The sequence below is a fragment of the Botryllus schlosseri genome, chromosome 7 (genome assembly GCF_051294905.1).
Source record: "Botryllus schlosseri isolate E-star chromosome 7, Bs_hap1, whole genome shotgun sequence".
NCBI lineage: Eukaryota > Metazoa > Chordata > Ascidiacea > Stolidobranchia > Styelidae > Botryllus > Botryllus schlosseri.
In genome coordinates this window covers 8,222,066-8,366,244 of record NC_137242.1, presented here as the reverse complement: position 1 = coordinate 8,366,244, position 144,179 = coordinate 8,222,066, and the positions used below count along the sequence as shown (strand labels likewise).

At 40.8% G+C, this 144,179-nt stretch overlaps 1 protein-coding gene and 1 long non-coding RNA gene across 3 annotated transcripts; one reads left to right on the top strand and one right to left on the bottom strand.

The window, feature by feature from the left end:
- Positions 1–72,126: 72,126 nt before the first annotated feature.
- On the bottom strand, positions 72,127–126,973 carry LOC145443405 (uncharacterized). The gene is made up of 7 exons (XM_080321374.1): positions 126,923–126,973; positions 115,691–115,838; positions 115,511–115,543; positions 112,416–112,544; positions 108,694–108,849; positions 73,848–74,083; positions 72,127–72,318 (listed from the first exon to the last, which is right to left on the bottom strand). The coding sequence occupies exons 2-7, from the start codon at positions 115,797–115,799 to the stop codon at positions 72,127–72,129; spliced, it is 855 nt and encodes a 284-aa protein (XP_080177500.1). The 5' UTR covers positions 115,800–115,838; positions 126,923–126,973.
- On the top strand, positions 93,529–94,687 carry LOC145443152 (uncharacterized). Of its 2 annotated transcripts, XR_013916310.1 has the most exons (4): positions 93,529–93,828; positions 93,899–93,964; positions 94,023–94,112; positions 94,324–94,687. It is a non-coding gene; the product is annotated as an uncharacterized LOC145443152 (long non-coding RNA). The 2 variants fall into 2 exon arrangements; XR_013916309.1 differs by having other exon boundaries at positions 93,529–93,964.
- Positions 126,974–144,179: the final 17,206 nt, after the last annotated feature.

Below are 144,179 nucleotides of genomic sequence, written 5' to 3'. Positions count from 1 at the left end.
CATGCAATGGAACTGTAGAGGGATATATCGGAAAATCCACGAATTGAAATATTACTTGGAAAATCTTGACAAAATGCCCGACATCATTGCCCTGCAGGAAACGCATCTGATCGATAAGTACACGCCCAGAATTGCGAATTACAAACTTATTAGAAAAGATCGCGACCAGCACGGAGGTGGTATCTGTATCTTTGCCAGACAAGACCTGTCTTTCTTCGAAGTCCCCGTAGACAACATTTACCCTATAGAGGCCCAGATTATCAAATTGCACGATTTGAAAATAATGAACGTGTACATCCCACCGAATCGAGCAATTTCACACGCTCTCTTCGAGCGATGCTTTGCGCAGTGCAACTCGAGAACGATCCTGTTGGGTGACTTCAATTCTCACCATCCAATATGGAGCAGTGGCGCCATCAATACGAATGGTCGTCATCTTCACTCAATAATAGACGATAATGACTTGGTTGTTATCAATACAACAACGCCAACTCGTATTGATATTTCCGTATCGAGTACCACACGGACTTCACTTTTAGACCTATGCATTGCATCCAGAGATATCGCCCCGAAGGTTGAGACCTCGGTGACGGACGAACTATTGGGGAGCGACCATTTTGTTGTTATGAACGACTTGCAGTTATCCAGTCACGGGGACGATTTCCATTACCGGTCTTGGTCTTTCAAGAAAGCCAACTGGAACGTCTTTCAAACGCTATGTTCGCAATACTTCAAAAATCTAGACGAGATAACTATAGAAAAGATCAGCAACTCGATAATCAAAGCCGCGACCGAAAGCATACCCCTCACAAAACATATCAAAGGAAAGAGTTCCGTCCCATGGTGGAACGAGAGTTGCTCCAGGGCGGTTCGCCGGAAACGGGCGGCCTTCTGCAAATTGAAGCGATCATTCAGAATGGCAATTCCTACATCGGCGAACTTTAATGGAAACCAATCTTTCGTTGGCCCCTGTTGAAAATAATACCCAAACACTCGGAGTAAACGCTCCATTCAATATGGTAGAAATGAAACGTGCAATAAATAATCGCAAAAGCACTTCTCCGGGAGCGGATAGAATCTGCTATCAGATGCTGCAGCACCTGGACGAGGAAAGTCAGTTGGTCATGCTAACAGCCATCAACAACATTTGGGCAGTTGGTTCTTGTCCCGAATCGTGGCAGCATTCAATTGTTGTGCCCATACTTAAGCTAGGTAAAGATGAAACCAAGACATCCTCCTATCGTCCTATCTCACTCACCAGCAACTTGTGTAAAACAATGGAGCGGATGGTTGCAAATCGTTTAGAATGGTGGCTCACTAAAAACAATTTGTTGAACCACCATCAGAGTGGGTTTCGTCGACATAGGTCCACGAACGACTGTATTCTCGCGTTACATGACCATGTATATAAAGCTATTTGGACCAAGCGGTATGCCATAGCAGTTTTCTTGGATATAGAAAAGGCATACGACATGGTATGGAGAAACGGAGTCATTCTCAAGCTTCAGCGTCTCGGTCTTGGAGGTAATATTCTCCATTGGTTACACTCTTTCATGGCACATCGGACGTTCCAAGTTCGCATTGGCAACACATTATCGGACGTGCATGAACTTGAGAATGGAATCGTACAGGGCAGTGTTATTAGTCCTCTGCTTTTCTCAATAATGATGAACGACCTTCCTGACGAAATTACAACGAACATCAATTTATTTGCCGACGATGTCTGCATATGGGACTCTAGTTTGGTCTTGAACAATGTACAAAAAGATATCCAGGATTCTCTCGAGACAATCAGTAAATGGTCCGAGCAATGGGGTTTCAAAATCAATATATCCAAATCTGCAGCCATAGTTTTTACTAGGCGCCGCAAAGTCCCCACGATTCGTCTTAGCCTAGGCAATTCCATTTTGCCAGTCGTAAAGGAATTCAAGTACCTGGGAATCCTATTCGATTATCGATTGAACTATCGGAGTCACGCTCGCGCAGTGACTGCGAGATGTAGTAAACGGATGAACCTGTTACGTCTTCTATCAGGGACATCCTGGGGCGCCTCGAAATCGAGCTTATTGACGCTATACAGATCTACCATACGTTCAATAATCGATTATGGTTCCGAAGCATACCTACTGTCCCCAAAATACGTCATTGATAAAATACAGAAAATTCAGAATAAAGCGCTTCGAATTTGTTGCGGAGGTATGAGGAGTACGCCCATACACGCATTGCAACATTCGAGTGGGGAGCCTCCAATATGGTTGCGACACTTGCAACTCTGTCTTAACTTCCGTTTCAGGATAATGGCAAATGTGAACCACCCCCACAAAGACTTGATAGCCGGTTCATGGCACGAAATTTTTCCTGGCAACGACTCATTCCGAACCTTCAACATGGTAACAGGATCAGACATGTTTGAAGAGCCAATCGCCCAAAATTACGAACAGGCTCCGTTGCCACCGTGGTCACAGCCCAAGATCGGCGTAGACTTACGCCTAGCTACGTTAATATCTAGAGATGTCCATCCCACTTTTGCAAAACAAATCACCGAAGAATACATACACGAGCATTATGCGGGGAACACCAGAATCTATACTGATGGCTCGAAAAACGCATCGGGCTGTGGTTCATGTTTCTTCGTTGAGAATAGAGACGAATGTTACAGCTACACCCTCGACGGTCACTTATCCGTCCTCTCGACAGAATTGAACGCCATTCAAAATAGTTTAGAATGGGTCAAACGCAATGGTACGCCTGAAAGTCGTGTGGCTATTTTGTCGGACAGTCAGAGCAGTCTAGTGGCGATTCGAAATTGCTCTCCGGACAATCAACTCGTCGCCGATATCCTCCTCCTAGGATCGGATTTACATGCATTAGGGATCGAAATTGTTTTGGCCTGGATCCCTGGCCATAAAGGAATCCGTGGCAACGAAAAAGCCGACGAAATCGCACGAAAAGCAGCACTGATGCCACTCGTGCGAGATCCAAACCTTCGGCAAAAAATTACTATGAAGGAAATGAAATCCCACATTGCCGATATATGTCGGAAAAAGTGGATCGACCACATAAATGCCCATGACGACGACTCGCAATATAGGAAAATTATTGGAGATATCAGGGACATTAACCCAATTATCGATTTGTCACGCAGGGAGTCAGGAATCCTAATTAGACTGCAGACTGGTCACTCTAGGCTGAACGGTCATCTACACAGAATTAAATGTCATCACAATGGCCTTTGTGACGCATGCGGGATCAAAGAAACTGTCGAGCATTTCCTCCTCCATTGCCCCAAATATGACCGTGCCAGGGTCAATCTAATTCAGACTGCTGATCAAAACAGAGTACCCCTAACGCACGAGTCTCTACTCACAGACGCGCACACGATATGGCCGGTCATCGAATTCACAATTTTAAGTGGCAGAGATATATAAAGAATTGTAATTCCTCCAGATAGTACGGGAGTACTTATCACCAGATATCGTCCTGGGGCAAAAAGCCGAGTAGCTAAGCCCCACTATCCCCCTCATACCTACCTACCTACATATGAAGTCAGACGCCATGTAACATGCGACTCCGAGAAGTATGCCAGAACGATCAGCAGCGATAAGACCTGGGCCGAAAAGGAATGCCCTTGTGCTGACCGAAAACTTCGATAGATATATGTTTAATTGTCCATAGGCACCTCAATGACTGGCGCCAAATGTTCCTGTCCTGGCGACCTTAACCCTACAGGACAAATGCCATCCCGCAAGGAAAAAATTATTTGCCAGTAAAGAAATATTAATTTGAAATCATGTGCGTCTTTTAGTTTGGTACGTTTTGACGATTTCCATATCTTCTGACATAGCAGATATAGGAGGTCACGAAAGAGTATCATGTAACGAAGTCATTATAGCAACGATTCCGCCCGAAGATGTTAAATTATTATTTAGGGGTCCTACCTTTTCCAACACACACCACACTCAGCTCTACCGGAAAATCTGATTACGTGAGGATATTTAATTGATAGCAATATTATGCAATTCCCGATCATATTGACCGATTCACACATGAATTATATAAATTTGTCGTGCTTCGCGCGTTTAGGCGAAATACGGTGATTACCACCAAACAGTACATGAAGTAGGGTATAGCCGATATGAAGCAACAAAAAGCCCACTGGCTGAGGGGGGCTGGTTTATCACCCTATGGGGCCAAAGACCAACGTTTTTGGGGGCCTGACGAAGTGCTGTTTGTATTTGTATTTGGGGGGCGATGATCGGTGCGGAGCTTCAAAAGGGGGCGATGAGTCAAAAAGGTTGGGAACCACTGGCCTAAGCAGTCTAAGCTGTGATACATCAGTGGCTTACAGCAGTGGTTCTCAACCTTTTTCACGTCGCGGACCGGTAAAATTTCAAAAAATGTCTGGCGGACCGGTGAACTTTCAAATTTGAAATAAAGCTAAAATGTATAGTATGAAACCGTTTTTTGCAGTGATATGGTGCTAGCGAGTGGCATTTAGCGGGTTGTGATCGTAATTATCTTCATGATGTCATCTATGTGATTTTATGGTATAGTCAGTCTGCTGAGTCGACGTAAAATTGCCTTGTCCAGATAAACGCCCTACAGCCGAGAGTCGTTTACAGTCTTTCGCGCCGAATGCCGTGGGTTTAACCGACCATGCACGCCAACTCGAATAATATTCTTCTCTTTGACAATATCGAATAAATTAGCGTTTCGTAGTCGAACCAATCACCTTGTCGTGCTACCTTGCTCATGGCCCACTGCCACCTGACGCATAGGCTAGCCTACTCTGGCAACTACGAATACAATGCATGGCGCAAGAAAACACATAAGCAACTATACCGGCCATCCGCCAATCCGTGCCGAAAAACCACTTCGTCATCCCTCCCCAAAAACGTTGGTCTTGGGCCCCACGGAGCGACAATACAAACTTCCAGGCGCTTCGCCCACAGACCCTACAGTGGGGCGGATGTTTTCACCTGTACTTGTCAGCACATTCATTCTGCTCAGTGCAAGCAGAGAGTTTAGGTAGCCCATAGCGTAATCGCGCCAATAGCGAAAATCGTCGATCATTCATGACTGAATCGGTTTTCTCGCTGCCGAATTTTTAGCACACTTTTCGGAGTCCCACGTTAGCCTTAACTTCATTATGTGTTGGTAAGTCGTGGCATGGTAATGGCTGATGCCGAAATGCCTTTTTACATAAATCATGCTTATTTCTCGGAGAAGGGCACCTAATAAACAAGACATTTAGTGACACTAAATTCACGCAAAACGCGTAAAGAAATTGGAAAATGTTGTGAAAAGTTTCATAAGAATACGCTATAATCTATGTTAATTTGCAAAATAAAGTTGGGCTCTTTTCAATCTCGGTCCCTGTCCAATTTGGCAGTCTGGGGTGCCCCAGTTACGTTCCTGCACAAATTGAGTGAATAGAGAACGAATGATTGCGCAAACTGCGCTGTTTCGCGATGAGTCAGCTCGTACCTGTTATGTACTTGTCGCTCGCATGTTGTCTCGCTCGCATGTTGTCAAATGGAACTTCAAGTCAAAACGAACATGTTACCAGACCTAATGTTACCTCACAAAGTTCTGAATCAGTTTAAAATTTGATGTTTTATTTATCTTATCAATGGACAAGCCTTCAACATTGCATCTTGAATTTAGGTATAGATTATAGAATTGTAATGTACCTGGCGGACCGGCAGGAATGTCGTCGCGGACCGGCGGTTGAGAACCACTGGCTTACAGTCAGGGAAGCCCAGTGCCTCACCTATCGTCAGGATGAGCGAACGTAAATTGTTGAACCTTCAATTACTATTGATATTTTCTCTTGATGTTCATGAATCTCTAGATTTTGAACATTTTTCTCCCAATTTCACACAAGTTGCATTTTTATTGTTCGAATATAAAGCGCGAAACGAGAGGTAAGGCACAGACGGGTCAAGCCTCACCATTGATAACGCAATTCATCGTAAATACATTAAAATTTATTATGACTGATATTAATTGAATATAACTGTCACACTGATTCCAAAAATCGAAATGCTGATCGACTTCTCAATTCTTAAACAACAACATATAACGTTGTCCTACATGCCTACATTTTATCGCCTGTACTACAGAGCTACCTACCAATCACGAATCTGGATACCAATGGCCTTGTTTGTAATTCGAGTTTGCAATTGTGAATGCCACGTCCACGGCAGCTCAATTCACGCCGTAAATCAAGAAGACAATGTGTATTTGAATACTGCGATGTGATATAGGCGTCGTCATGTCAACTCTCTTTTATTACATGTTTATACTGCCACGAGAATAATTATTCAGGTCGTGATGAGAATTTACTAACAATTCGGGCAATATTGGTCATTTCACTATAAAAATGAATATTTGGCAAAGAGCCATATCCCAAAAGAGTCATATATGCTTCGCGAGCAATAGGTTCGCAGCCAATAATATGTATTGACAAGCATTGTTTCGTGCACATGCTACTTCATTGCAATATGCTTATTTCACGCTTGGCTAGTTATACTTTTCATATAAATTACTCTTGATTTATTTCTTGTCATGTATTACTTAAAAATATCAAGTAAATCTTGGTTGCTTTCACACCTTATTTTACGTCCAATTGCAAAGTAATAATTATATATATCACACGAGCTTTTGGAGCGCCACTCCTTCATCCGGTGTTAAAGTGAAAACAACGCAAAAAAAAATTGAATCCAAACTAGGGTTACCATATTTTTGTAACACAAATTCCTGACGCTTTTAGCGCCCACTAGCGGATTTCAAAATGAGGTATGAGCACATTATCGATCAATGTGACGTCACCCTAGCAAAGATTTCTCTACCGACTAGAGGTGGTCACGACCCGGTTCAGGATTACGTGGTTGTGTGTTGTAAGTTGTAACCAGGGTCGAAGCCACATTTTCCCAGCCCCTTCCGGCCAAAATAAACACTGATCTTGGGCCCACCGTAAGGTAATCGATGCAACTTCTGGGGGCTTACTATATATGCATCTGGTTTCTATATGCATCTGGTCGTTAAATGATTAGAATGAATTATGTCTATAATATTGGAACTTCCATATATTACTATATAATTTGATCCTCTCTCCGGCCACATGATCAGATTTAGCGGTGGAACAGGTGAAGGATGACTACGAAAATGAAAGGAGCATAATTGTACATCGTTTAGTCATGTTCATATCACACCGATAAGATTATTCATCATCGTAATACCTGCGAGCACTGCACCACTGAGCTATATAAACACCTCACATCCGGTAGTTTCCAACCATTTATGGTCGCGACTCCATTTCCAATTTGAAAATGTTCCGTGGCCCAGCTCAAAATTTGACAAGCTGAATACTAATTAAGGGTCGACACATTTGCCTTGACTTACCCACGGCCTATTTTGGAAGCTGATTACATTCAACTTTGTCGGCAAACTACCCCCAGGTTTAGAACCACTCTTTTCGAATAATGCATCCAAACGGCCCAAACCGATTCTATGAATATACCGTTATCTTGTAATTGCGATTACAATTAGACTTATTTCTGTAAGTGTAAATTTTTTATCAATTTTTGATCGCAGTTTTTGCGAGGGCGGTAGTCCCCATATTAAAACCAACATATGTGATACTAAATCGCGCGTGACACGAAGAAAAATTTCATGTAGCATAAATCTGCCCAAAATTAATATTGTTTATGTTGATTTAGGAAAAAATTATGAGCTTACTTACAAATTCCGGACATTTAGGCATATTTTAGAAATTCCTCCCGGACGCAGTTTTAACAGTGAAATTCGGGACATGTCCGGAAAATTCCGGACGTATGGCAACCCTAATCCAAACAAATACAAATCTTGAGACATCATAGAGAAGAGTACTTTCAGATCCGTAAAATGTGTACATTTATGACGTCATACACAGTAAAATCGAAGCTCGTATTTGAAACGGCTACAGAAAGTTGTGGCACTGAAAATGAGATTTGATAGAATATATACTAGGATGGTGTGAACGTGAGGTTCACGTTCGCGTTCTGTGTGTGAACCAAGTTATACGTTGGTTTAGGCCGAGCATATACTCTACTAATACGTTTGCATGCATTGTTGCACTGGGGTTTGAACATGTGTACAACGCAACCAAATGACATTCAAGAAGCATCTCGTCGCGGGATGAAATACTTCAACATTTTTCTGACGCGGAATAATTTAAATAAATGGGAAAGGAAATTCAAGTGCAGAGGCTCCCTAACTTTGTAGTTGCGACGCAATTATAAAAATAACGTGTTTGACTTACGACGCATCACTGATCGTAGTATTTACAATAATTTTGTCTCGCACCAGCCGTAGTGAATTATTATTTGCGCACCATAATTAATACGTATTGAAAAGTCTGGTTCGAAAGCAGGTGTAGTGGCAGGCATACAGTGCATCAGCAAGCCAGCCAGCAGGCTGTTTTCGTTCAACAATCATAATACGTTCGTACTAACGATTCGATTATCACGAGGCACGAAGTTAGTTGTAAATACCAACATTATGGACTCGATTTAGAAATTTCTGTGACGCAAATTTTTCTCCTTTAATGGTCCCAAAGCATGGTCGCCAAGGGTATCATTTTGTGTCGCCACGGCACCAGGGCGATGTGCGCACATATCTGCGATAATTGTTGAATTACTTAGCGTGATTTCCTGTGGATAGATTTTACATATTCAAGGGCACTGTCTAATATCCGATAAGCAAGATAAGCGGAAAATATGGCTTGATCATGAAAATGTGCCGACCGTTGTATCGCACAAACCGGTTTGAATTCGTGATAAGATTTGTCCGGTTGTCTCAGGCAAACACCTTCGAAGAGGGTTGGGATGCTTTAGTATAGGGGTGTGCAACGAGCGGGTGCGGGCCTATGAGACATATTCATTTCGAGGCCAACCCCATCTGCGTTGGGAATTTTAGCAAAATTTGATATTGGTATATTTGAAATTTGAAAGTGTTCCATACCGAGATGGATGACGAAATTCGGTACGGTATATCTTAGTTTTGTTATCCAACATCGCAGTAGGTTTTAGGATTGTCACTCAATGATTAGCTTGGTAATTCCGTTATCGAAGTTGGCAATATATCGGTGCGCGCTGATCTACCACGGACTCGACTTCGACTGCGAAATTACTGCGCTAATCATCGAGTCACAGCATTAAAACTTGATACAGTGCAAGATGACATAATCAAAATATACGATACTAAATCCTATCACCTAACTCGACATGGAACATAGTGAAAATCAGCAAAGACCAAAAGCGACTTTGCCTTTAATTACTGTTGCAGACGGTTCGACAATAACAAAGTCGCCAAAGGTATCTGGGCGTGACAATCACGTGACTTTCCGAGTGTCCACTAGGGTGGAATGAAAAATGAAAATTTTTGAATTTCCAAAAAGGGTCTTGATATGCGTATTTTCAATTTTTGTGCTTTCATTCAGGAGCTTTGTGACAAATATGATACAAACCCCACGACAGCATTTTGGTAAGAAATCTCATGAGGGTCGTTGTTATAAACTTACCGATATCGTGACGCTGCACTACCAATGGACGCTGTTTTAAATACAGTTTTAGCAGTCTCTATTCGATGCCCGAGCCCTATTTATGCTTGGAGGGGGTTTCATTTGTTTGAGCAAGTTTTGAAAAGTGGTTCGAATTGATGGGGTATGTTGCTCAGTCATAAGATCAATCACTACACGCTTTTGACATCCTACCCACTGCTTCAGTGTTTAATTTTACCTATAAAATCAGAAATTTGCTTGTAACTTTTTATCTGTTCATTTTTAAGAGTAAGTTCTATGGAAGTGAGATAGAAACATGTTGCTTCTGCATCTTTTAAGCCCAAAACTGATTTTCTAGTGTAAGTGATGATCAAGATATGTTGGAATTAGCCGTTTTTGGCTCGTTCGGTGAAATTGCACGACCACTAGAGGGTGCACGAACCCAAAATTTTGAACGAATTTATTTGTTAACTATTTGGCACCACATATCAAGACCCCTTTTGGAAATTAAAAAATTTTCATTTTTCACTCCACCCTAGTTTCCACACCACCTCTGAGTACACACTGCTATAACGATATAATAAATGTATGTGCTATATTCGGGATCAAATCAAGGCTGTTATAACAACCATTGTGTGGGCCTACGGGCTCTTGGTTCGAGCTAGATCTACACATCCCAAATTAACCATTGCGATTGGCAATGCGGGGAAGTTAATTGTACTGGGTTTTGTTTTATTGCTTTTTGTGACTACTAAAACACCTAAAAGTGGGCCGTGCTACAGGTCGACAGTTATGGAATCAAAATAAAGGAAATCCGTCTGGTGTAAATTGTAAATCATTGTCGTCGACAAATACCATGAATACCACAAACAACAAATCATCTGGGAATGTGGTAGAAATCTTTGCTCTTAACTTTACCACATGGTTGCAACCAAGTCACAAGACTCCGAGTCACAAGTCAGTCTCACTTTTATAGTTTTGACCCGAATCAAGTCGAGTCGTTTTCAATTCACCACCGAGTCAATTCCGAGTCCACGTCAGCGAACAACGGGCCGGGTCCGAGTCATGGTAATATGACTCGAGTCGAAATCCAAGTGATTGTGTGGACTGCTCAGTTTCAAGTTAAAGTCTTCTTAAACCCACCTTTTACAAGTCTGTTTGGTGATATCTAATGGTTCGCATTTATAATATACTAATTTTCCACACTTTTAGCAGATTCTGGTCGCATTTTAAAGCACCAGTACCAATAGACGAAATGACAATAGTGTGGTTACTTTACTATTCTTCGAAATTACACTGAAATGTCGGTCTTGGCCGTCTGAGTCTCGAGTCATATGACTCGGTTCGAGTCATGCGCAATGACTCGAGTCTAAGTCTAGTCAATACACAGATTGACTCGAGTCGAGTCGAGTCATTTCCACATTTTGAGAAAATGACTCGAGTCAAGTCAAGTCACCAGAAAATCGGGACTCGAGTCGGACCTGAATCGAGTAATGACTCGAGTCATTACAACCCTGCTTCACCATAAACGTTTACAAAATACAACAATCCATAACATATGGGTTCTCAAAGTATGAACTGCAACCCAACATGTTTCATTGAGCTGCTGTCTGCTCGTTCTCTATGTTCGTAAAGGTAGGGCATAGTAATATTAGAAATGCGAGGCTTGGGTCGCGAGATGCCGCTAAAAGTCATGCTTGAGTCGCGGTCAAAATCGTTTAGGAACCACTGTTAGCCTATATAACGTTCTTGTGTGTTGTGTGGGTCACAACACTAAACATTTCGAGATTTGACAGATTTTGTCAAATGCGAGGCAATTTTTCTTCAACGCCCCTATACCGCCCCCCTGAGCCCAGCGCCGCCCATATCGCCCCCTGAGCGTTTCCGCCCCCTTCAAAATCCAAATCGCCCCCTGGGGGTGCTAGAGACAAGGTTAAGAACCACTGGCCCATATCATTGTACACGATACCTAGCGACGACTCGGGCCACATAATGCCACAATGCTGAAGTACATATTGACGTTTTAAACGTCGCTAAATGTATCAACAAGGGCAATCAAATGATATAGTAATCCCATAAAATCAATATCATTCGTCGCTTTGCCAACAATTTCGACGATGTCTTGCAAGGAAATATAAGCTTGCGCCTTGACTGTCTAGCCCAGACTTGACAATATATTCGGCGTCTGAGTATCATCTGAGTAGGCCTACATCAGACAACGATATAAATTTCATTGATTGATTGATTGAAGGAGCATCATTTGCTGACTACATGTGGTGTATTTTGCTGTTGATGTTGTGTGGTTGCGGGTCCATCTCACAGCAGAGAGTCAATAAATATTCATAAACGGAACGCTGGATATTTCGAGCCTACTTTTGTAACAAAGCAAGTAAAATTTTGATTGTCAAGGTGCATGCTCGTTTGGTCTTGATTTTTTTATGCTACCATCGCCATGCATAGAGTGGCCCGCAGTTGAATTGCAATAAATTCCATACAAAGATGTTTTCAATGAAGTTACAATTGTAATATATGAAAAAAGTTCACAGTGCACTGTGCAGAACCTACCAAGGTTCGTTTGTGAACGTGAACCTCTAAATTTCTGGTGTTCACACACAGAACGCGAACGTGAACCTTACGTTCACACAACCCTGGTCAAATGAACCATGATCAATCACTGCGTACGCGGGGGACTAATGACATAGTTTTGCGGATGGTGAACCACTAGATGCTGCAAAAGATTCGTGAATAGCTGAATACCATCAACGACTTTCGTCGTTAGCAGGTCAAGTCATAAGTGATGTTCCGGTAGACGACGCTGCTACAACGACGATAAACCTGAAAATATATTGTTATGAGAGAGAGAGAACTATTTATTGATTTGTCTAACCCAAAGGTTCTCAACCTTCTAAAGGCCGTGGCCCATTTTCGGCTTTGAAAATGTTCTGTGGCCCACCTCTTATCCTAGCTAGAGTCATAGTCCTGTTCAATGTGTGCTAATCGCTGCCACCGATATGCCTAATCCTCTCAAATATGCATACTAATCACAGTAGGTGTGTAGAGACATTAATATTAGATTCTTTTTTCAAAGTAGAAGTGGTTAATACACACATAATCCGGGAAGCAACCTGCCCCCAAAGGAAAATGGTGAGATAGGAGTAAATTTTCGAAATTTCAGTAATACAGTCAAATTGTTATTCCTATGCAATGCATGGAGAAGTCAGATTATAGAACTGCAGTGGACGAAGAATTGGCAAGAGTTACAGACAATGTTCCCTCTAAGCTGCGCACGTGTGCAAATGCTCAGTGCTAAAACGGTGTCTGCGCACAGAAAATATAAGCTTGGCACAAAAAATCCGAAGTGATGTATTTTTAGTCGTTGCGCACTGTTGTCCAATGGACCATGCAGGTGCGCAGACTCGTGAATAATTGGAGGGAACATTGCCAGGGGCAACTAGTGTTATCACTTAAGTCTGAAACCGACGTACCAGTGTGGCCCGCAAAGGTAAATATCGCGCTCCGTGCAGAAATCAGAGTTTGCAATCACGTGCACCTCACGAAAGAGATTTTTTTAGTACGGTCTCGTACGCGTGAGCGATACTGATATCATTTCAATAGTGCATTATTTTCTTGGAATGGCGAAATAATATGGTTTAACAAAGTTATAAATACCAATGGGCTCGCACGAAGTTAATCTGCGAGGAACTAACGAAGAGACTCCTTCGCGTGGCATCTTCGCGTTGCGTAAGATTGACTCTGGCTCGTAACTGCAGTCGCACCAAATCCCCAATTGGAGGGGCCGAGCTCTAAAGGGGCCCCAAATTATTTCATGAATTAACATAAATCATGGTGTATTTTTTGATAATTTGTAAAAAATAATTTTCGCCCTATGCGCGATTTAATATTGCCAAATATCTTGATTATTGGGTACCTTTTCCCAACAAAAAATACGCATCATTTATAGAAATCGTCACTTGGGCGTCGGCCATTACCGCATCACGACGCGCCAATACATATGAAGTTATAGGCTATGTAACATGCGACTCCGAGAAGTGCGCCAGAACGATCAGCAGCGAGAAAACCTTGGCCGAAAAGGACTGCCCTTGTGCTTACCGAAAACTTCGATATATATGCATATAGGCTATGTTTAATTGTCCATAGACGCCTAAATTGCTGGCGACGAATGTTCCTATCCTGGCGATCCGAGTCCAACAACAAGACAAATGCCATATCGAGGGAACATTATTTGCCAGTAACAAAATACCAATTTGAAATCGAGTGCGTCTTTTAGTTTAGTACGTGGATGAATAATACCGGGGGAGCGTAGAGCCGGAGGGGAGTCTGGAGGGCGGAGCCCTCAAGAAGTTCGTTTACTTCCTTATGGGGGGCCTGGTTGCGCACTGTTGTATAAGGATCTGCGCAGTTCGTTGGCATGTTTGCGCCAACATTGGTTACAGAGCAGAGATAGAGATGATTGAAAAAGAAGAATCGATATTACAGAGATTATGGCGTGATTCACAAGTGTAATTTTATTCCAGTGGTGCATTCAAGGTCTTCCGAAGAATATGCACAGTGCCCAATAACGTGATCTTTTGGATCATGTCGAATCGAACGTTATCCGGAATATGTTGGATATGTCTCATGAGTTTTTTGCTTACGACCCTTGTAGCGCCAATGACTATCGGTATAATGTTTATTTTGAATCGTCACATTTTCTCGCATTCCATTTTGAGGTCTGCGTATTTCGGTTGTTTTTCTGATTCTTTTTGCAGTATATTGTGATCAGCTGCGACAGCCAGTTCGATGAAGAAGCATTCTCTTGCCTTTTTTAGTTTGATTATCATATCTGGGCGGTTGCTCCAGATTTCGCGGTCAGTTATAACTGGTAGGCTACATCCCACAGAATTTTTACTTGGTCGTTTTCTGTCACTGGTGTTCGGCTGTGACCATACAAATTTTTGTCGAAGTGTTGATGCTAAAATGTTTGCATAATTCAAGATGAATGTAGTGACTAATTCTGTTGTGTCTCCATGTGTATTCGGTAGCTGCAAGTGAACCACAGCCAGACATGACATGAGCTACAGTTTTATTTTGGTTGTGGCACATTCTGCATTTGCCGTCCGTGTTTTGCTTCAGAATTCTTTTGCGGTAGTATTTTGTGGGAAGCGATTGGTCTTGCGCTGCGAAAATGAATCATTCGCTTGTCGGTTTCACGCCAGAGCTGGATAGCCAAGACAGGTAATTTTGTGGTTTGAGTTTTGTTTCATCATTCGAAAAAATTGGCCAGGTTTGCGAGCATATAACCAGTTTTGGCGATATTGTGTTTCTCGTTTTTTATATCGTTTCAATCGTTGTGCTTTGGCGCATATTTTCATTTTTAGTTCGTCTTGCAACATTGTCACTTTTTCTATTGACTGCAGTTTGGTTTGATGCTCCAGTTCTATTCGTTTTACTTTATTTTTGATTTTGCGGGAAACGTTTCCTTTTTTTATCGCAACATCACACCTTAGTTTTGCGATTTTGTTTTCAATTCTACGTTGCCAAGCTGGCGTATGGCCTCCCCTTTTTTATTGGCAGGTCTTGGTATTTTGCAGTGCCTTTCTGAGATAACTGCTGCAGTGATATTATTATATTCTTTATTCACAGTAAGAAAGTGGTCAATACACACATAATCCGGAGAGCAACCTGCACCCAAAGGAAAAGGGCAAGATTGGAGTAATTTTTTTTAAATTTCAGTAATGCAGTCAAATTGTTATTCCTATACAATACATGGAGTCTAATAAGTCAGCTTACAGAATTGCAGTAGATGAAGAATTGACAAGGGTTATTGAGCAGAGGTGGAGATGATTAAAAATGAAGAAGCGAAATTACAGAAATGATGCTGTGATTCACTAGTATAATTTTAGTCCAGTGGTGCATTCAAGGCTTTCCGAAGAATATACACAGTGCCCAATAACGTGATCTTTTGGATCGTGTCGAATCGAACGTTACCTGGAATGTGTCGGATATGTCTCATGAGTTTTTTGCTTACGACCCCTGTAGCGCCAATGAATATCGGTACAATATTTATTTTGCATCGGCACATTTTCTCACATTCCATTTTGAGCTCCGCGTATTTGGACTGCTTCTCTGATTCTTTTTGTTGTATATTGTGATCAGCTGGGACAGCCAGTTATTAATGGCACATTTACAGTGGCGCTTATCGCCTTATTCGGGCTTTGTGCGCCACTACACGAATATTTGTAATGTTCATAATTCTTTGCCTTTTCGTATTGTTGAGGACGACTTTCACTCTTTCTTTCACTCAGCCGGTCTCTCTCGCTCCCATCATCATCATCATTGGTTTATTAGTAATTTTATCAGTTCAATACACCACAAAAAATGCGATACAATGAATAGACAGGAAGATGTCGAAGCGACTTGGATTTGTCAATGGAATCGGACACCCACCTTGGCCTAGGCGTAGTAAAGAGGAGGCATGCACACTGAATGAAAGTAAAGAATACAGTATAGAAAAAGAAATCGACAAGAAAATAGGGCGGCATGTCATGGGAAGCGAGATCGATAGGTCAGTCGTGGTCCGGTAATCTTGAGGATGGACTGTATTTATTTAGTAGTAATTGCTTGTATTTCGACTTGAATGTGGACATGCTCGTCGACTGTCGGATGGCCGGCGGGATACTGTTCCTCCCATGCGTCTCCATCGTTGTCTTTGCTGCCGACTTCTAGCTCGGCTCACTTTCAATCTGGGCTTTTCAATGCACTGCAACTGCAGTGAGGTCGGCGATGAGGAGCCCAGAGAAACCTCCGACACACAGAAGTTGTTCCGAACCGGGATTCGAACCACTGCCATTGGTGTCGTGACGCTGGTGCTGCCGCAGTGCTGTAAATGAGATTGTTGATTGTTGTTAAGGGACATTGTGGCCTCTCTCCTTGTTTTTTCATTTAGAATTGGAGGTAGTACGGTTTCTGACAAAATTTTGTTCGCTACTGCAATTCAGTTTTCAGTTTCTTTGTAATTTGTAGGTCAGGTACATTCACTCTGTCATTTATATCCGATGCGAAGTTCATTCGGTTGATTATTTGATTTTTGATCTCCAATTATAATTGCGTGTCCATATCATCATCGTTAGGTGTTGTTGGTTCATTCGGGTGCCCGATGGTATTTTGTAATTCTACTTCTGCAATGTTCGGGTCGTCAATTGATTGTTGCAGAATGTCGTCAGAACGTTTTCGCTCCTGAAATATCGTACAGTCAATTATTCTTTAGGAGTTTTATTATGTCCGGTCATAGGCACAAGACATACATTAAAGTAGGCCAACATCCGACAATGAAAGAAAGTACATCAATGGTTGCGCTGCAGTCTTATTACAATACACAAATTTAAGTGCTAACATCCGTATTGAAATAATGCGTACCAGGGTTTACAACGGATCGACCACCGAGAATAGGCTATACGTCTGGGGTTAGAGGAACCACTCGTTCGTACAATTGTCCTTAGTCTCAGTGGTTTTAGCTCACGGAGAATGCGTTCTTGCTCACAATTCCAACATGACTTTCGGACTTCGTTTCTGTTGTGTATTCTGACAATGACTCGATTCGAATGATAGCAATAAATAACCGATTCGGATACGAATACTTGAATCATCATGACCCGCCATAATGACCAAACACATCCTGATTGAATCGATTTAATGTATTAATTAACTTAAAATAAAGTGGTTGGGGGCGAGAACCGGATCCGGTACAGATATCGTCATCAAAGCCTCAAACTCTAACTATAGATAACTGGCCTATAGTCCAACATCCAAGAACTGAACAAGGGGTGTGCGAATCACAGGTGGTTGAATAGCAAATCATTCTCAGTACGCGTTAAAGTATCACTATACCAAAATTGCATTACTTGTGAATGAGTTAACATCAAACTCGCGGTCTTGGTATTGTTCGCCGGGCTCACCAGATAAACAGTAGCATAGAGGATGGGCCAAAACCAGGATGTTGTCTGAAATGGAAAATGTTTTGAAAATCAAGGGCAAACAGAATTTGCAATGTAACTATCAAGCCATTTAGGGTCAGAACTTCAGAATAACGCGAAACAATAACTTCATATTTTAATTTATTCGCTAAAACCTTTTCGACTGACTCTCATCAGTAGCGAACGTCAGTAATAGGGTGAAACAAATTCGAAATGTAGGAATTAATTTGTCTGTATGACGTAATAATAACATAAACAAACAGCTAGTAGACAGGCAAGATACGGTAGTAACGATACAAAACAAACGTTAACGAGTAGCCTACGTATTCGGTTATAAATATCACTATCACTGTCACTATCAGATATAGATTACTTTGTAAATTGTAGGAATGGGATTATAATTGTTAACGATAACATCATTTCAATATACTCACTTTCTAATTGTTGGTTGTTTGCAACGATATCTGACGTCGGAAGGGTCACAGGATTACCTGCAATGCAACTATATTAGGCGGCATTGTATAGACGTCGCCTCATGTAAATGAAATTCACGTGTTTCAGTACGATTGAAATGAGTCCTTATTATCTTCTTTCATATATTTACCATATGCCACAAAAGTTGATTTTTTACAAAAGTATCACACCCTTCATTTCGTACGATACACGCAGTGGCGATGTTATAGAACAGTGGTCGGGAACCTATGGCTCGCGAGCCATATATGGATCTTTTAGGTATAAGATATGGCTCTTTGACATATTTTTAATTTTGTACTTAGTTTTATCGATATTGCAGCAAATTCTTAGCAAATTTTCTTGCCGGCCAGAATAACAATTCTCGTGGCCGCATAAACATGTATTTGAGAGGTCAAGGCAGTGGCCTATCGATGGCTAAGGGCTCCGACCCATTTACAAAATCCTCAGATTTAAGTTGCTGTAGCGCCAGCGACCAATATCCCTCGGGAATCCGATGTACCAGGAATCGCACGCAGCGTAATCTTGGATTGCACCATAAATTAGTTGATCAAGAGAATAGCAGACATGGGGACGCCTTTATGCTAGTTTTCAAATACACATTGTCTGCCTGATCTACGCCGAGAAATGAACTGCCTTGGAAGTGACATTTCAATTATAAATCCAAATTACAAACAACGCTACTCCTTCCACGTCCAAATTGATAAGTAGCTTATTTCTTGTACTGCCGTCAAATATAGGAGTGTAGTGCAACGTTTATGTTACCGCCGAATTGAGAAGTCGATCACCATTTAGATTTTCGGAATCAGTGCTACAGTTATATTAGAAATTCTAATATTTCTAATTCTAATTCTAATTCTAATTCTAATTCTAATAATTAGATTAATATCACTTATTATAAATTTCGAGCTATTTACGATGAATTGCGCTATCGCAGGATGACTATAGTAGCCTACGAGTTTTTACAGAGAAAATATGGCGCCCACGACGAATCACATTAAGTGAGCTCGAATTAGTACTACCCATGACGTCACTCATTTTCAATTGTGACGTAGCAATTGATTGACATGTATGGATCTTTTGGAGTTAGAATGGAATATATAGGGCTATTATGGCTCTTCAGACAAAAAAAGTTCCCGACCACTATTATTGAACTTTTTCAATAACTTCTTGAAAATTACCCCGCTAACTTCCACGTGCTGCGCAAAGATAATCCACCTAGTTTTACTTTGGTAAAATCATTGGTTCGTTCCATTGACTCGAACATTATAATAAATAACATGCACACTGCAGGAGCTCACCTACGGCTCCTTCATTGCTCACATCCAGTTGACGATCATCCGACGTTGGGTGGTCGATATGAGCTGTATTATCTAAAATGATACGTCCATTGTAACTAATCGGAAACATAAAATCTGGTAAAATATCTCTCTCCTGACATTAGAGCAACGTTATTGATCGATAAATTCGTAATCGTCAATCGTCAATCGTAATCGTCAACCATTTAACCAGACAAGGTGATTTCAAAACACCAAAATAAGCCTGTGAATAAATGTATACACTCCCACAATACCAGATTTACTCACAAGGGCAACATCCACATCCGTCCTCCTACCAGTAACGCGAGTAACCTCACAAAGATATAATTCGACTATGCTGGTCCTGTTATTTGGAATTCTATGCCTACATCCATACGGGACCTTCCTTATGACTCCTTTAAAAATTATTTAGTCACCTCATCTCCTATTAATGACTCCACTTGTCCCACTCCAATTTTTTTTCATATTAATAGTAACTATTTTACTATGTCATGCTGAATTTAATTATTACCAACCAATTGCAACCAAATTTATAAATAACAACTGTAATTTTTCAATGCAGGCTTTGATCAGACCAGTTGACCCTACTCGGGTTTAAATCGATCCCACCCTGCCCTACACCATTTAATTTATTTTTAATATTTCATTCGGCAATGTTTTTTTTTCTTCTTTTCAGTTAGACAAATCAGTAAATATTTCTCTCTCTCATAGCAATATATTTTTAGGTTTATCGACTTTATAGCAGCGTCATATACTGAACATCACTTATGACTGGAAGTGGCAACGACGCAAGTCGATGATGGTATTCAGTTCTCGAATCTCTTGCATCATCTACTAGTTCACCCTCCACAAAGCTATGTCATTACTCCCCCGCGTACGCAGTGATTGATCATGGTTCATTTGACCACCATGCAGTATTAACTATTCAACAAATAGGCCACAAATGACCATATTGCAGCTAGCCTATAAGCTCTGCGGTAATTTTACCGAGGTATGCTAATCAAATTGCAGTGAACGGTCCTTTTTAGGTTTTCGTTTCCCTATATAGACAACTACCACTGGTCATGCAGTTTATTATTAATTACAAACATTGCCCTCCGCTCTATGACGGGTACGATTTAATTCTACTTGTAGACATGATTTTGATATCAGGAAGATTGATTCGAACAGTTTGAATACGTATCCATCCTGCGGTCACGAAGTATATACTCTGTCAGCTACTATACAGGCAAAATCAGGCAGCAGTCCATATGATGGTGCGTGATAAAAACGTGAAGGCTACATTCGCCCAACATGGATACGCCAATGCTGATAGCAATTTATGATGTAGTGCAGTGGTTCTTAACCTTGCCACCAGCGCCCCCCAAGGGGCTCTGGCGATTTTGAAGGGGGCGCTGACGCTCAGGGGGCTATATGGGGGGCGCTGGGCTCAAGGGGGCGATATAGGGGGCGCTGATGAAATATGGCTTCGCAGTAGATGATGTGGTAGTAGGACATACACTTAATGAGTATTCAGAGCATATTAACGTTCCAAAGAACATGTCAAATCCCGAAATATTTGGCGACGATGTTTGCTACATATGTTTTCATGAATGTAGTCGGTTATTGTCATTCCTGTAGAACGAATTGCGCGTACTTTTAGATCGCCAATTTCCCGTTAAAACACTGCCATCCCGCTTTCTAGGGTTATTTTCAACAAAATGTTTCGAATTATATTATATTATATCCTATTATATCCTGCAGCGCACATCGTGTGAAAATCAAAGAAGGGGGCCCTGTATATCAGTTTTGAGGGTAGGAGCTTCCTTGTACATGAAATAAGTTATGATGCTTTGTGCACTAAATGAATAACGAAATGCATATGTATTTGAGAGATACAAAATTAAATCGTCAGAATATTTCTTCATCGTATCATAAAGGATGACACTATCTTTTGTTGTGGTTCACAACCTCACACGAACGTTAGAATATATAATATGAGTGCTTTGTTTGGAATACATTCACGTGAAAATTAATAACCGGGTACAGTACTAACTTCAATGTGAGCAGATATATGCATCCGATTCTCAGTTGATCTACTTATAGTTACACAAAGCACTAAGACAAAATCAAATACCATTAATTTTACCGTATTGCCAATCGCAAATGTTAATTTGGGATGGTTCGAACCACAGGGTATGAGATCGTTCCCGAACCCCGAATGTTGTTATAACAACCTTGATTTGACCCTGAATATACCACACACTAATATGATACGGTTTATTAGAGTCGAATGGTCCTCGATCACGACTAAAGCGCGAAATATTTCCAATACCAAAGTCCCGAAAAGACCATCTGGACTTTGACCTCTTACCAGGACCGAAACTGCTGCAACCCAAACCACCAATCGCTGAGCTCGAAGGATGCCCTAAATTATTTCGCTCATTAAACATAAATTAGACATCATGTTTTGACGACTTCCCCACGGAAGAATACGCATAATTAGCGAGATAGTGTAATGGTTATGCGTCCGGCTTCTCGCTTAAATCGCTGATGCCGAATTATCATGTCGTCGCAATCTGCACCCCACAGGACAAAAACATCCATCGGAGAAAATTATTTGCCAGTGTAGAAATACCAATTTTGAATCGTGTGCTTACTTTAATTTATACGTTTATGCGTTTCAATATCTTTTGACTATATATAACGGACAGGAGGTAATAAAATAACAAGATGTAATGAATTGATATTACCAATGGGCACGCCCGAATATGTTCAATTATTAATTAAATGGCTTTCATTTTCCAATACAACAGCTCACTCAGCGCGACTGGTAAATTTGATTACGTGGGCTGAGCGGATGTAAACCTTTATAGCGACATATAAATGCAATTACCACCTATTCCTTCGTGCATTATAGAAAATTGTGGCGCCTAGGGCGGCCAGGCCAGACAAACTTTGCTGACAATCGAAATAAGGCAACGGGGATCTTGGGGGCGAAGCCCTCCAAAGTTTGGTTTATAACGCTATGGGTGCGGAAGACGATCGTGTTTAGGGTGCTCTACAATATGAGGTGGGGGAGCTGGAGCACGAAATTTTCCAAAGGGGGTGCTGGAGGGAAAAAGGTTAAGAACCACTGATGTAGTGGTTGTCGAAAGTGAGAAAAAGCGAATGATGTTGTGTGATAAAAATATGAAGGCTACTTTCGCCCAACTTGGATACGCCTACGTCAATAGCAATTTATGATGTATTGGTGGTACAAAGTATCAAAAACGAGGGATTTTGCACCGATAAACGTATAGCTGAAACCAATTGCTAACAATTGTCAACTATTATATCTAGCCTGCTGATACTTCATTTTTATTATGTCACACTATCTGAAATATTTCCGTGGTGACAACATTGAATAATCGTGCTCACACTACACATACCGCAAATAGGTCGCCATATTAAACAATTCATTCCATTAAATCAAATGAATGCCCACATTTTCGAATTTGTCTTATGTTGATGTAAATGATATTACCCTAAATTTTCAATCTGTGTGGGGCTTATGTAAAAGCCGGAAATGGCCAATCCGATTGCTGAAAATGGAAAATAATGAACTCATTGAAATAAAACCGTATCTTGCCAGAAAAAAATTATCCGCACAAACCAACCGAAAAATGTTGCACAAAAAGAAAATGAAGATCTGTTGTTTATCAGGTGTATAACAAGTAGGCTCCCGTTTTAGTCTATCAAGTGTCTTAATAAAGAAAAATATTCCTCTTTTTGATTTCAACCCTTTTCGGCGAAATAAGTTGTTGGGTTTGGTACAGGAACTTCTAGGGCTTGGATGGCCAAGTTTGTGTAAGAACCCTCCGACACTTCTATCCAAAAGATAGCGAGTTTTTGCGAGTAACAAATGCTTTTTGGCAGAAATGGTTTTTATCAGAATGACGGAGGCTCCAGTTCGTCGAAGGGATGCAAAACTCACATGTCTATTGTATTGCTTCTGCCCGATGACCTGGAACATATGCTCCAAAACTGTGAAGAATAGTATAGGCATAAGAGATGGTACTTTATGATACGCGCCCAACTTGTGTTCTTTTTTATTTCAATTCACTGCCGACTTTTCCGATGAGCGAGCACATGATTATCGAAAATTTTGGTCAACCAGTGACAGTGGTTTTGTCGCCGTTGATCATAATCGGCAACGCATTTTCCCGGCGGTTGGCTAAAACTTGACGTCTTCATATGTCCCGACGCAGAAGGAGTTAGCCTCGAAATGAATATGTCTCATAGGCCTGCACCCGCTCGCAGCACACCCCTATTCAGAAACATCCCAGCCCTGTTAGGTGGTGTTTGCCAGAGGAAACAGAAGAAATCTATCACGAATTCAAACCGATTGGTTCAATATAACGGTCGGCACATTTTCATGATCAAGCCATATTTTCCGCGTATCTTGCTTATTGGCTATTATTAGACAGTGCCCTTGGATATGTAAAATCTATCCACATGAAATCACGCGAAGGGCGAAAATATTTTTCTGCTAGTAATTCCACAATCCTTACAGAAATACTTGCTACCGATATTACCCCATTAACAAGCTATAAAGCAGTAGCCAACACCCCAATCGAATGGATATGGTTTTTATGATACAATAAATGTATGAAATCAAGTTTGGCCACATATGCCTGCTAGATTATTTACATCAGACAATAACATAACTTTTATTGATTGTTTGTATAAGCATCATTCGCTGTCTTAGATGTAGTATTTCGCTCTTGATGTTGTGTCATTGCGGGTCAAGCTCACAGCCGAGAGTCACTAAATATTCACAAACGGAAAGATGGATATTTCGAGCAAACTTTTGTAAAATAGCAAGTAAAGTTTTTGGGATTGTCAAGGTGCATGTTCGTTTAGTGTTGCTTTTTTATGCTGTCAGCGTCATTGATAGAGTGGCCCGCTGTTGAAATGCAATAAATTTCGACTAAAGATGTTATAATGAAGTGAAAATTGTAATATATAAAAAAGGTTCACAATGTAGAACTTACCAAGGTTCGTTTGTGAACGTGAACCTTTAAATTTCCGAGGTTCACACACAAAACGCGAACTACTAACTCCGTGCCTCGTGCTAATCGAATCGTTATGACGAACGTATGATGATTGTTCCGAGAACAAAAACAGCTAGCTGGCTGGCTAAAGCACTGTATACCTGCCACTACACCCGCTTTGGAACCAGAATTTTCAGACGTAATAATTATAGTGCGGAAATAATAATTCACTACAGCTGGTGTGAGACAAGATTATTGCAAATTCTACGATCAGTGAAGTGTCGTAAGTCAAACACATTTTTTATAATCGCGTCACCACTTCAAAGTTATGGAGCCACTGCACTTGAATTTCCTACCAAGTTTGTTTAAATTATTCCGCGTCAAAATTTTTTTAGAGTGTTTCATTCCGCGACGAGATGCTTCTTCAATGTGATTTGGTTGCGTTGTACACACGTTCTAACCCCAGTGCAACAATGAACGTAAAACGTATTAGTTGACTATGCTCGGCCTAATCCAACGTAAAACGTATTAGTTGACTATGCTCGGCCTAATCCAACGTATAACGTGGTAATATAATATAATGCCAGCGGTTCAATCAGTGAATGATAACATAGGAGAGGTTTTATTGAGAAGATATCCTTTGCCACGAGATTTGTCAAGGTTGCGATAACATGAATACATAAAATAAGCCCTAGCACAGAAACGATCCGTTGATGAAATTTTGTAGGAAATGCAAGATTTACAATAACAAAACTTACCTCCATTGTAGCTGTCGCCGCAGATGGTGTACGACATGTTTTTATATTCCTATATTTAAAATACTACGATCTGTAATCTGTATTCATGTAAAAAATTATCACCAACAATTTCAAATCCAGAGAAGTGTTGGATTATTGTGGGAATTTACAAGTTGAACCAGTATGATGCAGTTCAAATATATAGAGTGACATATCCTTGCATATCTGTGCCGAGCGGAATTGCACGCTACATACTACATAGGTTGTCTCGATTTCCTAATTGGTAGCTTAATCAGTCGTCTGCCAAGAGGCATCGAAGTGTAGTTGGTAAAGACAGTGCCAAGAGCTCAGATTGTTCCCAGCGGAGTCAGTCTGTCTGTCTGCCGAGCGCTTCTCACCTGACCCGCTAATCATATAGCTGGTGAATGACCCTGCCAATGCCGCGTCTCGTTCCTCACCCGAGCCGTTTGAATAATCCCTGTCACGTAACACTGAAGACCAATAATGTCTCCTTGAACCTCCCACATTGTCACAATTACTTTTGCTATCAAGCTGCTGCGACCCGGGCCTCTCAAAGTAGAATAAATAATATCGGCCGTGGTGTGGGTACATCGTCGTATTTCACCGCTATATATATAATAACTTCGAGCTGTGAATATTTTCTCCTTGTGTGTGTACACAATGTACATACTCACGTTTACTTTTACGTTTACGCACTGTAACACTGTAATTACACACTGTCATTTTCGTCTACTCACCTTACGCACCGTAATCTTCTCTCCTATCTAATCAACCCTGTCAGGCTGTGCAGTCCAGTGTTGCCAATTTAGCGATTTTCACGCTAGATCTAGCGATTTTTCATCCGGTTTAGCGCCAAAAATATGGATCTAGCGCCTAGCGATAAATCTAGCGATTTTTGAAAATGTATTTAGCGTGAATTTAGCGCTTTTTTACCGAAAATAACTAATAAAGATGGCCGACGACTGCCTTGCATGGCTACACCGGTCACCAGAGTGCAGACTCCGATAGATATATAATTCCAGCACAGTGTTCTAAGAAGACTATGATGATTATAGAATACTAACCTACGGAGAGATACGCAACTCCTGGCGGTTACGTATGGGCGAACGGTGTCTCCTCTTGCTGAGTAATCTAAATGTATCATAATTGACAGTGTTACATATGGCGGCCTGAGCGCTGATATTTAATGTAATTGGCCTCGATCGAAAGCTAGTGTCGCAGTAATTTCGAAAATACAAAATAGTATTTCGTCAGGACAATGCATGCACCCCGAAATAGCCCTCAAAAATCGGAAAACCGGCAATCCTCCAACAATGTCACCGCCACTTTCGTCCTGTTGTTCTGATAAATGCCGATTTTCAGACTTTGAGGCTGTTTTGAGGTTGTTTCATTATCTTGACAAGAATTTAATTCGTATTGTCGGAATCATTGTGATCCTCGGTCGGTGTTAGCCTCGGATTATTTTCTTGAGATCTCTACTTTTAGTGGCTGGCAAACCCGCTTCAAGTCGTGTTGTATCGGGGCAAGTCGCATGTCATGTATAAATATGTCAAAAGTCGCATGTCGTGTTCAAGTACACGCAGACAGTTTAGAGAAGTCAAGCGTATTTCCACGGTACATCGCATCAGGTATTCACGGACACATCAAGCAAGGCACTCTTATATAGTGAGCGGTTATGCCTGCAAACCTGGTCAGAGGCCTGTGTGGAATCGGTGTCCTGTGCTCACACTATGTTTCATTTTTAAATTATGTTTTATTAAATTACTTTAATTTGGAAAATCATCACTGCTCACCTGATATATCAGGCAAAAGGCCAGTAATTCCAATCAGGGTCAGAGGTCACGTATAGCGATCATTGGGCAATGCAATCTGCTTTATCGAAATGCACTGCACGTTTTGTCCCGCTCAGAGATGACTATTACGTATTATGAACTAGAAATATGATAAGCGGCTTTGGCCCCAGACGAGTAAAATATAGCTGAGAAGAATGTATTGATATTATGGTTCAATTTAACACCTTTAGCAATTAATGCCGATTTAGCGCTATTTTTTAGCACTTTTTTTCGATATTTAGCGACATTCAACACCAGTTTTAGCGATTTTTTTCCATCAGGAGTTGGCAACACTGCTGGTCGTACCATGATCCTGACCGTCCTTGCTTGATGTCCTCGCCATGTACTGCTTACCTGCTATCACTAGCCTCGTGGAAGACCACGCAGATAACACAGGTTTACGGGTTTCGAACCTATGATCGTCCTAACGTACATCCACTGGAAGTGTCGCCGACTGATCCATCCGGCCAACACCGAAGTTGCAAGCAAGCGATTTTTTTACTCCCTTGACTTTCTTTACTGATCGGCATCACACGGGATAACCATGTATGAATAGGATTGGCATGTGAATGCATACTATGGATAATTAGTCCTCTTGTTCACCCACTCTTCTCGAACATTAATGGCGTTAGCATATTACTCCGTTTATCACAACGTTGGCACGAATACGTCCAGTGTCTATATATAAGACGGAATCCAAATATCATTTCAAAACTTGAATTTCTTATTTCGAAAAAAGTGGGCTATTGCCGGGATTATTAATGTTGTGATATCGGTTATAACTAATTATTTTAATCCATCCATTTTCCATCCATGGTATAGAACAGTGGTTCTCAACCTTTTTGTCTTCGCGGACCCCTTTCGGACCGTCACCGACGCCGCGGACGCCCAAGAAGTTTTTGTTCAAATTTAGCTCAATTATCATACAATCGTCACCTGTCTTGTTCAAATGATAACTGTATAGGCTTAGTGATAAACAGCTACGAAATGACTTTGCTTGAAAATAAGATCATACTATATAGTAATTTGGTTGACATCTATTATTTCAAAGCGAATTCTGCAACTGCATTTCTTGAAATACGTGGTCGTGTCTTGAAAACCCGTGCCTCACTTTGATATGTACAAGTGCCGAAAACCCATTTCCACAACGATAGGTGTCGACGAATGTAATAATACCGCGTTACGCTTCCGACGACACATTTGGTTATGATCGCAACAAATATGGCACCAAAATTGACTAACAATTTTTTTAAATGAACATATTACGTCAAGCCTGGTCATTTCTTTCTAGCACAGGGGCGGCCAACCAGTGGACCACGGGTCAGTTATCGAAACTAGTTCTATAATCAATAATAAATTACCCAATTAATTTGTTGTGAATTTGCAAGGTCAACCAAAATTAGATTAGCCTGACCTCAAAATTTGGGGTGTTGATGACTAAAATATCAGTACTGACGTATTGGCGTATCCCGAGGCCAGTCACATTTTCGTAGATCCTCGTATATGACTATATAAAGTAGAATATTCCGCGTATTCGCTGAATTATTTGATATTGAAAAGTACAAGTGCCGAATAATCGTTGAATTGCCAAATAATTCCAACGGTAGGCAGAGGCGAGCCACAATTCATGCAAGTAACTTATTATTGACCGAATTCATTCATTGACATTGAAAAATTTTCTCGCTGCGCGTGTCTAGGTCATGGATGCACACTGAGTCTTCACGTCATAATTTGTATTGATTTTAATGCGTATTATTACAATTATCGTTTTCATCAGTACCCAATAGGGTGAAGGTCATCGGCATTCAAGTGGCCCACGCAATGGTTCGTAAATCTCAAGTGGCCCTTTGACCGAAAAGGTTGGCGATTCAATTACGATTATAGCAAAATCAGGAAGTAGTCGATTACGATTACGATTACGATTACATTGGAAAATAAAATCACGATTACATTTATCACGCGTATATAGGAAGACAAGGATTGCGATGAGAAGGCCTAATGTGATAATACGTTTCTTTATAGATACGCCATTTGCCTGTTACGTGATAATGTGTCCATTGTCCAACTTAAAGAATGGTTTTTCGCACCCACCGATTTGCATTTTTGCCTCGTCCGTAACTGCTGCACACCAAACTCCCCAATTAGGTAGTGAGCGAGCTCAACAAGATTTGGTGAATCAACATAAATTATTGAGTATTTTTTGAGAGATTTAATTAACTTCAAAATTTTCTTCGAGCTTCGCAATTTAATGTCTCTAGTTAGCTTGATATCGAAATGCATACGTTTCCCCCTCAAGATAAAAACATGCCTGATCTATAGGAATAGGCATTTCGGTGCCGGTCATTGCCGCGCCACGACACACCAAAAGACATATGCAGTTTCGACCAGCATGCGATTTCACGAAGTGTGCTACCAATTAAAGACCCAGGCCGAAATTTCGGTATGTGTCCATTGTCAATATCCATACGCAGGATGGGCGTGACGGATAGTCCTGTCCTTCCAATCGGAGCCCCACAATACAAATGGCATCTGGGGCATCCACAGAGAAATGAAGACATGACAATTTGCGTGTACGTCTCAGACATGGGGTAATCGCGATTAGTAATCGTAATCGATTACGACGATTACAGCATTTTGAAGTAATCGTAATCGCAATCGATTACATTCGAAAAAAATCCGAAGTAATCGTAATCGTAATCGACTACTTCCCATATCTAATCGATTTGTTTGTGAAAGAACGATTACTTTTTGTTTATACAAGGACTATGACTAGGGTTAGTTCGGATATCAATAATTTTCACTATCCGGATAACGGATATATCCGGATATTTTGGAATTTATCTAACCGGTTAACCGGATAATAACTGCTAAGTGAGACAATCGTTTTCATTAGGTCTGCATGTAAAACGGATCGCAAAATCATTACACAGTGTTATTGTAGAGTACCTACTTACGCGCGCAGTATGAGCGAATACGAGAAAAACCACGCAAATTTAATGTTCACTGCTTCTGCAATGCCCTCTTTTTAAAGCACAGATGCATCAATTGTGGGTTCCTGTAGCCGGGACCGGAATTTTGTAACACCTGTAGCCGGGACCGGAATTTTGTAACAAAGAGTCCACGTTCATTGAATGCTTTTTCAGCTTCCACAGAAGTGGGCTGAATAGAAAGCAGCGCTTCGTAGAGAGTCAAAAGGTTGGCAGGTCGTACGCCGGAAACTTCAACGGCCTTACATCCTTTTGACCATCCTGATGTTTAGGTTTGGAGTACTAGAAGGACGACTAGCTGATACTGGAATTGATGCCGACATGATACCTCGCTCTAATTCACGTGATCAGGCACGCAGCCAGCCGAAAATGTAGGGGGACTGAAATAAAATCTGGGGGTTTCGATTTTTTTTTTCGAATTAATCATCAGCGGAAATCAATTACGCTTGCACGCACGCACATTTTTGCGAACATTCGATGTCATTCAGTTTCGCGGTGTCACTCTCAGAATCACTAATTAGAATACACTTAACGGCATATCGTCAACAAGCCATCGAGAGATAGGAGCCAATGCATGCTGGGTCCGAGATGGTTAGGCCAGCGATTATATCGTACCTAGGCCTATTGCAGATGCGATTGTGTAGGTCAACGACAATATCGTGAGCACCAAGCCAATGAAGATGCGATTGTGCAGGCCAGCGGATGGAATAGTGTGTACACTGCACATTAGGGCTGTTCAAAAATAACTTTTTTTTCCCGATTCAAGCCGGTCACCTCTTAAATCGTCAGGTTGCAGTAGAAAACCTTGCTCACCAAATTTCACTCGATTCCAACCAGTAAAGGCCTCCGCAGATCCAATTAAAATTTTTAATTTATTATGGAAAATTAAAAAAAAAAATTCCAAATTTTTCTGCCAACCCCATGAAATTGTTGAGCTGTCTTCAAAGACGTTGCAAAACAAATTTGAGTCAATTCCGACCAGTAGAAGCGGAGTTATGTGAGTTTTTCGATGATATTTCTCGGATTATCCTTGATTGGATCTGCGGAGGCCTTTACTGGTTGGAATCGAGTGAAATTTGGTGAGCAAGGTTTTCTACTGCAACCTGACGATTTAAGAGGTGACCGGCTTGAATCGGGAAAAAAAGTTATTTTTGAACAGCCCTACTGCACATGGCCTATTGCCGATGCGATTCTTCAATCCAGTGGAACTATCGGCTTGTTGAAGACGCGATAAATCAGGCCAGAGACGATAGCCGAGCGCACGGCAATCAATGACCTAATTTAACGATCTTCTCAGCAGGAGATCGCGTAACATTACATTGTGCAATGTGTACAGACGCATCTCGCTAATTGGCAACACGCTTCTCGTTAATCGGCCGCGCCAACACTGAATACGACTTATTGAAGCTTACTAACACGTGTAAAATGCATTAGCAACGATTCTTTTTTATCCGGTTAACCGGCAGAAAAATATCCGGATATCAGATAGTGAAAATACCTGCGGTTAACCGGTTAACCGTTATCCGGATAATCCAACCCTAACTATGACATAAACTGAATATTCGTGAACAAGAATGAGATAATATACCACGTTAGCGTTAGCACAAACGTCTGTTTTCAAACGCCACTGACTCATTATTACGTCAGAAGTATTAGCGCCGCTCGTCATTGCGTAACAAGTATCCACACATAGTAAACAGACATGCGATGGACATTGTAGTGTGATTGTAAGAACACCTCCCGTGGTGTATATCAGGTTATCAATACACTACAGAAGCCGCTACCTCGCAGCAGGATATTGATCACCACTCTGCCTGTAGTTTCAAATACTAACTTATGTATTAATGTTTGGTTGTGCTTAGTTAAACGCAGTTTACCATTGCTGCTTGGCGAGCAGGAGGCCTACATACGCACGTGCACCTGACGAAGATTCGGAATTTTGTACTCGTCGAATAAGACATTGCAGTTTCCACAACGAAACATTACAAACAAACAGCTGCTGATATATCTCATAACCGAGCCAAGCTTAGCCGTTTCTCGTAACAGCAGCTCGCTGTATATGTATTAAGTTGAAGGCAGAATTTTTATGTTAACCATATCTTATTCTCATAACTACTTGAAACGGGCGTCAATCGTTATTTCACAGTTCGTTACTTAGCATTTGGACCTGCCGCCATAACCATCCGCTTATATAGCCTGACATGTTAGCGTGGGTTGTAGCTAGAATCAGCAATTCAGCCAAAACAGCAATTCCCCTGTCCAACCGTTGGTCAATTTTCAAAAGTGAATATTTCGTCAATAATATTGGTAATTGGATTATATTACTATTCATTTATAACCTCTCTGAGCCCCGAGTGTCAGATTTACCTGTAAAGCTGGGGCACGTAATTCATATTCATAGCATCTGGTATGTTGTTATAATTACTGTATGTTGTTAATTCGCGACCTCCATTCCGTTGTATAATCACAAGATATTGTACTCGCCAAAACGTAGCAGACTAAAAGAATATCTTTTGTGAGACGCACACACAAATTGTCATCGCTTTATGCTTTTGTGGATGCGCCGGGTGACATTTGCATTGCGGGCCCAGATTGGAAGGACAGGAGTTATTAGTCCCGCCCACTCAGCGCGGCTATTGACAATGGACGAATACCCTAAGTTTCGGCCAAGGTATTTCTTTGGTATCACATCCCGTGGAGTTGCGTGTTGGCCGAAACTGCATATGTGTTTTGGTGTGTTGTGGGATCGTGGCGCGGTAATGACCGGCTACGAAATGCCTGTTCCCATAAAATATAGCCTATGTATGTTTTTTCTTGAGGGGAAGGAGGTATGCATTTCAAACCCAGCTATCTACTGGAGCAGGGGTCCTCAACTGTTTTGAAACAAAAAACTACATCTTGTGTAGTGTGTACTGATTATTGCGACGACCGACGGGTTACCTCGTACTCCCATCGTTTATCCATGTTCAGTTGGATTTCTTCACTTAGAGTAAGACAATCAGAGCACTGGGCCGGGTTGCCGCCCCTTACCAAGAAAAAAAAACGCTCACTCGCAGGGACTCACACCAGCTCCTCCAAGCTCAGTTGCGTTGCTGCAGTGCGCGCAGAAGCGCCGATCTCCGCGTCTAGACTCGGGAATATTAACTATATAGATTCCCGTTGAGCCGCCGCGTGGGCGAAGACAAGCAATGCCCCGAGCGACTGCGTTCGTATGTTCCTTGGCGTCGGCCGACCCATGTTCAACTGCTGCTCATATGAAACGAGCTTCAACTATCAAATCTCTCATTTGGATATTTGCTACGGCGCAGTGGTGGTCATACGAACGGGGTGGGGTGGGGGGTGGAGTGGGGGGTGGGGGGATGGGCGAGACTTACCGGGGGCCCCCTATAAGAATCTCTCCGTAACTTATGGGGGGCTTCGCCCCCCAGACCCCTCTTTCGCATCTGTTATTATTATCTATCTATCAAGGTTTGGCCAGGTGCTGGATTCAGCTATGTCTATTTTTTCATGTGTGCAAAGATACACGACATTAAAACTAAGTAATTCTACCGCATGCAGAGACGTGATGATTATCGGGATATGGTACTTTTCTAACAAATGCAAGATTTGATGATGATTGACACATCTATACGGAATCCTATTCTTGCCTTACACGGATTTCCATGTTTATTCGTTATTATCCTTGAAAAAAGCGCATAACTCAAATAGGGGAGCACTTCGGCCAGCCCCCCTGGCGACCGCCCACCTTGCCCACCCCAAAAGCCCCCACTACTACAGCGACCGCGGGCGACTCATTTGGTCCGCGTTGGTGACCCCTGTACTAGAGATATTTGAATCGCAAAGCTCGAAAAACATTTACAAGAATTAATTAAATTCTCGAAAATGCTCTATAATATATGTTGGTTTACGAAATACTATTGAGTCCCCTTCGAGCACGCACCCACTCTATTAAGGAATTTTGGGCGCGGCATGTAAAGACCTGGCAACAATGCAAATCGTTGGATGCGATAAATCATCCACTATAAAGTTGAGCAATTGATATATTATGACGTAATAAACAAATGACGAATGATGAAGAAAGTTGATATCTCATTAAGCCTTTTCATCGCAGTCCTTGTATTGTCTTCCCATATATCATTTAAGATTATAGTCCTAAGCTAAACAAATGTAATCGTGAGTAATCGTGATTACTTTTTCAATGTAATCGTAATCGTAATCGACTACTTCCTGATTTTGCTGTAATCGTAATCGTAATCGTAATCGCGTGATTCCGAAGTAATCGTAATCGCAATCGATTACATTCATAAAGTAATCACCCCATGTCTGGTACGTCTCACGAAAGTTTTAGTCCGATACGTTTGGGCGACTATACAATATCTGGGATTTTTAAGTCACTACAACTACAGTGAGGTCGGCGATGAGGAGACCATATAACCTCCGACCCGTGGAAGTTAGTCCGAGCCGGGATTCGAAACATTACCATCGGTCATATGGAGACGAAATCGCGCGAAGTGCGACGAAATTTTCCAAGTTGAATAAATCTACTCCAACAAACAACCGACGATTTAATTTTGGGCCCCTTCGAGATCCCCCATGTGAGGTTTTTGGGGGCGACAGACTCAAGTCGCGAAACCTAATCATCCAATCCCCGAATTATTTACTGTGTGATTGCGGTTATAGCTCCACTATGGTGGAGAATAAAATAACCATTCTGGGCCCGCTTCAAACGATTCTTTGGGGAATGGGATAATACAAAGAAGTGGAGAACGAATTTCTGAATATGGTAGCTGTACATTATGCAATGTACATAGTATGTCTTGTTCCTATTGAAGTTGCGATGTCAGAACATTAAATCCAATGAAACAATCAATTCATGTTACTTTGGCATTATGTATACAATGACTTCTAGGCTGGACATTTCTAGACCGACTCTATAGATAAATGTGCTGCGCTTAATCCTAAATGCATTACGATTCGTTGCGGTGGTGACGTAATGGTGATGAAGTTGATAATTACTGATGATAATAAATTGTAATTGTGGCTATTTTTATGTTACAACAATACGACCTCCCGAAGTACCGAAAATCTGTTGTCTTGTGATCGCAGTAGCGAGTCGCTTAACCGCCGAACGCACAAGACAAAGAAAACAAAGAAGTAAAGAATAACGTACAGTCACTATAATGTGACGTTGTATGTAAGTAGTGGGGGATTGCGGCAGACTCGATATGACAAGGTCTTCAAAGCCGAGCCACCCAGGACAGGAGAAATGCAATGCGAACCCATGAAAGGTTCTGGTTCGCGTGGACAGAAACTTGAACAGTAACCTATTACGTCAAGGGTGCGATATTGCTAATTTCAGAAACTACGTTTTCGTAAAGTTATAAATGCGTACAGTACGTATGCAATAATTAAAGCGCATTGTAGTTTTCCATAACGGTTTAACGTCGGATTACCATAGTGTCGTTCGAAAATATGATGATGTCACATTAACTTGTGTGTACAAAGTACTTACATAACAATATTACTCCATATTTGGTTAGTTATATTGATGGAAATGAGAAGTGTTACGTGATAATATTCTCATTGATTTACATGAACAAATATAGAAATGGTTTGTTCTAAAAATGACATTGATTTCAGACATTCCAGTTCGCATTCCGCACTCGATTCAATTCAGACTACGGCATGTGCGACAGTAAAACAACAAACGTAGTAGTGTCTATATGACATTGGTTATCTACCGGTGGTGAACATGATAAAGGGCGCAACTTAAAAACACGAACCAGACATTTATTTACTTACTTCTGCACGCAGGGTTTCCTTATACACGTAAATTAAGTGCGGCGTGAATTACCAGACAAGTTAAATATTTACTCAACATGGTATCATCTCAATATACTTCCTAATACGGCAATCACCGTCGAGCACAGGGGTCCCCAACTTTACACAGATGGGTAAAGGACCACGTATCCAATTTTCTAGGCATTGCGAGACATATTAATGCAGTATAGTACTATTAATACTATTTAGCAAAGGTTACGTGATACTGCGTCACCCAAAACAACGCTTTGCTCCCTTACGCAAGGTTTTAGAGATATTTTCTAGGGATGATGTGAACGTGAGGTTCAAGTTCGCGTACGGTATACGTGAGCTTTAAAAACTTGAAGGCTCGCGTTCGTTAACGAACATTGGTAGGTTCTGCACCTGGAACTTTTTTCGTGTATTTTACTTTTTCACGTTTCAGTTGTGTTCAAATTCTTTCCATTAAGACTTCGAACCACTCTCTTCATAACACTAACGAGTATTCACATTGTCCTTTTTAAATGTTTTTGCTTTGTAAGAAAGTTTTTCTCTACATTTTCATCTTTACGTTTGAGAATATACAGTAACTCTCTGTTGTGAGCTTGGCCTGCAATAACAATTATTTTCGATGATTGATATCAACGACAGTGATATGAAGAATGCATCATTTTCTAATGTGAAAAATAAAGCAGGCGTACGCGACATATCTTGATTTGATATGTTTATTGCATTATAAAAAAGAAATCCACCCGGTTGGCGTGATGGCTTCTATATAACTTAATTTTTGGTAATATTTGTCACAAGTATATGAACCAGCATTTCGCTCTGATCAATATCAATATAGCAATAGTATGACGCCTTAAAAAATACATTTTCCGGTCTAGCTTGGACCGCTAAGGCATAAGCCTCCCTGCAATGCCTCGTCGCAATTGTTGGTGAAGCGACAGAAAATTTTGAGTTCATATAGATGTGAATATTGCTCGAAAGGGGCCAGTGTCTCAGTAACATTGAAACTCATTGCACGTCCCTAATATCGATTTGGAGTGCGGTGCCGACGACGGTCTCTTGGTAGACGAACTCTACAAAGCAAGTCACAATCTTCGTTGCACAATTGCAATTTTCGTCGATACAAAGAAAGCCTACGACACTGTATGTCCACAGCAGGTCATCCTTACGTTATTCATATTGGACGTCAGAGGTTAAGATCTTGAACTGTTGTAGCCTGCTCGTCACCCACAGATCGTTTCTAGTACTGTTAGCTGCAATGTTATCATATTCGTATAGAGCAGCCTTTTCCAAACTTTTTTGAGCTACCGCCACCTGGACAACGACTAAAGCACCAGCTTCCCCCTAACAAATCTAAATGATAAATCGAAAGTTGTTCTGCATATATTACAATTAAAAATAAGACATATGACGTTGTTGCACACGTCATCATCCCCATCATTATATTGGGTTTGATATTTTATAAGAAGAATATTAAATCTGTACGTCCGGCTATGTGAAGAAGTTTTCTGAGTCAGAAGATTTGTCATCGCACTGAAAGCACGTTCTAACAAATATAAGCCCGGAGGGTAATGAGGAAAAATTTGACCTGACTCCAAGGAGAGTATTTCTATATGATTCAATTGTGCATCCAGAACGATTGATAGTAAGAGATATCGAACTTTGGTGTGAGTGTAAAATTGTTCTGCAATGTAGACGGCTCCTAAATCATTTCATGATCGGAAATTCCACGGAATGTGGTGATTATCCAGTAACGAACTTCTGACTGAAATATCTCCTAAAATCAAATTACCATATCCTTGTGCGGTTTTTTCGAGATGATTGCTGTATGCTGCTACGTCATAATTAGACAGGCCTATGCATTGCGAATATGCTATATTTTTTGCTTGCAAATGTGTTATATTATGTGATAAGTTTCATATTACAACCATCCTTTCAGGCTGTAGCTGACTTGATGATCTCCCGACCCCTTCGCTACAGCCTGGCTCTGAATTATATATACTTTGCTATGTATTTATCTATCTGTGTATTATCAATGTTCATGGACCGAATAAATTCTCTCTCTCTCTATGCGAGCAGGACCGTTATCAATACCAGACATGCTTGAGAATTGGATAAGTTCACGTCCTAGTAAAACTCTCTGAACTATCACGGGCATATTACTGAATCGTCATTTTCACCTTGATACGATTCATCATTACCAAAAAGGATAAATTCGACTCATAAAACTTTATGAACATACTATATCCATCATTTATAAGCGGTATCTTTTCTCGCAACCAAAACTATAGTGGGACAGGGTCGCATCGGCGTGAACATTTCACGACCGTTAAAAACAGAGAGTAAATCGCGGAAGGCAGTTTCCCTCAAAGCCATCGCACCAAATTTTGCATCAATATGAGTGTTCGAATACATCGTAGTTCTCAGCACACAATATACCACGCTTTCTGTTGATTCTGCCGACTGTCAAATCAGTCCATTTATGGTCAGGATATATATTGTTAAGTCACACTAGGATTTTCCAGTACTGCCGCTTGAACGGACCATAAATTGCCCTGACAGATCCGACTTTGCAGTTTTTACTGTATATTTTGCTGTTTTATTCATCAGTCAACACTACGCAGCAGTATCCCTCTAAACCTCCACTGCCCCTATTTGCGCTCCCTTGCGATCCCTTACCACCCAATTTGTAGACAGCCCCCCCCCCAATCGCCAATTTCGTGGCCAGTGCCCCCCTCATGCTCTCCAACGTCCTCAAGCGTCGCTGGCGCCCACTTTGGGAACCACTGAATTAGAGCGAAATGCCCGAAATCCAATTCTAATCTAATTTGTGAAATTTTTTTATACTCTTATTTTAATTCTGATATAACTTCTGGCTTTCCTGTAAACGTTACAGAACTCAATAGTGGGAAACGAGCCAAGCTTGCTATGCAGACATTTTCTATATTCTCATGCTCCCAAGACTGAACTATGATTTGATCTGAATTGAACATGATTCAATGTCCAAGTTTTCGCGAATTCAGTTATTCTAATTCTAATATAATTTGGAAAAAACTGTTTGTGTATAATTTTATTCTACTACATTATACTTTGAAAAAGAGTGTAGTTACAATTCTAATTCTATTTTAAGTTGAATATGGTGAGTTACGACGACCCCAGAAAAGGTTAACCCGACCTATAGATTGCCGACCACTGCTTAATAGCATATAGTGGCTTGAATATCTCAGCATTCTCAGAATTTCAATGTATACATTGGATTAATATAAACCACCCGACTCAACGTGCTGTTGTTTTCAGCGATCGCCTTAAAGCACCTCGGTACATAATCAAACAAACGGGCATTTCATTATAAATCAAATCAAATCAAGTGCTCAACAGATTGGCTAACGAGAGATCACTACGCTTCTTGCATGGATACCGGGCCAAGCACGGATTGTCGGAAATGAAGTTGCCGATTGTCTAGCCAAAGATGCGGAATCCTCGCGAGATACCATCACAGTCCACCACATACCAGTCCAGGATGCAGAAAAGAGCGCTTTATAGAAATGAAAAATTATTTGGAAATTGGAATATCTCAATACGGAAGCTGGAAGCCATTACGAAATTTTTCATCCGAACCCGAAAGTGAAACTACCATGAGTCTAAACACGTACCGGTAACTGCAGTCTAAATTGGCGAACAGGTTCGAATCATATCGATATCCAAATGTACAAATGATGTCTCCCCACATTTATATGCCACAGGGTAAACGGTCAAACGGTAAACTATAGTACCATTGACGGTTTGCGGACAAGGCAGCGATGCCGCAGTACGTGGATACAATCGTGAAAAAGCATCACAGGAGTATACCATGTTTTGATAGGAAGGAGTACCAGAAAAGGCATACTGCACGCTAAAATGCAAGTAATAAGGTGGGATTCGTGAGATGGATTCGCATCGTAGGCGAAAAATACAATTACTGCGTATGAGCGTCCCGCACAGGCGCTATTCAAGACGCAGCACATTTTGACGTATTAAATAAATATGTTTTATCATTGCTTTTGCAAACAAATGCAGGTATTTTACCAGACCGCGCCGGCCTGCGTCACGCAGAACGTATGGGTGATTCCCGCTGTAGACTGGCGATGTGAAGAACGAAAATCGGAGAAGTTTGAGGCCGAGGCAGGCTTGAGATGATTATGCGCTTCGATTTCTGCTGCATCAGATTGCTGCAATTTGAAAATACCTTGCTATAATCGGCAAGAGTATATTCGATTTGAGATCGCCAAATATCTGATTACTTCGAAAGTTATTTGCGAAATGTGTCACGGGAATTCAGATCTCAATTATTTAAATATTAAATTAAAACATGACGAAGCCCATCTCCGACAACAGTTGTGACGAAGGTAAGTCGGGATTACGGAAAATATAACATTTTCTAACATGTGCAATTCCAGGGCATCATATGATATATAAATCTCATATTAGTGTCATATTTAGTCAAGCCTAATCAATGATCATCCACGGGAGTTACTATGTACCAATTGAACCATTAGCGTGATATTTTATTAGCGACTTATATGCGTGTGATTGCGCCGTAGATACTCAATTCATTTATTGAAAATAGTTTTACGAGAGACGTTGAAATTGAACGCAGAGAAGACGCGATAAAATGATATTTGCGGGGCATCTTGGCCCAATATTCCTTGCTATCTTGTCTAAATACAGAAAAGCGATGAGAAAACAGAGATTTGTCATTGTGACAATTGCAAAATCGTTGACTGCTAGAGCACTCTCACCGTTGGAATTGGCTTGCCGCAAAACGTAGGAGTCGAGAAAAAACGTGAGCAGTCTGCATCATAAACGTCACAATCTGCGATATTCGACTCTACAAAACAGAAATTTTCCACACAGTTTCTAGCTGGAATATTCAGCTTCATGAACTATTCCTGATATTCTACTTCACTATAAAGGAGAGTGGAAGGAATCCAACTTCGTTGGCTTTTCATGTCATTTTTTTGTTCCGTAGGTCTTACTCGTGAGAACATACCAAGCGAAATAAGACAGCTGCCCTATTTAACGCATATATATCGAGTGTTCAGCAGGGAAACTAAACGCGAAGGTAGTGAACACTACTCGCCGTTATATATGAATGTAACTGAGGCTTGAGTTCTGTTTCATGAGCATTCTGTTGATGTGGTAACTAGATTTATTTAATATACACTGTTTGTCGTTGACTGACATGTCACACTGTCTCCTTTCGAATATGTAATTCGATGCCGAACGGCTACTTTGACTTCAATTTGCTCGGCCTGTTACTCGCTGGGAATTACCATCCGGGTCATGTTTCCGGAAAGTCAAATTGCACCAATCAAACCATACTGACTTGAACATAAATGTACCCGTGATATTATCCACAGCGGTTCAGTGACGTTTGTGCAGCATTTAACAGACAAGCTATAGCATGTACACTTGTGGTTTTGTTGTCGTCGGACCAAAACCACAAACCACAAACTAGCGTATTTCAATTTGCCTTGTCGCCAAAGATGACAATAGTCATACTGCATACCGTCGACCGCGCCGCACTGTCAGTCGTCGGTCAATATCACCCTATTCTGAGATAGCCGACATTAGCGCTTTGATTGCGAAGCGTCGTGCAGCATCTCGAAATACGAGAGTTCAAAGCGTCCTTGCGTGCGCTGGCCTAATGCTTTGAAGTACCAGTATTGACACAACGCAGTTATCGCATTCGAGAGAGCTCATTACTAGGGCAAGTTTTTGCAGGTTTTGTAACTTTTTTACAGCTTCCAACAGCTTCCTAGATCCTCAGAATCTATGTACAATGATGTTTTAAGCTGTTTGGTGGGATTTTATAGTGCAACTTTTTGCAACTTTTCTCTATTTTTCATGTCAACTTTTACTGCAACTTTTATCAAATATTGCATCAAAATGTAAAGGAATGATTTAAAAACAAGCTATGAACTATTTCTAGTATGGTTCTATTCTCTTTGATTTGCATAACAAAGAGTTATATGATGCGTTAGCTGCATATCACTGTGTTATCTATGGCTTGCAAGCATGAAGTTTAACCATCCGTGCCAAGCACGATCGTTTCTGAACAATATGTAAATAGATCGCTTCAGTATTTCTGTCATTTAAATTTGAGATAGTTTCCCATTTCACGGACGCCCAGGCGAGACTGCCGAAAATTATATTTTCACTGGGTCACCTTATTCAGGCTATTGATTTTGTTACAATCGACAAGAATGAGTTTTTCCGCAACACCTTGGGTCAAGTTTGCAGACCTAGGGGGTTTGGGGTGAGTTATTGACTTGTTTTGGGCCCAATGTCATACAATAGATTCTATTATGTGCAGGTCTGATGATAAAACATTCCAGTACTAAGTAAAGTTATGTTATTGGAAGTTACCATTTCGGAACAACTTGAATGGCGCGACCAGCAAGCGATCAAAAGGCTCTCAGCCGGTCCATCAGCTACTAAAGTTGAGTTCCACACCCCTTAACTAGCTCTTCAAAAATAACTCATTTCTCGCTTCAATAGAATTTTGACAACGTAATTTGATATACACAGAAGACGAATATGTTTTTACATTTACCGACTAACATAGCGTCCTTTCCTAGTCACACAAATCAGATTTCTTCAAATCGTATATTCGATTACAATGTACTACTTCATTTTAGATGATAGCGCGTACGTCGATCACCCTACCTCGGATATTCGAGTAGAAGCGTTAAACGGCAGGATCTACGGTAGGTATATGCATTTTTCTTATGTGCTTACATTCGGATTTGTAGAACCAGGCTATCTGAAACTACATGTAGTAGAAGTAAAACTGCATGGGTATGTGGGAATTCGCCGAGCTAATAACATTGAAACGTATTTTAGCAAGAGTGTATTTATCCGCCCTTTTATCTTATGACTGCGAGGGCTAGTTGTGATTGAATTATAGTCGAATACCCAGCAGCGACTCAAGACGTCTAGATCGGAAAATTAATTTCGTCGATAATATTGTTTTTTTCATATATTCCTGTCAAATACTTATCCATTCTCAGACCACGTGATCACAGTAACCGAGAAAGCTGATGGAGGGTGGGGTGTCTTCGAAAATTTTGGGCGCAAAATTAATGATGAGTCATCTTCCGGCGTTTATTAATGACTTTGTTGGCATATAGTCGAAGTATATATTATAATCAACCAAACGTATATAAAAACACCTTCATTCGTATGACGTACAAGGTTCCGACTTGGTATTCTTTTATGGGGTGCATCATTTTCCTCTGCGGTTCGCAGTTGTGCGGTGGGACTCGGATTATACTATTACATTAAAAACGAAAATTCCAAGTCACCCTGAATCGCGCCAAGCGTGAATAAAAGCTTCAAGTTTATAATCTCTCAAAGATTAGGGAACCAATTAATTAATTTAAATTGCATAATGCATATAGACGGTCGCCAACACACACTAATTTATTATGTGTTAAGGGCCGCATAATTATTGTTTAACCACGGCTGCATGCAGCGTCTGCGGGTTGGCCTCCTCTGGCCTGTTGAAATAAGGATGAACAAGGCTGCAACGTAGGCCTATTTGTTATGTTAAATACCAATCAGGGCTCGAGATTGCCGGACCACCATCTAGCACAGTGGATTTCAAACTCCACGCCGCCAAGATACCTTGGTTACGCCCCTGCAATTATGTACACTGTATTATTTATAAGAATCTCGCAGGAAGTACCAATTCAATTCTCGCGGCAGTTTCCTCGTGAGTCATTATAGACAGACATCGCAAGATTAACATATGCCAACTCAATCCTGTTTCACTCCAAAAGGAACCAATAGGTCCATTTTAAAATCAGGGGTCACTAATACGCGGCCGGCCAGCTCATATTTTGCGGCCCACGAACTGATATGAGATTTCGGAAGAACGCTCTTAGTTAAGCATTTTTAATGCTGAAATTGATTTGAGGTTCAAAATATTGTCGTTGTTTCAAAATAAGCCGATCGCTTGTATCCAACATCATTATTCCTCATTAGCTGAAACGGTTTCGGTTATGGCAGCATCATTCGATCTAAGAAGAATCAGCTGAAATGAATAAACATATATTGTCCAGACATTGCCAAGACCGAGGCGCTGGGAAAGCGGCTTAGTGCTTCCCCTCATGATAAATCTCTAGGACGGTGTTTCCCGACCGGAGGTACGCCAAGCATTTTCCGGGGGTAGGCCAAGTATCCAAATTTGCAAAATGGTAGGTGATAACCTAATTTGTATTTTTAGTTAGAAAAGCTACGAGGACGTTTGGCTTCATAACTATATACTAAAAGTTCATAAACAGAATGGCCATATGAGAAGGAACATTCTTCCGTGCAAAGTCATTTTAAGTTCTAAAGTGCCAATAGCCTACTGATATAAGCATAGTTCTGCGTATTTAAAGAAATGTAGCTAAAGAATTCGCTTCGAAGTAATAAAAGTCATCCCAATTTCTGCATAGAAAGTATGATGCATTCACAAGAAAACAACATTTTGTTGCTGTTTTTCTCTGCCTATAACAGTATATATTTGCAGAAGACAGATGACAGTTCCACGATTACTGAGCTAAATTTGAACTAAATCTCGGACGGGTGTCCGCGGGGGTTCGTGGCGGTCCAAAGGGGGTTCGCGAAGACAAAAACGTTGAGAACCGCTGCTCTAGCTGGAGGCAGTCTTTTAACCAGTAACATGTTCCGCTAGCCCAATATCGATTCTCTCGTCGCCGATAAGCCCTGTCAGGTATCGTACGCAGCTAATAGTTATGATAAAATGAATTTATTATTCACGATATTTCTCGGTCCATTTGTACTTCTTTAATAATATATTCCTTTTTTGCGCTAATCATGCCCATCGCTCGTGTATAAGAGAACACAGCGTTGTACCGACGTAAAGTTTTTAAAACGTGTCTGCTCAACTGTGTGACTTGTGTTGACTCGATAATGCATTCTTTTGGCCCGCGGCCTCTACGAAATTTGAAAAGTGACCCGCGACCCATTATGAGTTGTCGACCTCTGGTTTAAATGACGAGGAAAAGCATTTGCTTATGACATCACAAAAAGAATGTAAGTCACAAGCTACGTACATCTGATATGAAGATTATGAAATACTGCACACAATGTCAACATATGTTGATGGATAAACTTGCCTGTTTATTGTGATAGCTAGTCATTGGTATATTTTAATGCGGCTCTGGTACACCTCAGTATACGCCATTGGAGTGGTACACCCCTTTACAATTTTGGTACACCCCAGGGTGTACGATACACCCGGTTGAAAAGCACTGGTCTGATGGAATGGCGATAAAACTTGGAATGTATTGATATAAATGTTAATTGAGCACTATTCTTTTTCAATAGTATCTCAAAAACGAATCTCGTGTATGATTGTTAGCATCGTTAAATGATAATAAGTTTTAATGGCTACAGAAATAAGCTACGATTTCGAATTGAACCGCCAATAACGATGCGTCAAAGTCAGGAAAGATCCTTTTTCATAAATGCTCACATTTTGGATTTCATACAATGGAGCATTTCGCTATAATGCCACGTATACATATCTCCACACGCGTGACCTTTTACCAGAAGTTACCGATGGAATAATTCGAGGTGAGCGTCCGCATGTTGCTCATATTAACATTCGGGTCAATGAAAGGAGCCACCAACTCTATTAAAGCAGAATAATATGGAATGATTTTTTTCACGTACGATGGCTGATAAACAGGTTAATGAAACAACATTATCACTGTGCTTGTCATACCAAATATGGCACATGAACAACATCTTTCAATAGAATCAAACCATTATTGTATAAGACTCGGAAGGGCGATATCGAAAAGTTCTTGCTATCACAATCCAATCTGTGATTATATGGTATCGAATTTAACGACAAATAGCGTCGTTGACTAGACACGGAATATCTAATTTTATAAATGTTAAAATCGTAGTATAATATTCTTTATTTACTGTAAAACCCTGATACCGCACAATCTGGGAAGCAACCTATCCCCCTATGGAAATGCCAAGATTGAAGTAAACATCTGAAGTATTCCGTTGAAAAGCCAAAGTTTTATTCCTATGGCAATACTTGAAGAAGAGGTTATATTGCCGTATTGCGGTAGACGGTGAATCGGCAAGGGTTTTACAGGTAGATATTATAGATTTAATATTAATATTATTAATTCTATGGAGAATTGGGTTGATGCTTATTGCCATTTATGGCCCAAGGGCCACTGTCTCGGCGGAATTCAAACCAGCTGGTCACAACAAATAAAGTTATTGTAACTTAATACATCCTATTACTCGTCAACAGTGGACGGTTTGGTTATCAAAAGTAATTTGCGCAAGGTGAACTGGATATGTAATTCATTGCAATAAGTCATTAAAACGATATATGTGATTCATATTTAATGCCTGACGTGAGTAGTATAGTAGATCGCTCGCATGACGCCATTGGGTTCTTATGGGCCCGCTGGTGACCCCACCCTTTTGACCCCCCCTTCCGCTGGTGACCTGCCATGTGTTCTTATGGGATCTCTGGTGACCCCACCCTTTCAGGTATAGGGCTCGCTCATGACCTGCCGTGAAAACTCGTGTTGGTGACTCCACCCTTTTCGAGTCCCTATCGCTGATGACCTGCCGTATCGTCGGTGATACCACTCTTTCAGGTATACGTTGTGTCGATGACCTGTCTGATAACGTTACGGGTATAGGGATCTCTGGTGACACCACCCTTTCGGGTATACGCCGCGGCGATGACCTGCCATGGATTGTTTGGTAGTGAACTAACGTTGTGGATATAGGCTGTGGCGGTGATTCGCCTGTCATGCATTCTTACGTGTTCTCTGGTGATTCGCTATGTGTTCTTATGGGTGCGGTCATGAATCGCCCTTTCGGGTATATGCATCTCTCGACCGGTGTTGAAGAAGTATCAGGTATGGTAAATAGTCACGTGATTGGTTCTTAGTTAATGTATCTGTCGCAAATTATTATATATGACCAATTTGAAGTAATCCCAACGTTTACGGTGAATGCGACTTTAATATATCGTTATTCTTATGGGTGCGGCGACACGGTAACGTAGCTGATATAGACGCGACATGATAACGTTACAGTATAGGGATCGCGGTGCTACATGAAGACGTCGTAGTTTAGTCGTGACAAATGACCGATCGTCTCAAGTCTCTTCGCGCTGTGCCTATTGATTTCTACGTAACCTGAATAGTACTTTCAGATCGGATTATTCGCACCTTCCGTACCGCTGTTTCGCACCTACAGAATAGTCTGCTGTTCACAGTCGCAACAAGAATCACAAGTATACACATTATACATTCGTTGAATTTATTACTCTGAAATCAAACTCTTCACAAAAGCACGCACAATCGTATCATTCACTTTTTTATCATCCCCAAAATTATTCAAGTATTCCTTGGCTGAAAATCCTTGTGCTCTTTTTATCAAGAATGCAATAGCATGATCTCCACACACATCCGAAGTTTTACTCTGTAGCTGTTTCCCAGTCACGGAAAATTCATCCGGCTCCAGGAATTCGATTATCTGAAGTTTTAGTGGTCCGAAACCTAGTGAATCATGAAAATGAGTATCGTCATCTCTGTATATACACACCCAGTGAGACCCAGGCAAACTCGATTCGTCGTAATTAATGGTAAGACTTCGTGTATCAGGGTGGTTATAGAGAATATCATTGATCTCGCTTATTCAAAAAGGTGTGAAATAATTTTAAAATCCTACGACCGCTCACAGGGTAATGCTCCAGACATAGCGATCGCTCATGATTTGGTGTTACAGACATACCGATCGACAACAAGGTAATATTTCCGTAATTAGTTTGTCACAGAGTCGTCGCAGACGGTGATTCGTAAACCAACAATTTGACACTTTCTGGTGGTCGCTATATGTTTGACACTTCGGAACGTGGTTAACTTTAGTTGTATGATAAGAATCATGTGAAAATACAAGTAATGTGTCAATTTGTCAACTTGAAATGAAACTTACTACACAGCTCAAGTTGATTCGTATCTGAATGTATTAATTCGGTACAATTCTAATTATTTCGAGAAATCTTTTTAACGTGATCTTTTGATTCGACTGTAACCTGAATATTACTGACGCCGACTTTCAGCCACATTGAATTATTCGCACATTCCGCGCCGCTGTTTTCACACCTATAGAATCAATACCAACTATAACTCTACAAGAATCAAGAATCACAAGTATGTGCATTATACAGTTATTGTCTTCATCAACATGAAATCAAACTCTTAACAAAACACGCAACTAATCATTTGCCAACTCAACCATTACCAAAAAATTCAGGTATTGTTAATTGAAAATCCTTGAGTCCTTATTATCAAAAATGTTATAGTGCCGCATCCGAATCCATTTGCAGGATGTACTAAAGGTAAATCAAGATAATCAAAAATGAAATATTTGGACTTTGACATAGTCTGAATTGAAATAGATTGACAAACATGACTTAACAACTTTCAACCCAGTCATAGTTAGAGGTTATACGCACATTGATTCGAAACAAGTAATGAAACATTACAACTCTATTCGCGACCTGTCTTTACGTTTGTCAAAGAGAGTTTCATAAATATTATCACTATGACATCTCAACATTTTAACATCTTGCCATCAGCAAAAGAGTAAAATACAAAAACCTTGTCAAGTCAATCCGTTTGTAACTCACCGAACCAAAGCAAAAAGTATCCATACGAAAAGTAGACAAGACTACGCAAGTAATCACTACAACCCACAAACATATCAAGTTCGGTTTTAGGCATATACCACCAACTCGTCTTTTTTGTTCAACTGTAAAAGTCGTTACTATGCCGCAAGACCAAGAAATTACTATGCGGTATATTTTGTAAGACAAAAGTAATTACTTCTCGGCGTCGGCGACTTTAGATTAACATAATATATTTGAGTATACGACATTTGAAAGTATGACCATCGTAGTTTCTTACAATCGAACGCAGGTGTTATATCGAAAATTATCGTGATGTAAACATAAGGATTGTCCCATCGATTTAACATATGAGATTTTGTAATGGTCTATCATGACTTGATTATTAAATTATTCGCGTTAATTAGACCCGGCGTTGTGGTAAAGGTTATTATGACAGCAACAAACTTTTCAGTACCGTTGTTATTAACATATTGAGTTTCTGAGTGTCTGAAATGTTCTTGAATGGAAAATTATTCCACCTTGGTACATATCACCCTGCGTATCGCGGATATCAGAAGATATTTTACAAATGTAATTGTCTTCACTAACCAAGACTAAAGATGAAACAACAATTTCCTTTGTTAAACAATAACCGGTACAATACTTTATCATCGTAATCAACAGTGAGAATTGAAACACTTTCGCACATTATCCGGTGTCAAGATATCACACTAGGTGAATTGACATACCGCCGCTTGATTAATACCTAATCCATTCGCACCATTTCACATACTTTGATCATTACAAAAGTAAATTGGAATATGTTTGCTAGACGCATTCAATTCAGTTAGAAATGTCTGGTACACAACAATCGTAATATCAAGGAAGTACTTGCTACGCTGTAATTCACTTAACGTGTTTTGTATTGTTGTTCATTTGTAGTATTGATTGTTTTTGAACCCCCAAATATTAATTCCCGACATGAAACCAAACCGCCGAAAGTCGTTACCATCACAACGAAACAATTTGTACGATGTTTGCCAAATGTATCCTATAGTTAGGTGTACTAGAATTATTTGTCTAACACATACACCGACAATGCAACCGAAAATTTTTCCGTTATCATTCGCTAAAGTAAATGTCATCACAATACTCATCAAGCTGTCATCTGTAAATCAAGATTACATCCAACTTGTAACTGTATCGTTTAACTACCGGGCTGCATCAGTTTGCTATTTTTGTCATTTAGTGACTGCTGAACATACCAAACGATACACATTCACTTACGAAATACTGTGTTGATCGTAATTTCCATCATCGTGATAATCGAAGTACATTTGTTTCGAGTTCATAACAACCGACTACTTCTCTATGACATGACGAATTTTTGAAAAGTTATGCTTAGAAGATTGGTACATCTCGCGAAAAATAATATACCACTCATATTGATACTGTTACTCCATTGACCGGTATTTTCAAATGAGTCGGTTTTCAACCGAGCAAAATTTATTACTTGAGTTGTCCCGCTTACTATATTTGAATGTAAACTCACCCGTCTTTCAACAACAAACAATGATAAAAAGTACACAAGCAAACACAACAAGTTTTACTTTTGTTGGACACTACTTATTATTCCACACATCTCATTTCATACTAAGTGTATATGAAAGATATTCACGGCACACGAAAATATTCGATATTCCAGGCTACGAACATACGCAATGATTGGTGACGCTTTCGCACTATTTCGATTTAGTGTAACAAAAACAACAACAACAATTTTCACTCTCTTGACTTATGAAAACAACAGACGAACCTTCATTCAATATTTTGTTTTTGTCAACTAGTTACTTTTTCATGAGACCCCCACAACTGTTACAAAAGTACGAAAGATATTTACATCGATACAAAGTAATCAACTTTACTCGATATTCTCACATTACGAAACTAAAGAATGGTTGGTTTGACTCTACAAACTGTTTCGTTACCTCAAGAACTTTATTGTCTGAATGGTTGTTCATGTGTCTTAAGAACCGAATAGTTCAACACAGCACTAGTACCAACAGAAACACCTGAGTTGTTAACACAAAAGTTTGCATGTGCGCAGTATGCGAATACCGCGTGTAAGTCCAGCGCAATTGCAGTATCCAACCGAGATTAGTTAACACCAATTTATTACAACGGAGCCACGTAAACTTTCGTGAATGTAAGGCATACTCACTTCTCGAGATTCTGTCAATGTCATAGCAATGAACCAGCTACTCCAACAACAGAGTACATACGTTTTCTAGTGACGACTCTCGAATCTTGCACACAGATCAATCTACTTTGCTAACGAAAAGTGCTGAGTCATCACATGACTATCCTCACAACAACCAGTAGATGGAGCTGTATTAAAATGTTCCTAACCCTCTGCACACCAGTGACAAATTGTTTTGTGAATCGAGTTGTTGTTCCACGTCAAGTCTCCGTGCTGAAGCGTACATTAAACAGCACAATCCAATTAAAACCATGAATCTATTTTCATTTCCTCACAAACTGTCACATACAAAAAAATAAATTTTATTCCGCCAAAAACATACTTGTAACCGATCGCTTTCATTAAACACACAACACCATAAAAGTATTTACTTTCTACAACACAGACATTCCGATGTAATCAAGAAATATTTTTCATTAATCATCGACTTCTATTTACGGTGTTGGTGTGTGCATGGCATACATGTGGGGCCCGTATTGAAATGGACACGACACGACTGAATGTAAGGAGATAGAAGTCTATCGCATAGATTTACATGTGGTCTTCGTTACGGTTTCAAAAACGAGTCATCTCTTTTGCATTGATCGAGACCGAACAAGTTAGTTACATGTATTCGCGGTCATGATTGTGTTTGTCATATGCGAATGATAGGGTTACTGTCAAATCTACATACAGCAACCTCCTGACACTCATAATAGTGTTTTCATTCTCTCCCTTCTTAATTGTAGATTCACGACAAGTATATTGTACAACTGGACAACTACGTTTAACAAGACCAACGACACTGAGCACACGCCTCTTACCCTAGTAACAATATCGTTTTCGTTTGGAAATATATTTTTCCCTGGAGTAACAAACCCTTTTTTACTTGGAAATATATTTTTTCTCTGGGTAACAAACCTTTTTCACTTGGAAATATATTTTTTCCCTGAGCAACAAACCATTTTCACTTGACGATTCACCGTTTACCTGAGTTAAAATATCATTTTCTTTTTGAGATCCGGCGTTTACCCAGTGTAACAAACCATTTTCACTTGGAAAAATACTTTTACCTAGAGTAACTAATCATTTTCTTTTGGAAATATATTTTCTCCTGGGTAACAAACCCTTTTCGTCTTGAAAACTATCATTTACCTGAGTACCAATACCGTTTTCACTTGGAAATCTATCTTTTCCCTAGGTAATAATACCATTTTCGTTTTGAAAACTGACACACACACACCGGACAATTTGATATTTTTGTATATTTTTACAACAGACGGCGACAAAATATACACCAACAACGACTCCATACATTTGTGTAATCAAATATTCAGTTGCTCTGATGCATCCCATCAAAATCATTGGTTACTCGCATGCAATAGCAATGTGCTGTTGTACATCGACATGTATGTTTCTGGAATTGGCGAATAAAGGGGTTTCCGATATGTCCGTGATGTCCGGGTTCGTGCTTTTGATTTTCCAGAGTCAAAATATCTGAATAAAACACCTCCTCGACTTTGGTAATTGGTTGGTACACGGATAATGGCGTTCGGAAAACGGATGAATTTATATTCCCCATCGCGCTAACAACTCCGGGTTATTTGCGAGTTTCTTCAGGTCTGTTTACTATATTGTGTATTTACTGGTCAATACATGTCGCTCCAGTCAGCTGCAACCGGATCACTAATATGAGAAAGTGTGTGGGCCTGATCCGGATATTCACGCATGAACCAACGACCAATATTCAAGTAAACATGTTACAGACCGTGTTTTGTCTCCATGAAAAATACCAATGCATACACCATCACATCAAGTACGTCACGATTGTTCACAAGTATCCGCGTAAACGAGGTGTACATACAATGTGTCGGTGTATAAACATCATGGAAAACAAATTCATGTTCTCAAGTATCACCATGCGCCGACTCTGTACATTCAATGTGGGCATAGATGACTTGGAGACAGGCAAGCAGCCATATTTGGACGTAACATGGTCTTAGTATGAACCGCCTCAACCCAACTTGTGAAAAATGAATCTCACACGAGTACAACCCTTTCACCGGTTCACACCTTGATTTTGCAAGATTGTCCGGATTTTCAAGTAGACTTGTATCGTGATCCAGACTTCGACATAATCGGTTTGCGTAACTCGCTCGATCCCTGCGTACCTGCTAACTTTTTCGCCGAGACCACAGTGTTTCACCTGGTTTTATGTATTTGGCGATCACCATCGTTATCAATCTTTCAGGTGATGAATATGTCGGATGTTGCTACTCCCACATAACGACTCCAGCTAAACATCGTGAGCAGTGACTCCGGATTGAAATCGTAAACATGGACTCTCTGTGTGTGTGTGAATCTCGAGTTCGATTACGATTTGATAATGTAATCCAAGGTGTATCTCTGTGGGTCGAAGACTGATTTCGTGTTAATCACACCACAAGAGGGTGCTATCTCGTAATTCTACAGGTCAACATAAACCGCGGTTGGAAACTTTTGGTCTAGTCCAGTGGTTCCCAACCTTTTTCATCTCGTGCCTCCCTTGGCCGAAATTTAAGCCAAAATTCCCCCCTTAGGATAAATCTGCCCGATGATTAAAAAAGATCATTTTTACTGCGCAAACACCTGTTGACTGAGAGAATAAGACGGGCTGTAGGCCTACCGAGTGTTTGTTTCTAGCAGTGCTGTAATAACACTTTGCAGACCACCAAAAACAATGGTCTTGGTTCCGATCAAACAAATTCTGGAAGGCTTGACTCGACAGACCCCCACGGCCCACACTTCCATTTGTGTTTTCGGCTTACCATGCACCAATCGCTAATATAACTGCTGTGAAAAATCGGTATGCATATAAGTTTACTGGTCTCGCGATTTTTTTCTCAAGCTTCCGTATGCATTTGGCCAATAATATTGGTACTTTCACATATGGCAGGGTTGACCAGACTCGAGTCTGACTCGAGTCACCATTTTCTGATGACTCGAGTCATTTTCTCGAAATACGGATACGACTCTACTTGCAAAACCGGAGTAGAATTCTCAAATTCCCACTTTGTGACAGGTTGACTAAAAAAAATGTCATCTTTCCGCTCAGAACTCAAAATACCGTTTTTCTTTCCGCATTGCTAGGTGGACGACTAAAAAAAAGGTCATCTTTTCGCTCAGAGCTACATTCACCGTGTTTCACTCCGAAATACCCGCCTACCCGCCGGAGCGTCACTTCTGTTCTAATTTACGCCATATCAGTCGCAACTTCCTCTAAATCTGACCTAAATTTTCAAAAAAGAGGACAAAATCTCAAAAAAGAGGACAAAAAGGCGTCCTCCGAGGACACTTTCAAAAAAGTCATAAAAAGAGGACAAATCCTCTTGAAAGGGGACGTATGGTAACCCTATAATACCATGACTCGGACTCTACCCTGTGCTCGGTGACTTGGACTCGGACTTGACTCAATGGTGAATTGAAAGTGATTCGAATTGACTCGAGTCAAAATTATGAAAGTGAGATTGATTTGTGACTCGGAGCCTCGAGACTTGGTTACAGCATTGATACATAACGTACACGTGATCAGATTCCCTTCTGGAGCTCATTGAAATTTAGGACATCCATTACATTTCGGCAACATTGCACCGAGTTTAACATGTCTTTTTTCGATCAGGTTGCTGTTCACTAAAAATAAAGCAAGGCTAGCGATCTCTTTGACTTGAATCGGAGACGTTGGAATATTTTGTCACTGTCTGAAAATGTTGACTTGAAAATATAAAATATATATTTTCACTAGAGGCCTTGTTGTGATAGATTCGGCACAACATTTGCTCGATTAGGATACATTTGATTGGGAGGCCGTCGCTGACCTACAAAATTGCAGAAAATATGAACTAGTTTAAAAAAGGGGGGATTTGTATGTGAAAAAGAGATTTCAAATAGCATTTGAACATACTTTCAGCAAAAAAAAACAGGCATAAGGAGCATACGTTCGAATATAACTGGTTGACTACATGACAGTTCGGACATGAACAATTTGGGAAATCCGTTACAATTCTAAAGTGGAATTCCTCCCTAAAAACTGCAAAATTCCCCCCAAGGGGGGAATTCCTCCCCCGTTGGGAACCACTGGTCTAGTCAATCCAGCTACGTATTGAAACGGTGTACCCACACAGACAATTGAGAAAACGTTGTCGTTGCCTGACCATATCCACGAGTAAATATGGGACTACGCGTAACGTTTCATAGATTCCTCTGGCCCCACACCGTGGTTTTACGACACAGACAAGATGCAGCGGTGGAAATATTGAAAATGAAAAACGATACCTTGGTGACATTTGATTTGGATTTTACACCTGATGAACCATACACTCGATTGGTACATTGGGATGACAACTCTATCGTGGAGGTCGAGGGAAAAGAAATGTACAGATTTGTTGGTGTTGTGGATATCCAGCGAAAATCAGGGTATATGGTTGTGTATGGTTCGCATATTTGACTGAGAATATATCGGTATGCATAATACCCTGTTCATTGTATCATACCATGTGTCATCTATGCCCACATTGAATGTACAGAGTCGGCGCATGATGATACTTGAGAACATGAATTTGTTTTCCATGATGTTTATACACCGACACATTGTATGTACACCTCGTTTACGCGAATACTTGTGAACAATCGTGACGTACTTGATGTGATGGTGTATGCATTGGTATTTTTCATGGAGACATAACACGGTCTGTAACATGTTTACTTGAATATTGGTCGTTGGTTCATGAGTGAATATCCGGATCAGGTCCACACACTTTCTCATATTAGTGATCCGGTTGCAGCTGACTGGAGCGACATGTATTGACCAGTAAAGACACAATATAGTAAACAGACCGGAAGAAACTCGCAAATAACCCGGAGTTGTTAGCGCGATGGGGAACATAAATTCATCCGTTTTCCGAACGCCATTATCCGTGTACCAACCAGTTACCAAAGTCGAGGAGGTGTTTTATTCAGATATTTTGACTCTGGAAAATCTAAAGCACGAACCCGGACATCACGGACATATCGGAAACCCCTTTATTCGCCAATTCCGGAAACATACATGTCGATGTACAACAGCACATTGCTATTGCATGCGAGTAACCAATGATTTTGATGGGATGCATCAGAGCAACTGAATATTTGATTACACAAATGTATGGAGTCGTTGTTGGTGTATATTTTGTCGCCGTCTGTTGTAACAATATACAAAAATATCAAATTGTCCGGTGTGTGTGTGTCAGTTTTCAAAACGAAAATGGTATTATTACCTAGGGAAAAGATAGATTTCCAAGTGAAAACGGTATTGGTACTCAGGTAAATGATAGTTTTCCAGACGAAAAGGGTTTGTTACCCAGGAGAAAATATATTTCCAAAAGAAAATGATTAGTTACTCTAGGTAAAAGTATTTTTCCAAGTGAAAATGGTTTGTTACACTGGGTAAACGCCGGATCTCAAAAAGAAAATGATATTTTTACTCAGGTAAACGGTGGATCGTCAAGTGAAAATGGTTTGTTGCTCAGGGAAAAAATATATTTCCAAGTGAAAAAGGTTTGTTACCCAGAGAAAAAATATATTTCCAAGTAAAAAAGGGTTTGTTACTCAAGGGAAAAATATATTTCCAAACGAAAACGATATTGTTACTAGGGTAAGAGGCGTGTGCTCAGTGTCGTTGGTCTTGTTAAACGTAGTTGTCCAGTTGTACAATATACTTGTCGTGAATCTACAATTAAGAAGGGAGAGAATGAAAACACTATTATGAGTGTCAGGAGGTTGCTGTATGTAGATTTGACAGTAACCCTATCATTCGCATATGACAAACACAATCATGACCGCGAATACATGTAACTAACTTGTTCGGTCTCGATCAATGCAAAAGAGATGACTCGTTTTTGAAACCGTAACGAAGACCACATGTAAATCTATGCGATAGACTTCTATCTCCTTACATTCAGTCGTGTCGTGTCCATTTCAATACGGGCCCCACATGTATGCCATGCACACACCAACACCGTAAACAGAAGTCGATGATTAATGAAAAATATTTCTTGATTACATCGGAATGTCTGTGTTGTAGAAAGTAAATACTTTTATGGTGTTGTGTGTTTAATGAAAGCGATCGGTTACAAGTATGTTTTCGGCGGAATAAAATTTATTTTTCTGTATGTGACAGTTTGTGAGGAAATGAAAATAGATTCATGGTTTTAATTGGATTGTGCTGTTTAATGTACGCTTCAGCACGGAGACTTGACGTGGAACAACAACTCGATTCACAAAACAATTTGTCACTGGTGTGCAGAGGGTTAGGAACATTTTAATACAGCTCCATCTACTGGTTGTTGTGAGGATAATCATGTGATGACTCAGCACTTTTCGTTAGCAAAGTAGATTGATCTGTGTGCAAGATTCGAGAGTCGTCACTAGAAAACGTATGTACTCTGTTGTTGGAGTAGCTGGTTCATTGCTATGACATTGACAGAATCTCGAGAAGTGAGTATGCCTTACATTCACGAAAGTTTACGTGGCTCCGTTGTAATAAATTGGTGTTAACTAATCTCGGTTGGATACTGCAATTGTGCTGGACTTACACGCGGTATTCGCATACTGCGCACATGCAAACTTTTGTGTTAACAACTCTGGTGTTTCTGTTGGTACTAGTGCTGTGTTGAACTATTTGGTTCTTAAGACACATGAACAACCATTCAGACAATAAAGTTCTTGAGGTAACGAAACAGTTTGTAGAGTCAAACCAACCATTCTTTAGTTTCGTAATGTGAGAATATCGAGTAAAGTTGATTACTTTGTATCGATGTAAATATCTTTCGTACTTTTGTAACAGTTGTGGGGGTCTCATGAAAAAGTAACTAGTTGACAAAAACAAAATATTGAATGAAGGTTCGTCTGTTGTTTTCATAAGTCAAGAGAGTGAAAATTGTTGTTGTTGTTTTTGTTACACTAAATCGAAATAGTGTGAAAGCGTCACCAATCATTGCGTATGTTCGTAGCCTGGAATATCGAATATTTTCGTGTGCCGTGAATATCTTTCATATACACTTAGTATGAAATGAGATGTGTGGAATAATAAGTAGTGTCCAACAAAAGTAAAACTTGTTGTGTTTGCTTGTGTACTTTTTATCATTGTTTGTTGTTGAAAGACGGGTGAGTTTACATTTAAATATAGTGAGCGGGACAACTCAAGTAATAAATTTTGCTCGGTTGAAAATCGACTCGTTTGAAAATACCGGTCAATGGAGTAACAGTATCAATATGAGTGGTATATTATTTTTCGCGAGATGTACCAATCTTCTAAGCCAGTGCTTTTCAACCTTTTTGAGCTCCGTTCGCACTTTTTTTGTAAAATAAATTTCATTCGCACCTACTAATCGAAAATTGTTATACAAAAAGAAGATGATGATAGGCCTACTTAACAAATTTTTTTTCAGATGTGAAACAAATTGGCTACTATGTAGCTCAAGCTAACAAGTGTCTCATTGAAAAGGCAACTTTTTTCGCTCGTTTTGCTTTCAATTATTTCACTAAAACACTTCTCGGCCCAACAATTTTGTTGGGAATTCGTACAAGAATATGTACTACTGCTTGGATGGCCAGGTCCTAAAAACTGTTTTGCACTGCTATCCAAAATACAGCGTATTTTTCGCAAGTGAAAAATACTTGTTGGCAGAAATCATTTTGAGAGCTGACATAAAGGTCCCGCGAGGCTGTAGTTTGTCGAAAGGATGAAAAACCCATATGTTTGTGTTGAGGCTTTTGCCTTTAACCTTTGTAATATAAGGTGCAAAACGATCAAGAAGAGTAGGCACATTAGAGCTCGTTACCTGATAATACGTTTCTCCAACTTCTGTATTTGTGAGAAGAGCAAAACAGCTCACGATACTGCGTGTTTTACTCTTTAGCTCAATCTTACTTGAGAATTACAGAGCTAAAGAATGACAGTTTAATAACGGTAAAGCAGCTTTTAGACTACCACAAAAATCCGAGTTTTGTGGCATCTCGCGACCCGAAAAGGAATTTATGAAAAGGAATTCACCCACCCATGAAAAGGAATTTATTTTTTACATTACAGTTGTATGCTACGATTTTACGGGCATGTATGACATACATAACCCGCACACCACAATTCTACCCAACACAGCTCCACAAACACGATTTCACGCGATTTCAAATTAGGGCGAATCAAATTCCTCTGCGTATCGCAGTTTACTACTATCTACTCAGATTGCAAGAACCGGACTATTTATTCCGTGCCGACGACGGAGCATATCCAATCCATCTCGAAAGGTTTGGCCGTCCAGCATCGGTAATTTTTAGACCAAGGTTTTTTCGCCGCTTATGTTTTCGGCACCGCATTTTTTCAGCAGTTTGTTCGCGAAAACATTTATCTTCATGTGCCCCGACGCAGAAGGGGTTGGCCTCGAAATGAATGAGTCTCATAGACCTGAGCTCGCTCATTACACACCCCTAGCTCATCCCAACGGTCTTCGACCATGTTTTCCAGAAAAAGCAGTGTCGGACAAATCTTTTCATGAATTCTTTTGATAAAGCCATATTAAATGCGTGTCTCGCTTATTGGCTACAGTACCCAACACAGTCATCTTGGATATGTAAAGACGATCGCAGGATTTTTTCCAATAACTTCAATAAATATTACGTACATATTAACAGATAGCTCTAGTACCGTGTCGACCCAAAATTTACCTTCAAGGGTAAAAATCAGCGTTACAGTAACTTGCAACTGTCAGTCTGTAATGATGGTATTTACTACTATCATCGTGCCTCGAAAATATGAAAATATGATGATTGTTTAGCGAAAGAAAGTCAATTTGACGTCATTTTTCCAGCCTGTCGCAGGTGGCTCAGATGGGCTGATATACTGTATGTCTGCTACTATAGAGATTGTAGAGATCTCTATACTGCCACTACACCAGCTTCCAAACCAGGCTTCTGGTTACGTAATAATTATAGTGCAGGAATTGTGAGAGCTACGATTAGTGGTGTGTCGTATTAAGTTTTTACAATTGCGTCGCAACTACAAATGTTACACTGATCTTGAATTTCCTATTAGGTTTATTTGAATTATTCTACGTCAGAAAAGTAAACAATTAATAATGATTTTCATTCGCCCTTGATCCGGATTTTCATTCGCACCGTTCGCACCATCTCCGTCATTCGCACTTGATCCGGATTTTCATTCGCATTATTCGCACCACCTTCGTCATTCGCACTGAATTTTTTTTCATTCGCACAAGTGCGAACCGTCACACAGGTTGAAAAGCACTGGTCTAACACATACACCGACAATGCAACCGAAAATTTTTCCGTTATCATTCGCTAAAGTAAATGTCATCACAATACTCATCAAGCTGTCATCTGTAAATCAAGATTACATCCAACTTGTAACTGTATCGTTTAACTACCGGGTTGCATCAGTTTGCTATTTTTGTCATTTAGTGACTGCTGAACATACCAAACGATACACATTCACTTACGAAATACTGTGTTGATCGTAATTTCCATCATCGTGATAATCGAAGTACATTTGTTTCGAGCTCATAACAACCGACTACTTCTCTATGACATGACGAATTTTTGAAAAGTTATGCTTAGAACAGTGCTTTTCAACCTGTGTGACGGTTCGCACTAGTGCGAATGAAATAAATTGTAGTGCGAATGACGAAGGTGGTGCGAATAGTGCGAATGAAAATCCGGATCAAGTGCGAATGACAATCGTGATTAATTGTTAACTTTTCTGACGTGAAATAATTCAAATAAACCTAATAGTAAATTTAGGATCAGTCTAACTTTTGTAGTCGCGACGCAATTGTAAAAACTTGATAGGACGCACCACTAATCGTAGCTCTCACAAGCCTTGGTAATTAATATTCCCGCACTCTAATTATTACGTAACCAAAAGCCTGGTTTGGAAGCTGGTGTAGTGGCAGTATAGAGATCTCTACAATGGCAGACATACAGCAGGTAGTGGCAGACATACAGTATATCCCTATCATTGAGTATATCAGCCCGTCTGAGCCTGCGACAGGCTGGGGAAATGACGTCAAATTGACTTTTTGCTTTCTTTCGCTGAACAATCATCATATTTTCGTAATAACTGTCCGATTTGCGCGATGCGCAAGGATGGTAGTATATACCATCATTACAGACTCACATTCGCAAGTTACTGTAACGCAAATTTTACCCTTTCAAGGGTTATTAAAGTATGGACCGCAAAGGGTGTAATTTTGGGTCGACACGGCGCCAGAGCTATTTGTTAATACGTATGTAATAGTGCAAAAAATCTTGCGATCGTTTTTACATATCCAAGATCACTGTGTTGGGTACTGTAGCCAATAAGCGAGACACGCATTAAATATGGCGTTATCATGAAAATTAATGATAAGATTTGTCCGACTGTAATTTTCTGGAAAACATGGTCGAAGACCGTTGGGATGAACTAGTGTAGGGGTGTGCAACGAGCGAGTTCAGGCCTATGAGACCCGTTCATTTCGAGGCCAACCCCTTCTGCGTCGGGGCACATGAAGACGTAAAGTTTTGGCGAACAAACTGCTCATAAATTGCGGTGCCTAAAACATAAGCGGCGACAAAACCTCGGTCTAAAAAATGACCGAGGCTGGATGGCCAAACCTTTCGAGATGGATTGTATATGCTCCGCTGTCGGCACATAATAGTCCCGTTCTTGCGATCTGAGTAGATAGTAGTAGGGGAGACCGAAGACAAATTTAACTAGGGGCAAATGTAACAATCGACCTCACCGCTAGTAGGATGGAAAAATCAGCTTGATAATTTAAGTGCGCATGCAGTAGTTATCTCTCCTATTATACCTGGAGTTACGTTGAGCAACGACGCGAAACCCCGGAATAATTAGAAAAAAAAACGAACTTTTTTACCCTTGAGTAAAGCTTTTCGGGTCTGCAATAATTTGTTTAGACCAGTGGTTCCCAACGTGGGCGATATCGCCTCCCAGGTGGCGATTCGTCAGTCCAGGGGGGCGAAAATAACCAAGGGGGCGGATACGGACGAAGGGGCGATAGGGGGCGATGGCGCGTTGAAATGGCTATATTGGCGTCCATGACCGTAACTGCCACATCCAAACCCCCAATTGGTATGGGGGCCCGAGTTCAAAGAGGGCCCACAATTTTTTCGTGAATTAAAAATAATTATATAGTATTATTTTAACTATTTAGGCAACCTTTTCAAAAATTTCGCACTGCGCGCCATTCCGTATCACATATTTTTTGCTTATTGGATACCCTTACTCCAAGAAATAATAGAAATGGCATCTCGGCGTAAGCTATTGTCACACCATGACGCACGAAGACATATGAAATTTCAGGTCATGTAACATGCGACTCCGAGAAAAGTGTCAGAACGAGAAAGCCTTGGCAGAAAAGGACTGCCTTTATGATGACCGACTTCGATATATATACGATATACATATATATTTAATTGTCCATAGGCGCCTGAATGGCTGGCGCCACATGTTCCTGTCCTGGCAATCAGAACCCCACAAAAATGCCATCTCGCAGAGAAAAATTAATTGCCAGTGCAGAAATACCAATTTGAAATCGTGTGCGTCTTTTAGTCTGGTACGTGTGGGCGATTTGAATATATTTTGACATAGTAGACAGGTTACGAAATGTCATTACGTAACGAAGTCATTATACCCACGGGTCCGCCTGAACATGTTCAATTATTATTTACGGGCCCTACATTTTCCAAGACACCTCAATCAGCTTTACCGGTGAATCTGAATACATGAGCAGAGAGAGGATAAGAAATTGACAGCAATATATATGCAATTCTCGATCATATTGACCGATTCAATCATGAATGATAGAAATTTTCCGCGCTTTGCGCGAATTAAGCCGACTAACTAAAGAGTCCAACAATTTGTGCTGAGAAGTAGCGGTAAAGAGGTATATCGGGGGAGTTGGGTCTGAGGGGTGGAGAAATTTGCTTTATCGCCCTGTGGAGGGAGGTCAGGACCAACGTATTGGGGCGGGGTCTGACGAAGTGCTGTTACGGTCCTTTTGGAATCAAGTCGGAGAAATCACCTCTTTTGTTAATCAACTCACCAAAATTTAGCTGGAAAAGAGTAGTTTCGAGGTCGAGCATTTTTTCTTAGTCAACTTGCCGGTGATTTCAGTCTGTATGGCCATTTTTCGGTTCCCAATATTTGGGGGGCGATGATCTATGTGGAGTTTGAAAAGGGGGCGATGAGTCAAAAAAGGTTGGGAACCACTGATATAAATCGAACGAATATATAGTTTATGCGTTTATATTCTCACGGATGTGGAGATGGGTATGGGTAGTGTTCAGCTTCTCGAGGCTTCATTTTCGATCCTCTATATTAGCTATAATAAAAGACTGTAGCATGTAGCTTCACAGTTACTGCCGTATTTTATTAGCAGTTCTTCGTGGGCGTGAGCGATACAACACCTTTTTGCATGTATATTTAACTTTATATTCGTTATTTGATTCAAGATAAATTAATCTGTCCTTCAACAAGTTAGCAAAATGTGATGACTGTGCATCATTAGTCATACTTCGAAAATTCAATTTGACTTGAATTGTGACTTGACTCGTGACTTGACTTGGACTCGTGACTTGACTTGACTTGACTCGACTTGACTCGATTCAACTTTGAAAATCGATTGACTTGACTTGACTCGAGTCAAAATATGCAATGACTGGAGATGACTCGTGACTCGAAGGTAGTGACTTGATCCCAACACTGCAGCATATACGAAGAACTGTTACATTATGTAAGTATTTGCATAGCCTCAGTTTGTACTTACCAGCCCAAATAGGGAATATTGAACGATTTGATAACATGCAATATACATTACCCAACTACATGTTCATGCGATACAATTCGAGCCTGCGCCACTGTTTGATGAGTATATAAACTATGTTCGTATTCAATTTTCATAAAACAAGAGTTTTTGTTGAGATAAGAACAGAGAAGATATTTGCTATTGGTATTACTACTAGTTTACAAATTCGTAACCTGTAAGGTCCGATCACTTCGTTTGTGGTCAATTTATTTGCGAGAGAACAATGTAGGCTCAGTAAGACGCACGATCATTAAATGATTGGTGCTCTAACGGGTTACACCAGCGTTTCGCGAACAATTCGAACAGTGATTTTTGTCGACGCCGATTACTTGATGACTTGGAATTGACTCGTGAATTTTTCTCCGAGTCACGAGTCAATCCTCATTTCTGATACGCCGAGTCAAGTCAAGTAATTTTTGCAAAGTGACTCGAGTCAAGTCAAGTCATACAAAAAAAGGTGACTCGAGTCTGACTCGAGTCAAGTCATGACTCGAGCCATCCCAATACTGGTAAGCTCTCTTGGTGAAATGTCATACATTGAATCGCTAAATGTTCATCGTGTACTGGTCACAGATGTAGAAACAAATCCGCGTCATTGTGGCATTTTTTTATGTCCAGCTGCATCGCTCGCATTTTTATAAAATTTACTTGAAAAACCCATGAATTCAAATTTCTGAAAATGTCAGCAATGGACACTATCTGTCTTGATTAGAATGTATTTCCTTTGAGCCCGCTAATCGTCGGTGATGTGATATGTGTTATTTCTCTCTTTCTGCAGCTCAAATGGGGGACTAATTAGCGGGGCACTGGCGATTTTTAAGGGGGCGGAAACGCTCAAGGGGCGATATGGGGGGTGTTGGGCTCAGGGGGGCGATATGGCGGGGTTTAAGAAAAATGGCTTCGCAGTAGATGATGTGGTAGTAGGACATATCCTTAATGAATAGTCAGAGCAAATTAACATTCCACGAAACATGTCAAATCGTGGAATTTTTGGTCACGTATCGCAACGATGTTTGCTAGATATGTTTTCATAAATGTATTGGGTCATTATAATTCATTTAAAACGAATTGCCCGTACTTTTAGATCGCCAATTTCCCGTTAAGACAATGCCGTCACGCTTGCTAGGGTCTTTTTCAACAAAATGTTTCGAATTAGGTATTATATCCCGCAGCGCACAGCGTGTGAAAATCGAAGAAGGAGGCACTGTTTATTACTTTTGTGAGTGAGGGCCCCTTGTACATGAAATTAGTTTTGATGCTTTGTGCATGAAATGAATAATTAAATATAGTTGTATTTGAGAGCTATAAAACTGAATCGTCGGAATATTTCTCCATCGTATCATAAAGGATGATACTATCTAGCGTTGTGGTTCACAACCTCACATGAACGTTATATAATATGAGTTGATTTGATTGCAATACATTCAACGTTAAATTATTAACCAGATACAGCACTAAATTCAATGTGAGCAGATATATGCATCCCATTCTCAGCTGACTTACTTATAGTTACACAAAGCACTAAGACAAAATCCAATGAAATGAATTTCCGCGTATTGCCAATCGCAGATGTGAATTCGGGATAGTTCGAACCACAGAGTATGAGACCATACCCAGTGGTGGCTCTACGATTGGGGGGGGGTAGCTGGGCGAGATTTCCGGGGTGACCCCCTATAAGTATGTAATCGCAGCTTCTGGGGGCTTCTGGGGGGCATTTATAGCAATTGGGCAGATCTGATGATTGATTCATCTGAACGCAATCACCTTCTTGTTGGTACAAGGATTTCCACGTCTATTCGCTACAAACCAGAAAAAGCGCAAAAACCAAAGAGGGGGGGCCCGGGCGACCGCCCACCTCGCCCACCCCAAAAGTCACTACTGACTATACCTGATTGTTGTTATAACCACCTTAATTTGACCATGAATACCACACACAATTATTATATGGTTAATATAGAAGAATGGTCCTCGAGCGCGATTAAAGCGCGAAATATTTCCAATACCAAAGTCCCGAAAGACCGACTGGACTTTGACCTCTTGCTAGGACCGAAACTGCCGCAACCCAAACCCCTAATCGGTGAGCTCGAAGGGTGCCCTAAATTATTTCGGTGAATGAACATAAATTACACATAATGTTTTGACGACTCCGCCACGGAAAAATACGCATTTCGGCATCGGCCATAACCAGTGAACCACGCCACGATGCACGAAGACATATAAAGTTTCGGTCAATATGGGACTTCGAGAAATGTGTTAAAAAGATTGTCAGCGAGAAAACCTTAGCCCAGTGGTTCCCAACCTTTTTCGACTCATCCCCCCCTTTTCAAGCTCCGCACCGATCATCGCCCCCCAAATATTGGGAACCGAAAAACAGCACTTCGTCAGGCCCCCAAAAACGTTGGTCTTTGGCCCCATAGGATGATATACCAGACTCCCCTCAGCCAGTGGGCTTTTTGTCGCTATACATATCGGCTATACCCTGCTTCATGTACTGCTTGGTGGTAGGAATCACCGTATTTCGCCCAATCGCGCGAAGCGCGACAAATTTATATAATTCATGTTTGAGTCGGTCAATATGATCGGGAATTGCATAGATATTGCTATCAATTTTATATCGTCTTTCTGCTCACGTAATCAGATTTTCCGGTAGAGCTAAGTGTGGTGTGTGTTGGAAAAGGTAGGACCCCTAAATAATAATTTAACATCTTCGGGCGGAATCGTTGCTATATTGACTTCGTTTCATGATACTCTTTCGTGACCTACTATATCTGCTATGTCAGAAGATATGGAAATCGTCAAAACGTACCAAACTAAAAGACGCACATGATTTCAAATTGGTATTTCTTTACTGGTAAATAATTTTTTCCTTGCGGGATGGCATTTGTCCTGCAGGGTTAAGGTCGCCAGGACAGGAACATTCGGCGCCAGTCATTGAGGTGCCTATGGACAAGTAAACATACATCTATCGAAGTTTTCGGTCAGCACGAGGGCATTCCTTTTCGGCCGAGGTCTTATCGCTGCTGATCGTTCTGGCATACTTCTCGGAGTCGCATGTTACATGGCCTCTAACTTCATATGTCTTGGTGCGTCGTGGCCCTGTAATGGCCGACGCCAAAGTCTCACATTTCCATAAGTCATTCGTATTTTTGTTGGGTGACTGGTATCCCAAAATCAAGATGTATAAAAATATTAAATCGCGCATAGCGCGAAAAATTTTTGAAAACGTTGCACGAATTTCTAAAAAAGTTACTCCATAATTTTTGTTAATTCACGAAATAATTTTGGGCCCCTTCGAGTTCGGGCCCCCTACCCCAATTGGGAGGTTTGGGGTGCGGCAGTTACGGTCACGACTCCAAAATAGCCGTTTTAACGAGCCATCGCCCCCCTATCGCCCCCTTCGTTGTTTTCGCCCCCCTCGTCCGTTTTCGCCCCCCTATCGCCCCCTTCGTTATTTTCGCCCCCCTAGACCGCCAAATCGCCCCCTGGGGGGCGATATCGCCCACGTTGGGAACCACTGCCTTAGCCGAAGAGGATTGCCCTTATGTTGACCGTAAACTTCGATGTATATAATTCTAATTGTCCATAGGTGCTTAAATCGCTCGTGCCGAATTATCATGTCGTCGCAATCTGCACCGCACAGGACAAATAACATCCATCAAAGAAAATTATTTGCCAGTGATGAAATACCAATTTTGAATCGTGTGTTTACTTTTGTCTGTTACGTTTATGCGTTTCAATATCTTTTGACTATATAGCGGCAAGAGGTAACAAAATAACAACATGTAACGAATTAATTGTACCAATGGGCACGCCCGAATATGTTAAATTATTAATTACGTGGTCTTCATTTTCCAATACAACAGCTTACTCGGCGCTACTGGTAAATCTGATTACATGGGCTGAGAGGATGAAAAGTTTATAGCGACATATACCACCTATTAATTGATGCATTATAGAAAATTTTGGCGCCTGCGTCGACCAGGCTACACAAACTTTGCTGACCATCGAAATTACGTGACGGGGTTCGTGGGGGTGAAGCTCTCAGATGTTTGGTTTATCATGCTATGGGTGCACAAGACAATCGTTTTTTAAAGGGACTGACGAAGTGCTGTTACGGCCCTCCCTCTTACCCATTGTCTTTATTACAGTCCTTGCATGATTAGGTGGCGGGGCACTGGAGCACGATAATTTTTGAAAGGGAGGGCTGGACGACAAAGGTTAAGAACCACTGGTTTAGAGCAATGACGATTTTCGTCTTTTAAGGGGAACTCGGGGATAGTTGCAGGGTCCTGACCAGATTATAATTTATATTTTCGCGTTCAGTGCGACAGTAGCTTCTAGGGGCGGTGTTAACCTCTGAAAGATTCAGGTTCGTGCGAACGCAAGTCTTTTTGAGAAAGGTTCTGTGTGAACGCGAACTTGAACCCTTCGCGACGATGTATTGGTAATTTCCACCCTACATTTCAGTGAAGTGATAGCCTATATTAATGTACATGTACAGTACACGATACCTAGCGACAACTATAGGGCCACATAATGCCCCAATGCTGAAGTACATATTGACGTTTGAAACGTCGTCAAATGTATCAACTGCAACAATCTCATTAAATCAATATCTTCCGTCGCTTTGCCAACGATTTCAGCGAGGGCTTGCAAGGGAACATACGCTTAGGCCAGACCGGACAACGTATTCGGCGTCTGAGTATTGCTACATTCATATTGAGCTGAGTGTAAAACGAGTCTCTCTAGTTGCTACCGATATTAGTACTTAACAAGTTATACAGCAGTACCCAACACTAGGGATGGCGTGAACCTCTGAAAGGTTCAGGTTCGTGTGAACGCGAACCTTTTTGAAAGGTTCTGTGTGAACGCGAACGTGAACCTCATGACGTCACGTGACGTCATATTGCTAATTCCAACCCTACATTTCAATTAAGTGATAGACTATATTAATGAACAGATTGTACACGATACCTAGCGACGACTCGGGCCACATAATGACACAATGCTTAAATACATGTTGGCGTTTGAAACCTCGCTATATGTATCAACTGAGGCAGTCAACTGATATGATACTCCCATAAAATCAATATCATTCGTCACTTTGCCGACAATTTCGACGAGGAGTTGCCAGTGAATATAAGCTTACGCCTTAACGGTCTTCGCCAGACCGGATAATGTATTCGGCGTCTGACTACTGCTACATTGATATTGGGCAGAGCGTAAAACATGTTTCCATATTTGATACCGATATTAGGCTACCCCGCAAGTGATACAACTGTAGCCAACGCCTCAATCGCACGGATTTTGTTTTTATGATAGAGTAAACATGAAGTCAAGATTGACTGCTAGATTTATTACATCAAAAAGCGATATCAATCTCATTGATTGGTTGAATAAGCATCATTCGCTGACTACAGGTACTGCATGTCGCTCGTGATGTTGCGTGATTGCGGGTCAAGCTCACAGCAGAGAGTCACTAAATATTCATAAACGGGAAGCTGAATATTTCGTGCAAACTTTTGTAACAAAGCAAGTAAAATCTTTGAGATTGTCAATGAGCATGCTCGTTTTGTGTTGATTTTCTATGCTGCCAGCGTCATGCATAGAGTGGCCCGCAGTTGAAATGCAATAAGTTCGAACCAAAAATATCATATTGAATTGAAAATTGTAATATATGAAAAAGGTTCACAGTGCAGAACCTATCAAGGTTCTGTTGTGAACGCGAACCTCTAAATTTCCGAGGTTCACACACAGAACGCGAACGTGAACCTCAAGTTCACACCATCCCTACCCAACACCCCATAATCGCACGGATTTGGTTTTTATGATACAATAAACATATGAAATAGAAATTGACCCCGTACGTCTGCTAAATTATTTAACATTAGACAAAGATATCAATTTCATTGATTGGTTTTAAAATAAGCATCATTCGCTGACTATACCTACATGTAATGTATTTGGCTCTGGATATTTTGTGATTGCGGGTCAAGCTCACAGCAGAGAGTCACTAAATATTCACAGACGGAAAGCTGGATATTTCGAGCAAACGTTTGTAGCAAAGCAGATACTATTCGTGAGATTGTCAAGGTGCATGCTCGTTTTGTGTTGAATATTTTATGCTGCCAGCGCCATGCATAGAGTGGCCCGCAGTTGAAATGCAATAAATCATAATCTAAGATGTTATAATGAAGTGCAAATTGTAATATATGATAAAGATTCACAGTGCAGGACGTACCAAGGTTCGTATGTGTGAACGTGAACCTCTAAATTTCCGAGGTTCACACACAGAACGCGAACGTGAACCTCACGTTCACACCATCCCTTGTAGCTTCCATTCAAGATCACAACTGGCAAGGCCAACCAAAATTGGATTAGCCTGACCGCAAAAATTGGGATGTTGATGACTAAAATATAAGTTCCGACGTATTGGCGTATCCATGCAGGGGCCAGTCACATTATTCGAAGATCCTCGTATACGACCATAAAGTAGACTATTCCGCGTAGACACCGACATCTACGATATTGAAAAGTCCAAGTGCCAAATGAGCCCACCGGTATGCAGAGGCGAGTGACAATTAATGCATTTTGACCGAAAAGGTCGACCACATTTCGAAGTCAACGTGATTGACCTTGCTCATCCAACCCCCCCCCCCAATCCCCCGAAAAACGTCTCTAAACAGCAAAATGTTTGTATCAGTAGGCTATTGGCAATTTAGAAATTAATATGAGTCTGCACAGCAGGATATTTCATTTCAGATGGCCATTCTGTTGATGTGAGCCCTGGAGTTTTACTAGTAATGAAGCGAAACTAACTCGTGATTTTCCGAATTAAAATAAATGCAAATTAGGTTAACAACTATTTTGAGGCTTCGCGGACCCCTGAAAATGCTTCGCAGACCCCCAGGGGTGCGCGGGCCCCCGTTTGAGAACCACTGAAGTAGATCATGGCAGCCAACCTGTGCCCCGCGGGTCAAATGTGGTCCACGAGAAGGTTTTGATAGGCCCGTCAAGTACGTAATCATGCCTCATACTACGAAAAGCCAACTTGACTGGAATTTTGACTTGACTCGTGACTTGATTAGACTTGACTCGAGTCACCTCCATAAATCGAGTGACTTGACTTGACTCGAGTCACCTTCGAAAACCGAATAACTTGATTTGACTCGAGTCAAAATGTGCAATGACTCGAAATGACTCGTGACTCGAAGGTAGTGACTTGATCGTTGATCCCAACACTGCTATATGAATCAATTGTTCTCAACCGGGGGTGCGGAAAGCATTTTTAGGGGGTCCTCGAAACCTCTAAATTTGAAAAATGTTAATAACTGAATTCGTAATTTTTTAATTAGAGAAAGTATGAGACACTTTCGCTTCTTAATTTGATTTCAAAAACTTCAAGACTCACATCATTAGAATAGTAGTCTGATATAAAATATCCTATTGTGCAAACTCATTCCAATTGTCATTAGCCTACTGAAATTCCTGAGCTTGTTTACTAATATCTCCCAATGAAGTGATTGAAACCTCGCCACGAAAGCCATTTTCTCCTGTGATATACATAACCACAATTCCAGAATAATTTCAAGACGAGATGTTATAGAGAGAAATTACTATGCTGGACGTTATATGTTCATTTAAATAGCCTAATACTCTGTTTCTCAATTTTGGTGCGATATATCTGGCGATCATATCACATTGTGTCGTATGTAGAGTTCCGCGTTAATAGGCCTACATTCGCCAGTCAGCACCTATCTTTGTGGAAATATTCTCGGCAATCGTTCATATCAAATCGAAGACAGGGACTTTAAAGACAATAAATACAGCTGCAAAATTTGCTTCGAAATAATAATATTCTGCCCATTTTCTACATTCACGAAAAGTCATTTTGTAGCTGTTTTTCACAAGCCTACAGTTGGTATTTGCTCAAGACAGATGACGGTTGCGCGATAATTGAGTTAAGTTTGAGCGTAAATTTGAAGGGGTGTGATGAGATCCGTGAAGGTCCAAAATGGGGTCCCCAAAGGCAAAAAGGTTGAGAAACACTGATATAGATGGTAATCGGCGGTAGCTACTTTTGAAATGGCAAGATTTATCTTCTGGACCAACGTAAAATGAAGGACCGACACTAGAAATCGGCACAAGCCTAGAAGATAAATCAAGTTACCTTTTTTTAGTGTATATTTCACGGCAATTTCATAACTTTTAAACATAAGAAGTGCAAAAAAGTAATTTGGCTGAAAACTGTTCAACTGGGAGCAGTCTAAAAATGTAAACGCCGGAGTAAGTAGTGCGACTAGGCAAAATCTCTTTGTTTTATTCTGACTGACCATTCTGATATGACCGGGAATAAAATAACCTTTCTTTCCCGAGACAAACTGGACCATTACTGCATTGTCCTGTTGCTTCACTATCGCATACATATTATGTGTTTTCGAAACTATTCATACAATGAACCATTGTGCAATGTTAGCACAACCGTTGTGCGATTTTATCCACCGTGAATCGCTGTGATTTTGTTGCACTCAAATTAACTTTCATTCAGTTGCAACTGAAGAATAATATTTGCTTGTTGTCATGGATTGGTTTCACATACTACTCCGTCAGTTGCTATAAACGTAGCCTGCCAGTTATTGAGTCCAGAGCCCCAGCTATCCCGCTCCAGGTAAATCTGAGTTAACGCTCCACCAGACCGAGGACTTCCGGAGTACCAAGTAAACTTATCGGATGATATTTCCTGTCCTCCTCTGTACGTGACAGTTGACGCCTGTTGGAAACCAAAATAATTATGTATTAAGTATTAATTAATGTGGTTCAAGAATTGGAATATAGTAGCCTACAAGCGGGGACGGAATATGATCTAGGATTCATTGGCGGGACTGGGCTGGGAAATATCAGCACATGTCGCCATGTGCGTCGATGTGTCCATATAGCATGCAATCGGATCTTGACAAGAGTGGCTATGAATTCTTTTTGTGCGAAAAATAATTGAGTCGGCAGATTCCTCGTCGTTGAAAGAGGTCGCCCACACTTTCGTTTGTGTGTCTTGGAGTCGTATATTATCAAAAAACCCTAACTACATTGTGCTATGTGTTCGTTTACCATCTCAAATTAGTACATTGAGCCCAAGCGATCTGTTTAGCTTCCGTGTTTAAAGTCGCATCCCGCGGTGACGTCCTACTTGGTGATGCGGTTGTTTTGCTGATATGCAATTTTCTATCCAGTCCTGTACTAGTTGTTGACGAATGTCTGCCAAAATCAATGGTTCTTAACCTTTTTATCTCACGGACTCCCTTTGGACCGTCACAAACCCCCACAAGTTATAGTTCAGATTTTTTATATCAATAATTGTGCAACCGTCATCTGTCTTGTGCAAATGTTACCTGTATAGTGTAGTGATAAGCGGCATCGATATGACTTTACTTGAAATTAAGATCACGTCTACTATTTATGTAGAAATTGGAAGCTTTTAATACTTAAAGCAAAATTTGTAGCTGCATTTTGTGAAATATGTCACCGTGTCTTGAAAATCCGCGCCGTCGATTAGGTGGGTGAGAGCCGAATATTCATCTCCACAAATGTGGTGGGGAATGCAATAATACCGCGTAACGCTTCCGACAGCATTTTGGGGTATGATTGCTATGTACGGTACATGGCACAAAAATTGGAGAACCATATTTTAATGAACATATAACATCCCGCCTTGGCCGTTCTAACTATAACTGCTCATCTTGAAGATATTCAGGAATAGCGGTTTATCGTATCCAAGTATAGAGAATGGACTTTTGGTAATATTTTTTCATATAGCCCAACAAAACATCTCTAAACACACAGCAATATATTTGTATCAGCAGGCTATTGGCAATTTGCCTTATAAAATGAGTTTGCACAGTAGAATATTTCATCCCAGAAGCCTATTCTTTTGACGTGAGTTCTGAAGCATTGGCAGTTATGAGGCGAAGTGTCTCGACTCGTGAGATCCCTACAAGTAATTTCGAAAAGAGTTTAGCACAGTGGCTCCAAACCGGTAATCCATGAAACACTACGGGTTACGTTACATGAGCTAAAGTCTCAGGGGTTTGCCGGATGACAGGTCACGCATTCAACTCCTGCATATGATTTGGTATGATTCGCGCGTTTTGTACATGATTAGTTGCAGGTATCTGTATCAAATAATACTCTTGGAGAGAGCCAGTGTATATAACACTACTGACGTCCAGCTAGCCATTACAGACAGTCTTGAAAGTCATGCGATTTCTATTTATACGAGGGTTCATCCATGGAATAGATATTTACCGATGGATTATAGCCCATTCCCAGTGTAAGTAGAAAATCTTGCGCACTGGCTGACATGCTCTCAAGAGCGAAATTCAGCAGGTCGGTGACTTGACCAGAAGTTTCAATCTCCGCCAACAAAGCTTCCTCATTAGCGCATGCTGCAGTAGCCAGGGCGACATTGTTCACCCTGCCCTGAACAATTGTGAAGCATTTTTCAGAGTTAAGCAACCCGCCTTTGCGCCTGCAGTTTTCTTCTGTAATTAAAATGAATCAATGTCAGAAATTGTCGCTAAATTCTGTGTAACTTTGCATTTATTCATAAGTTAAATACCGTAATAAATGATCAAACTGAAATACAAAAGAACAGTTGCATCGACTATATAGACCAGTGGTTCTCAACCGCCGGTCCGCGATGACATTCCTGCCGGTCCGCCAGGTATATTACAATTCTGTACCTTAAATTCAAGATCCAATGTTGGAGGCTTGTCCATTGATAAAATAAATAAAACATCAAATATTAAACTGATGCAGAACTTCGTGAGGTAACATGTTCGTCTTCATTTAAAGTTCAAGACAGGTCATTTGACAACATGAGAGCGACAAATACAGAACAGGTACGAGCTGACTCATCCCTGAAGGGCACAGTTTGCGCGATCATTCGTTTTAGATCCTTCATTTTGTGCGGACCGTAACTGAGGTACCCCAAACCAGACTGTTATGTTCTTGATCTAGTTTGAACAATAACTCAATACGACGAGGTTGCAATACGAAATCAGTATATTATCAGCAGAATAACTTTAATACAGGCGACACGATCCAGAGCGCGGTTAAACGGAAGACCACGAGACAACAGAACACAGGGTATAAATACAAGCATGACACACGTGGAAATAATGATTGGCTGTAATTACTAATCCTATAGAAAGGAAGAGTTGTACGACACCGAACACGGTGTTGCACGAACATAACAGTCCTCCCCTGTAAGTTAGAGGGTTGCCCACATCTACGTAGGTCTATAGAAATCGGTGGGTTTCCTATTTCTAAGAGGATAACGTCTACCCGTCGTACGGACAGGACTAGCTGCAGGACCTTGTGCCCTGTTCCTAACCAATGGTTGCTCAGCTTGTGACTGTTGAGGCTGAGCAACTTCCTGTGTGGCTGTATTATTGCCAGCTGAAATCAAGCGTGGTTGGAGTTGGTTTTTGTGCCTTCTCCAATACCCATGATCTGTTTTTAAAATGTACACAACACGCCCCAGTATTTCCGTCACCACGCCAGCAACCCACTTTGGTCCGCTTCGGTAACTGCGAGCGTAAACCGAGGAACCAATCTCGAAATGAGTGAATGATTGTCCAGGCCTAACGGGTTTCGATTTGTCGAAGGGCGAGCAAAACTTAACAAATTGCGCGGCTGTCGACCATGTAAAATCTCGGCAGACGTTTTCCAGTCTATGCCCGGGTGCGGTGCACATCGGTACGTAGCGAGAAGTGTTTGGAGCGCGAAGTTGAGATCTTTTCCCCCGTCGCAATTTTTTATCAATCCAGCTTTTAGAGTCTGGACGAAACGCTCCGCTTCCCCGTTCGAGGCAGGGTGAAAAGACGGTGATATGGTATGGCTGATTGCCAAATTAGAACAAAACGTATCGAATTCATTCGATGTGAATTGCGGCCCGCCATCCATGACGGGCATGCCTTCAATAGAGAAGACTTCCCGCACAGCGTTGACCACACACAAGGTTGTGGTAGAACCGACATTCATTACTTTAACGAAAGGATATTTCGAATGCGCATCGACGATGACAAGAAACATTTTATTGTTGATTGGACCTGCGAAATCCAAGTGAATTCGTTCAAAGCTTTCAGACGTTTTGGGCCATTCGCGATACTGACGATCAGGCGCTTTCATTACTTTACGGCAAGCGTCGCAACTCTTAACGAGATTTTCAATATCGCGATTAATGGAAGGCCATGCGATGTAACGTCGAGCCATCTGCTTCATTTTCGCGATACCCCAATGTCCTTCGTGCAACAATGATAAGACTCGAGAGCGAAGTGACTGCGGAATTACTACGCGCTGGAAACCATCAATATTGAGCATGACTATGTCTTCGTGCAGAGAAAGCGAATGTTTGCGAGTCGAAAACCAAGAAAAATCATCAATGTGCGTCTTTGGATTCCAATTACCATGAGTGACAGATAATTTTACTAGTTTCATGGTTTTGTCCTTCAGCGTCGCGTCGGGAATTTCATTGCGAGTTAACGGTAAGCCATCAAATGCCATATTAATTGCGTGAACGATCTCCGCGTTTTCACGAATTTCCAGTTCGTCAAACTCAGGGTCTGAACCCTTTGGTAACCGAGATAAACCGTCGGCGTTTCCGTGCTGATCAGTCCGTTTATAGCGAATATCGTATTGATAAGCCATGAGCGTTTAGTGCCCATCGATGTAAGCGTTGCGCTGTAATCACGGGAATTTTCTTGTCCGGCGAGAAAATAGCTAAAAGCGGTTTGTGGTCCGTTACGAGCGTAAATTTTCTACCATACAAGAACTGACGAAATTTAGTGACTCCGTAAATGATTGACAGAGCTTCCTTTCTCGATTTGAGAGTAGGATTTTTGCGAATTGGAAAGCGTTTTCGATGCGTGCGCGATCGGTGTCTCTTCGCCATTGTGCTCGATTGAGAGTACAGCGCCGATTCCGAATTGAGAAGCATCAGTTGACAAAATGAGCTGCTTGGTTACATCATAATGAGCTAATTGCGTAGCGTCGATTACGTCGTTTTTGAGAATGCGAAAGGCTGCGTCACAGTCCGTATTCCAAATGAATTCCGCGTCTTTTTGAAGACGGTAGAAGGCAGCGGCTTTATTCGTAAAATTAGGAATAAACGCGCGATAATAATTGACTTCGCCCAGGAATGCCTGTAGCTGGCGAACATCCTGAGGTTTAGGCAACTGTTTGATTGCTTCAACGGATTTGTGAGACGGGCGTTTGTCGTCCTTGTCGATTATGTGACCAAGATACTCGATACTACTTTTGAAAAATTCACATTTAGCGAAGTTGACGGTGAAACCGTATTCGGTGAGGCGCTCAAAGAGTAGCGATAAGTTGCGAAAATGATCGCGTTCATCAATGCCAGGAACGATTATGTCATCGATAAAACTAACAACACCGGGTAAGCCGGCGATCATGGCATCAATACAGCGTTGAAAATTTGCGGGACTAGATGCGACTCCGAAACACATGCGTCGATAACGGAATAGACCGAATTGCGTGTTGATGACACACAAATTCTTCGCGTCATCATCTAATTCTGGCTGAAAATAAGCATCGGCTCGGCAAGATCAATTTTCGTGAATATACGACCACCCTGTAACTTGTGAAGAATTTCATCCAAGGAGGGCAGGGGATGTTGATCTATCTGAATTTGTTGATTCAATGCTTCGAAGTCACCACAAATGCGTACTGATCCATTAGATTTAGTGACGGCAACAATTGGTGCTGCCCAATCACTGTAATTGATTGGTTCGAGGATACCTTGATTGACTAATCTATTCAACTCGGTTTGAACAGCGATTTGCCTTGCGAAAGGCAAAGGACGTGGCTTGTTGAATACGGGCTTGGCATTAGGTTTCAAGTGAATTGTCACCTTTGTCTTGGTGCATCGTCCTAATACATTAGAGAAAACGGAGGGAAATTTGGACTGAAAAGATACCAATTTGTCGTTCGAATCAGAAATGTCAATAGTATTACATGATTGCGATTTGACCATCTGCGAGGAAATTGCATCCAAAGCAGACGTTCCTTTAGCGGTCATGGAGAAAGCATCGCTCCAATCAAGACCAAAAATGTTTTGCCCACGATGTTCGTCGAGAACTACCAATTTTAAATCAACTCGAACTTCGGAACCCACCTGCACAGTTACAGTGCAAATACCTTTCACTTTCAGTGGCTTGTCGCCATACGCTACGAAAGAGCAATGGTATGCAGAGAGTTTCGGAGAGCCCAAAGTTTTGTACCCAGTCAATCCCACCATGGCGGAGGGTGCACCAGTGTCCCACTGTGTCGGCAATGGAATGCCGTTGCTGCTGGAGTTGATCCAGAGCTGGTTTCCTACGCGTCGATATAGTTGATCGATGTCGAAGTAGAGGAGTGGCACTGAGCAGAAATTGACGGATGTGACCTGTTGCGTGATACTAGGTTTGGTAAACATGCACACAGGTTTGATATGACCTTTACGACCCCATTTCTGACATACTGAATGTCGATATTGACAGTCTTTTCTCTGGAGATCGATGAAACAGCGTCTGCAGGATTTCAGTCTTTCCGGGAAGTTGCCCTGGATGGATTTGGAAGGTTTTTCCCCCTTCTGATAACTCCCAGTCATTTCTGTTGACAATGGAAGTATCTTTATCGTTACTCTCGCACTGCATAACCCTATCGGTTTCCAGCGTTCTCACGTATGTTGCAGCTACTTTGAGAACGTCGTCAAGGGATGGATTGGTTTGTGTTAGACAATGCCGTCTCACATCCGCGTGCGGCGTTTCTTTAATGATGAGATCGCGCATTAGCTCATCAACGCAGCCCTGATCACAGTCATCTCTTGAGCATATGAAGTTGCAATCCTTGGAGATTCCACGTAAAGTAGCGATCCAATCGGCGTATGATTGCCCCGGTTTCATTTTGCAATTGTAAAATTCGTACCTGGCTGCTTGCACATGGATTGAATCCTTGAAGTGTGTAGACAACTTCTCAGTCAACGCGTCGAAGGATTGTGCACTGACATCAGCGGCACCAAACAAATTACGTAGGAGCGAGTACGTTTCAGTTCCGACCCATGAGAGTAGACACGCTCTTTTCTCCTCCATGTTGGAAATGCCGTAAATTGCTAGGTGATGGTTGAATCGTTGCAGATATTGGTCCCACTTCTCCTTTGATTTTACCAACGAATCAAACTTGGGAGCGGTAGCTTCAGATGTTGACGCACCGGGATTCAACCTCTGCACTAATCGCGATATGGCTTCCTCATGCTGCAGCTTTTGCTGTGCCATATCTTTTTCGTGCTGTGCGCGTTGTTGGTCCAAATCTTCGCTGTGCCGAGCATTTTGCTGCTCCAGCTCTTCTTTACGCTGTGCGCGTTGTTCCGCCATCATTTCCTGCTGCTTCTCTAGAAGCTTCAATATACTTGCTTCCATGATATATACGGTATTCGTCGCAGAAATAACTATGAATCCGACTTCTGACACCAATTGTTATGTTCTTGATCTTGTTTGAACAATAACTCAATACGACGAGGTTGCAATACGAAATCAGTATATTATCAGCAGAATAACTTTAATATAGGTGACACGATCCAGAGTGCAGTTAAACGAAAGACCACGAGACAACAGAACACAGGGTATGAATACAAGCATGACACACGAGGAAATAATGATTGGCTGTAATTACTAATCCTATAGAAAGAAAGAGTTGTACGACACCGAACGTAAATGCACGAACATAACACAGACATGGGGTGATTACTTGAAGAATGTAATCGATTGCGATTACGATTACTTCCGAATCACGCGATTACGATTACGATTACAGCAAAATCAGGAAGTAGTCGATTACGATTACGAATACATTTATATTGTAACTTAGAAGTATAACCTTAGAAGATATATTGAAGACAATATAATGATTGCGATGAAAAGGCCTAATGAGATGACAACTTTCTTTATAAATGATGCGTAATTTGCTTCTTACGTCATAATGTACTATTACCCAACTTTATGTGTAACACGAGCTTGTCTCTAGATACCTTAATTTTAAAATGCATACCTCTCCCTCTCAAGAAAAAATGCATGCATAATATATGGGAATAGGCATTTCGGTCCCGGTCATTACCGCGCCAGGACCAGGTTGCATTGAAAACAAATGTCAAGTTGAAGCAAACATGTTTAAAACAAAGCCCTTGTTTCAAACATGTTTATTTATTGTTTTTTAGCTATGACGTCACGAATATTCAAATGTGACGCCATAGTGGAGAGAGATTGACAATTGAAAATATAGGGTAGATATCGCAGCTTTGACGAAATATCTGTACTATTGCTGTTGAACTAACTATTTTGAGGGTTCTAACCTTTTCATATCGATATACGTCGGCTATATCTGATTGTAATTTCCGTAGGCTCATACAACTTATTTTTTTGAAAGTATTTACACAATTATGGCCTAATTTTAAAACTTAAATAAAAACACAATTTTTAAAGGCCTTTGAACACTGTTTAAACCAGTGGTCTCAAACACGCGGCCCGCGGGCCGTATGCGGCCCGCGACGACATTTTGTAATTTCAAGTATTCAACAATATATTCAAGTGCAATATATCTTTGATAGATATAAGAACTTACATTTCACCCTAAAACTACTATGAAAATCACTGACATCTCATTAAACTTCACTATCACATCACCTTTAAAAGCTACCATGTGGTTGAAGACAGTGATGAGCATCGGAGCGGAGTCGGAGTGGATTCGGAGCGGAGTTTTGCCGATTTTGTGACAGTCGGAGCGGATTCGGAGTTCACTACAGATATTTTTTCGGAGAATTTCGGAGTATTGTAACTTTTGTATCCGAAATCTTGGGATAGCTCTGACCAGAATACATTATTGATTATGATTACAAACCAAAACACAGACAGTTGACACCTTGTAAAGTTGTAATATGACGGGTAACATGCAAAAAGGATTGCCAAGTGCATAAAAATCAGCAATCTGCACTGCAATTGGGGACTGGAGAGTAACAACTACGGTGCCAACCATATTATCACATACACCATGTGTACCATGTACCATGCTTGCCAGCCACTGTTTCGGATACTTGACGAGATTCATCGGAGTATCTCATAGTCTGGGATTGAGCTCTTCGGAGTCGGAGGCAGTTTTCCTCAGACACTAAAGTTGTCGAAGGGATTCGGAGTCTCAAAAAGCACTATCCGCTCATCACTGGTTGAAGATCAGCTATTACGTCACATTTCTTGTTCATGACGATAAAACATGACCAGTTGATGATTCGTGACTGAAAATTGTGATTTATTATTAACTCTATTGCTCTATTTCGGATTGACTGGGTAATTAAATAAAAATGACTCGAGTCGAGTCGGGTCAAATAATAAAATCAGAGAAGGACTTGCGACTCGGAACGGTGACTTGTTAATCCTACGGGCGCAACAATCTATGAAACTGTAATGGGAATAGTAATATATCAAAAGGTCGTAGCCTGCGTTGCATAGAGTATATAGCTATCTAATCAGGTCAGTATGGCAACCATTGTCATTCTATGACCCCCGTGACTAATAGTTGGTTACATGATGGGTGTTGTTTGTTCTCTTTAGCGATGTTATCATCGGCGGCGAGAGCATTACGCTCTACAGCTGTAACACCAATGAATTATTCTCCGATTGGACATTTCTATTTCAGGAGTTCTTAACCAGGGTCCGTAGACCCTATCAGGGTACGAAGCACCACATCAGGGTGTGCGAGATGAATTGTGGAATTAGGCCTATATGCAGTGGAATATGTTCTTGGCCAATTTAATTCAACTGGAAAAGAGTCTTCGCGCTACGCTCGGTTTTATTCGAATGGGCTTTCAGATTTTAATATAGGTACAATCAGAAATTGTGTTGAAAATAGACAGGGACTACGAGAAATTTCATTGGAGGCACAAGGGGTACGATCGCCAAAAAGATTAAGAAGCAATGCTATTACTATGGCTCAATAATGATTATATTTAAGTTGTTATTGATATGTTCCGATAATAATCGACGGCAAAATCGAACGCTGATTTAATTTGACGTTGGCAATGACAATAACAATAGCATATACTTATAACGACTTTATCAAAACCAGGATTAGGCTACGCCGCTCATATGCTCCGATATCAGATTAATCTTCAGTATATTTTAAAATATTCTACATAAAATTGTAACTCGTCCACTACCTGCGATCCACTACCTGCAATATTATAACCCGACAGTTTTACGATGTTACGATGCAAACTCTCGTATGATGTCTATAACTCATTAATTAAGAAAATTATGCCCGGCACAAAAATTTTATTCAAATATTTGAAACTGTGATTTTTTCCGTGTCAAGCGTGAATAATGCAATCGGCAATGACATTTCCACGATGTTTGTGGAATGCCTGTCTGCAGGGTCCCGTCAAATAAGCCCTACTTGCATATTATACATTGAATATCCCTATTATTGATGCTGCGGCCCGCGGCGTCATTAAAAACTAGAAAATGGCCCGCGAGCACATTTGAGTTTGAGACCTCTGGTTTAAACAATGTGTTTTAAAACATCGTTTGGTTTAAATGCAACCATAGCCACGACAAATAAGAATATATATATATAGTTTCGGCCAACATGCGACTCCACGAAGTGTGCTACCCGAGAAAGACTTTGGGCTAAACATTGGATATGTGTCCAATGTCCATTGTCGAAAGCAGCGCTGGATGGGCATGACGAAGAGTCCTGTCCTTCCAATCTGAGCCCCACAATACAAATGCCACCCTGGGCACCCACAGAGAAGTGAAGACATGACAATTTGTGTATAGTCTGCTACATTTGGGAAACTCCCCGCCTACAATACCTTTTGATTACATAACAGACGGGAGGTCAGGAATTAGCATTAGCAAAATACAATTAGGTAATTATAACAACACACCAGATGTTATAATTATGCATTACGTGCCCCCAGCTCTACCGGTAAATCTGACCATCGGGGCAGAGAGAGGGTTAAAATGAATAGTAATATAATGCAATTACCAATATTATTGACGAATTTCAGTTACCAACTTGAAAATACCACCCTATGGGGGCGTAAGACCAACGTATGGAGTGGGTGGTTTTGGTCCTGATTCTACCTACAATCCACGTTAACATGGTGTGTAAGCGGGTTGCTCTGGTGGTAGGTCCAAATGTTGAGTAAAGAATTGCGAAATAACGATTGGCGCCCGTTTCAAGCAGATCCATATGAGAATAAGATGTAATGAACATAAAATTCTGCCTTCCACTCAATACAGATATTGCTTGCTGCTGTTACTAGAAACGGCAAAGAACCGCTAGGTTAGGATATATATCAGCGGCTGTTGATTTTTAATGCTTTGTTGTCGAAATCGTAATGTTTCATTTGACGAATACAAAATTTCAATTCTTTGTCCGATGTACGACTGTACGTACCTGCAGCTACATATGCTTATACTGCTCGCCAGGTAGCAACGGTCAAACTGAGTTTAACTAAGCATAACCAAAGATCAATACATAAGTTACTATTTGAATCTAGGCAGAGTGATGATTATTATACTAAGGCAAGGTAGTGGCGTTTCGAGGGGATATTGATAACCAGATATACAGCAAGTCGGGTGTTCTTGCAATAACACTACAATGTACTGTACATCGAATATATGTTTACTATGTGTGGATACTTCTAACGAAATGACGAGCAAAGTTAATACTTCTGACGTAATAATGAGCAATGGCGTTTGAAAAGCAGACGTTTATGCTATCACTAAGATGGTTTAAGATATCTTTCTTGTTCACGAATGTTCACTGTTCAGGTTATGTCAAAGTCCTCGTACAGATAAAAAGTAATCGTTCTTTCACAAAGAAATCGATTAGATATGTGAAGTAGTCGATTACGATTACGATTACTTTCGGATTTTTTCGAATGCAATCGATTGCGATTACGATTACTAATCGCGATTACCCCATGTCTGCCCCAAACCGCCCAATTGAAGAGGGGCTGAACTTGAAAAGTACTCAAAATTATTTTGCAAATCAACATATAATTCATAGCGTATTCTTATGAAACTTTTTCCGACATTTTTCAATTTCATTTTTCGCCTTGCGCGATTTAGTGTCACTAAATGTCTTGTTCATTAGGCACCCTTCTCCGAGAAATACGCATTATTTATAGAAATAGGCATTTCGGCGTCAGCCATTACCGCGCCACGACGTACCAACACATAATGAAGTTCAGGCTAAATGGGACTCTGAAAGTTGTGCTAAAAATTCGGCAGTGAGAAAACCGATTCAGTCATGAATGAATGAAGCCCCCTGAAGTCTGTCTTGTCGCCCTGTTGGGGCCCAAGACCAACGTTTTTGGGGAAGGGCTGACGAAGTGCTTTTTCGGCACGGAATGGCGGGTGGCCGGTATAGTTGCCGTATGGTGTTGCATGCATTGTATTCGTAGCTGCCACAGTAGCCTATGCCTCCGGTGGCAGTGGGCCATAAGCAAGGTAGCATGACGGTTAAACACACGGCATTCGGCGCGAAAGACTGTAAACGACTCTCGGCGGTAGCAAGTTTATCTGGAAAAGGCAATTTCACCTCGACTCAGCAGACTGACTACCATAACATCACAATAGATGCCATCATGAAGATAATTATTTACAATCAAAACCAGCTAAATGTCACTCGCTAGCAGACATGGGGTAATCGCGATTAGTAATCGTAATCGATTAGGACGATTACAGCATTTTCAAGTAATCGCAATCGATTACATTCGAAACAATTCCGAAGTAATCGTAATCGTAATCGACTACTTCCCAAATCTAATCGATTTCTCTGTGAAAGAACGATTACTTTTTTATTTTTGCAAGGGCTGTGACATAAACTGAACATTCGTGAACAAGGAAGAGATATTATACCAGGCTCGCGAGTCGCGACAGCACAAACGTCTGATTTTCAAACGCCACAGCTCATTATTACGTCAGAAAAAGCCTATTACCGTTGCACGTCATTGAGTAAGAAGTATCCACGACCACACTATTAGATATTCGATGTACATACGTCTATAGATAACTAACCTACGGATAGATACCCAACACCCGTCGTCACGCTTGCTTGTCCGGAGCGAATTACTGCTCAGCAATCTGAACGCAACATAATTGCTAATCCCTTAACTGACGACTCACGCGCTCAAATTCAATAAAGTTGATCTTATTTGAAAGCTACTGTCGTACTGATTCCGAAGATATACATTAAAATCTAATCAGGGCAATGAAACCCCCTTGAAATACACCTCAAAGTCTGAAAATCGGCATTTTTCTAAACAATGGCGGCGACGCAGCACAATGAGCGTAACCATGGCCCTTCCGTGGTTGCGATTGTTCAGAACAATGCCGATTTTCAGACTTTGAGGTGTATTTCAAGGGGGTTTTATTGTCCTGATTAGATTTTGATGTATATATTCGGAATCAGTGCGACAGTAGCTTTCAAATAAGATCAACTACATTGAATTTGAGCGCGTGAGTCGTCAGCTATGGGATTAGCAATTATGTTGCGTTCAGATTGCTGAAAAGTAATTTCCTCCGGGCAAGCAAGCGTGACGACGGGTGTTGGGTATCTATCCGTAGGTTAGTTATCTATAATACTTCGTACATTAGTGTCATTGTAAGAACACCCGCCGTGCTGTATATCAGGTTATCAACACGCTCCACACGCCACTACCTCGCAGCAGTATAATTTATCTCCGCTCTGCCTAGTTTCAAATAGTAACTTATGGTTGATGTTTGGTTATGCTTATGCTTAGTTAAACGCAATTTGACCGTAGCTTCTTGGCGAGCAGTAAGCCTATCTAGTACGTACCGTACATACACCGGACAAAGATTTGAAATTTTGTACTCGTCAAATAAAACATTGCGATTTCCACAACGAAGCAGTAAAAATCAACAACTGGTGATATATATATATTAAAAACGAGCCGTTTTTGCCGTTTCTCGTAATGGCAGCTTGCAGTACAATATCTGTATTAAGTTGAAGGCAGAATTTTATGTTCGCTTCGTCTTAATCTCATATGACTCTACTTGAAAGGGCCTGCCGCCCCCTATTTCACGATTCTTTACTCAACATTGGGACCTGCCGCCATGGCCATATGGGCTTATATATCATGTTAGCATGGGTTGTTGCTGGAATCAGGACCAAAACAGCAAGTCGTCCCCTATAGGGTGGTAATCGCAAGTTGAAGACTGAATTGTTTATCCTCTCTCAGCCCCCCGATGGTCAGATTTACCTGTAGAGTTGGTTTGTTTGAGGTAATCTAGGTGTTTGTCGACTACAACGGTCAGTTACACCAGGCCGATTTTCTGCATTTTAAATTCCGTATCTGCCGACTTGTAGCACGGTCCGCTTCTAGGCTTATTGTAAGACACTGCTTACGCGGATAAGGCGGCGAGGAGGAGCCTAGATAAACCTCCAACACTTGAAAAGAAATTCCTAATTCGACCTCGGTCTGACTCAAACCCGCAACGCAATGGCGTTGCAGCCGTGGACTATACTACTACGCTATCTCGCCACACAATTACCTACATGTAGAGCTGGGGGCACGTAATTCATAATTATAACCTCTGGTATCTTGTTATAATTACTTCAGTGTATGTTGTTTGTTAATTCGCGACCTCCGGCTCTTTTTCTCTTGAGCTACTCTCACGTTTCGCCAGACAGCATTGTTGCGTCCCAATGCCAATCTCCATAACAATGAAAAATTCGAGGATGATTGTGGGAGTCCCATGGCCACGGGCGGAATAAAATTTATATTTTCGTAATCAGTGCAGAGTCAGCTTTCGATTGATGCCCGTTTTACCAAATTTAATGCTCGGCAAGCCGGTCAAAAATGACCGTCAAATTGCCTGTAGCCAAATGGAAATAGTGACGTTATACAATTTCACTGACGCGTGAGATTTGCCTCTGTCGACACCATATATGACACTATGGTTATATAATCAAACGATATTGTAGTGGCCCAAGCGTAGCAGACTAGAAGAAAAACTTTCGTGAGACGCACAAAAAAATTGTCATGTCTTTATATCTGACTGCATGTCTAGCAACTCAAGTTGTGAATTACCATGGTCAGTGGCCACATTAACTACAATAGGACATGAAAACATTTTCATCTTGGGGAAAAAGTTTTAATTCCGTCAAAGCGGCCGTTGAACTTAACAATCACGTTAAATGATCCATTGGTTTGATGGTCGGATAGCGTTGTAAAACGTGTGCAACAACACCTGCACTTATTTGAGTCTGATGATGGACAGACTTAAATTTGAGTGACGATCCAAACGCATTTGAGTGTGAGCATACTTTTTGACGTGAGTTGAGTAACGGAATCGTTGCTGAGTAGAGAATCGCTACTCGACAGCAAAGGAATTGGTCCCCACCCTTAATTATAAACTCCAGATGCCAAGTCAAGCAAGTGTAATTTTGGAATCAATTTTTTTGTTTGTTCCAAATTGATTTTATAATATTTTTGTTGGATTTTCCAACGTCAATGGGAGCCGCAAGTAGGCTAGCTCGGAGCCGCGGTTGGGAATCACTGATCTAGAGAGGATTTTCAAGTTAATTAGATCTCTCGAAAATACTCTATAACTAAATTATGTTGGTTTACGAAATACTTTTTGAGTCCCCTTCGAGCTCGCTCCCTGTCCCTACCCTATTGGGAAATTTGGGGTGCGGCAATTATGGCCCTGGCAAGAATGCAAATCGTTGGGCGCGATAAACTGAACTCTATAAAAATGGGCAATGGGTACATTATGACGTAACAAGCAAATTACGCATCTCTTTGAAAGGGAGTTTGTTATCTTATTAGGCCTCTTCAGCGCAATCCATATTTTGTCTTCCAACATCGCTTTCAAGATGCAAAATAAATGTAATCGTGAGTAATCGTGATTACTTTTCCAATGTAATCGTAATCGTAATCGACTACTTTCTGATTTCGCTGTAATCGTAGTCGTAATCGTAATCGCGTCATTCAGAAGTAATCGTAATCGCAATCGATTAGCCTCATGAAGTAATCACCCCATGTCCGCTCGCTAGCACCATATAATAGCAAAAAACGGTTGCATACTCTAAATTCCAGATTCATTTCAATTTTGAAAGTTCACCGGTCCGCCAAGACATTTTTGGAAATTTTACCGGTCTGCGAGGCGAAAAAGGTTGAGAACCACTGGACTAGACTAATGCATATCACTCCAAGAACTCATAAGACCTGGGCGCTAACAGGCCTGCATATGCACTCACGTCGCACAATCACAACAACAAGAATATGAAATCGTTAATACGTTGAAGGAAACTTAAAAAGAGAGAGAGAGAGAGAGAGGTGGTAGTAAGAGACAATTTCACACCCCCAATTCCTAGCGAAATCAAACGTCCATTGAGTAAGGAGTTCAAAACACCGCGTGCAGAGAACGCCCAACCAGCCAGTGTTGGGATCAAGTCACTACCTTCGAGTCACGAGTCATCTCGAGTCATTGCAGATTTTGACTCGAGTCCAGTCAAGTCAATCGATTTTCAAAGGTGACTCAAGTCAAGTCAAGTCATTCGTTTTTTGGAAGTGACTCGAGTCAAGTCGAGTCAAGTCAAGTCAAGTCACGAGTCAAGTCACAATCCAAGTCAAATTGATTTCTTGAAATATGAGTGATGATTCAAAGTCATTACATTTTGCTAGCTGTGTAAAAGACAGATTATTTAATCATTTATCTTAATAACGAATATCTAGTTAAATATACATGCAAAAATACGGTGTATCCGTCACGCACACGTAGAACTGCCAATAAAGTACATGAGTAACTGTACTGCTACATACAGTCAGGACCTAATACGAAGCTTCGAGAAGTTGAAACAAATTGATATGGTATAAAAGCCTACACTACCCATCTACACATCCGTGAGAATATAAACGCACACAATATATTCGTTCGATTTAAATCATACAAGAGGATTAGTAAATCTGAGCAATGGGCAACGTAATCATTGAGCCGTCTAAGAAACAAGACCATTTAGATTAATTTTCTACTTTGCGGTCGATTTATTTGTGATATAACAATGGAGGAACCTTGTAATGTACAATCAGTGAATGACTGGTTGTTCTCACAAGTGACACCGGCGTATCTCGAACAATCCGAACATACACAAGATACAGTGATTTATTCGACACCGCTTACTTAATGATTTGAAATTGACTCGTAAATTTTGCTCCGAGTCACGAGTCAATGCACATTTTTGAAGCTCCGAGTCAAGTCAAGTCAAGTCATTTTTCGAAAGTGACTCGAGTCAAGGCAAGTCATACGAAAAAGTAGACTCGAGTCATCCCAACACTGGCATGTGGTACTGGGAAAGAGGAAGTGAAGGTAGTTGGTATTGAGTTGGTCTTGGGTTGTCTTTGTGTGGAGTTGTTACTGTGTTAAGTCTTGGATTGGATTGGATATCCGCCGAATCTTCGATGTGTCTCTGGGTCCAGTCGAACCTTTAGTAACTTGGCCGTATTCAGTCAGATAGCGAGGACTGCGACCGAACGGCTACACAGCCGTCAATAGCGCAAGTAAATTTGTTTGAAGTACCCGTGTACTGCTTTTTGAGTGAGTCATGATTCACATGTTGATACTGATTTGAATAAAATCTATCTATATCTATATTTTAGTGTACACTGTACAGTAACTGGCATGTTTTGCGTATAGAGATGGTGACACAAACATGGTCCTCTGATCATTATTGTATTGCCATTTGTTCATAGATTTTACCAGAGGTGGTCAAAGTAGTCAAGAAAGCTACTCAAGTAGAAGTCGGAGTAGCGACGGAAAAATCTACTCAAGTACGAGTAGAAGTACTTCTTTCATAAGCAACATAAAACTACTTGAAGTAGAAGTAGAATTGACCGACTTTAAATCTGCTCAAGTAAGTAAGTAGTTGTGAAAACGATCGTAATTCGTTCTCATAGATTGTCAGAAGGCGCAAATTGAGCTATGCGAAAGGTGCACACTGCACAGCTTGATTGATATTGATGCATACCAGGAGGTATCCAATTATCGACAGCATAACCATTCGTCCGCATCATGTGATACTAATCCTCTGTTTACTCGAACAGCACGTTTTAGAAAATGATTGCGCACTCCCCCATATTATAGGCCTGTTGTGTTGGATACGGTGTATACACTTTATGCGATTAGTAAACGTTAATGAAAAATATGGTGGACCGTAAATATGCTATATTGTGCAGCTTTATTTATGGAAATTGACGACATTGCTACACTTGATTTTATACTTCAACATGTATGTTATCCAGACAAAAGAACTGATATTAATTAGAAATCAAAATATATGATACTGGGAATTGAAAGTGAAATATAAATCTAAAAGCGGAACATGTATTTAATGCCTTTAGTCCAGAAAGCTTCGAAGGTTGGTATGCTATAACAGCTCTAAAACTAAAAAAGTCAGAGCCCACTATTCCAGATTAGGACACGTCATGGACAGTTAGATTACGATATGATAAGTCAGTGGCTCGCAACCGGGGGGATTCTCCCCTTGGAGGGAATCATGAAATTTTTAGGGGGGAATCTTGCTTTGGCGTTGTATCGGAAGATACACTGGGTTCACAATGTGTGGTGAGATACCGCAGTGGTAAACTCAACGGCTCCAACACCAATGGGTTCCGGGTTCGAGTTCGGCCGAGGTTGACTCCAGAATTCCTCCCCGAGTGTTGGGGGTTTATCTAGGCTCCTCCTTGTCATCTCTAATCTGTGAGCGGTGTCTTATAAAGGCCTAGAAGTGTTCCGTGCTATAAAGTCGGCCGCTACGGAATAAAGAAAATGGAGGAAATTGGCCTGGCGGAAATGACCATAGTAGTCAACACACACACACACTATAAACACCCCAAAACAAACAAACTGGGTTCACAAGAGTAGTTATTATGATCGCTCGGGATTCGTAATGGGTTCTTATGGGTGCGGCGGTGACTAGTACTGAAAACTCCTGGTGGTGATTCGTACTTTCAGACCCCCCTCTCGGCCGTGATTCGTAATGGGTTCGTTCTTATGGACGCGGTGGCGAGTCGTACTTTCAGGTATAGGCTGCGGCGGTATTTCGTATTGAAAACTCGTGGTGGTGATTCGTACTTTCAGGTATAGGCTGTGGCGGTGATTCGTCTGTCATGTATTCTTACGGGGTCTCTCTGCTGATTCACCACGTATTCTTATGGGTGCGGCGATGATTCGTACTTTCGGGTATAGACTGCGGGCGGCATGTCGTACTTTCAGAAATCTAGGAATCAGTCGCTTGGTAATTAGTTTGCCACAGAGCCGGCGTAGACGGCGATTCGAATATCAACAAGAGCCGCGTTCACAAACTAACACTTCAAATAGGTGTGAAATAGTTTGCAAAACCCCGCGATCGCTGACAAGATGATGTCTCGGGCATAGCCAGCTTTTGCGACTTGGTGTTACAGGCATGCCGATCGCTCACGCGGTGAAATTTTAGTAATCAGTTTGTCACAGAACTTGATTTCGCTGGTAAGATTCAATAAGTAACGAACAACAGAGCCGTCGCAGATGGTGATTCGAATACTGACAAATTCTCACTTATTTCTGATCCAACCCTAATCCTATGCGAAGTTAACTCATATTCAAAAAGGTGTGAAATAATTTTAAAATCCTACAACCGCTCTCCGGATAACGCTTCAAACATAGCGATCCCTCGTGACTTGGTGTTACAGACATACCGATCGCTCACAAGGTAATATTTCGGTAATTAGTTTGTCACAGAACCATCGCAGACGGTGATTCGAAAACCAGCAATTTGGCACTTGCCCGCGATCGCTATATGTTTTCACGCCTCTGGAATAGTGGTTGACTTTAGTTGCGTGATAAGATCCATGAAAATATTCAATCAATGTGTTAATTTGTCAACTTGAAATGAAACTCACAACGCAAGTCATGTTGATTCGTATTTGAATGTGTTGACTCGGCCCAACTCTATTCCTTTGAGAAATCCTTTTAACGCGATCTGTTGAATCGAACGTAACCTGAATATTACTGACGCCAACATTCAACCGTATCGGATTATTCGCACATTCCGTGCCTCTGTTTTCACACCTATAAAATCAATACCAACTAGCTCAACGAGAATCAAGAATCACAAGTATACACATACAATAATTGTATTTATTACTGAGAAATCAAACGCTTAACAAAATCACGAAACTTATCATTTGCCAACTCTAGCATTACCAAAAAATTCAGGTATTGTTGATTGAAAATCCTTGAGTCCTTATTATTAAGAATGTTATAGTACGGCATCGGAATCCATTCGCGAGATGTTACATAGGTAAATTGAGATAAACCGAAATGATATATTTTGACTTTGGCATAGTGTGAATTGAAATAGGTTTGACAAACATGACTACCAACTTTGATCCAGTCACATTTCAAGATTATACTTTGAAACAATCCTTGAAACTTACAACTCCATTCGCGATCCAGTTTTCCATTTGTCAAAGAGAGTTTCAGGGTGGGTTTCAAATAGTCGACTTAGGCCCGTCGTCGGGCTTAAGCTACACCCCTCAGGCTGAAGTCGGTTTCAAAACTGTGACTTGAGGGGATTTCCCCTCCAGCGTGCGCTTTGTTAAGACAGATATCCAAGCCAGCTAGGGGGTAGGCTGAAGTCAACAGTGCTGATAACTGTTGTGCTGTTTGTTGAAGGATACTGGCCGTTCTTCTGATGTATAGCTTGGCAAATCAGATTAGATCATTTTATATTGATGTCAGGCAGTTTGGAACAATGTTTATATCACAAACGTGACAAGTTGGTATCATATACCGTTATAGTGGGATTTACAGTGGAATGCTGCAGGGGTCTTCGTATACTGAACGGATTTCAATTCAAATGGATAGCCAGAGCCCTGAGGCACACAGGACACATCAGCACTTCTTCCATAACCGCACCATATAGTATCAAGCAATGTTCCCCATGACCACCATAACCCGCGTTCGCTGGCTCCAATCGATTCAGTTACTAATATGATATGACTATGGTTACGAGACACGGGAAGTGATATTTGGGGTAAGGCGTAAAGGTGTGCCTGGCGTTGGACTTGCGAATCCCGCCCATTTTGGCAAAGAAAGGTCAGCGATAAGAATCCGCTACGGGTAATGATGCTGATCAGTGGTCATGGGGAACATCAGTTAATATAGTGCATGTATCGAAGAAGCCCCAAGATGAGATTTTAGGTTGCGGCAGATCAACAGATCCTTTATTGATAGCCTACATGCTACGTCAACTCATCATTATAGTTTTCTCGACTGGTTACGTCTTTTAACTTAGGCACGTTGACGTTTTGACAGTTTGGCTATGCTGTGGTTATAGCCAAAAAGTGAACACACGACGCATCACCAGAAAATGGAAAATATGTATCATGTTCATTTTGTTGAGCCTAATCAATGTTGCACGACTTGCACGCAACTGTGATTGATAGCAGGGTTCCCCTCAATATCCATTTTCGCTCCACCCCTATGAGCATTGTCATAAATATGTTTAACTGCTACTTTCTAGAATAGTGCCGACTACATGGAACTTTGATCAATATGTGTCTATTCAACCAGCATTGTATTGATATTCCGTTCACTGCACGCGCACCGAATTTCAGCATACTGGATAAAGATCCAGAAGTTTCGGAAAGAAAAATGACATGACTTTGCATGAAGTTGTTAGTGAATTGCTATAGATGTGAAGCAATGTTCCCTCTAATTTTTGACGAGTCTGTGCGTACACTCAAGAACTCACTACGCAGACCCTCGGAAAACAGTGCGTAACGACTAAAAAAGGGTCATGACTTCAGATTTTCTGTGTGCATAAACCGTGTCAGCACTGCGCATTTACGCATGTATGCAGCTTAAAGGGGCCATTGATGTGAAGTGATATATGCCAATAATATTCAAAGTGCAGTACATGCTAACGCTTCAGTAATCCAAATGTTTTGAGATATATGTCAATTCAACATTGATTTTCACAGATTTGCTACCCAGTCATAGTATCGACATAGTAGCATAATCAGTCCATGTAAAAATTATTATATAGCTGTGCAATGTGCCACCAGAGTGAGCTGCAGGCTGTGAAACAAATGATAGCACCATTCTTTTGGAACACAGAGAAAATCAAACGAGCAGTGATGTGCCAAGCCATCCAATAGGTATTTATCTATCTATCCGTATATGTGAGTGTGAATGCGCATACCAATATCCAGTTCCTTTTATATTAAGGTTTTTCTGAAAGCACTTTGCTCGAGCTTTATCCAGTTCCTCGCACCATGATACCAACACTGGGCTGTAAGTATGTCATTTCCATTCATATTTATACCATGCTTGATAAGTTGTTTTGTGATAGATGCTGACCCATCTGATGTGCCAACTTATGGAGTAGCAGTTGGGAGCTGCATCTGCTAGTTGTTTGGGCAACATTTCCAACCAAATCAAGGTAAGTTTGCATTCATTACTAGGCCATCAATTGTCTGTTTGTTATCTCATTATTATTGCTATTAATTATTATCTCATTATTATTGCTATTAACATTCGTATAGTTTGCTGATGCTATGTATTACAATAGACTATTGAGTTTTGTATGGATAGCAACAGTATAAAATTTAAAAAATTCGTTTGAAATTTATCAGTTATATCTCTACCAACAGCTCACCGAAGTCCAGGCCCGAAGTCAACTATGAAGCAGCGAAGATTTGAAAATCAGTGATAAAGCAGAAGAGAATGAAACAAGTTGAGCATGGTCTCAACGTTAATAATTATAGAAGATGCTGAACAACATTAATTTGACGCTAGCCGAATCTAGAGTCAAAACATGTCTTTTGTACATTTGATTCAATTTTGTTCAGCCGTTCATGTTCGCCTGCTCCAGTTTTCCAAGCCCCTTGCAATAACTTCGCTATCTTGTGTCCAAATTTATGAACTTGAACTTACTTAAAGCCATAATGCACATTTTACCTCATTTTAACGTGTCACAAGAAATAAAGCACGAGTATGTTTTGGAATGTAATCAAATGTATTGCAAAAATCTGTAGATCATGCGTTGTCGTGCAGATTTCTCTGTAGGAGTCGATACTGTGGGAGTGCGGTCAACGCTTCCAGTTGCAGTATGTCATCAAATTCAGCTCCATCTGCCTTGTCAGCATTGCTATGATTGTAAAGGCAGAAGCAGGCTATTGTCATATCGATATTCTGAGGTTCTTCCTTGAATATAGCCAATGCGCGAGATATTTTCTTCAACACAAAGCACTGCGCTCTGCCAGAGGGTAACGATATGCATGAAAACAATAGTGGCTTTTTTCGGTCAAAGTTCTTGGGCATAATAGTGGCGTGAGTAATAAGTCCTCAGTGGATATTCAGCATCTCCAAGAGCATAATCTTCATCAATTAATATGCCAAAATGCTGGGCAGTTGTGTCTTCAAAAATCGGTATCACAGCCGCACTATTTCTTCGAATACTTTGCGATAACGTGCTGATCATTTGCCAGATACTTCCTCGGGGTTCCGTTCTGATCATCCGTCCGTAAATTTCAACAACTCAAGCAATTCCGTATTCCTTCACAGCATCGCTACCATACTATACGACATCAGCAAGCCACTCAAAACAATAACAACTGGCCTCGGTTCCGTGTTGAACTCGCTACAGCGACGAAGTAGACAGTAATTACTCGCAACTAACGGACTTGGCCGAGCGCGGCGCCAAATTGACATTTGAAACCGAATTAAGACCGCCGACGTCTGGCGTCTTGAGCAAGTCAATCACTGGCCTTAAGCCAGGTCTAAATTAAGACAACTTTTTGAAACCCACCCTCAGTAATTACTATCGCGATATTTTAATGTGTTACTACACACAATAGAATCAATCAACGAAATATCGCCCATTGTTGTAAACATTTCCAACTTGACAACCGCTTGCACATAACGCGATCGAGTTGCAATGCGATGAGCTGAATTGCAATTGAAATATTTCAACCTACTTTGTCATATCGCGATTCGAAGTAGGCTTGTCAGACATGCTCGCAAACTTTGCCTCCGTTGTATTTCAGATTAATTTATTCACACGATCACCATCTCGCTGTCTTCGCATTTACACAAGCGCCTATTGTCCCCGTTCGCAATTTCAGCACGACATTTCAACTTGTCACAATAGCTGATTATTCACATATTGATTTGGAACAAAAGAAATCTTGAACAAGTTATCGGTTATTTTTTGTTGTAATTGAGTGTACGGAAATAGTATTACGTCTCGACATCTTACAATCTTATCATATTCAAAGGGTAAACCACAAAAACATTGTCAAGTAAATCCGTTTGTAACTTACACACTAACCTTACACAGTACGAAAAAATCACTTTGGACGCTGGGCGGCGTCATTTAATCCGTGTTAAACTCTGTTCACACTCTCTGTAGAATGTCGTATGTTTCAATTCACTGTCACAGATTCTGACAATAATGTATTGTACCGGTTGTTAACCAGCAAACGAAATTGTTGTATACTCATTGAGCTAGTTGGTATTGATTTTATAGGTGTGAAAACAGAGGCACGGAATGTGCGAATAATCCGATACGGTTGAATGTTGGCGTCAGTAATATTCAGGTTACGTTCGATTCAACAGATCGCGTTAAAAGGATTTCTCAAAGGATTAGAGTTGGGCCGAGTCAACACATTCAAATACGAATCAACTTGATTTGCGTAGTGAGTTTCATTTCAAGTTGACAAATTAACACATTGATTGAATATTTTCATAGATCTTATCACGCAACTAAAGTCAACCACTATTCCAGAGGCGTGAAAACATATAGCGATCGCGGGCAAGTGCCAAATTGCTGGTTTTCGAATCACCGTCTGCGATGGTTCTGTGACAAACTAATTACCGAAATATTACCTTGTGAGCGATCGGTATGTCTGTAACACCAAGTCACGAGGGATTGCTATGTCTGAAGCGTTATCCTGAGAGCGGTTGTAGGCTTTTAAAATTATTTCACACCTTTTTGAATAAGAGTTAACTTCGCAAAGGATTAGGGTTGGATCAGAAATAAGTGAGAATTTGTCGGTATTCGAATCACCATCTGCGACGGCTCTGTTGTTCGTTACTTATTAAATCTTACCAGCGAAATCAAGTTCTGTGACAAACTGATTACTAAAATTTCACCGCGTGAGCGAGCGGCATGCCTGTAACACCAAGTCGCGAAAGCTGGCAATGCCCGAGACATTATCTTGTCAGCGATCGCGGGGTTTTGCAAACTATTCCACACCTATTTGAAGTGTTAGTTTGTGAACGCGGCTATTGTTGATATTCGAATCGCCGTCTACGCCGGCTCTATGGCAAACTAATTACCAAGCGACTGATTCCTAGATTTAGCAAACTATTTCACACCCTTTTTTCTGAAAGTACGACATGCCGCCCGCAGTCTATACCCGAAAGTACACTCTAAATTTAGAAGTGTTGCTCAACCCGGAAAATTGAACACGATTTGTGATCCAAAATTGATCACTTAGAAGTGTTGCTAAGTGTTTAAATTCAAAGTGTTTACCTAAACAAGTGTTCAGTCTCAAAGTGACTGGTTGACCTGTCACCGGAACGTAGGACTCAAAATGAAATCGGATTTTATTGCTTCATTAATAAATGACACTTATAACACCCAACCTGGGTGAATATTGAATAAATACGTGCAAACATTCAAATTTCCAATAGCTGCTGTGACAGGGTTTTATAAATTCAAATCAGCAATTGAAACCGTTTGCGGAATAGTTCATGGAATCACCAACATCACAAATGATTCAGAGCAAACTCACTACAAATATCATGCAACTCACTCAATCATGGGAATGAAAACGATGCACTGGGATAGTGATAACAAGATATCATTTAGTGTCTTAACTTTTCGTGACAGGGGCAGGGCATGGAGTCAAATTCATTGGCTACGTCCATTAGCAGAAATCACGATAAACGCAAATCATTACAACTTATTGAAAACGTATCAAATTATGGTTTGTAAATTGCAAAGTTTATTATTAACAAACAAAACAAATGTATCAGTACCACTACGAAGAAAACCAACCACAAGTATTTCTTAATTCTTAATGAAATTGGGCCCGCTAACCAGGCAACAAAAATATCCTAGTGCTTGCATTAAAAGTATTTATATCAGGGTAATGCCAGTCACTTTTAGTTTAAACAACAAGAATGGTTTCTTCGATTCAATACAAATTTTGCAGATTTATAGAAAAGATTTTTGTTGTCCTTTACCACAGTGTGCTGCAAAAAAATGAAATCTGGAAGTCATTACGGTAGTGGTTCCCAGCCCCTCCTTTATGATAACAAAAAATATCACAGAGCCCTTATCGTCATATCTTAAAATAAAAAGCAACCAGAATGCTAGAAATCCCAACGGATGGATAGTTTGAGGGCATGTAAGTTAATGGCTGCTAAGGAGAGAATGGTCCAATATGAAATTCTGGCTATAGAAAGAGAAATAGCTATGAGATAGAGGTAAATCGCACCGCGTCAAAGAAAATTCAGTTGACTGCAGTATCGCGCGACCCTTCAAATGCTTTCACGCCCCCCAGTTCGAGAACTCCTTTAGGATATGATAACCCCAATGCATAGCAGCTCAAAATGTCTACAATCTTTCGGAATGCTCCATCTTCGCCAAAGCATTTTTATATTCTTGCGATCAGCTGCAACCAAGGCTTGATGAATCTTAGCTTCGAGGCGTGCCATGGCTGCTCCGTCTTTTTACTGGTCGACTCCAAGTGTTGCTCCTTGAAAATATGATGAAATACCAAAGTTTTGAATATGCCAAGGAAAATTCTAATATTTATGCAGAAATAAATAAAAATGTTTCAAATAGGTAGGTTACAGAAGCACGGGATAGGTGCTCGGCTACATGTGAAATCCTATCACTGAGTTAGAGTAAGACTAAAATTAGCAAAACGACTATTAAAAATATATTTAATCAGGTCTGTATTTTTTTCTATTCGTCCGTTTTGACATTTACGTTAACTTGGCAGGCATTGCCAGGCAAGAGTGAAAATGCAGAAATGTAACTTTGAATGAAATTCATAGCAAAACATTGCAGGTCTTTCTAAACTTGTATGGCCCATAAAACAGAAAGATTACCTGATTCAATGATAAGACATGCCCTCGGAACTTGAACATATCTTCGTTTGTCACTCCATTTGGCTTGAAGAAGAAGGCAGTTGACTTCATCAACCTCATTTTGCTGAAATAAAATTGATTGCAAACAAGATCAGACAATAAATATAGCAAAATAAATTGTATTGGTGGGGTTTGAATCGCTGTTTCTATGGGTTCAGATTTCCATTATGATAATTGACATAGGATTTACATATAACTTTTAATCTAAGATTATATGGCTGCTTTGAATTTAGACGAGAAATATATCAGACAAAGGACACTTCGGTCGTCTTTAGTGCAAAAACTTTGTTACATCTTATCGAAGGTGTTGAGAACTTTTCCTTCATTGCAGGAATTGTAACTGTTGTCAATCATTAAAAATCCTTCCTTCCTGATTAAATTTAAATAATGCAAATTGGAAATTCTCCTAATTTGATGTTCACCTAGTGCGTTATAGTTCAGTAAGCAATAGCTCAAATACAAGTTACACGAGCTCATTACGTTCAACTACACCTCTGTTCAATGTATACAGATGAAGCCTTTTTCAGCTCATATCGGCTCTACTAAATAGTTTGTGAGAAATGTAGGACTGCAAAAAACCAGTACAAATGGTGATATATAAAATTAATAAATAGGCTTACATAATCATACTTTTCTATGGGTTCTTGAGACAAACGTATGTATCGCATAAGATGACTGCACCGGGGAGAAAAATCCGTTACGAGTGAGTCCTCACGTCACTGTCAACATTGTTTGATAGCGCAGGCACAGTAGAACAAGAGGGCTCTTTTCATGAAGTTGACATCAGTTGGACGAATTTGAGGACCAATCCAAGACTCTTGAATAGAAAATATTTGTTTCAAAAATTTGCAATAAATGTGAACTAACTATTCAGTATTCACGCAGATATCAGACTAGATACAATTGTGCGCGACAGAAGTGTGTCTTTCATAGAATACGGTAATTAAATAATGGAATGGAAAGTTTCACGTGACGCCACCACCAATTTTACTCTGGCACAGGTAGCATACTTCCTGGATTAATAATCATTTTAGTGATATTTACCCGCAAACATTCAGGAAAATCTTTATCACGAAGGTAACCGAGTGCAGCAGAATCAAATTCATTGTCTAAGGATATACCAGTTTACTTACGAAACACTGCGATGCGTACCAGTATTTTAAAAAACAAATGCATTTCAAAAAGATGCCAATTTCAATACATACTACCTGCACATTAGGGCATTTTTTCATATTCTTTCCATCAGCCGCAACCCAGGCTTGATGAGTCCCTGATTCGTGGCGTGCCATGGCGGCTCCATCTTTTTACTGGTCAAATCCAAATGCTGCTCCTAGAAAATACGATGAATACCAAACGAAAATTGTAAATTTTATGCAGAAGTAAAAATAAATATTTCACACATGTAGGTTACAGAAGCGCAGGATAGGCGATCAGCCCCCAGGTTGAGAACCACTGACCTAGCCCATTATAGTTCAGTAAGCAATAGTTAAAGTAAACGTTACACGAGCTCATTACGTTCAACTACATCCCTGTACATAGTGTACATGCAGTGTACACTGTACACAGATGAAGCCTTTTTCAGGTCATATCAAATAGTCCGTAGGCTACTCTGCGAGATAGTTCGTGAGAAAAGTAGGACTGTAAAAACCAGCAAATTACATAATCAATGGTGATATATAAAATGAATAAATAGGCTTACATAATCACATGTATCCCTGGTTTCTTGAGACAAAGGTCTGTATCGCATAAGATGACTGTGCCGGCACAAAAAACGTTACGAACGAATCCTCGCGTCACTGTCAACATTATCTGATACCGCAGGCACGGTAGACCCAGGGCATTCTTTCCAAGGAGTCGACATCAGTTGGACGAATTTGAGGATCAATCCAAGACTATTGAAAAGAAAATATTTGTTTCAAAAATTCGAAATACGAATGAACTACTCAGTAATCACGCAGATATCATAACTGAACAAAGTTGTTGTTTTCTGCAATAAGTTGTGCATGACAGAAGGGTGTCTTTCATAGAATAATTAGGATATGGAATGGAAAGTTGCACATGACGTTACCACCAATTTTACTCTGGCACAGGCAGTATACTTCCTGGGTTGTTAACAATTTTAGTGAAATTTTATCAGCAAACATTCATAAAAATCTTTATCACGAAGATAACCGTATGCAACAGCATCAAATTCATTATCCAAGGATATACCAGTTCACTTACAAAACACCGTGATTCTTATCAGTATTCCATACCGCTAATACATTTCGAAAAGGAGCCAATTTCAATACATAATACCTGCAAAATGGAGGTTAGTTCAGTTACCTTATCATAATAAATTCAGGAAAGCCAAATTTGGGGATCGGGCAAAACAAATACTACCCCTTGTGATCCATGGTTTGTTGAAAAGATTGTTTTTTTTTTGGCTGTGCTATTATTAGGGCGAATTTTTGGACCTAAAAATAGGAATATTTTGACTGAAAAAATCCAAATTCACACATATTTTGACGATGAAAAACTTAATTTTCACCCCATGTATTTAGATTAGGTGTTTCTCACATAACGTTAGAATTTTACTACCGGTACTTATGTTTATTTGTGGCTGGAGCTGTCTGTTCTTACGAACTAGTTTGACCTGAAAAAAATCTTTTGGCATGAAAACTGACAAATTTTTACGTGAAAAAACCTTATTTTATCGAAATCTGAACCCGTGAAGAATTACAGTAATAGTTACATCTCGTATTATGGTAGAAATAAATAAAACTTTGTTATAGTACAAACGAAAGATACTTTCCTACATTTTCGGGAGAAAGTGTCTATCCTTACTAAGTAGCTTGGCAAGGATGAAGAAAGAACGTTCACAGCAACAGTTGTTGGCAGGCAACACTGAAGTCGTACGTACACTGCACTCTTTCTCTCTCTCTCATTACGACAAAGTTGTCAACATCGCAATTTTTCATCACACGGTTTCCAATAGAAGAAACAATGCCCACGCAGTCTTGCTTCAGTTAGGATAGTGCAGTAGGCTACGTTGAGCATTTGTTTCATTTGAAAGTTTATGATTCACAATGAGCAGACGATGGTCCGTCTGCAACAGTAGGACTATAAAGTAGGCAACAAGATGTAAATTGTAAAATGATAAGTTCACCGACAGTAAAATCATCTATGATACAAACGAAATGCAAGTTGCCAAAATAAATTGATTTTGTAAATAATTTTGTCACTTTTTGACCTAACGGTACAATTTCGACAAAATTTTGACCTATTTTGTCATGTCAAAAAATCGCCTTAGTTAACACCTCACCACTTGGAATAAACAGTACAGTGTAAAATATGTTGCAGTTGAAAAACAATCAAAACCGTTGCATGACTGTCATACCGGTATTCAATTGCTGACATTGCAGTACTTGTCCACAATGGACAACGTTATCGCCTTCATAGGGATATTTCAGTGTGGATAGAAAGAACATCCCTTTATCTATATATCAAAAAGGTTAGTTCGATAGCAGCTTCCCATCAGTACCGTAGTACGGGACCTGGTCGCTGCCAGGTCTATTATCAGATTCGAAGCTCGATCATCCAGCAATAAGATTAGTCGAATCATATACTACAAAACATCTAAAGAACATTCATATGAATAAGCAGAGGTGATCAAAGTAGTCAAGGAAGCTACTCAAGTAGAAGTAGAAGTAGCGACGGAAAAATCTACTCAAGTACAAGTAGAAGTACTTCTTCTATAAGCAACCTGAAACTACTTGAAGTAGAAGTAGAATTGACCGAATTTAAATCTACTCAAGTAAGTAAGTGGTTTTGAAAACAGTATTAATTCTTTCGCATGGACTGTCAAAAGCTGCAAATTGATCTATGCGGAACGTGCAGAGAGCTTAATTCGTATTGTTGCATCCCATGAGGTATCAATTTTCGACAGAATAAGCATTCGTCCGCATCATGGGATGCAAATTATAGTATTGATATGAAAATTTGATACTAAGCTTTTGTTTAGTAGAATACTACGTTTTAGAGAACATCATGTCATGGCGCCCGACCCCATATAATAAGACCCACGTTTAGGCGAAGAGCAATACGGAGAATTTGTATCGGATTCGGTTTCAACACTTTGCGCGATTAGTATACGTTAATAACAAATATTGTGGATCTTAAAACTTATGCTCAGTGTAACTTTATTTTCGGAAAATAGAGGCATTACTGCAGTTGCGTTTATGCTTCAATATATGTTCTGCAGACAAAAGAACTGAACGTAATTCGAACTCAAAGTATATGATACTCCGAATTGAATGTGAAATACATATGCCACTTCTAAAAAGCGGAAAATATATTTCATGTCTATTGTCCATAAAGCTTCAAAGGTGATCTGCTAAATCAGGTGTAGCGTTCAAAAATGCCGGATTTTTCAGATTAGCTGGACACGTCATGGGCTGCTAGATTAAGATATGATACGTAATTTCTATATCGAAAAACGGTAGTTTCAAACGTTATGGTGGGCCTTGTATACTGTGATGAAATATTTGATATGGGCGACAATGCGGTGTGAACGGAACCAAGCAATCCGATAACTAGATTATATTCACTGATACTTTCGTGACAACATATTTGTCACTCCATAACTACTGTGCGCGAAGCGCAACAAAATTTCTGGGCTTCACTTGACTTTTTTGAATATTAAATGTTGGTACTTCGTGAAGACAGCCCCGAAATTTCTCAGGCTATCTTCCGTATTGGGGGATTAAACTACTTCTACTTGACAAACTGAAAATAGCGAAAAGTCAGTAAGTAGATCACAAAATATTACGAAGTAGAAGTAGAAGTAGAGAAAAACAGATCTACTTGAGTAAGTAGCAGAAGTAGAGGATACCTACTAGAGTACTTCGAAAAAGTAGAAGTACTTCGTTACTGACCACCTCTGTGAATAAGGGATATCAGTAGCCTGCTAAAACATCTAAAACAAACGACCTTACTGCAATGTCAAAATGAGCTCATTCTATGACTATTCTCACATTACATATATTCAATAACATTTACCGCATTTCCATACCTTACAGTACATGGATGTTATGATCCTTTACGACATCAGGTAGCAGAAACTGCTTCAATATATCCATTCCTTCGAGTCTTTCCGTGTACCCTACTCACTGCCTGAAGCCTGACAAACCACCAATTCAAATTCCAAACTGAAATCGAGCGCACTCTACCGTAACGAAGGTGGTGATCGCTGTGCGTCACTGGGAAATATGTATATTTTATTGAAATAATACCCTTAAACTTTTGTTTGGTCCGTTTAACAATATTATTTTACATATACCATGATTTTATGTGATCCCCAAACGTACCGATAGTTTATGAATGCGAAATTTATGATAAATTATCAAGTATAAATTTTCTTGAAAGTAAGCCGCAGTGGCAAAGTGTTACACAGCAACGGAGAAATACGCAGAAGCGTTGCGACGATAATGGCCCAATGCGTTTATATGCCTAAAAAGTGTGTCTGCACGCAGAAAAAAGTGTTATGAAGTGTTCAATACGACCTTGCGGATTTAGAGTGTACGAATCATCGCCGCACCCATAAGAATGACGATATATTGAAGTCGCACTCACCGTAAACGTTGGGCTTACCTCAAATTGGTCATATATAATAATTTGCGATATACGCATTAACTAAGGACCAATCACGTGACTATTTACCTGATACATATTCAACACCGCGCGAGAGATGTCTATACCCGGCAGTACGAATCACCGCCACGCCCATAAGAACACGTGGTGACTCAGCAGAGAGACCCGTAAGAATACATGACAGACGAATCACCGCCACAGCCTATACCTGAAAGTACGAATCATCACCACGAATTTTCAATACGAATCACCGCCGCAGCCTATACCTGAAAGTACGACTCACTACCGCGTCCATAAGAACCCATTACGAATCACGGCCGAGGGGGGGTTCTGAAAGTACGAATCACCACAAGGAGTTTTCAATACGAGTCACCGCCGCACCCATAAGAACCCATTACGAATCGCGAGCGATCATAATAACTACTCACAAGCTTTTCAGATTTTTATGGTGGAACTGTTATGGAAAAACTAATTATTTACAATTGTATGTTTCTTTGGCGGATTTGCTGCTGGGTGTATGTTTAAATGCTTTCCGTAGATCAGGGGTTCTCAACCTTGGGGGGCGCGGAAGGCTCTCAGGGGGGGTGCGAGAAATTGACGAAGTCACTATAGGGGGGCGCGAGAAATTGACAAAGTCAGTATAAATTGTACGTGTCCGAACATGTGTTTCACATCCATTATGAGAAGACGATTAATGAAGATGAAATTTATTCCATATTCAAGAAAGCTTGCAAAATACAAACTCTAGCAACCGCGCTCAACGGAGTATAGTCTGATTTCAACTTGATTTGAGCAAATTTTTGAAATTCTTTGGAGATATAGAGAGCAATTCCCACGTGTAAGTCATTCCTTACCTTGATAGCTTTGACAGTAGCCTAAAGCTGGGCGCGCTGGGCAGCTCTTGTTAGTAGCATGCGAACTGTACTGCTTAAGACAGAATTAGATGCAACATAGGTTGCCCGGTTTCGCCCTCAATTAGGCTATAAATCAACACAATTTAATTAATTTCCAAGACTGATCAAATTTAGCCTGGCAGGACAGAACGACGCCTTGCGCTCTGTACTCACGACCAGCATCAGGATTAGTCTCAGGGTGACCTACCTTAAAATTAATTAATGGATGTCTTGTTCAATGTTTTTTGTTATTTTCAAACAAGTTTGGAGAAATTTGTCATGTAAAAGACTCAACAACTGGAATGCCGATTCAAAATTGGCGTAAGATATACCTTATGTATACTATTAGATCAGGGGTGGGCAGCCTGCGGCCGTAGAAGGGAATTTGAACGGCGTTCGACGCCTAATTCAATTAGTAGGCTCTATGTTGGCGGCCGTAGACATGCAAATTGCAATTACGAATTCACTCCCGCATTTTCGAGAGATTTTAATTAATCTTGAAATTTTCTTCGCCCTCCGCGCAATTCAACAAGACTTCATTTTTTGATTTTAATGCAGTAGCGCCCGTCTTAATCTGAGCCGGAATGGGAATTGGCAAGAAATAACAATTCGTTCGCAGCCCTGAAAAATTTTCGCGCCCCGCGCGACAATATGCACCTCCCGGCAACTATTCATAACATTGCCACTCGCGATTTCGTTGCGTACAATAGGCCATTGTGAAAAGTAGAATAGTCCGGAGTTCACCGGGAATGGATATGGACAGTTTACCATAGGAATTTTGTGTCCAGATCGTTCATTGCGGCTATGCCCTGGAATGCGGCCTTACGCTACCCCGTACATAAGTAATCGAAATGCGGCCATGATTATCAAACACGTTGCCCACCTCTGTATTAGATGATGTGCTCTTTTTGACATGACGATAAATGCAAGGGGGGTCGGGGGGGGGCGCGATTTTTTTGACCATCTCTAAGGGGGCGCGAGTCAAAAAAGGTTGAGAACCACTGCCGTAGATATTACGCCCCGATAAAGTGAGGCTCGCGAGGCGATTTCGTTGGGCCCGTGACGGCCTCTCGACCAAATTGCTACTAAGCAGGAAAAAGTCAACCCGAATTCAGCAAAAGGCCGCTGGTGAAATTGTTTACCTTATAAAGTCAACATATGATCTAATGTGAAAAAACATATCAAATTCATCGATTTGACTCAAGGCCATAGCAAGTGGACTTAATGATTTATTTTTCGTCAGTGGCTACTCGACCTGTAAGAAGCAGGTCAAATTTAGCTGCACTTTACCACAGTGTAGTTCGGTCCGCATTTGACATATCTGAATATGATTGTCCAGTAATTGCTCAGTCAACAAATGGTTGTGTGATAAAAAGAACCTTTTTAGTTACAGGCAAATTTTTCATAAGTGGGGAATTTCAGCTCAAATATCGACCAAGCGGGCCACGAGACGAAAAAGGTTGGGAACGACTGTGATAAGTAAATGCTAGATTGCGAAACATCAGTTTCAAACGTTAAGATGAGCCGTATACACTGTGATGAAATATTTGATATGGCAAAGTTCGACAATGCGGTGCGAACGGAACCGCACCAACCGGCTGCCTAAATTATATTCACCGATACTTCCGTGAAATCATACTAGATACTCCGCATTCACGACGCGCGAAGCACGACGAAAATTCTGGGCTCAACTCAACTTTTATTAAAATGAAATGTCGATGCTTCGTGAAAACAGCCCCGAAAGTCATCAGGCTATCTTCCTGAATGGAGGATTAAACTACTTCTACTTGACAAACTGAAAATAGCGAAAATTAAGTAAGTAGATCACAAAATATTATGAAGTAGAAGAAGAAGTAGCTAAAATCAGATCTACTTGAGTATGTACCAGAAGTAGATGAAAACTACTTGAGTACTTCGAAAAAGTAGAAGTACTTCGTTACTGACCACCTGGATTTTACCCGATCAATCTATTAGAATTTAGAACATTATATGTTCTCAAAATATCCCTCCTCTTTCCCTGTTTCTCTCGGCTGACTACTCGCCTGTGCTGCGGCTACACTATTACGTAATTCATCACTGCTGCTATATACTATTATATATCCTACTCGTTGTGTAGCGTGATTGCGAATATACAATATACTATTTTACTTTGATTCTTCGTTTACGGCTCTAATATGCTTTGTCCTGAGCGGATATTCCATTATTCTCATGGTCCTGAACTTTCTTCATAAACTGCGTGCCCTCTTTAATTATTTGCATGCATGCCATGTCCCCTCAAAAAGTGTTCCATAAAGTATCATTATTATGTACTGAGTAGTTGAATAGTATTTGTCTGCATGCATTACTTCACCAAATATTCATGAACTATACTTACACTATTTGTTCGAGCTAAGTGGCCCCGCTACTTCTATAAATCCTTTTGATTTTGGCAAGTTGGAGGCAATGTTTGGTTATATTTGCATCAATACTGTAAGTGATGTTGTCACTTACAAAACTGGACGATGTATTTACTCATTCACAGCATCAAGGTATCATTCCAAAAGTTGCACCAATTTGTGATTTCATCAGTAATTTTGCGTTGGTCACGAAGATGCATCTTGCTATTTTCTTTCTCTATGTAACTGAATTTGTAAATATTATGTGTACGTTTTCAAACAAGATCACCAATAAAGGTTGATTGATAAAAATCCCATTTTATTCACTATTGGCAATTTTAAGACACCTTTAAAAGTACTTGACTTCATATTAAATTACATATTGGTGGAGTTTGAGTCAAGAGCATGTTTAAAAACTCCGACATGACATCAGCGACTATATTTTGTCCCCGACTCCGACTCCAACTCCGCTTCAATGAGCGCTAACAAATTTCTGTGACTACGACTCAATTGTGGTGAAATTAGCGAAACTCCAACTCCACAGCCGTTTGAGACGATTTCAACTACTACTCATCATTTTCGGTATTTTGGTTAAACAAGGCCAAACATAATCATTTATTTACTTATTCGGAAGTCTCGAGAAACTGACGACCTCTACTGGAGTACCAAGGACGAATAATATGAATGCATCTGGTCATCAATATATTTTCTAATTGTACTTCCAACAATGGCATTCAAATTGGCTATCAAATATTCTTTGAACATGCGGTTGCAATCCAAAATCCTGATCTTTTACATCTCCACCACGCATAGGACTATAATATGCCGGGAATGATTTTGTTATGCTTGAATTCATAATAACGCACATGATAGTATGCTTTCGTCAATACATATTTGCTTTTTCACACGGAGGTAGGAACTTATTTGTAATACCCGTTATCCCACTTGAATTCCTTACCGAATGAGCATTCAATTCCCGCCATGCACCATCCATAGCGCTCGGCATTACCAACGCATCCTGATTCACTGCCACACTGCCTCCTGTAACGCTGCAATCCTCTATCCTCGCCGCATGTGGAGCTACACATGCCCTGAGGTGTCCATGGACCCCAACCTGAAAAGCAAACACCGGTAGATACATTACGATTAGTGTAAGCGATGTTTTAAATTCTAGAACGAGAGTGGGCCGTGCTAAAAGGGTCTGGTTCATTTTGCAAAAAGGCATCTGACCAGTGAAAGAGCCGTTTTAAAGCGCCACCTACTACAGCATAAGGTTGATATCTGGTCATCACTATGAATATTGAAGTGTAGACTTCAGATGACGCTAATTTCCTCTCCGTTCCTGAACACTAGTGCTATGTGTTAACCAAGGCTGTGAAGACAGAGTCGGAGTCGGAGTCGTTGAAAAAATAGTGACTGGAGTCGGAGTCGGAATTTGTGAAAATGACTCTGACTCCGACTTCTTTATCATGAAAACAATCGCTTTCACAGAATTCTCAATAGGATTGTTGTCTACAATCAATCACCGTTTTTAATACCGATACAGATCAGGGGGGCCATCCCCTCCCCCGCAAGCCAAATGTGGCCCTGAGGTTTTGCGTGGCCTGCAAGGTAATTCACGAAATTAGACAATTGCAACAAAATGATATCGGCATGTTCACCGCAACATTCGGTATTGCTATGTCTATCATCATCATCATCATCATTGGTTTATTTGCAATTTTAACAGTTGAATACATCACAAAAATGCATTAAAATGAAAAGACAGGAAGATGACGAAGCGACTTTGAGTAGTCAATGGAATCAGACACCCCGCCTTGGCCTAGGCGATGTAAAGAGGAGGCATGCACACTTGCACAGTGAATAAAATTAAAGAAGATAGTATAGAAAAAGAAAGCGACAAGAAATAATCCTGAGAATGGACAGTATTTATTTAGTAGTAATTTCTTGTATTTCGACTTGAATGTGGACATGCTCGTCGACTGCCGGATGGCCGGCGGGATACTGTTCCACACCTCAGGTCCAGCATATTTGATAGAGCAATGATCTTCTCGTTCGATCACATGATATTTGGACGACGTGGACGCGCGTGTGTTGTAGGCTACTTGTGCGCTTTTGATTCCGAGGTAAAGAAGTCATTGAAATATTCGCTGCAACGACCGCAGGGGAACTGATACATAAACTTGGTGATTTCTAGTTTCCGCATATCTTCTATGTTTAGGACGCCGAATCTCTTCGGCAGCGACTTGGAGTACTTTATGCTGTAGTTTTTGCAGTGGCTTGAGTGCAGTTTTACTGGCAGCCCCCCAACAGAGAATGTCATAATGAAACTTCGATTGGATTAAGGATTTAAAGAGTTTCAGAAGAGCTCATGCTGGCATGAAGCGCTTAAGGCTGTAGAACAGGCCGCACTTCAGTGATAATTTAGTGTCTAGGGACTGAATATGACTCTTCGAGGACATGTTCGAGTCCAGTAAAACCCCGAGATATTTGGCATTATCTGTGTTGGAAACGGGCTGACCAGCGAAATTAACGATTAGGTTTTTTTTGAATTTACTGTCAGCAATTGGGATTTCGAAGCGTTAATGCAACGGTTGTTCTGGGCCGTCCACTCATGGACTTTTGACATTTGGTCACTAGTCAGGGCATTCAGCTCTGCCGTCGAAGTTGCGGAAGAGGAGACGTGAGTGTCATCATCGAACAGTTTGGTGTTCAATGAGGAGGATTCAAAAATGTCGTTGACATTAGGGTGAAGAGAACCGGTCCAAGTACTGAGCCTTGGGGTACACCACAGGTCACTAGGTAAGGAGAGGACAAGGTGTTTGAGATCGCAACCATTTGTTGGCGTCCAGTGAGGTAACTTTTCATGAGCTCAAGTTGTGGGCCTCGAAGTACCTACGTAACGCGCCAATTTCGAGATGAGAATTTTGTGATCTACGCAGTCAAACGCTTTTTTTTAAATCGAGAAAAATGCTACATCCCACATTTCGCTTCTCTGAGATATCATAATACTGTTCGGCCGCTGTTAGGAGGGCATGTGCGGTTTGGTGTTTGTTTCGGAAGCCAAATTAATGAGGGAAAATGACAGACATTTTGGCGAGGAAGGAGGATAGGCGGAGGAGGAGCAACTTTTCGTATACAACCCCGATGCATGGGAGAACGGATATCGGACGGTAGTTGGTGACATAGTTCTATCCCCAGCTTTGTGTGCAGGGACTACTCTGGCTTTTTTTATATAGCGTGGGTAGACTCCATTTTCCATCATGAAGTTGAAAAATGGGCCATATATTGACCGATATGCTAGCTGATCATTTTTAAAAACCGTGATGGGATTTGGTCATAGCCGACGGCCTTGTGCCGAATAATCCTGTCCTTGCCAAATGAGCCCAATATATGTGAGTAGCATATTTGTTGTAGTATCTTATTATAGTATTGTATTCACGGTAATTCACTCAGTACCTTTAAAAAAATTTCACGCTTCGCGCGACTAGGTCATAACTCCGCACGACACCGTTGCATGACATCATTTTTTTCAATCTTGAACCGTAGTACAATAAGTCTGGTTTTCAATGTTAGCTAATTCGGTTCACTCCTATCGGACGACTGAAAAAGGTTATCCACATTCCAGTTGCCAGCGCAATGGTTCGTACATCTCATGTGGCCCTTTGGCCGAAAAGGTTTGCAACCCCTGATATAGATAGAATTGGACATTATTCGCAAATCGAAATTCAGTTGCATACAGGAAAAAACGCAATAATGCATCTTCACGATGCAGTCACAAATTGATGCAATTTTTGGAATTATACCATGATACTGTGACAGAGTAAATACATCGTCTGGTTTTGTAAAATTGTCAAATTGATATACATATAACCAAACGCTGCTTCTCACTTAACAAAATTAAAAATATTTGTAGTGTGGCTTAGCTGCTTGGGTCGAACCAATGATTAAGAAAGACTGCAAGCCCTAGTCTTTGAATACTTGACTTAGTGCATGCAGACTAGACATATGCTATTTCACTACTTCCAAAATTTCGTTTCCGACGAATATGTTTGTTAGTAGTAAGAGTGTGTGTGCTTGTAATCAGAATGGTGTGTAATGAGAAAATTAGTAAGTTATATCTGTATTTGTTGTTGACTCATACACAAGAGCTACACTTCGATTGTTGTATCTACATTTTAGTCATACAAGATTGGATATATGTTATGGTTGAATGATTAATGCATATTAGGATATTAGAGAGTCCATGTTTATTAAATATGACGGAAGGAAGTAAATTTAGAAAGGCAATCTTTCATGTTAATTGCGTGGTGAATAATTCCAGTAGGGCTGGGCAAAATCGAGTAGTCGACAAACACCATGAATACTACAAACAACAGCAACAAACAGCATCAGGCCTTTACTCTAAATTACGAAAACCTCGTTAGCTTACTTGAGACCGGAGCCAGAGAGACAGAGGAATCGAGTGAATAATCTCATTCTAACGACAATGCATTTCGCGATCCGCAAGCTGGTCTAGATACTGTGGTAAATTGTCTTTGGTCAAATGGAGAGAACAACGCCGTGCGGTAAAGTTGCGTCCACACCGCCGTAGGATGCTAGGATTTTACTCTCGTCTTTTATGACTTCTTTCAAATCCTCCGATAACGATTGCACGAACCATAATTAAATCTCATTTACCCTCTGTACACGTCGACTGGCACGGTTCTGTTTCCTCCGAAACGCAATTATTGCGACTCCCGCAAATCCTAGTTCGTGATCTTGTTCCCGAGCCGCATTGAGCAGAACACGGCCCCCAATCTCCCCAATCTGCGTACAAAGGCGAAAACGACGGAAAAATATTGCGATCGCTCTGTAAATACTTTGCTACCGGGTATGCGTTTTCAGTGATCAGATTTCGTATATTCGAATATCATTTATTTGCGCACTGCACATTGCACAAAACCGCCACCAACTGTCAATGATCCAACTGGTCTTGGAATATGGGTTTGTGATGACTCCAAAAATGGTCGATTACGAAGTACTTCTACTTTTTCAAAGTACTTGCGTATTTTCCTGTACTTGCGGTGCTTAATCATGTAAATCTGATATGCACCATGCTTCTATTTCGTCAATTTGGTGACTTATGTAGTCCTACTTTTCGCTATTGCTGTTTATCAAGTAGAAGTATTATGTTCAATTCATATAAGAGATGGATAATGACCAAGACGGAGAAAGTCTGGAGATGGCTGCATGGAGTGTAGGCTATAGAATTTTCGACATGCTTCGCATGCCTTCCTAGCCGCGCAAAGGTTTGATGTAGTATCCGATGAAACATTTTCGTATTGAACATCGTCTTTTTACAGGATTGTAACCAAGTCACAGGGCTCCGAGTCACAAGTCGATCTCACTTCTATAGGATTGACTCGCGTCAATTCAAGTCAATTTTAATTCACCACCGAGTCAAGTCCGAGTCCAAGTCTGCGAGTATAGGGTCGAGTCCGAATTCAAGTCATTGTGTTGACTGCTTAGTTTCCAGTTAAGGTCTTGTTAAAACCACTTTTTATAACTGTTTGGCGATATCGAATGGTTCGCATTTGTATTATACTATTTTTAGTCTCACTTTTAGTAGTTTCTGGTCGCATTTTCTAGTGCCGAGAGATTAAATCCCGATTGTGTGGTTATTTTACTATTCTTCGAAATTACGATGAAATGTCTGTCTTTGCCGTCTTAGTCTCGAAGTCATGCGCAATGACTCGAGTCCAAGTCGAGTCAATACACAGATTGATTCGAGTCGAGTCGAGTCATTTCCGTGTTTTGAGAAAATGACTCCAGTCAAGTCTAATCATCAGTCTGACTCGAGTCGGGTCATGACTCGAGTCATTACATCCGTGTTTTTTTAACCACGGGGTCTTGTAGTACGATGGTAGTGTCCTATTTTCTGAAGGGAGTAGAGCAAAGCCATCAGTGGTATCACATGATGCCGCTGAATCCTTATGTTTTCGAAAACATATATCTCCCGCATGGAATTTATCAACACATACCGGGATCTCTGCAACTTCCGCATACGGTATGTCAGTTTCCAGGTCTTGACCTCTTCATATTTATTACGGATTTTCAAAACTACGAGCTTGCTCGAATATTTTTCAAATAAAGCAAATTCAACTTTTACTTGATATGGTTTTGGGCTGCTTCGTAAAGCGATAATTCCACTCGTATTTGAGTAGAATACTGAATCTCCACTTCTACTTGCGTAGCCTTGTTGACAACTTGTTGACCACCTCTGTTGATGACTACACGTGGAAAGTTCCATGCTCATGGGCTAGAACTTCAACTATTATATTTAAATTATATCAGAAGACCGAAGTTATTGGGGATCACGCAGATAATTCATAATTTTACAAACCTACAAACAATACGCCAATGGAGGCTTTTTTTTATGCAAATGATCTTAGTTTACAATTAGGGATGTGCGCAATGATTTGAGTGCTCCAACCTGGATCAAGCAATAATAATAGTTTTGTAGAGTACTGAAATTATACGCTCCATGCCGATGAGAATTAATTTATCAATGGAAATTATAGTTTATATTGTATTTTCCAATGTGTTAGCCTGGAAAGCGTACAACGGGCAATATATTCTTTGATGCAGCATTAGAGGTAGGCCTGCGTTTTTGAATTCCCCATATCTTCCTTACTGTTATGACGTCATACTACGCTATACTCGATCTCAACTCAAGTCTAATACTCGATTCAGAATGGAATTACTCAGGAGCTCGATTTCGCCGAGCACTGTTCACAATGCGACAACAAATAAGCTGATCATAACTGTTCTGCTTTAAGTGTTAAGTGTTTTCACCGTATTTATTTTATTATCAATATAATCTCCCTAAAACAAGCGACCCAGCTTTGGACGCGACCCATGGCTTGTGAAACACTGCTCTAGTTGTTGAATACACATTATTCCGTTCCAGCGCAATATATATATCGACTTTTCAATTATATAAAATAAAATAAAAAGGGCAAAAAAACATCGAGATAATCAGTTTTAGGCTCGTATTAAGCGTCTCCAACGTTCGCGGTCGTGGGCGTCTTCAAGCGACAGCCCGCGTTTCGCTAGGTCAGTCCAGCGCAAGCGAGATGGGTTTATGATCTTCATAATATCAAGCATGAGGGACCTGTGAAATTCATTTTGCTCTATTCTACCTGCTCTTTGAACAAATTCTACGCTGCTTATATAGTTGATATAGCTCGATGCACGTGTATTACGTTTTCAATACAAAAAGACTGTAACGGTCTATGGCCGGTAAGAAGTTAGGTATTTTGGATGAAAGGGAGCGTGTTAGTCAAAACTCGAGATGGTCTCAACCCCGAGATAGTAGGTTGGATATGCTGGTTATCTATGCGATTGCACGAGAGATAAAGCGAAGTGCGTTATTGAATATATCTTCAATACCAATAACTCGTTTGTTTAGCGCTAGAGCAGATATATGTTGCCCGAGGCCAATATATGTTTGAAGGTAAACTATTACGGCTGAGATGAATTTGGCTATAGTTTAGTAGGGATGTGTTTCCTGCTTTCAGAAACAGAACTCTTTCTTTACAGTGAGGTGTATTTTTCGGACATATCTTCCTTTGAAATGCAGAATGCCGTTAGAATTCGTCCATAATTAGTTTTGAAGGGATTCTGATATCATAGAAGCTGTCAATGTTTAACATAAGGTACTGCCACTAGCAGAATATTGTTGGCAAAACGGGCAACCCAATATTGGAAACACACGTTATATAACTACGTACCCGAATCTGACCCTGAGCTTCCTGAATTCCGCACTGAAAAGGATAATGTAGGCTGTGGTCGATGGTTGCATTCCCATTCACAACGATGCATGATCGTATACAAACCTACACATACACACTCACACACATACGGAAACCCATATTTCGAGATATTGGCAGCCTAATTTTTTACACAATTACCTTGTCGCGCATAAACTACCCACAATAAAGTAGTCAACTGTTGACGTAGCTGTCGTTGCCTTTCCGCTATTGCATCACGAAACGTAGTCTGAGGTTGACACGGTCGCATATAGTATCCCGCGACGGTCCAGATCCAGCATCCGCTATGCTGAATTCAGAAATGTAGTAACATGTTATCTAATAGTTTGCAATGCGGTAGTTTCGGGAAAATAAATATAAGGAGAATGATATGCTAGGTCGTTTTGTGGGTGGAAACATGATGCAATCTGTCAGCACATCATATCCTGAGCATAATATTTTATGTCCATTGTTTAAAAAACATGAGGTTATTACAGTGGTTCCCAACCGGGGAGGAATTCCCCCCTTGGGGGGAATTTTGCAATTTTTAGGGAGGAATTCCACGTATGCTCTTTATAGCTGTTCTTTGCTGAAGTATGTTCAAATGCTATTTGAAATCTCTTTCTCACATACAAGTTCCCCCTTGGTTTTTTAAAACTAGTTCAGATGTGCTGCAGTTCGCAAGACAATTTTGTAGGCCAGCAACGACCTCTCAATCAAATATATTCTAAGCGAGCAAATGTCGTTCCGAATCTATCACAACAAAGCCTCTAACGAAAGTATTTATCTTATATTTTCAAGTCCACATTTTCATAAAGTGACAAAATATTCCAACGTCATCGATTCAAGTCAAAGAGATCGCTAGCCTTGCTGTATTTTTAGTGGACAGCTATTCGATCGAAAAAATGCATGTTAAACTTGGTGCAATGTTGCCGAAACAGAATGAGTGTCCTAAATTTCAATGAGCTCAAGCAGGAAATTTGATCACGGGCATGTTATATATCAGGGCTGTAACCAAGTCACGAGGCTCCGAGTCGCAAGTCAATCTCACTTTCATAGTTTTGACTCGAGTCAAGACGAGTCATTTTCAATTCACCATTGAGTCAAGTCCTACGGTCCAAGTCCCCGAGCATAGGGTCGAGTCCGAGTCATGGTATTATGACTCGAGTTCGAGTCCAATTCATTGTGTTGACTGCTCAGTTTCCAGTTGAAGTCTTGTTACTCTGTTTGGTGATATTGAATGATTTTGATTTATAATATACTAATTTTTCTCACTTTGAACAGTTTATTTTCGCAGTTTTAAGTACCAGGACCAATAGACGAAATTCCAATAGGAAGGTTACTTTACTGTTCTTCGAAATTACAATGAAATGTCGGCCTTGGCCTTCTTATAGTCACGAGTCATATGTCTTGGTTCAAGTCATGTACAATGACTCCAGGTCGAGTAAATACACAGATTGTCTCGAGTCGAGTCGTTTCCCAATTTTGAGAAAACGACTCGAGTCAAGTAGAGTCATCAGCAAATGCTGACTCGAGTCCGACTCGAGTGTGGTCAATCCTGCTATACATGAAAGTGCCAATATTATTGACCAAATGCATACGCAAACTTGAGAAAAAAATCGCGAGACCAGTAAATTTATGCATACTGATTTTTCACAGCAGTTATTTTAGCGATTGGTGCATGATAAGCTGAAAACACAAATGGAAGTACGGGGGTCTGTTGAGTCAAGCCTTTCAGAATTTGTTTGATTAAGACCAGGACCATTGTTTTTGGAGGTCTATAAAGTGTTGTTACAGCCCTGCTAGAAACAAACACTCTGTACTGCCTGTCTTATTCTTCGGTCAACAGGTGATTGCGCGGTAACAATTGACATTTTTTTAATCATCGGGCAGATTTCTCCTAAGGGGGGAATTTTGGCTCAAATTTCGGCCAAAGGAGGCACGAGATGAAAAAGGTTGGGAACCACTGGATTAGGATGTCACAAATCATAGACAAATCACCAATCACTACCAGGGATGCTCAATTATTTTTGGTAAAGGTCTAGTAAAACGTTTTTAGGTTCGTTGTAGCACGCCTGTAATAGTTTATACCAGGGGTGGCCATTCACGGCCGCATTTCGACTACTCATGTAGCCTGCAGTCGCATTCCAGGGCATAGTCGTAATGAACTAGCTAGACGCCAAATACCCATGTTAAACTGTCTATATGTCCATTTACGGCACACTCCGGACTATTATATTTAATCGTATAGGCTCACTATACTCACAGAAATCGCGAGTGGTGGTCATGCTACGGGACTGTTGATAGTCGTGCCATGCGCACAATTGTTTCCAGATTCACACATGTATTTCGTTTTTAACATTAGTAGATGGTAGTTTTACATATTACTATCAATAGTATATTCATATTGAAATGAACCCGAATATTTTCGGCTGACACTCGTCAGGGGTAATCGGCAGCAACTAGTAGAGAATTCGAACGAACAGCGTATATCAACAATCGTAACACAAAATATGAGGTCACCAGCACGAAATCTCGAATACGAAAGCGTTCAGTGTACTATTTTTAGATGATACACGAACTCTTTTTGTTGACACAGCCTTGGCTGGTGCATTTTGATAAAAGTCGACTCCAAGGCACACAAATGAAAGTGTGAGCGACCCTTTCCGAGTATGCGAAATCTGTCGTCTCGATAATTTTTCGTACAAGCGGGATTATCCAACAAGTGTTTGCCAATTGCAGAATTTATGGCCTTTGATTGTTCCGCATCAATCTTGAGCGGGTGAGTTAAGGGTGAGCTTTTCACCGAGTGTGTTCTAGTGAATCAATGAATCTAGGGACATGCTGATCTATGCGTTCCTGCAAGCGCTTTGACGTTCTTCCCACGTAGCCACAATCACAATGACACTTAAATTCGTAAACTACATTGCTTTGCTGAAGTGCGGGTAGCACGTCTTTACGTGTTGCAGTGAGCAGTTGCGTTGTCGTGAAAATCACGTTGGTCTTCACTGTGTCGTAACACTTATTGACCGCTGAAATCAATTGCTTTTCAAAGCGGGTGGAAATAGGCCCTATCCAAAGTAGATGGATGTAAACATCTTTGGTTGTTCGTTCGGTAGGCTCTGTTGACTTTTCTGCATTGAAATGCGTTATTTTCCTCTCTATGCCGCGGTTGATGACATGTTCAGGGTAACCGTTATCAAGTAAGACTTTCCGGATATTGTCAAGTTCCGAGTTCAGTTTAGTACCCGAACATCTCATCAACGCCCTATGCACGAGGGTACCTATGAGGTTGGTTTTTCTGCGTCTAGGACTAAATGAATTCCAACGAAGGTATTGGCCAGTGAATGTCGGTTTCCGGAAGATTGATGTTTCAAATTTATTGGTATCATGTTTTTCGTCTAAAACAGTGGTTCCCAACGTGGGTGATATCGCCCGCCAGGGGGCGATTTGGCGGTCTAGGGGGGCGAAAATAACGAAGGGGGCGATAGCGGGGCGAAAACGGACGAAGGGGGCGATAGGGGGCGAAAACAATGAAGTGGGCGATAGGGGGCGATGGCGCGGTAAAACGGCCATATGGAGGCAGGACCGTAACTGCCGCCCCCAAAAACCCCCAATTCGGGGGGGGAGAACTCGAGGGGGGCCCAAAATTATTTCCTGAATTAACATAAATTATAGACTAATTGTTTAGAAATTCATGAAACTTTTTCAAAAATTTTTCGCGCTGTGCGCGATTTAATATTGTCACATATCTTGATTTTGGGGTAGGCCTACCCTTCTTCCAACAAAAATACGAATGATTTATGGAAATGGAGACTTCAGCGTCTGCCATTACTGCGCCCCGACGCACCAAGACATATGAAGTTATAGGCTATGTAGGCCAACTTACAACTCCGAGAAGTATGCCAGAACGATCAGCAGGGAGAAGACCTTGGCCGAAAAGGAATGACCTTGTGCTGACCGAAAACTTCGATATATATACATATATGTTTAATTGTCCATAGGCACCTCAATGGCTGGCGTCGAATGTTCCTGTCCTGGCGATATGAACCCTACAGGACAGATGCCATCCCGCAGAGAAAACTTATTTAACAGTAAGAAATCCCAATTTGAAATCCTGTCCGTCTTTTAGTTAGATACGTTTTGGCGATTTCCATACATTTTGACATAGCAGATATAGGTCACGAAAAAGCATCATGCAACAAAGTCAATAAACAACGGGTCCGCCCAAAGATGTTAAATTATTATTTAGGGGTCCTACCTTTTCCAACACACCACACTCAGCTCTACCGATAAATCTGATTACGTGAGCAGAGAGAGGATAAAAAACTGATAGCAAACAATATATATGCAATTCCCGACAATATTGACCGATTCAAACATGAATTAGATAAATTTGTCGCGCTTCGCGCGTTTACGCAAAATACGGTGTCACACCAAACAGCACGCTACATAAAATAGGGTATAGCTGATATGTATCGACAAAAAGCCCACTGGCTGAGGGGGGTCTGGGGTTTGGTTTATCACCCTATGGGGGCCCAAGACCAACGTTTGAGGGGCTGACGAAGTGGTGTTACGGTCCTGATTTGAGCCAAGCTGGAGAAATGACTTTTTTTAGTCAACTCACGAAAATTTAGCTGTAAAAGTGTAATTTCGAGGTCGAGCCGAAAAGTTGACCTTTTTGTTTTATTAGTCAACTCGCCGGTGATCCCAGTTGATATACCTATTTTCGGTTCTCAATATTTGGGGGGCGATGACCGGTGTTGAGCTTCAAAAGGGGACGATGAATCGAAAAAGGTTGGGAACCACTGGTCTAAAACGTCCAAAAATGACAATGAGTTATTTCGTTCTTTTTCAATTGTGAATAGCAGAGCCGGGTGAAGCGAGTTTAAGTGAATGAGAAATTGATCAGAGTCCACATTCAGCGGTCAATAAGTGTTACGACACAGTGAAGACCAACGTGATTTTCACGACAACGCAACTGCTCCCTGCAACACGTAAAGACGTGCTACCCGCACTTCAGCAAAGCAATGTAGTTTACGAATTTATGTGTCACTGTGATTCTGGCTACGTGGGAAGAACGTCAAAGCGCTTGCAGGAACGCATAAATCAGCATGTCCCTAGATTCATTAGAACACACTCGGTGAAAAGCTCATCCTTAACTCACCCGCTCAAGATTGATGCGGAACAATCAAAGGCCATAAATTATGCAATTGGCAAACACTTGTTGGATAATCCCGCTTGTGCGAAAAATTATAGAGACGACAGATTTCGCATACTCGGAAAGGGTCGCTCACACTTTCATTTGTGTGCCTTGGAGTCGACTTTTATCAAAATACACCAGCTAAGGCTGTGTCAACAAAAAGAGTTCGTGTATCATCTAAAAATAGTACATTGAACGCTCTCGTATTCGACATTTCGTGCTGGTGACGTCATATTTTGTGCTATTATTGTTGATATACGCTGTTCTTTCGAATTCTCTACTAGTTGCTGACGATTACCCCTGACGAGTGTCAGCCGGAAATATTCGGGTTCATTTCAATATGAATATACTATTCAATTGTATATTGAAGTTCAGTACCTCAAAGAAGCTGTTCAAATATTACTATCAAACATTTATCCTTTCTCAGTATAGGCCTATGTGATCAGATTCACCGGAAGATTCGACGGAGTTTACGAAAATTTAGGACAAGTTAAAATAATGATGCATCTTCGGCTGGGCCAATTGTTATTAGCCACTTCGTTGCATGCTGTTATTTCTTGTCGTCCAATCAGGATTGTCGGTATAGGGAGGAACACACGATTCCGAGTTGGTATTTCTGTACGAGGCGCATCATTATCCTCTGCTGTTTGCATCTGTATTGCGGGGGTCTGATTGCAAAGGGCGCTACTATATTAAAATCGGAAAATGATGTTACATTCAATCGCGCGCGGCGCGAAGAAAATGTCAAGTTTAATTAAAATCTCTCAAGACACCGTGAGTCAAATCGTAAATTTGAATTGTATGTCGACGGCCGCCAGCACATACTAATTGAATACGTGTCCACGGCCGCACAAATATCCTTGGCCGCTAGTTGGCCACTCCTTATTTAAACAAATGTAACACGCTATAACTCTACGAAATCCGGTAAATATAATCAACTCGCAGCGCTATCGGACTCTCATGGCGCTGATAGTGATATGATAAACCTATTTCGCCTATACCAACACATGTCATTTCATTTTCATCGCTTGTCATTTTATGTTAACTTCTGTTACTTCTAAGTCTATATGCCTATCTTTTATGTGTTCTAGGTCATGGGGATGATTGATTGAAACATTATGACCACTTGATATCCGTCATCTGTATTGCAATTCTGCCGTGTTTTTAAATGATGAAATTACATGTATTATTACACCGAACTGAACTGGTGGTTTCTTGGGAAATATATTATGAAGTGTTATGCGATCGATACACTCGTATTCGTACAAAATATATTTGCCCGCTAAACTATTATCGGAATAATAAGAATTTGCCATCCGTTTAATAAATACAGGACGTAATGACGACGGCAAACAACAATATCTGCTGTATGTTGGAGGCCTGAGATTTTATATATGTTCATTTTACTCCAAAAACTATCCCTGAAACCAAAATTGACCCTTACGGTAGTTACGTCATACCAGTGTTGGGATCAAGTCACTACCTTCGAGTCACGAGCAATGTTCCCTCTAATTTTTCAAGAGTCTGCGCAAACACGCCAACTCACTGCGTAGGCCCTTGGACAACTGTGCGCAACCACCCTCCAATAGGGTGATAAAATCAACTACTGGGGGGCTTCGCCCCCCAGACCCCCCACGGCTCTAGACTTTTTCCGGTACTTATAATGTACATAGGGTGCCCGTTTAGTAGTTGCGTCCCTAAACGCGCGAAGCGCGAAAAAATTTCTATAATTCATGATTGCATCGGCCAATATGATCGGGAATTGCATATATATTGCTATCAATTTTTATCCTCTCCCTGCTCACATAATCAGATTTACCGGTAGAGCTTATCCAGTGAGGTGTGTTGGAATAGATAGGCCCTCTTAATAGTAATAAAACATCTTCGGGCGTGCCCATTGATATAATGACTTCGTTACATGATGCTATTTCGTGACCCCCTATCTGCTATGTCAAAAGATATTGAAATCGCCAAAACGTACTAAAGTAAAAGACGTACACGATTTCAAATTGGTATATTTGTGGTTTTGTTGTGGGAATCGGATCGCCAGGACAGGAACATTCGGCGCAAGCCATTTAGGCGCCCATGGACATGGACAATTACAGATATATTTGTATATATCGAAGTTTTCGGTCAGCACCGGGGCAGTCTTTTTCGCCCAAGGTTTTCTCGCTGCTGATCGTTCTGGCGCACTTCTAGGATTCGCATTTTACATAGCCTTTAACTTCATATGTCTTGACGCGTCATTGTGCGGTAATGGCCGACGCCCAACTGCCCATTTCTATAAATCATGCCTAATTTTTGTTGGGAAAGGGTACCAAATAATCAGATATCTTACAACAATAAATCGCGCGCAGCGCGAAAATTCCTGAAAAATTTCAAAAAATACACCATTCTTTATGTTAATTCTCGAAATAATTTTGGACCCCCTTCGAGCTCGGCCCCTCCAATTGGGGGGTTTGGGGTGTGAAAGTTACGGTCCTGAGTAAATCTTACGCAATGTTCATGTCATCGCGAAGAAGACTATCATTCGTTAGTTTCTCGCAGATTACCTTCGAGCTAGCCCATTGTTATTTATAACTTTGTTAAACCATGTTATTTCGCCATTCCCAGAAAATAATGCGCTATTGAAATGATATCAGTATCGCTCATGTGTACTAAAAAAATATTATCCGTGAGGCGCAGATGATTGTGAACTCTAATTTCTTCACGGAGCGCAATAGTTACCTTTGCGGGGCGCACTTGTACCTCGGTTTCAGACTTCAGTGATAACACTATTTGGCCCTGGCAATGTTCCATCTTAATTTTCACGAACCTGCGCGCCTGCGTGGTCCATTGGACAACAGTGCGCAACAACTATAAAAAAACATTTCTGATTTTTTGTGCGCAGCGTAGATTTTCTGTGCGCAGAGACCGTTTCAGCACTGCGCATTTGCGCACGTGCGCAGCTTAGAGGGAACATTGGTCACGGGTCATCTCGATACATTGCACATTTTGACTCGAGTCAGTTCAAGTCAATCGATTTTTGGAGGTGACTCGAGTCAAGTCGAGTCACTCGATTTTTGGAGGTGACTCGAGTCAAGTCGAGTCAAGTCAAGTCACGAGTCAAGTCACAATTCAAGTCAAGTTGCCTTTTTGAAGTATGAGGCATGATTACGTCATTGCATTTTGCTAGCTGTCACAAAATACAGATTGAGCGGTCATTGATTCTGAACCAATGAGCGAATATAAGTTAAATATAAGCGCAATAAGGCGCTGTATCGCTCACATATACGTAGAACTGCTATACTACGTAAGTGATTGAACAGCCTCAGTTTATAGTTACCAGCCAAAATAGAGAATAGACAAACGAATTGACAAGATGCAATACATTATCCATTTACAAATTGATATGATACAATTCAAGCCTAGCTAATGGTTGAGGACTATATCAACTGTATTTGAATTCAATTTCAATAAAACAAGAGCTTTAGTGCAGGAAAGAACAGAGAACAGAAATAGACATTTTGCTATTGAATTACTTTACTGTATTAGTTTACGACAACGTAATCTGTAAGTTTCGATCACTCCGTTTACAGTCAATTTATGTGTGCGAGAACAATGGAGGTTCAGTAAAGCGCACAATCACTGAAAGATTGGTTACTCTCATGGGTTACACCAGCATTTAGCGAACAGTCCGACCATATGCAAGATACAGGGATTTTTATCGACACCGATTACTTGATGACTTGGAATTGACTCGTGAATTTTGCTCCGAGTCACGAGTCAATCCACATTTTTGATACGCCGAGTCAAGTCTATAGTCAAGACATTTTAGCAAAGTGACTCGAGTCAAGTCAAGTCATACGAAAAAGGTGACTCGAGTCTGACTCGAGTCAAGTCATGACTCGAGTCATCCCAACACTGCGTCATACCAAATCGGATCAATATCGAGAGCAGTAATGACATAGCATCTATACAATTTCTTTTATCATAAATTTCAACATTTCATATTATCGGCAAATAGATGAGGCTAGCAACTTCACTGGCTGAAACAACATCGATCTGTGCTTCCAAAACTTGTAAACCGTCGTACCGGTTCAGCATTTGTGATTTTCTATACCACTTCATTTGTATCCGATGGTTATAGGCGGGTTAGGTAGGTGTATATACGCAGTAATTCTTAAACTGTTTGCCGACACGGATTCCGTGGTGTGCCGCAAATCTTTTTGTTATTATAGAGAAAAGCTTCAGAATTATTTGAATAATGACCCGTCTCCAATCTTTGGTTTCCAGATCAGTACTACGAACCACCTACTTCTCTCTTTTCCACTCGCATCTGCAGTATGGAATCGTAGTATGGGGAAATGCATGTACAACATTTTTGTGCAGAATTCGAACCCTGCAAAACCGTGCGATACGGCTGATCTCATCTGTACCTTTACGTACCAATTTATCGCCTTACTACCGTAAGCATCGAATTTTGCGAGTTGATGAACTGTATCGCTTCGAAGTATCAAAAGTTGTTCACAAGTATTTTTCCAATAGTCTGCCTCCTGTGTTTGATGACTTTTTCATACCTGCTAAACATGTCCATTCCCATTACACGAGATCTTCGTCTAAAGGAAACGTCTACTTACCCCAACCCAATAGCAACCTAACTAAGAGATCTATCGACTACTCGGGACCTATCATCTGGAATGCATTACCATCACATATCCGTGAATTGCCTTATAATAGATTCAAAAAAGCCCTACTTGATCACCTCTTGTCGTTACACTAACACTGTTGCCCTACCTCGCCCAGACATTGCTTCATTGATCATTTGCTACCATTGTTTAATTTTTTTTTCTATTTTCCTTTCCTAACTAAACATTTCTTACAGCCAGACTGTTCTGAGTCAAGTGTACCTGTTTGATGCTGGTGTGATCAGACTAGATGACCTTCATGGTCTTATCGATCATTCCTATCTAATACCGAATACTGTGCACGCATATTTTCTGTACCACCACCACTGCCGTTTGTTATGTATTTTGGTTCGATGAAAATAAAGACTCTCTCTCTCTCTTATTTAAAATGTGACATGCATGCTAACATGTATGCGACTTGAAATCGCTCTAACCGCTTCATAGCTGATAAATAAGCACATGTAACCAATACAACGACAACGGAACCAATCGTGGCATTGGCGATGAGTTGGGTAATTTGTTATGTCATAATTGTGCTGATACGTGTCGGAGAAAATCTACAATTCGTTTCACGCACCTAATGAATCAACTCATCGACCAAAAATTACTCCGCTGCATTGACTTTAACCTGCAATGCATTATTTCTTCTGAGGATTTGATGTTCCCAACTTTATACAGGTAGTCAGTTCATTTGGACGCAGGAAATCGAGCAATTTTCAACAGAAGAACAGCCATTTTATTACGAAGGCGCCGTTTCCACAAAAACAGATGAGTTTCAGGTTGAAACTTTCAGTGGCACATAGGTTCATATAAATTAGCATGGCCCTCGCAATATCACATATTTTCCAAAAAGCTACTTTCTTGTAAGTGTGTCGCGAACGTTTTATAATTTTTCTACAGTGCCACCTGCCACCAGCCAAAAGAGTTTAGGAACTACTGATATACGGTTTGCTGCAACGGCGTGACTTGGTGCGGTGCTGTGCTATGAATCTTTAGAAGTCTTGACGTGGTTAGGCTATCGCCCTGGAAATTAGCAAAACCGGTATCGGAAATAGCAAATCGCGAGAATAATTTTCGAGTTTGATAAATTATCTTGTTGCAGAGCTGCTATGAAGTAAGATTACCGAACTTTTATGAAGTATGAAACTCTCTTGGCATGCCCCGCAGTTGCGCTTTCACAAAGCCATCCGACACTGCGAGTCTTATTAAATTTGACCACGCGCGACATTTGGCAAACGGGTGTACTTGTACATAGATCGATGTTGGCGTGCGGTCGTCTTTGTCTCCATGAAACCCCTTAGCAATTGGGGAACAGAAGCTCAGTGTTACTTGTATATCAATGAATAATTACAAACTAATATTTAATAGTTACTATTTTTTGATTTATAGGTCCCATGTGGCTCACATGGATTAGTGAGTAAGTGATTGTCGGATCTATATGTGTGTTTGATTTGTTCTATATTTAGGACGCATATTATTTTCGAACCAAAATAGGGAATTATGATATAAATGAAAATTTCTTACTTTTGCTACTGGAGTACTTGATCCGGTGGAATTTCCACTTTCAGCAACGTCTGCACCTGCATATGAGTATATAATATTGCTAAGTACTAATTATATACGCTACTCGTGCATATAAATTGTTCTCACCGGTGCTTACATGGTACATCAATGAGGCCAGTAATTTGACTGACTAAGACAGTATAGATCACTGCGATTGGTTTGGTATCAGCGGATAGCGATGTGTTGACCACACAGAGTTAATGTGTGATAAACCGCAAAAATATATAAAGTCGTATAAACTATACAATGTCTCGACCCATACAATTGGTGTAAGCTCTTCCTATTTAGACTAGAATTATAGCTTGTCAAAATTAGAGTACGATTAGAATTACAACAACATATAGGCTTTTTCCAAATAATATTAGAATTAGAATTATAGCTACATATTTTTTCCCACATTACTATAGTTACTGTTTTTTCTTTTAAATTAGATTAGAATTAGAGTCACTAAATTCGTGAAAACTTGGAAATTGAATAGAGTTCAGTTCATATTGTATCAGACTTGGCCATCTTATGCATGAAAATGACACAGTAAGCTTGGCTAGTTTCGCACTATATAGTTCTCCTGTAGGTAGGCTTACCATATTTTGGAAATCCAAAAAGAGGACACTTTGTCATAAATTTGCAACTTGCAAAACCGGAGTAGAATTCTCAAAAAACGGTGAATTTCTCCCACTTTGTGATCGGTTGACTAAAAAAAGGTCATCACTTCTGCTCAGAACTCAAAATACCGTTTTTCTCTCCACATTGCCAGGTGGATGACTGAAAAAAAAAAAAAAAATCATCTTTTCGCTCAGAGCTAAATTCACCGTTTTCCACTCCGAAATACCCGCCGGAGCGTCACTTCTGTGCTCATTTACGGCATATCACTCGCAATTTGCTCTAAATCTGACCTAAATTTTCAAAAAAGAGGACAAAATCTCAAAAAAGAGGACAAAAGGGCGTCCTCCGAGGACACTTTCAAAAAAGCCAAAAAAGAGGACAAATCCTCTTAAAAGAGGACGTATGGTAAGCCTACCTGTAGGAAAACTATTGAAATGTGATTAGAATCGCAATTAGAGCATAAAACATTTCAATATTAAATTAGAAGCATATTTCCTGCATTTCGCTCTAATTAGTCTAGTGAGTGAGACAACTAGAAGTATCTAATTCTCCGAGTCTAGTCATGGGCAACTACTTAATCTAGAGTGATCAGTACACTTGTACACATCATTTCACAATGTAGGCGTACATGGCTAGAGATACTCACCGGAACTTCTGCAGACTGCGATAAACAAGATTGCAATGAATGCAAATCTTCGGTACATTTTCGTCTAAATAATATATTACGGCGGATTCAGTCTAATTACTTAACGTTTATCGCATCCGGTTTCTCAGCCCTACGGTTATCTGAGGCCTTATCACGAACTAAACCGATGAACTGAACGGACTCGGTAACATACCGCAAATATTCATTGCCCGCGGGATATGATATACATATTATCTCAGGCGTGGTTCGTGCGGCTTGTCTCATCAAGAACTCCAGAGATTCATAGCAGCTGCGCCCGAGCCCTTGTTAGCGCAAACGGGCAATATCATTTGCAGTGAACAGACGCTTGAGCGAATAAAATGACATTTTGATTATCAGAGAGATTTCTCCTAGTGGAAAATTTCCGATGGATGGGTTCGTGGAACGAGTAGATTTTTGAATCGCGCTCGATATGATAGCAAAATCAACATTCCTCGCTTAGATGAGGTGTAAGTTGAATAATCACCACATGACAACAACAAATTATTATATCGGGGGTACTTACGATTGTTTGACCCATCGTCCCAACCGATTAGCACCGACTGCAATTTTCGAAAAATTTTACTTCAATTTTCAAAATCGAAAAACTGTACCTTAATGGGATTCGAACTCGGTAACCAAAGTATCGTTCGATTCAGAACTTCAACGCGGATCCGATTGCGCCACTCAAATCATTTCGAGCCCTGTGTCTGGCCACTTATATCAAGAGCAAGCCAATAATTATTTGATGAGAAACGTATTACCTTTACTGTACTCTTTACAGTGGCGGCTCGTGACAATATCGGGTGGTGGGGCAAGGGCTGCAAGCTACTTTTTATTAAGATGACGTCACAATGGCGTTTTCCAACGTAAACAAGTAACTTAATGATGGTACGGTAACATGAATTTGCCGGCAACAGTGATTTTAACATATGTGCCACGAGAGGTCCGCCGGTGAGCTGTGACTTTAAGTGTGGTAACTGCGTAAACGGCGTACGGAACAAAGATTCAACACGGTTCATGTTCGCACTTGACCTGGAAATGACTATAACTCGAGAGATAACGTAGGCCTAACTGGAAAGGTCAACGAGTTCGGACAGATACGCAATTGTTATCTCATAGATTGGGCCTGTCATATTGAATCCAAAACATCATTCTGAAGAACTAAGAATAGCAGCCTCGGAAATTCGGTCTCGGTACAGCATAGGAGATTTTGGCCTTGAAACTGGAGACTGTAACACGACACATACGGCTTTATTACTGTCTATAGGTCTGCTGCGAAATCGCCTTTGGAAAATATATTACCGAATAAATACGTGGACGAAAGCTTTAAACTTAGTACACTGTTACATGACATCATCGAGCAGTGGTCTCATGGCCCTTTCCGGTATGGTACACTGTCAAAATAATGCGAACAGACCAACACCGAATTTTGCGCAAAATTTACTGAGGAATAGGCTGATCAAGTGATCAGCTGTTAGCCGCCATCGAAAACGAAATAGCTATCGCGCTTGACAGCAGGGGGTTGTGAGCAAATGGCTTGAAGGCCACAATTTCACGGTGAAATTGACATTGGAGAATATAATATCAAAGTAAATATTTGAATGCAAACTGAGAATGATATCATCATCTCAGTCAACGTTACCGCAGATACACCTGCTTTTGCGTGAAATCCGCAATGCGTTGTATGCTAAAGTGTCAGATCGGAGCACATCTCTACCATACTCGAACTTGATAACGAAATTACTGCCCTAATCACCGAGTGCCAACCTTGAGACTTGGCACAGCGTTCGATACTAAAACCAAGACATACCGTGCAAAAGCTTATGATGGATCTAGGTAAGGAGCATCGTTAAAATCAATAGATACCAATACCGGCTTTTGAGTAAAATCTGTTTGCGATACGTGACGGATCAGCACACACTCAACTTCGGAAACGGAATTACTACCCTAAACTTTAAGTAGAAACCCTGAAACTTGGGGCAGTGTTAAATACCACCATCACGACATGACATACCAAATTTCAAGAGTTTTCATGGTGTGAAACACCATCAAAATCGACGTATACCAGCAAAGGTCGACTAAACGCATGTTACGGTAATCGGCCCAATAGGCCCAATCTATGAGATAACAATTGCGTATGTGTCCGAAATCGTTGACCTTTCCAGGCTTACGCAATCTCTCGAGTTCTAGTCATTGGAATTGGTCAAGTGCGAACATGAATCGTATTGAATCTTTGCTCCGTACGTAGTTTACGCAGTTGCCTTTAGAGCGAAAATTAGAGGTCTAGAAGTTGTCCAGTCCATTGATCCAATCGTACGCCGGGTGCCTCCGCTTCGGTTGCCTATCACCTGGTCGTAACCACCAGCTCAGTGGTCGTAACACACCAGGATCCTGTACGAAACACTTTTGGACGGGCTTAGAAAAATTAGGGCCTATCGATTTGAGTAATCTCTAACTCTACCATGAAATCATAACGCATGTTACTAAGGATGACCTGATAATTCAGCGGTTCTCAACCGGGGATCCGCGGACCCCTAGGGGTCCGCGACGCAATTTCAGGGGGTCCGCTAGACCTCTAAATTTTTAAAATGGTTGTTAACCTAATTTTTATTTTATAATTTGAGAAAACATGAGGCAGTTTTGCACCACAACTGCTAAAACCTCATGACTCATACCATCATAACAATCCTCTGACATTGTTTGTTTTGTGGTATTTATGTTTGTCGACTACTATGGTCATGTACACCAGGCCGATATTCTTCATTATTTATAGCACGGCCCACCCCTAGGCTTTTTGCAAGACACCGCTTACGCGGACGATGTGGCGTGGAGGAGCTTAGGTAAACCTCCAACACTTAGGTATCGGAATTCTGAAGGCGACGTCGGTCGGACTCGAACCCGCACCCAGTGGTGTTGCAGCCGCGGATTATACCACTGCGCTATCTCGCCACTAATCGTCTGACATGAACTATCGTAGCGTGGAAATTGATTTTCATTGTCATTTTCCAATAACCTGCTGATACAAACATATTGTCGTTTAGAGACGTTTTGTTGGGGTTTGCGGAAAAATAAAAATATGGAGATAGTAACGTCAGTCAGGGTGACTTCGTAATGTCTGCGAAACCTTCTCGATTCGAAGTTGTCAGTCTCATAAAATTAGTGTATACAGTCGTTTGAAATAAAAATTTCCGCGAAGTATTTCCCTAATTTGTCCCAATTCAGGGATTGAAACCTCGCCACGAAATCCATTTTATCCTGTAATATACATAACCTCTATTTAAAAAGCTTCTTGGAGGTACAGAACTTCAATATACAATTGAGTAGTATATTCATATTGAAATGAACTCGAATATTTTCGGCTGACACTCGTCATGAATCGGACAATGATATACCTGCTCTTAAAGCTCGGCTCTGAGATTTGGCGCATTCTTATTGCGGATGCCCTATCGACAAGGCTGGTTTTTTGATGAACAAGGAGTGTTTCGTTGCGATCAAAGCATTACGCTCCAACCCTGAAATTCATATCACCAGTTATGTTGGTATACAGCAGGGGTCGCCAACTCAAAATAGGTCGCGGGCCACTTTTCTAAATTCCTGGAGGCCGCGGGCCGCATGACATCAATATCGATATAAAAGTAGGCAACGCAGTTCAACAACCACGTCTGATAACTCTACGTTATTACAACGCTGTGCTTTCTAACATAGGCGACGGTTATAGTCACCACAAAAGAACTAATATTTTATTGAACAAACACAAATACAACAAAAAGTATCATGATCATCAATGTCATTATATTTTGGACTATGAGCTGTACACGATACCTGACAATGACAACACTCTTTAGCCGCTAAAACGGGGGTGGCCAACATTTTTGTAATTCACGGCCGCATTTCGCGTACTCATGTAGCCTGCGGCGGCATACCAGTGGTTTGTCGTGATAAACTAGCTGGGGCCAAATACCCACGTTATCATGTCCATGTCCATTGCCGGTACACTCCGAACTAATCTATATGCACATATCGGCTGACTATGCGCACCAAATCGTTAGTAGTTATGTTGTAAAGAGCCACAGAGAACCAATCTGTATGCGCGTAGCGCGAAAAATTTTTCATGTTCATGAGTGAATTTCGTCGATAAATATTAGTATAGTTTCACATATTACTATAAAATATTTATCCTTTCTCGGCCAATGTGATCAGATTCCCAGATACAGCTGATGCAGGGGGTATCTGCGAAAACTTAGGGTTGTTATTACAAGTGTCGACAGCCGCATAATTTTCCTTCTACTGCTGCAGATTGGCCACCCTTGGATTGAAGAATCAATATTGGGGTTAGCTATACACGGTAGGCCTACTTGCTAGACAACTATCTCTTCGTAAAGCATGGTCTTTTGGAGCGCCCGAAGTCGTTTTGCAGGCTTCTCGGTCTTGGCAGTGGTGGGCCATTGCACGTCAAGGCAATATGCCCATTCGTACCAGCAAATTCTTCATCCATGGAATGATATTACCATGCCGAAGCCGTATCAACTAGTGAGTAATAGTGATAGTGGGCACATAGAATGGCTCACATTGAAAAACAACAACATTATGTTTCAACTGAAATCAATTTTAGCGTTTCAACATGATTTACTAAGCGTTTTTCTGAATTTTTTTCAAATCAGGTCGCGGGCCGCAAAATAGGACCTCGCGGGCCGCGTGTTGGAGACCCCTGGTATACAGCCTTGTCTAGTTAATGTTCAATTGTTCATTGTCGAAAATGTTTGCTCGTAAATATATATGTAAACCCGAACAGAATAAGTCGTTTCATGACAATCTTTCTTAGGTTGGAAAACTTGGATCCATTCTTTGGCGCATAAAATTTGTCTATGCTTTCAGATTAGGATTTCACTGTGACGGTGGAAATTCTCTGCGGGCCATTCAAAATGCCGTCGCGGGTCGAATCCGACCTGCGGTCCGTATGTTGCCCTTCCCTTCGCTAGATGCTGGACGTGATATGTTCATAAAATATATGTTTCTTCATTTTGGTGCCATAAATGTTGCGATCACACCAAAAGTATCGTCGGAAGCGTTATTCGTTACTATTGCATTAGCCTCAATCTATCTTTGCGGAAATGGTTTTCGGCACTCCTCGTTCATATCAAAACGAAGACGCGGATTTTCAAGACACGACTACGTGCTTCAAGAAATACAGCAGCAAAATTAGCTTTGAAATAATAAAAGTCTACCAATTTCTAGATATATAGTATGATGTTATTTTAAAGAAAAATCATGATTTTGCTGTTTATCAGAAGCCTACAGTTCATATTTGCACAAGACAGATGACGGTCGCACCATAATTGAGCTAAATTTGAACTAAAACTCGAGGGGGTCCGCGAGCGTCCATGACGGACAAAAGGGGTCCACGAAGCCAAAAAGGTTGAGAACCACTGTGATAATTGGTTCGTGGCATAGGGACGATTCTTAGTTCACGTACATTTTGTAAAATAATCCTTTGATTAAAAAAAAACGAATAAAACATTTGTTAACACACTTCAAGTCACGCCTCACCGGCAAACCTCTCGCGCCACCTACGTTAAAATCACTGTTGTCGGGAAATTCATGTGACCATCATAAAGTTACTTTTTCAAGTTGGAAAACGCCATTGTGACGTCATCTTGATAAAAGTCGCTCGCAGCCGTTGCCCCACCACCCGATATTGTCACGAGCCGCCACTGAGATAATTAGTCAGGTCTAGTGCGAACATGAACCGCGTTGAATCTTTGTTCCGTACGCCGTTTACGCGGTTACCACCAGGGTTGTAACCAAGTCACATGGCTCCGAGTCACGAGTCAATTTTATCTTTGTGGTTTTGACTCGAGTCAAGTCGAGTCATTTTCAATTCATTACCGAGTCGAGTCCGAGTCCAAGTCACCGTTTAAAGGGTCAAGTCCGAGTCATAGTGTTATGACTCGAGTCCGAGTCCAAGTCACAGCATTGAAGTCATGTTCAACTTATGTTCTCAATCCTGCTAGGGCGATTTCGAATTCCTTGCTTGCCAAACATGCTTGTTTTGTCCCTATCAGAGTCTTGGCACATGTGTATTTAGGCAGATAACGGACAGTTCCTGGCCTCATTTAGCGATGCTACAGATAGACGAGACAGGCTGCCAATATGATAACTTGACTAATCGTAGAACTTTAAATCAAATATCTGTCTTGTCAGTCTGATTCATCACAAATACAAGCATTCAGTTTTCATTACGAGCACATCGACGACAGCTCACAAATAGATAACCAACGAATTCATGTCTAGATATCAGCTGATAGAGAATCAACATATACATGTTTATGTAGATGTAGTGGTACAGTTTTTCTTTCACATTATCAGGTAGTTCACTAAAAAAGGTCAACTTTTCTGCTCAGCTTTCAAATAGCCGCCGGAGCGTTACCGGCTAGCCGGTAAAATAGATAGCTATCTCGTGATATGGGTAGATTGTGTAAAAATATGATTCATAGCAAATTTGGCTCAATTCCAACTAGAAGAAGCCAAGTTATCAGGGTGGCTTACTACTAGTACGTAATTATATTATACGAAAGAATTTCTCACTAAAAATACTCCATTAATTTTCCAATCCAAAATTTTCTCCTCTCATCATTGATTCTATTTTTCAAAATTAAGCCAGATTCAGTGTTATTTTTATGCAACATAATAATTTTATCAAGTAGCCACCCAGTAGAATAAAAAAAGAAGGTAATTTTGAACAGCCCTATTGTACAAACATTACACAACATTAGCCATTCATTATTACTCACGTGCACAATGCACATACCTAACAAAACGTCAAATGGACGGAGGGTATTGTGTGTTTTCACAGACAGCAGATCAAATCGATGAGTTACACTTCAAAAATACTAAAGTGGAAAGGAGATCCTCATATGTTAAAGCGGCATGGAATTAGAATAGATCCACATCTACTGAATACACGTCCCACTGGTGTACTAGATGCAGGAATTGACCAGCATTTTTGAACCGCACTGAAGAGCATTGGATACTCATTCTTTCTAGTCGCCTAAAAATGCGAAGAATCATCGCCTTCAAATCCGCATATGAGCTTATCAGTCTCTTACAAGTAGGCTACTTGACTATCTGAGTCATTTCATTGGCTCTAATTGAACTTTGTTTCGATTGTTTGCTTGTATAGTCTTGAGTACTTTGATTGCGGAGGATCTATTACGTCTTCATCACTGGATGGTTTTGTGCAATGCATTGCTATTTGCTACTATGTACGATTGTCTGTTGCTTTTACGGCGCCATATCTGATATCAGACGAGTGCAACGAAAGCAGTGGTGACAAATAGCGATGTCGGCAGAATTCGTCGGATGCGTTGATCTAACCATTACGATTCGCAAATTTCTTCATCTTCAAGTCATATAAAATAAGCCGAGTCAATGACTTGGGTCGAGTCATGCGTAATGACTCGAGTACAAGTCGAGTCAATCCAAATATTGACTCGAGTCGAGTCGAGTCATTTTCCCATTTTAAGAAAATGACTCGAGTCAAGTCGAGTCATGAAAAAATCGTGACGCGAGTCCGACTCGAGTCGAGTCATGACTGGAGTCATTACAACCCTGCTTACCACACTTCAAGTCACAGCTCACCGGCGGAACTCTCGTGGCTCATACGTTAAAATCACTATTGCCGAGAAATTCATGCTACCGGTACCGTATTAAGTTACTTGTTTACGTTGAAAAACGCCATTGTGACGTCATCTTGATAAAAAGTCGCTTGCAGCCCTTGCCCACCACCTCCCGATATTATCACGAGCCGCCACTGCCCATAAGAGCCCCATGCAAAAAACGAGTCACGAGCGATCACATATACTACTGACAATTGCTGTTTTCGTCCTGGTACCAGCTACAACCCAGGTTAACATGATATATAAGCCCATTGCCATGGCAGCAGGTCCCAATGTTGAATAAAGAATAATGAAATAACGATAGACACCCGTTTTAAGTATAGAGTCATATGAGAATAAGACGAAGCGAACATAAAATTCTACCTTCAACTTAATACAGATATTGTAGTGCGAGCTGCCGTTACGAGAAATGGCAAAACGGCTCGCTTTTGATATATATATCACCAGCTGTTGATTTTTACTGCTTCGTTGTGGAAATCGCGATGTTTTATCTGAAGAGTACAAAATTTCAAATATTTGTCCGGTGTACGTACGTACTGGATAGGCCCAGACATGTGGTGATTACTTCATGAATGTAATCGACTGCGATTACGATTACTTCTGAACGACGCGATTACGATTACGATTGCGATTACAGTAAAATCGGGAAGTAGTCGATTACGATTACGATTACATTGGAAAAGTAATCACGATTACTCACGATTACATTTATTTTGTATCTTAGAAGCTATGTTGGAAGACAATATATGGATTGCGCTGAAAAGGCCTAATGAGATAACGAACACCCTTTAAAAAGATGCGTCATTTGTTTGTTACGTCATAATGTGTCCATTGCCCATTTTCATGGAGGTCAATTTATCGCGCCCAACGATTTGCATTCTTGCCAGGGCCATAACTGCCGCACCCCAAATTTTCCAATAGGGTGGAGAACGAGCTCGAGGGGACTCAAAAAGTATTTCGTAAACCAACATAAGTTATAGAGTATTATCGAGAGATCTAATTAACTTGAAAATCCTCTCTAGATCAATGATTGCCAACCGCGGGTCCGAGCTGCATGCGGGTCTCAGCTAGCCAACTTGCGGCTCCCCTTGACATTGAAAAATCCGACAAAAATAATAAAAAATCAATCTATAACATAAAAAATGATATTTAAAAATTTCACTTGCTTTGCTTGGAATCTGGAGTTTACAATTTAGGTGAAGACCAATTCCTTTGGTGTCGAGTAGCGATTCTCTACTCAGCAACGATTTCGTTACTTAACACACGTCAAAAGTGTAAATGTCTGTGTAAATGTCTGTAGTAGTCGACAAACACCATGATTACCTCAAACAATTAAACTCTACAGGTATATATGACCATAGCGGGCTGGGAGAGGATTAAAAATTAATAGTAATATATTGCAATTACTAAATTTCTTGACGAAATTCAGTCTTCAACTTGAGATTACCACCCTACGGGGGCCAAAGACCAACGTTTAGACTGGGGAACAAATTGCTGTTTTGGTCCTGGTTCCAGCTACAACCCACGCTAACGTGATATATAAGCCCATGGCCATGGCGGCAGGTCTCAATGTTGAATAAAAATTATGAAATGACGATAGGCGCCCGTTTCAAGTAGAGTCATATGAGAATAAGACGAAGCGAATATAAAATTCTGCCTTCAACTTAATACAGATATTGTACTGCAAGCTGCCGTTACGAGAAATGGCAAAACGGCTCGCTTATGATATATATATCACCAGCTGTTGATTTTACTGTTTCGTTGTGTAAACCGCAATGTTTTATTTGACGAGTACAAAATTTCAAATCTTTGTCCGGTGTACGTACGTACTGGATAGGCCTACTGCTCGCCAAGCAGCAACGGTCAAACTGCGTTTAACTAAGTATAAGCATAACCAAACATCAACACATAAGGTACTATTTTAAACTATAGGCAGAGCGGAGATAAATGATACTGCTGCGAGGTAGGGGCGTGTGGAACGCGTTGATAACCTGATATACAGCACGGCGGGTGTTCTTACAATCAGACTAATGGACGACGTAGGTACATCGAATATCTATTTACTGTGGATACTTCTTACACAATGACGCGCAAACCTAATAGGCTGCTTCTGACGTAATAATGAGCAGTGGCGTTTGAAAATTAGACGTTTGTGCTGTCACGAACCTGGTATAACATATTTACCTTCTTCACGAATGTTCAGTTTATGTCATAGTCCTCGTACAAATAAAAAGTGATCGTTCTTTTACATAGAAATCGATTAGATATGGGAAGTAGTCGATTACGATTACGATTACTTCGGAATTTTTTCGAATGTAATCGATTGCGATTACGATTACTTGAAAATGCTGTAATCGTCGTAATCGATTACGATTACTAATCACGATTACCCTATGTCTGGATAGGCCTACTGTTCGCCAAGCAGCAACGGTCAAACAGCGTTTAACTGAGCATAAGCATAACCAAACATCAACACATAAGTTACTATTTTAAACTATAGGCAGAGCGGAGATAAATTATACTGCTGCGAGATAGTGGCCTGTGGAACGCGTTGATAACCTGATATACAGCACGGCGGGTGTTCTTACAATCAGACTAATGAACGACGTTGGTACATCGAATATCTATTTACTGCGGATACCTTTTACTTACACGATGACGCGCAAAGCTAATAGGCTCCTTCTGACGTAATAATGAGCAGTGGCGTTTGAAAATCAGACGTTTGTGCTGTCACCAACCGGGTATAACATCTTTTCCTTGTTCACGAATGTTCAGTTTATGTAATAGTCCTTGTACAAATAAAAAGTAATCGTTCTTTCACAGAGAAATCGATTATATATGGGAAGTAACCGATTACGATTACATCGGAATTTTTTCGAATGTAATCGATTACGATTACTTGAAAATGCTGTAATCGTCGTAATCGATTACGATTACTAATCGCGACTACCCCATGTCTGCTAGTCATGCTGGCATTGTCAGCAAGATCTCCTTCTACATGTGCTAGTGCAGTGGTTCTCAACCTTTTTTGACTCGCGCCCCCCTTAGAGATGGTCAAAAAAATCGCGCCCCCCCCCTGACCCCCCTTGCATTTATCGTCATGTCAAAAAGAGCACATCATCTAATACAGAGGTGGGCAACGTTTTTGATAATCATGGCCGTATTTCGATGACTTATGTACGGGGTAGCGTAAGGCCGCATTCCAGGGCATAGCCGCAATGAACGATCTGGACACAAAATTCCTATGGTAAACTGTCCATATCCATTCCCGGTGAACTCCGGACTATTCTACTTTTCACAATGGCCTATTGTACGCAACGAAATCGCGAGTGGCAATGTTATGAATAGTTGCCGGGAGGTGCATATTGTCGCGCGGGGCGCGAAAATTTTTCAGGGCTGCGAACGAATTGTTATTTCTTGCCAATTCCCATTCCGGCTCAGATTAAGACGGGCGCTACTGCATTAAAATAAAAAAATGAAGTCTTGTTGAATTGCGCGGAGGGCGAAGAAAATTTCAAGATTAATTAAAATCTCTCGAAAATGCGGGAGTGATTTCGTAATTGCAATTTGCATGTCTACGGCCGCCAACATAGAGCCTACTAATTGAATTAGGCGTCGAACGCCGTTCAAATTCCCTTCTACGGCCGCAGGCTGCCCACCCCTGATCTAATAGTATACATAAGGTATATCTTACGCCAATTTTGAATCGGCATTCCAGTTGTTGAGTCTTTTACATGACAAATTTCTCCAAACTTGTTTGAAAATAACAAAAAACATTGAACAAGACATCCATTAATTAATTTCAAGGTAGGTCACCCTGAGACTAATCCTGATGCTGGTCGTGAGTACAGAGCGCAAGGCGTCGTTCTGTCCTGCCAGGCTAAATTTGATCAGTTTTGGAAATTAATTAAATTGTGTTGATTTATAGCCTAATTGAGGGCGAAACCGGGCAACCTATGTTGCATCTAATTCTGTCTTAAGCAGTGCAGTTCGCATGCTACTAACAAGAGCTGCCCAGCGCGCCAAGCTTTAGGCTACTGTCAAAGCTATCAAGCAATGAATGACTTACAGTTGGGAATTGCTCTCTATATCTCCAAAGAATTTCAAAAATTTGCTCAAATCAAGTTGAAATCAGACTATACTCCGTTGAGCGCGGTTGCTAGAGTTTGTATTTTGCAAGCTTTCTTGAATATGGAATAAATTTCATCTTCATTAATCGTCTTCTCATAATGGATGTGAAACACATGTTCGGACACGTACAATTTATACTGACTTTGTCAATTTCTCGCGCCCTCCCTATAGTGACTTCGTCAATTTCTCGCGCCCCCCCCTGAGAGCCTTCCGCGCCCCCCAAGGGGGGCGCGCCCCCCAGGTTGAGAACCCCTGTGCTAGTGCGTTCAATCGTCATCGAGACTACGGGCCATCTCCATCAGTAACCTTTAGACCAGGGGTCACCAACGTGGTGCCCGCGGGCACCAGGTAGCCCGCGAGGACCAAACGAGTAGCCCGCGAGCCTGCTCCCGAAATTTAGCGAATTGCAGCACTCACCAGTGAGCTTTTATATATAGGTTGACTGTAGCTATTCTTGTTGAAATCACACGGACATGTAATGTCAATACATATATAGTAGGGTTGTTCAAAATTTGGAAAAATTTTGGAATTCTGCGTGTCCATCGCTTATTCTGTAGATTATTGTTAAAAAACAATAATGGGCTTGAAAGAAGCTCGCAGGAAAGCCGGTAATATTTGTCTAAATGCGTTTGAAAGTAGCCGTCGCCGAGTGGGCGGGGAATCGATGAAGTGGGCGGGCAAAGAGAAGCCAATAATCCTGATTGGTTGAAGCCGGTAATAATAAGCCAATGATTGGCTGAAAGACCGACTTTGTGAACACTGCTGGTAACGATTTTTGCGCGCTGTTGTGCAGTCGTTTCTGTTGGTGGCATTACAGACATGATATATTTCCTTTGTTAATGTTGTCATCAAGAGTGCATAGTACAACATTGCAACCGCCTAAGTTAATATCTACCTGCAGAAAGTGCTCTGTATAGCACAGGTGCTCTCGCTAGTTGAGATACGAATAAACTAGATACATGCATCTTGCTACCTTCAACCCTTCCTAAAGTTACTGACAGTGAGTGAAACTCAAAAATTTACCACCAGGAGTCAACATCTCAGTAGTACTTGTTATGACTAGTCGACGTCTCACCCATAAACGAACGCACATTACACTTTTTATTCACAATTGAATGAAGGCGAAATACACTATTTACAAAAGACATTAAAAAAGTACGTTGCAGATCAGTGTTGCATTATCAGGCACAAGTTGCAGATTACAGGCTTTTGATTAGAGTTGACTTCCCGCTGTCTCCAACTGTCTTCCTATGCTGTTCCACAGCTTGAAGCAGACTGTCTCTTTGTTGTTCATTGTCAGTCAAGATTGCAGCATAGTCTGTGCTTAGCTTTACACCTCGTTCTGCGGCATCATTATCGACTTTGACAGAACTGATGTAGGAGCTCATTCTGGTGTAGGAATCTGATAAGTGCCAAACATCAACCGGTTGAGCTAGCCACGCCCCAGAGCATTCAAAAACATCAAATATGTACCACGACTGTGGCCCAATAAAATCAGACAAAGTAGTGTCCTTGGTGATGTGTAAAGTTGCATTCAACGAGGGCGGGCCTCTCCTGAAACTTGAAGTTCGCTCTACCTGCAGGAGCGGCTTTGCCATATTTTCTCGGGTTTCATTGCTTTCACTCGGCGAAAACAAGGCATATACAGCTGTTTCCTCCACGTCATGTCATGCTTTAAAAGCTTTTGTGAAGCAGCTTTGGAAACTTGTTCATCATGTTCCTTGTAACTCAACATGTCCTGGATGAATCTCAAGTCATTACCGGCTGCATCACGACCGATGCTGGAAGCAACCCAGGCAGGGATATAAAAGAGAACTAAAAATAAATTGAAGCGATGCAGCAGTTCCACTTCTTCAGATTTGTAATGTAACTGATCAGCCCACATGAACATCTTCCGAGCATACAGAATTGTGCCCATCCACCTTGCATGGTGTGTTGCACCAGGTTGGTGATGATGTATATCTCCATCTGCACCGAGAAGAGCAAGAGCATTAGTCACACATTGTTTGTAGTCATCCCGTGTGAAGAAATCTTTTCTGGCGAGTAGTAGCTTGAAGTTCTCAACTGTCATTGCTGCTCGTTCTTTAAAGCATATAGGAATAGTCAGAGTCTTGAATTGCTGTTTTCAGTCAAGACTGCTCCAGCTCTTCTTTAAACGATCCAGAGCTTGGGACAAATGCGTATTTTTCATAATATTTTTAGGTGCCAGCAGTTTAATGGATTGGGTCGAGGTGCCAAGTCCAACATAGCATCATAGTCAGAACTTGAACTCAAACTGTCACCCTCTTTTGAAGATGACGAAGATGCTAAAACAACATAGTCACAACTTGAGTCGTGTGAAACGTTTTCAACAGTTTGATCTGCAATGGCTGCTGTTTTCTTTTTGAGGTCTCTAGCCAGAATTTTGTCTCTTCCCAACATTATTGACTGGCGAGATTGCCGTTGATCTTCATAAAATGCAATGTCTTCAAGCTTTCTTTCATGTGATAGATAAATGTCATTTTCTATTGTTGTTATGGCATCTCTACTTCCAATATCCCACAGCTTGTCCAAATCATCAGTGAATTTTCTCCTCTTTATACCCTTGGGATCACTTTCCTGTTTCGGATTCTTTTTCAGATCACGCCATCTTTCGTGCAGGTTTTGAAGTGATCGCACCATATGTGATTTCTGCATTGTCGCAATTCTCGCCATTTTCCACACACTGTCATTACATCATCCACCACCACAGTACATAGTTCATGAGTAGGGGTTGACTGAGGACAATGCTCTTTCAGATGCAGCAAGTAACTCATTACTTCTCGTATAGTAGATAATCTCGAGCCACAGATGTAATCGCAAGTATATCCGACCAAGTACTGCTCAGATTTGGATCTTGTTCTTCGCTGCGGCATGTGTGCAATCTTCGCCGTTTTTCCTCTGCCATGACTGCACTATTGTTGCTCCAAATCATAAACTACTGCTATCGACTCTGAAGCATTCAAAGAACACGTGTTACAGTACTACTAATGACTCATCAACCCACAACGCGCTTGTACAGAACCACAACCGCTACTAACAGACTCTACCTCACCAGAACAGACTTACAATTTAGTAAAGCCAAGCTCCCGAATCCGAGTCAGCTGTTGCAGTAATCAGTGAAGCTTAGCCGATTACCCAATCAAGAACCGTGGTTTCGTGATTGCCCGCCTCTGCTGTCGGTTGCCCGCCCACTCTTCAACAACGACTTTCAAACGCATTTAGACAAATGTTAGTGGCTTTCCTGCGAGCTTCTTTCAAGCCCATTATTGTTTTTTAACAATAATCTACAGAATAAGCGATGGACACGCATAATTCCAAACATTTTCCAAATTTTGAACAACCCTAATATATAGATATACACTAAAATGATGACATCAAATATCCTCAATTACAACTAGTATAGTATATACCAACATGTAGCCTAATCGAATCACAAGATATTAAAGACTGAGCATATCGAGCACTGCCTATACAGGCGACATGGCGTAATGCTATCCACGGTAGGCTTACCATACGTCCTCTTTTAAGAGGATTTGTCCTCTTTTTTGACTTTTTTGAAAGTGTCTTCGGAGGACGCCCTTTTGTCCTCTTTTTTGAAAATTTAGGTCAGATTTAGAACAAATTGCGAGTGATATGCCGCAAATTAGCACAGAAGTGAAGCTCCGGCGGGTATTTCGGAGTGAGCTCTGAGCAAAAACATGACCTGTTTTTTTTTTTTAGTCATCCACCTGGCAATGTGGAGAGAAAAACGGTATTTTTAGCTCTGAACGGGAAAGATGACCTTTTTTTTAGTCAACCGATCACAAAGTGGGAAAAATTCACCGGTTTTTGAGAATTCTACTCCGGTTTTGCAAGTCGCAAATTTCTGAAAAAAGTGTCCTCTTTTTAGATTTCCAAAATATGGTAAGCCTAATCTACGGTCTTCTTGAAATGTCGGTGGTGTAGCTCGACGTCCAGTACAATGACAAATGAGCAAATGTCTTTACTATTCGGTAGCAGATAGCCGTTTTTCTCATTTTCTGTAATAGTTGTCACTGCCCGGTTTAATGAAATCCATATGGTGGATTCGCTTGTCAATCAAATCCTTTCGAGACTCTTTGGCAACATACCTACCAAGGTC

Excerpts from the sequence above, each read along its gene's own strand:
- LOC145443405 (XM_080321374.1), bottom strand. The coding sequence starts at position 115,799 with ATGCGACCGTGTCAACCTCAGACTACGTTTCGTGATGCAATAGCGGAA. Across the intron at positions 115,544-115,690 it reads GGTAGTTTATGCGCGACAAG|TGCGGAATTCAGGAAGCTCA; the intron begins GTAATTGTGTAA and ends TATCCTTTTCAG. Across the intron at positions 112,545-115,510 it reads AAGCTCAGGGTCAGATTCGG|ATTGGGGAGATTGGGGGCCG; the intron begins GTACGTAGTTAT and ends CTTTGTACGCAG.